This window comes from Staurois parvus, unplaced genomic scaffold (genome assembly GCF_062004578.1).
Source record: "Staurois parvus isolate SC_StPar_1 unplaced genomic scaffold, SC_StPar_1.0 ptg000562l, whole genome shotgun sequence".
Lineage (NCBI taxonomy): Eukaryota > Metazoa > Chordata > Amphibia > Anura > Ranidae > Staurois > Staurois parvus.
In genome coordinates this window covers 10,627,541-10,735,603 of record NW_028318358.1, presented here as the reverse complement: position 1 = coordinate 10,735,603, position 108,063 = coordinate 10,627,541, and the positions used below count along the sequence as shown (strand labels likewise).

General features: G+C 42.1%; 1 protein-coding gene across 1 annotated transcript; it reads left to right on the top strand.

Moving 5' to 3' along the window:
• Positions 1-8,517: 8,517 nt before the first annotated feature.
• LOC149450830 (sterol O-acyltransferase 2-like) lies at positions 8,518-78,749 on the top strand. The gene is made up of 15 exons (XM_089691355.1): positions 8,518-8,605; positions 13,655-13,707; positions 27,752-27,870; positions 35,652-35,711; positions 42,084-42,179; positions 44,754-45,036; positions 45,779-45,845; positions 51,409-51,493; positions 61,206-61,251; positions 66,831-66,960; positions 67,134-67,231; positions 73,919-74,017; positions 74,112-74,247; positions 75,737-75,882; positions 78,257-78,749. The coding sequence occupies exons 1-15, from the start codon at positions 8,518-8,520 to the stop codon at positions 78,305-78,307; spliced, it is 1,557 nt and encodes a 518-aa protein (XP_089547481.1). The 3' UTR covers positions 78,308-78,749.
• The last annotated feature ends 29,314 nt before the right edge of the window (positions 78,750-108,063 follow it).

Sequence of the window (108,063 nt, the reverse complement as noted above, 5' to 3'; positions counted from 1 at the left end):
AGATATTGCCCGAAACACTTCAGAATTCATCCTGCTGCTTTTGTCAGCAGTCACATCATCAATAAATACAAGAGAACCAGTTCCATTGGCAGCCATACATGCCCACGCCATGACACTACCACCACCATGCTTCACTGATGAGGTGGTATGCTTAGGATCATGAGCGGTTCCTTTCCTTCTCCATACTCTCTCTTCCCATCACTCTGGTACAAGTTGATCTTGGTCTCATCTGTCCATAGGATGTTGTTCCAGAACTTTGAAGGCTTTTTTAGATGTCGTTTGGAAAACTCTAATCTGGCCTTCCTGTTTTTGAGGCTCACCAATGGTTTACATCTTGTGGTGAACCTTCTGTATTCACTCTGGTGAAGTCTTCTCTTGATTATTGACTTTGACACACATACACCTACCTCCTGGAGAGTGTTCTTGATCTGGCCAACTGTTGTGAAGGGTGTTTTCTTCACCAGGGAAAGAATTCTTCGGTCTTCCACCACAGTTGTTTTCCATGGTCTTCCGGGTCTTTTGGTGTTGCTGAGCTCACCGGTGCGTTCCTTCTTTTTAAGAATGTTCCAAACAGTTGTTTTGGCCACGCCTAATGTTTTTGCTATCTCTCTGATGGGTTTGTTTTGTTTTTTCAGCCTAATGATGGCTTGCTTCACTGATAGTGACAGCTCTTTGGATCTCATCTTGAGAGTTGACAGCAACAGATTCCAAATGCAAATAGCACACTTGAAATGAACTCTGGACCTTTTATCTGCTCATTGTAATTGGGATAATGAGGAAATAACACACACCTGGCCATGGAACCAATGGGAAGCCAATTGTCCCATTACTTTTGGTCCCTTAATAAGTGGGAGGCACATATGCAAACTGTTGTAATTCCTACACCGTTCACCTGATTTGAATGTAAATACCCTCAAATTAAAGCCGACAGTCTGCAGTTAAAGCACATCTTGTTCGTTTAATTTCAAATCCATTGTGGTGGTGTATAGAGCCAAAAATGTTAGAATTGTGTCGATGTCCCAATATTTATGGACCTGACTGTATATTGCACATTCACATCAGTCCCTAACCCTCAAGAAGCTACAATCTAACATCCCTAACTTCCATTCATACATACTAGGGCATATTTAGACAGGAGACAACCTGCCAGCATGTCCTTTGGCGTGTGGGAGGAAACTGGAGTACACAGAGGAAACCCACGCTGGCACAGGGAGAACATGCAAATTCCATGAAGATAGTGCCGTGGCTGGGATTCGAACCAACGACCCTAGTGCTACTAAGCAGGAGTGCTAACCACTTAGCCATTGTGCTGCCCGTGGATGAACATTTCCTAATGAGGTATCTGATATGGACCCTAATTGGAGGATTATAGTTCACTTTATTATTATATGGATTATACATACACAATTATTTTCCAAACTTGTTACCTTGTTGTCCACTTTTATTTCGGTTCTTTACTCATTACATCCTGTCACCTTTTAAAAAGAGGCACCTTGTTGTATCTCACAGGTACAACACAGGCCAGTTCCCCCTTTAAAATAATATACCTACTGTTCCAATATGTCCTGTACACATCCATAAACATCAATATGGTCTCTGGCCTTTAAATTTATTATCTGCAATAATGCTTTCTATTTTTTTGTTTCCCTCTTCTGGGAAAGGTTATAATCATGGGGGATGTCAACTATCCTGCTATTGATAGGGCAGACGGAACTGCTCACTTAACTAAGGGTCATAATTTCCTGAATGTAATGTAAATACCATATGGACCGTCATAAACCATACAAAAGATGCAAGTTTTTGGTTAAGGTGATTTACGAGGGGCTGAATTTTGTGAAGCCAGCCAAATTCAGGGTCACCCCGAGGACGGCAGAGTGTATAGTCGTTGAAATGCATAAAACACATTATACTCTCATATCTATGCCTGGCCATGGCAGCAGAGAACACGGGCATATGATGAATCGTGTCTGTGGACCAATACAACAGCAATTAATTTTTTTTAGTAATGCCCATGTTAAGGATTAGGCACAAAAAAAATTTCTAATTTGGAAACTGTATTGGGTTTCCATGCGAATGGTCTGGCAAGGTTTGAATTTGGGTTGGCGGCAATAAACTGTTGTGCATATAAATTGTTGATTGTTCATGAAAAACCGCTGCAAAAAATCAAGGGGAGTATTTTAATTTTGCTGTTTCCACCGGAATTTCGGGTTGGGCAGTGAATGGGGGAAGTACGGGTGCTGCAGAATTTTTGTAGACTTGATTTGTATTTGATTTGTAGATTTGCAAGCACATCCGGAAGGATACTAGGGACTCTACGGGCCTCTCTGCGAATTCTTGGTGGTTGCGGGACAATACTTGTGCTCGCCGCCACACCAGCTTGTACTGCACTTATGGGACTCTCCACGTCAGCAAGTGATACTGCAGTGCTGGTATGTGAAAGACCAGGATGTACTAGGCCGCTGGTGATCGCCAGCTCACCAAAAGGTAGAGCGACACTAGTACTGGCACTCTGCTACATATGAGAGTCATCAAAATTTACCATCAAGTGCTAGCAGAGATCAGGCCTGATTATGCAAATACTGCAGTTTTGTGTGCAATGTATCAAGTGACAGTGACCTACTGACACTGCACTTGCTGGGGGAGTGTGTAAGTGTAGGGACTGAACGCAGGTGAAGGGCTGATCCTGCTAATGCTTTGTTTTTGGGGATACTATACTAATGTGAACGCTGGTATAGTGCTGATCTGATCAAAGATATTGATCCGTTCAGACACTATACTAGCAATGTAGGTCTATTGTGTGTGAGCGTGTTTCTGGCAATCAAGGGGTTAAATGTGATTACTGGTGTACTGACAAGCAATCTGGCGCTATCTAGGAGGGGCCTGAAAACCACAGGAGCATGAATCACGTGTCTATATACATGATTTTGCGCACCCATGCTACCCTGTAGCAGTATTTCTGCTATAGGGCAGTCAGTAAGCAGTTAAAGAAGTGGTTTGTGTTTCGGCGCTGCGTTACTTTAACTGACAATCACGCAGTCATGCAACGCTGCACCTAAATGAAATTTACGTCCTATTTTTTCCATGAATTGAGCTTTCTTTCGGTGGCATTTGATCACCTCTGAGTTTTTTATTTTTTGCGCTATAAAAAACTTTTTTGAGAAAAAAAACTATATTTTGGACTTTTTGCTATAAAACATGTCCAGTAAAAAAAATTTAAAAATCAAATTTTGTCACAAGTTTAGGCCAAAAGGTATTCTGTGACATGTCTTTGCTAAAAAAAAAAATCCCAATACGTGTAAATTAATTGGTTTACGTGAAAGTTATAGCATTTACAAATGGCGGTATAGATACTGGATTTTTTTTATACTAATAATGGAGGTGATCAGCGACTTATGGCGGGACTACGGTGGGCATTTTGACACTGAGGGGAACTGCACTGACATCCCCAGTGACACCAATACAGTGTTCAGTGCTAAAAAAAAAAAAAAAAAGCACTGACACTGTACTAATGGCACTGGGCAGGAATGGGTTAACAATGAGGGGCGATCAAAGGGTTAACTGTGTGATGGGAGTGTTTTACTAGGGGGCAGGTAAGGGGGTGTTCTTCACTGTAAGCACACTGCTCTGGATGGCTCTGCTCAGCCATCCAGAGCTGTGTGCCCAAACTGACAGGGAGAAGGGCTGTTGGTAAACAATGCTGCCCTACTCCCTGTCGGTGATCGTTGGTAATCACCAGACTCCACCGTGTAACCACAGGCTGGGAACCGGTGATTTACACCCAGGGCCGTGATCGCCGACGGTGGTAGGGCACGTGCCCCCTACCCGGAAATGCAGAATCGTGTGTATATATACGTGATCCTGCGCACAGTGGCCGCCCTGTAGTAGAAAATCTACTATAGGGCGGTCTTTAAGCGGTTAAAAAAATAAAAAGGAAATACGGAGATAAACACTTCTTAAGCTGACCAGTTTTTGATGTAAGTTTCCATCAACAGTATGTAAACTACTGAAAGGAATGAGAAGGGACCATATCCAAGAATTTGCTGTTTGAAAATAGTATTAATATTAGTAACCAACATGGTTTTAATAACATGTTCTATGCTACACGTGCATTCAGGGTGTAACCTGTTACTAAGGCAGCAGCCCCGAAACCCCTCGATCCCCCATTGTGACAGCAGGCGGGGGACCCTCTCCCCGCACCTACCGTCACAATTTGAAAACAGCACGGCTCTGCAGGGCTCCACCCAAACAACTGTGTAATTTATTTGCAGAGTTCTGTGAGTGAATTAACTGCAAGTCCCATTTGTCACTGCGACAGATGGCTTGTAGTGGGCACTGGTGAGCACTCTCATAATTTGATTCTTCCTGCACTTCAGTAACTGTCTGCCCATACAGAATGTATGGGCACACAGCAGTACTGAGTGTCGGCAAGACCCTGACATTGCAATGCTCTGCAGGCTCTTAAAGTGGAGCTCCACCCAAAAGGGGAAGTTCTGCTTTAAGGACTGCTCCCCATTAAGGATTGGCACCTTTGGGGGGCGGGGTGAGCAAGTACCTGAATTTGACAGGTACCCGCTCCCACTTCCGGTTCAATCGCCTAGGCGATTGGAAGCAGAAGGTGTCCTCCCTCCCTGCAGTCTTTTGGGACACATGACAGGTCCCAGATGACTACAGGACCATTCATGAAGCGCAGCACTACTCGCGCATGCGCAGTGGGTACCCGGCTGTGAAGCCGCAAGCTATCACAGCCGGGTGCCCACACTGAAGATGCCGGCCTCCTGGAATACAGGACGGTCGGTAAAACGGGCTGCGGGGGACACACCACAAGACAAAGGGACAGGTAAGTGGCTGTTATTGCAGCTGCTGCCTTTTATTTTTTGACAGGGTGAGAGGAAGTCTGCTTTAAAGTGGTTGTAAAGGCTGAAGGTTTTTTTTTTATCTTCATGCATTCATTATGGACACACAGAGCTGGCTTGGGAGCGAGAACACACGAATAGGGGCACTCAATAGGGGGGGAAGGGCCAGAAGCGCTGATGGGGGACCCAAGAAGGGGGACCCAAGAAGAGAAGGATCAGGCCTGCTCTGTGCAAAACCATTGCATACAGCAGAGAAGTATGACACGTTTGTTATTAAAGGTTCAGCTTAAAACAAAAATGCGGACCTTTTTGTTGGTGACAGGGAAAAGCCCTTCACCTGTGAGATAGGAATCTTCTCTGTTTAGTTAGTGCCTGGAGGGTTTATTTTCTGTTTGGTTTTGTTTATGATGCTTGCAACCTTTTAAATAAAACTGACAAGTCAGATTTTAGGAAAGCCCTGCTGTCTGGACTGCCTTTTTCCCAGGGAAGGTGATCCCCCACCTGAGATACTCATATATATATATATATATATATATATATATATATATATATATATATATATATATATATATATATAAATACACACACACCCCTAAGTGAAAATGCCCAAATTGGGCCCAACTAGCCATTTTCCCTCCCCGATGTCATGTGACTCGTTAGTGTTACAAGGTCTCAGGTGTGAATGGGGAGCAGGTGTGTTAAATTTGGTGTTATCGCTCTCACTCTCTCATAGTGGTCACTGGAAGTTCAACATGGCACCTCATGGGAAAGAATTCTCTGGGGATCTGAAAAAAATAATTGTTGCTCTACATAAAGATGGCCTAGGCTATAAGAAGATTACCAAGACCCTGAAAATGAGCTGCAGCATGATGGCCAAGACCATACAGCGATTTAACAGGACAGGTTCCACTCAGAACAGGCCTCGCCATGGTCAACCAAAGAGGTTGAGTGCACGTGCTCAGTGTCATATCCAGAGGTTGTCTTTGGGAAATAGACGTATGAGTGTTGCCAGCATTGCTGCAGAGGTTGAAGGGGTGGGGAGGTCAGCCTGTCAGTGCTCAGACCATACTCCTCACACTGCATCAAATTGGTCTGCATGGCTGTCGTCCCAGAAGGAAGCCTCTTCTAAAGATGATGCACAAGAAAGCCCGCACACAGTTTGCTGAAAACAAGCAGACTAAGGACATGGCATAATGGAACCATGTCCTGTGGTCTGATGAGACCAAGATAAACTTATTTGGTTCCGATGGTGTCAAGCATGTGTGGCGGCAACCAGGTGAGGAGTATAAAGAGAAGTGTGTCTTGCCTACAGTCAAGCATGGTGGTTGGAGTGTCAAGGTCTGGGGCACATGAGTGCTGCCAGCACTGGAGAGCTACAGTTAATTGAGGGAACCATGAATGCCAACATGTACTGTGACATACTGAAGCAGAACATGATCCCCTCCCTTTGGAGACTGGGCCGCAGGGCAGTATTCAAACATAACAACCCCAAACACACTTCCGAGATGACCACTGCCTTGCTAAAGAAGCTGAGGGTAAAGGTGATGGACTGGCCAAGCATGACTCCAGATCTAAACCCTATTGCGCATCTGTGGGGCATCCTCAAACGGAAGGTGGAGGAGCACAAGGTCTCTAACATCCACCAGCTCCGTGATGTCGTCATGGAGGAGTCGAAGAGGACTCCAGTGGCAGCCTGTGAAACTCTGGTGAACTCCATGCCCAAGAGGGTTAAGGCAGTGCTGGAAAATGATGGTGGCCACACAAAATATTGACTCTTTGGGCCCAATTTGGACATTTTCACTTAGGGGTGTACTCATTTTTGTTACCAGCAGTTTAGACATTAATGGCTGTGTGTTGAGTTATTTTGAGGGGCCAGCAAATTTACACTGTTATACAAGCTGTACACTCACTACTTTACATTGTAGCAAAGTATCATTTCTTCAGTGTTGTCGAATGAAAAGAATAAAATATTTTAAAAAAATGTGAAGGGTGTACTCACTTCTGTGAGATACTGTATATATCACTTTAAAGTGTTCCTAAACCTACAACAGTAAAATCAGTCTGTATAGCAGCAAAGCATGCTTGTTATACTCACTGTGGAGCCTAAGGGGTTAATCCTCCACATTGTGTAAAAAGGCCGTTTGATCCCGTCTTCTCCTACCGTCCCCAATTCATCTGATGATAGTACGGAGCTCTAGGAGACTCTCTGCACATGCTCAGTTTAGTATGTATGGCTAGAGGTTTATTCTTTCTTTGGGAGGGTGCATGTAATAAGCATAGGGGCAAACAGAGGGTCAGGGGTCATGCAGCCTCTTAGGTCAGTCAGAGAATGAAAACGCCTCCTACAAGATTAACCAGTTCTCAGCTGGACACTGATAGAAGTCACAAGACTGCTATATACTGCTGACGAAAAAAGGTATTTAGCAGTTTATATTTACTAACATTAATTGCATTTCCATGTTCTGTGTACTGTAGGAGACCAGATATAGTGAATTCAGGGTCCTGGGTTTCGCACCCGCTCTACCCACGGTGCCATTTTTCGGCCGCGGCTGTCCCGGCCAGTGATTATTTGCCGGCGCTCGGTGATTCTCGAGCATCTCCGACGGGGAGGAGAAATGTTTGTAAACAAAACAGTTCTCCTCCTTGTCAGTTTGTGCACACTGCTTTGGATGGCTGTGCACAAGTGTGATTACAGTGTAAAGCACAGACACAAGTAAAACAGCACACAGTTAACCCTTTGATCGCCCCTCATGTTAACCCCTTCCTGCCCAGTGTCCTGTAGTCCTGCTATAAGTCGCTGTTCGCCGCCATTACTAGTAAAAATTTAAAAAAAAGAAAAAAATCCAGTATCTATACTGCCATTTGTAAACGCTATAACGTTCATGTAAACCAATTAATTTATACATATTAGGATTTTTTTTTTCAGCAAAGACATGTAGCATAGTAAATTTTGGCCTAAATTTATAACAAAATTTGATTTTTTAAGTTTTTTTTACTGGACATGTTTAATAGCAAAAAGTAAAAAAATATTGTTTTTTTTTTCTCAAAATTGTCAGTCTTTTTTTTTTTTTGTTATAGCTCAAAAAATAAAAAATGCGCAGGCAATCAAATACCACCAAAAGGAAGCTCAATTCATGGGAAAAAAAGGACATAAATTTCATTTGGGTGCAGTGTTGCATGACCACGCAACTGTCAGTTAAAATATCGCAGTGCAGTAATGCAAAAAATGGCCTGGTCAGGAAAGGGGGTAAATCCTCAGGAGGGCAAGTGGTTAAATATAACTGCATACCCTGCAATTATTTATTTAAACAATTTATATACAAACTTATCAAAGTAAAATGTTTTCTTTTAAGTTTATCTACCTGGTTACGGGATAGAAAGGGATATGGATTGGGGGGTAAGACTGAAACATAAGTGCCAGTTTTTCTTGGCATCAGATAACTTTGAATAGATGATTCAAAGTTCCCTTTAATTCCAAAGGTTATTGGATTTTGAGTTGACAGCAGGTTTAAACTTGGCAGAACTCCTTGGCTGATTGGGAGAAGGGGAGGAGAAGATGATTAAATATAGGGAACACAAGGCTTGATAGCCTTGCACTGAGTGAAACAGAGTTCCAAGGACCTCTTCTACTTTGTAACCATAAAAATTGTATAACATATTTGTAATGGCAGCTCCTGAGGACTCATCAGACACAACAGTACGGAACAGGAAAGATGATCACACCGAGGACCAAACCTATACCGAACAAATTGGTAATTACTTATCATGTTTGATATGTATTTTTTGATGAATGCTGTGTTGTCAACAGTGCTTCTTACACATAGAATGGTTTACTAAATTTCCTGCACATTAGGGACAAAATTTAGCCTAGGATCACACTAATTCTGCTGCATAATAATGTGTTTTTCAGTGTGTATCTGTAGTGCGTTTTCATGCTTCAGGAGGAAGAGATTAGTAGTAAATATTCCTACCAAATAAATGCATGTTTTCTTTTGCTGGAAAATCGCTGCACTTCCTGGAAAATGATTCTTCTTTCCAGTAAGAAAAAAGATGAAGGGTATTAGCCATGCAGGAGCTGCTTCTATCCATTGCATGAGTTCCACAATAAAAAGCAATAGAGGTAATTTCCTCAGATGAGGGGCAGATGACTCCTTACCTTCTACTTAGGCTGACATTTTGCTGGACTAAACAAAAGCTGGATTCACATTGCATTTTTTTGTGTTTAATGTATTTTCCATTGAAATCAATGGAAATGCTTCACTCAGTGCATGTGTTGATGCACATCAGCATGCACTTATGTGTGTTATAACACAAAATAGTATTGTGTAGCACTGCACAATTCTGACAGTCCTGGATCTAACATGTGTAGCGCTACTCCCGTAGGAGTCATAGGAATGCTATCCTGGTCTTCTAAAAATGCTTTGCCCTGCAGCCAGGTACATATGCTCACTCACACATTTCTTCAATGACCAGTCTAGGGGTGGTGTTTATGTTGTTTTTATTTTTGGAGAACTTGAATAGGGTTGAGGGAATTAGGTGGGATACTCCAAAAACAAGAACTGTGTACAGTTGAGGACTAAGTATACTTTTGGATAAGCTATGACGATGTCCGTGCTTGAAATAGTAGACAGCAGCTTTAACCACTTGCACTCCTGAGGATTTAACTCCCTTCATGACCAGGACATTTTTGCGTTATGGCACTACGTTACTTTAACTGACAATTGCGTGGTCATGCAACGCTGCACCCAAATTAAATTTATATCTTTTCCCAAAAATTGGGCTTTCTTTCTGTGGTATTTGATCGCCTGTGCATTTTTAATATTTTGCACTATAAGCAAAAAAAGACAGACAATTTTGAGAAAAAATATATTTTATTCAATATTTTGGACTTTTTGCTATTAACTGCTTAAGGACCGCCCACAGTACATTTACTGCTACAGGGTGGCCCCTGTGTGCAGGACCACGTGTATATATACGTCATTCTGCATTTCCGGATAGGGGGCGTGTGCTCCCTACTTGCACCACTGATCGCGGCCCCAGGTGTCAATCACTGGATCCCGGCCGGCAATTACCCGCCGGTGCCCGGTGATTACCGGCGATCACCGACAGGGAGGAGGGCTGCATTATTTACCGACAGCCGCCCCCTGTCGGTCTTTTTTTTTTTTTTTTTTTTTTTTTTTATAGCGCACAAAATAAAAACCGCACAGGCGATTATAATAGCACCGAAAGAATGTTCAATTCTTGGGAAAAATAGGATGTAAATTTAATTTGGGTGCAGATTGCTGTAACGCAAACAGCTTCTTTAACTGCCTCCTGACTGCCCTATAGCAGGAATACTGATACAGAATGGCACGTGTGCGCAAAATCGCGCGCGCGCGTGTGTATATATATATATGTGTGTGTGTGTGTGTGTGTGTGTGTGTGTGTGTGTGTGTGTGTGTACCTGATTCGCACTCCCGTGGTTTTCACTCCCCTCCCAGATAGCATCAGATTGCCTGTCAGTACACCAGTAATCATATTTAACCCCTTGTTTGCCAGGAACACGCTCATATACAATAAACCTCCATTGCTAGTATAATGTCTGAACGGATCAATATTTATGATCAGCTCAGCACTATACCAGCGTTCACAGTAGTATAGTGTCCCCAAAAACACAGTGTTAGCGGGATCAGCCCCGGCACCTGTCAGCACCTGTGTTTAGCCCCTACGCTTACCCCCCCCACTCGCCCAGCAAGTGCAGTGTCAATAGATCACTGTCACTTGATACACTGCACACAAACCCGCAGTGTTTGTAGGATCAGGCCTGATCTCTGCTAGTACTTGCCGGTAAATTTTGATGACTCTCATATGCAGCAGAGTACCAGTACTAGTGCCGCTCTACCTTTTGGTGAACTGACGATCACCAACGGTATAGTACATCCTGGTCTTTCACATACCAGCACTGCAGTATCACTTGGTGACGTGGCGAGTCCCGTAAGTGCAGTACAAGCTGGTGCAGTGGCGAGAACAAGTATTGTCCACCAACCAGCAAAAATTTGCCTCGTAGAGCCCTTAATATCCTTCAAGATGTGCTTGCAAATCCTGATTGGCAGCCCACATATTCTGCAGCACCCGTACTTCCCCCATTCACTGCCCAACCCAGAATTCAGGTAGAAACAACAAATTTAACTACTCCCCTTGATTTTTGGAGCTGTTTTTCACGGAAGATCTGTATGCATTGATTGTGGATCAAAGCAATTTATATGCACAACAATTTATTGCCGCCAACCCAAATTCAAACCTTGCCAGACCATTTGCATGGTAACCCATTACGGTTTCCAAATTAAAAGTTTTTTTGGGCCTAACCCTCAACATGGGCATTACTAAAAAAATGAATTGCGGTTGTATTGCAGGAAGACATTCACACCAGTGGCCTGCTGGAGGTCATTTTGTAGGGCTCTGGCAGTGCTCATCCTGTTCCTCCTTGCACAAATGAGCAGATACTGGTCCTGCTGATGGGTTAACAACTTTCTATGGCCCTGTGCAATCTCCTAGAGTAACTGCCTGACTCCTGGAATCTCCTCCATGCTCTTGAGACTGTACTAGGAGACACAGCAAACCTTCTGGCAATGGTACTTATTGGAGAAGTCTGTGTGTGTGTTTTTTATGACTCTCCTTACTGAGTATTTGAAGTTTAAAAGAGTGGTATTTCACGTGTAGTAACCTAACCCTGGTATTTTATCTGTCATCTTTAGTTGGGGGTTGGGATTTGGTGCAGCCTGTCACTTCCCCTGTAATTCAAATGTGCAGAGCTATATATAAAAACCAAAATTAATATGTGCAATCCATAATTACCATCACCATCAATTATCAACTAGTGAAAAAACAAGATAGAAATTTATAACAATAGAAAGTGTCCATTGAAGTGCCCATATGCACCAAGAACAAAATAATCTTCCGCTTCTAGTGAAAATAATGTCCAAGCAAATGTAAATATCAATGTTTGGTGTTATGAACCATCACAAGCGAAATAAGCGCCCATAAACCAACTTCACCTCAGTGCACACGCACAAGCTGTTCCGGGATGGCCGTATCCTGGGCAGCGGCCGGGACCTGTACTGTGCACTTCTAATCCCAGTATTGTGCCCTCCTGATACACCCCCCCTTCCCCGTACTGTGCCCCCTTTGCCTTGAGAGTAGGTGTATAAATTGGGGCAGGCTGGTAGGGGCTCCAGCGCATTACTTTGCGCAGGGGCCCATGATGCTATTAAGATGGCCCTACTTCCACTGATTTGGTTCTAACAGTCCATATTTTTTTCACTGTGGTGAAAAGTCATGTTTAGTCAATAGGACACATATCAACACTACCCATTCATATTAATTCAAATAAAGAAAGTACTCCTTTATTCCAATGAATGGAGCAAAATGCTGTTTCCCTGTCTGGGCAGCCTATATTTGGAAATTCTGCTGCTTAGAATGTTCCACATTGTGCAGGCCGCTGGATACTATAGATTTTTCACTGCAGAGATGCCTGTCCTCTTCCTGGTGTTATAATTACAACACTGCAGGAGTTATTAGCTTTGGGTCTTTTCTGAAGCTGCTGTCAAAAAGTTCCAGACGAGGACCTGCCCCCTACTCCCTCCTTCATTGAGAAGTTTAATTGCTTTTGCTGCCTGTAACACAATATGTGAATGAGGCAGATAATTCTGCGACTTATTAAACTCTCAAGGAATCCAAGCAAAAGGTTGGGAAATGTCTGCCGAACAAAAGATGAATTGAAAGGTTAATGCGTTTCTCGTCCTTTAAAAATGTAACTGTTCCTACTGCGTATATGTGGCAAAACAAACATAAACTGATTGATTTATGCCCAATGAATGATTTATCGTTCAACTTTCGGTCATTACATGATGGCAATATCATTTACTCTCACGACTGAATGTTTGTTATTCGAAACAAATTTTAATTATTTTTGATTAGTGTTTGACCAGCATCAGTGTGTGAATAAGGTTCTGGTGAGCAGCATTTTCAACATGAACCTGAGCTCCAGAACACAGAAGCATGACCTCATATTAGAAGTAGCCGAGATGAAGGGTAATGTTGAACACTAATATTTTACTGAAAGAATAGTGGGTGCTGGAGCAGACTTCCAGCAGGTAGCGTATCAGTCTACCGTAAGTAAAGCTAAACTTGCTTGAGATAAAGTCTTTTTTCAGACAAAAATGTTAAACAGAAAAAAGGGTGGACATAATGGACCACTTGAGCCTTTTTTTGCCATCACTCTTCTTTGCTTCTATGAATTGAGACCCTTTTATATATGCTCCACCCTTTGCGTTATAAGATTACTTTTGTAAAAACTGCTGCTAAAATGAACTTGTAGAAGTAGGACTTCAGATAAAATTGAGCCAATAATGTGTGTTCCAATGACATTATACAGTAAGTACCTATAGAGGAGAAGATGAACAGTTCTGTGTTCTTTACACACAAACCCATTACACATTCTTGTTCTAAATGCTTCTTATTTGTTCAATAAACTTTTTTGTTGGGTTTTTCAAAGAACATTTTGATTCCAGGGAAAAAATACTAATGTACACATTCTGTTTGACTGTAATAAATAGCACGAGAATTTGTCTTGTATACAGTAATCATACACTGTAACAATTGTAAACATGAAATGGTTAGCGAGAGGAGATAACCAGACTGAGTGGTTTTCACCACTGGTTTTGAGGAAAGGGATGGGGTAGGACTAGGAAAGTAAGGGGATAGGATGGGAATACATGATGTTGCACCAAATCTGGGTCTGACTGCTGTTTTTATTACTGCAGGTGGTGCATCTGATGACATTAACAGTCTTACTGAATTGAAAAGACGCATGGAGGTAAGTGGTTAGCAGGGGTGGACTGACAACTCATGGGGCCCATGGGCAATAGGGGATCATGGGGCCCCTGTGTCCTTGCCCAAACTCAGAAAAGCCTATGAAAAAGGTACCAGGGGCATCTCATGACCCCAGGCCCTCGGGCAGTGCCAGAGTTTCCAAATGGTCAGTCCGCCCCTGGTGATTAGCTAAATGCATTTGATTATGTATAGTTTGGGTCAGTCTATCCTCAATAATGAGAGCGGAAAGCATATAAATATAAGAAAGAAGAAAAAAATCATAAACTGCAGTTGCCTCTTATAGTGAGTATTGGGGCCTGGTAACACCACATTGCTACTGTAACACACACATTTTTGTGCTATCTTGGAAATGTTATAAATAGGCTACTCCTATCATAATATTAATCAGTGGTTCTAAATGAATAACTACTACACAGACACAAAAAGATACTTCCAGCTTCTATCCAAAAAACTGTTCTGTTTATTAGGCACACTTGAGGTTTTTTGTAAACATGCTTACGTAGGTATCGCATTAAGGGGAGTAACTCAACACTGCATAGGTAGGCTAGTTTCTTATCGGGGTCTTAGAAATGCAAGTACATGACAGAAGAGTTAGTATGAAGTTAAGGAGGTTGCCCACAGTGGAAAAAGCACACAAAATGAAATGCATGCATGTACAGACCGGTTCACAGCCAAATAAAGCTGCACACGGTCAGTGCTAACCATGATAATTTAAGCCAAATACTAGCCTCAGCTCAGTCCCCTCCCATTGGCCATGCCCCTCTGACACACCACCTCTATGACTAAGCCCAATGTGGGTGAAATCAGAGGGGACTAAGCTGAAGCCAGAATTTGGCTTATAATCTGATGGTTAATACTGACAGTGTGTGGCTTCATTTTGCTATGGAGCAGGAACTGCTTCTTTAGAAGACCAGCACCTGGAGCAGTTAATGGAGCCAATGGGAGTCATAGACAGTTGGCTTGGAGCAGTGCTGGCAGCATTGGATTGACATGCACAGTTGTGCTCAAAAGTTTGCATAACCTGACAGAAATTGTGAAATTTTGTCATTGATATTGAAAATATGACTGATCATGCCAACAAAATGCTTTTATTGAAGGATGATGACCATATCAATCCATTTATTATCAAATAGTTGTTTGCTCCTTTTTAAATCATAATTATAACAAAAATCACCCAAATGGCCATGATCAAAAGTTTATATACCCTGGAATGTTTGGCCTTGGTACAGACACACAAGGTGACACACACGGGTTAAAATGCCAATTAGAGGTTAATGTCCCACATCTGTGACTTTTTAAATTGCAATTAGTGTCAGTGTATAAATAGTCAATTTGTTTGTTAGCTCTTACATGGAAGCATTGACTAGGCTAGATACTGAGCCATAGGGATCAGAAAAGAACTGTCAAAAAACCTGCATAACAAGGTCATTGAACTTTATAAAGATGGAAAAGGACATAAAAAGATGTCTAAAGCCTTGAATATGCCAATCAGTACTGTTAGACCACCTATTAAGAAGTGGAAAGTTAGGGGATCTCTTGATACCAAGCCAAGTTCAGGTTGACCAAGAAAGATTGCTTGCTATGGGGCACCCACTGCTCCATGTGTCCATGAGCACATGGAGCTGTAGCTTGGCCCCATCCCCTCTCTCTTCTCATTGGCTTACTGGCTGTGATTGACAGCAGCTGTCTTAGCCAATGAGGATGCAGAGACCCATGACAGACGAGGCTGTCATTCACATCGCTGGATCGCGATGAGGCTTAGGCAAGTATTGAAGGGGCTGGGGGCACTGCTGCACACAGAAGGTTTTTTACCTTCTTGCATAGAATGCATTAAGGTAAAAAAAAAACTTCAGCCTTTACAACCACTTTAACAGTAGGTGTGCTTGCAATACTGTGTGTCGGATAGGGTGGTGAGCAATACTGGGGTTCCACAGGGCACACTCCCTTTCTTTTCACTGTCTATACCACTGATTTCAGCTGGAAGTTTTTTGATAACTCTGCAGTAGATGTACCATAGATGGAGAAGAGACTGAGTATAGGACTGGTAGAAAACTTTGTCACATGGCAAGGGCCTACGTGCTCGGACCTGACCTTTTCACAATTAATGTATTTGAAGAATCTTTGGGGGGTTAGTCCTGCTATCATTTGCAATCTGTCATTAGTTTTAAATTTTTGTGGTCTTTACTTTCTTTTTGCATATTCTGTTATATTCTTTGTAATGTTTAAATGATGATAGTGTTCCTTCATTTTTATATTTAATAAAAACACTTCTTATTATCTATAGCTTTTTTAACTTTGGCTGTAAACCACATACTGTAGGTTTGATTTTTAGCCTTTTAAACTTGTTACCCATGGAAATTGTCACGATCCGCCTGGCGGCGTCTCTATCGGTCCACAGCATGGAGTTCCTCAGGGCGCGGGGTCTAAGTTCCAATCTGCTTGTTCACCAGGGCCCAATGGTGGGGATGGACTTGGAGCAGGCTGAGATCAGGTCGCGATCCCTGAGTACGTCCGACAATGGTAGAGGGCACCGTCAGAAGAGTGTGGGGTAAGGAGTCTGATGTGAAGAGGCTGGTGGACCTGGTGACCAGGAATGATCCCTGCGGGATGGATGGTCTGGGTGACTGGAAGCGTAGTCAGGCAGGCCAGGTCAGCAACATGCGGGCAGCGAGGTACTGGAGGAGTAGTCAAAGAATGGTCGGGGTCACAAGCCGGTTCAGTAACTAGCGGACAGCGCGGTACAGAGGGTCAGGCAGAAGGATAGTCAGGCAAGCCAAGGGTTAAGCAGGATACAATCAGCATGGTAAGGTACAAGCAGGGATCGGCAACGGAGTAACACAGGATCAGGTATCAGGAACAGAGCACAAAAGACCAAACGGCAATTTGACATACCTCTAGTCCTGTTTAAATAGCCCGCCCTGGGCTGTCATTGGTGCCAGGCGCGCATCTGCGATCGCGAGTGCGCATGCGCGCCCATCGTGATCGCCCAGGTCCCGCTGCTCGTTGGTTAGGGAGCATCGGTGTCCTGCGCATGCGCCGCCCGGCGCTTCGCGGAAGAGACACTGATCCCTGACAGGAATATATTTTGCAGTGTGTTTACATACAGTCTTTTTGAAGAACTTCCAATTCTGTGTTGTGTTCATTGATGTCAATATTCCCTCCCAGTCTAAGTCTTGGAAAATTAGCTCTCTTAAAATTGAGTGTTTTTATTTTTCCCATATGTGCTTGCTGTTTACAGCTAACAATAAATGAAATCATGTTATGGTCACTGCTACCCAGATGTTCTTTTATATGGACATTTGTAATAAGCTCTGCATGGTGTGAGATTACCAGGTCCAGCAGGGCATCATTCCTAGTTGGGGCCTCTATGAGCTATATCATAAAATTGTCCTGTAGTAGGTTATAAATTGCTGCCCTTTAACTGTTCCTGCAGTACCATTACTCCAGTCAATTTCCGGGTAGTTAAAATCCCCCATTATTATCACAGTCGTTTTGATCTGTGCAATGAGCTGAGTCTCCACCTTCTCATTAACACTGGGAGGCCTATAACAAACTCCAATGATTACTTTTGTAGTACGCACCCCCATGTGCAGTTCCACCCATAATGCTTCAGCCTCATCACACTCTCCATCAACTAGGTCCTCTTTCACACTTGCTCTGAGATCACTTCTCTCATAGAGACAGACACCACCACCTTTCCTTTTTACCCTGTCTCTCCAAAAGAGAACATAGCCGGGAATATTAATAGTCCAGTCAAGTGAAGAATGAAGCCAAGATTCAGCAATACAATTAAATCATAGATCTGTTGATGCACCAAAGCTTCCACTGACACTTTGTGCACACGTATTTTGCATATTTTTTATTTTCATATAAATGGAACCAATTCCAATGGTTGTGTGCATTGGCACAGTAAAGGCTTCTTTCTGGCAACTTGACTGTGCAGCTCATTTTTGTTCAAGTATGATCTCATTGTACTCCTTGAAACAACCACACCATCTTTTTCCAGAGCAGCCTGTATTTCTCCTGAGATTACCTGTAGGTTTTTGTCTGTATCCCGAACAATTCTTCTAGCAGTTGTGGCTGGACTCTTTCTTGGTCTACCTGACCTTGGCTTGGTATCAAGAAATCACCAATTTTTCCATTTCTTAATAAGTGATTGAACAGTAGTGACTTGCATATTCAAGGCTTTGGATATCTTTTTATATAGTTTTCCATCTTTATAAAGTTCCATTATCTTGTTATACAAGTCTTTTGGCAGTAACTAGCATGCTCAGTCCATCTACATGATAGCTAACAAACTCATTGACTATTTATACACAGATACTAATTTAAAAAGCCACAGATGTGGGAAACTAACCTTTAATTGCCATTTTAACCTGTATGTGTCACCTTTGTACCAAGGCCAAACAATGAAGGTATGTAAACATTTGATTAAGGCCATTTGGGTGATTTCTGTTATTTATGATTTAAAAAGGAGCCAAACAGTATGCAATGAACAATGGTTTCATATGATCATTATCCTTAAATAAAAAAGTTTTTTGGCATGATCAGTCATATTTCCAATATCAATGCGAACATTTTACAATTTCAGCCAGGGTATGCAAATGTTTGAGCACAACTGTATTTTAAAGAATCTGTGGTGGACCCTAGAGCTATCCTATGCTCATTTACTAAGGGAGTAAACTGCTGTTGCTTAATAACCTGGTCCATGTGTCAAGCTGGCCATCATGGGAAAAGTGGCTGGAAATATGTTGAACTTTTATGTCTGCCAAAGTCGTGTTTCACCCGGAGCTGCCCCTGCTGTGGACCACTTGTTCTTATTATCGGATACTTGTTTTTTGAGTTTATTAATCCTAACTCTACTGGTCCAGAACTAAGGATGGAACCTGAGTTGCACAGACCTTACAAGTGTCTGAGGCTGTAATGTAGCATTCTTGGCCATTTGGTCTGCTTTATGATTTCCCTTGGCCTCTGGTTTGTTAGCTTTAGTGTGCACTTTAACTTTTATAATTGCTACCCCATCAAAAAGCTGGAAGGCCAAAGACAGGCAATCAACTAACTAAGCATGATTGATTGGCTTACCTGCTGATGTAAAATAAAATTCTAGCCCTCCAAATGGGACCAAAATCATGTACCACCCACAAGCACATCTATCTGTGTAAATATGCATTCTTTTGTCTTTTGATAGCTTGCAGGCTTTTACTAAAGCAGGAGCTTCTTGAGCTGAGGCAGGAGCGTCCAATGACTCTGAATGCAGAGTGTCCTGAGTGATAACTGCATATCCAGTATGGGTCTTAACAATCTGTGGTTTAAAGCCGGGAACCAGCTACAAGAAGACAAAAATCGGAGTCTTCAAGGGTGTGCCCTACACTGGCTTATTGCAGCTGATTCTTGCTTCATCAGGTCAACACAATTATGTGGCTCTCCTTAGCCTCCAGCCTTCTTTAATACAGGTAACAGAGTGGCTGGGTTCCAATGGTACAGATTTTGATTGTTAGATTTGTAGATGATAATGTAAATATTTTGTCAACCTTGTGTTAGACAAATGTTTTGTTGGCTCTTTGCAAGAACTCCTGTACAGAATGTGGGACTATCACAATCTCATCACCTTCACAGTCTCCTCGTCCTCTAACACCTACCCCACCAAACAATTACCAGCAGAAATCTCCAAAACTTGAACCTGGCTCCCTTCCACTCTGTAACTGACCAACTCTATGACAGCATCAATCCCCTGTCCTGCCTTGACCTGGCCACTGCTGTCTACAACAATTCGCTTTCATCTGCATTAGACTCACTTGCTCCCCTAACAACACGAAGCATCAGGCCCCGACCACTACAACCTTGGCAGACACCAGAAATCTCAAATGACACAGTCGTGCGCTGGAGCGATTATGGCATAAAACCAAGTCCCACCAAGCACCCAATATAAATCTGCCTTCTTAACATACACTTCCTCCCTTCACGCTGCTAAACAAGCCTACTTTGTCACTCTCATTAATATCTTCTCTTCCAGTCCTCGTCGGCTCTTCTCTACTTTTAACTCTCTACTTTCTCCGCCTCCGCCGCCACCTAGTACCTCACTCACTGCCCACGAGATTGCAAACCACTTCAAAAACAAGATTGACGCAATTCGTAGGGACATCGCCACAACACAGACATCCACCCCACTTAGCATTCCTCATACTATACCTCCCTCAACACTTTCCTCTTTTGACCTCGCTACTACCGAAGAGGTCACTAAGGTTTTCTCAGAAGCCCGCCTCACCACTTGCCCCCTGGACCCTGTCCCCTCACAACTCCTTCAGTCACTTTCCTCTTCCATCCTATGCTCCCTCACTCACATCTTCAATCTTTCCCTCTCTACTGGTGCCTTACCCTCCCCTCTAAAGCATGCGCACATCACTCCCATACTTAAAAAACCCTTCCTGGACCCCACCAACCTGAACAACCTAAGACCCATCTCTCTGCATGCCATTTACCTCTAAACTCCTAGAACGCTTAGTCTACAATCGCCTGAGCTCCCACCTCACCGACAACAAGCTTCTCGACCCTTTACAGTCTGACTTTCGCCCTCTACACTCTACTGAAACTGCCCTACTAAAACTCTCTAATGATCTACTAACTGCTAAAACCAACGGCCACTACTCAATACTCCTACTACTCAACCTCTCCACAGCTTTTGATACAGTTGACCATCCCCTCCTCCTCAAAAGACTACACTCTCTTGACCTCAGAGACTCCGCTCTCTCCTGGTTCTCCTCCTATCTATCGCAGCGCTCCTTCAGTGTTACCTATAACGCTGCCACCTCCTCCTCACTCCCTCTCTCTGTAGGGGTCCCTTAAGGTTCTGTCCTTGGATCACTTCTCTTCTCCATCTACGCCTCCTCTCTTGGTCAATTGATAAACTCCCACGGCTTCAATTACCATCTCTAGGCTGATGACACGCAAATCTATCTGTCTACCGCTCACCTCAACCCTTCAGTCTCCACTCACATCACTAGCATACTAAGTGACATATTGGCGTGGATGTCACTCCACTTCCTCAAACGCAATCTTTCCAAAACTGAGCTCCTAGTATTCCCCCAGCCCGTGCCACCTTCACTGACTTCACCATCAAGATCGATTAACACAATCATCAGTCCCTCCCCTCATGCCAGGGTACTAGGTGTAATCCTAGACTCCCATCTGTCCTTCCAGCCCCAGTTTCAATCGCTGACAAAATCATGTAGACTTCACCTCCGCAACATCTCCAAGATACGACCATTCCTAACCCCGGAAACCACTAAGCAACTTATTCGCTCCCTTGTCATATCATGCCTCGACTAGTGCAACTCCCTCCTCATTGGCTTACCTCATCGCAGGCTATCCCTACTTCAGTCTATCATAAATGCTGCTGCCAGACTCCTCCACCTTTCTAACCATTCTGTATCTGCCACCCCTCTCTGCCTACCCCAAGCTATCAGACTATCGCCAACTCTGCTGACTTTTAGGGGATCACTGAAAACCTATCTCTTCAGGGAAGCCTATCCCGCCCTCTGCTAATACTGGAATCCTTGACTCTTCCAACCACTCCATCCCCCACAGTTATTACCTATTGTACCATTAACCCCTCCCTCCTAGATTGTAAGCTCCAAGGAGCAGGGCCCTCAATTCCCTCTTGTATTGAACTGTATTGTTACTGTATTGTCCCCCACTATAATGTAAAGCGCTGAGCAAACTGTTGGCGCTATATAAATCCTGTATAATAATAATAATAAAAATCATGGTCCAAAATAGTGTTTGTAACTTTGTCTAATAGCACCTTGCATGCAGCTACTTCTCTGCTATAGCTCGGTGCAGGGCCGGTGCCAGACTATTTTGCGCCCTAGGTAAGACCAGATACTTGCACCCCCCCTCCCCCCGGTGCTTGGATTATGGGACTGTCAGGTGTGGGGACCAGCCTGTTGCATCAACCTGGATACCCCGCTGTACCAGGCTGGTGATGATGAGGATGGAGCCTTCCAGAGCCTTTCAGTGCAGGTCTGGATGGAGCGGATGGGCCACGGTGTCCCAGGAGGCTGGGGAGGAGCGTGAACTGCAGCCCCCAGTTCCATCTTCACCACTACCAGGCTTCTATTCCTGAGAACAAGGTGGCGGGGACCAGGGTGAAATCTGTGACAGTCACCGATCACGACCCAGGGGAGGCTGGCTGGCTGGAGTACTTCATGGAAGCTTTGTTTGGCAACCTGGTGGGGAACATCAGTGGACCAGCGGCCCTGGCTGTGCCCTAGATGGCAGTGCATCCTAGGCGGCTGCCTAGTTCGCCTAGTGGTAGCATAGGCCCTGGCTGGGTGAACCTTTGATTACTGATCCAGCTAGCATGAAATATATTTCAGTGACTTGTTTTTCCATATTTTATGTAAGAACTCCAGTTGCATGTCCTTGGTTTCCCTAACACAAAAAAGTAAAGATTTATTGTCATTTGGTAAGGTCGATGCAGGGGCAATGGCAAAAGGCTTGTATCAGCATCTCCATATATCTTTTTTTGTTTTTTTTCTATTCTTTTGGTGCAGGATAGATTACCTTTAGTCTGTTCTCAGTAAGGTGTTATCAGTAAGGTGTTGTGTACCTTGTGAAATGCAGTGCCCTAAAAAGACAACCTTTTCCTGGCAATATCATAAGTTCTCCTGGCTTGCTTTGTTAGTTTTAGCTAGATGGCATAGCAAGGTCTTTGTTTCCAACTTACATATTTTCTCCCTTTTTTGTGTGATCTGGAAGGTGACGTCCATGAGGTCTCTTCTGGGTCACTGATTTACAATGTATTGCAATGTGGTTTGCATTGAAATACATCTAATGGAGCCCATGTGATGAAAAAAAAGTTAAGCACAAAAAAAATTAAGTATGACCGCTGCTCAAGGTAGAGAGACTCCCAAAATCCAAGCACAACTCCTCCTGTAGGTGCTAGCCCAGCTTGTGTGCTGCATAGATGAGAGCAAAGGATGTCCGATCGGCTGCACTCAATACAATCCACTTAATTGAAGCAAGATAATGGAAATACAGTGGGGGACTGGCAGGTAACCACGATTCACGCTAAAGCCAGTGCTTATTCATCACCCTCATTACAAAAAAAAATCGTTACTCCCAATTACATAACATCCCCCATCAAAAATATTTTGAGGTCACCGCCACATATACGCATGTATGAATGTAAATGCAGACGTCGGGACAGCACCGTATGAAAATGTTGATTGCAATACACATGTTGTATATCACCACGTACACCGGAGTGAGAGCAACAATTCCAGCACCAGACCTCCTTCACAACGATAAAACCAATGACCTATAGGGGCTTTTGAAATGTCGTCTATAGAAAATATAGGGTTCTGAAGTTTGACGCAATTTCATAGGCGTACACAAATTAAATGTTTGGCATGTTGGGTATCTATTTACTTGGCATAACTTCGTCTTTTGTATTTTTCCAAAAATTGTGTAATTTTATTGCATTTTTGCACCCTAAAATTCACTTTAGTGTGGTTTTCTTTTTTTTTTTTTTTTTTTTTTTTACTGAAATTTTGTGTTTCCTAGACCTTTGCAATAATATCGTGTGCCATAAAAAATTGGAACTACCACTATTTTATTCTCTAGGGTGTCTGCTTTCAAAAAATATGTTTTGGTTTTTTTTTGTAATCTTGAGGCCTAAAATGATTTTTTTAAACGTGTGCTAAAAAAATGCAAAAACGGCTCTGGCAGGCAAAGGATTAAGCATTGTGCTAGAACAGTGCCTTCTCTTAGCCTTTTAACTGGTTCTACCCCAAATGACCTCAAATCACAGATATGTTTAATAACCTGTATACAGATTCAAAGTTTGCCTGAAGCAGTAATATATCTGCCCCTAATAAATTAGTCTGTACTATATAAGAAACTAATACTTAAATAACAATTTCTATTTCACACCCTAATTTCAGTTACACAGGTACTATCTATTTAAAGGAGAGTGTGTGCTACTGTTTTTAATATCAACGGATATTTAATGAGCTTATTTCAAATGTAATACTACATGGACCTTTCAGTTAAATTTAACATGGCATACTTATTGACAGTCGCTCATGGAAATATATTATGCCTTGATTGGAAAACAGATTCAGAATGCCTGTGATGACATTGTATATCATCATATTAATCTCCTAGATTGTAAACTTTAACCTCTCTAGCGGTATTCCCGAGTGTAGCTTGGGGTAAAGTTTCAGTACCAGAAGCGGTAACCCCGAGCTACACTCGGAAATACCCTGCAGCGTTGCTCCGGGATCTCTTCTTCACTTACCTTGTCCTGCGCTCCCGCGATGTCCCCCCCTACAGTGTCCCCGGCAATGTAATCCGGCCGATGCCGGCATCTGTCTTCTGGGTTCCGTTCCCTGCAACGTCGGGATGTACGGGGGATGGAACTGGCGGGAAATTTGAAAATTGTAAAAGTGACATTCACTAAAATCACATAGTAAAACATTACTCTATCAAACCATTTCACATACATTTTGTCCCTAGTGCTTTGTCCTGTGCCCTGCCTGCATTTTTACTGTTATTATTGCCTGGAAACTGAGAAATGTCCATGGCGTCCAAAAAGCGTCCCTTTAGGTCTAAAGTGGTTTTAGACCAGCAAGAGAACAGCGATAGTAAATTAGAATCACTTGCAGAATTGAGTGATAATGATTTGTGGGGAAATTCGTCATCAGACACTGAAAATGATTTTGCTCAGTGATGTGCGAACTTGGTTTGATTATATTATTTAATTAAATGTATTATTATATTATTTTTTATCATTATTTATTAAATTATAATTTATGATTTCGTGTTTCAAATCTTAACATACCCGGGATGTTTACTAGACTCTTGTTCAGACAGATTTCAGTGTTTTATTCCTAAAAATTACAGGCCTACAATAAAAAAAATACATATTTCCATGCAAAAAAATTTACCGCTTTGAGCACAGAAATATGGACATAATCAGACCGCTAGGGAGGTTAATGAGCTGGGCCCTCTCTTTCCTCTTGTACCAAATTGTATTGTACCTGTAATGTCTACCTTCATTTTGTAAAGCGCTGTGCAAACTGTTGGCGCTATATAAATCCTCTATTATAATAATAATTAAGCCAGTACATCTTCATAATTTTCTCTCTAAAATAAACATCTACTATAATTTTCAGGAATACATGGATCAGAATATTACTTGCAATTGCAATCTTAGTTTTCCCTTCTCACATTTTTATATATATATATTTTTATACATCATACACATTTTTTTCTTAGAGACAAGAAGGGGGAGCAAATTCTCACAAATATTTATTGGGGACTAATAGCATCAGCATACACATTTACACACACCATTAGCTTTCTTTTTATGATCCACTTGCATTATCCCATGTCTTGCATAACATTTTCATAACATTTTCTCACTTTCTTTTAGTTCCTATCAAAATGTCTCTGCTTGTAACTAGGGGCAAACTATAGGTGGTTCATATATTTTATGACGCTCGCCTTGCACTGGGCATTTTTTGGAGGTTCTCTTACCTTTTAATTTTCTTACTTAAATGACTGGCCAGTCTTCCCTCTTTTCTACTTGTGCTTAAACCATCTCACCTTTAAACAAATATTGGAGCACATAATTGCTTTATATAACCTGTTAACTGCATTATTCTTCCTTTTCTTACTTATAACAATCCAATGAACATTAGACAGCGACAACATAACATACAACAACCAATCAATACAGTTCGATTAAAGGGTGTAAAAAATTTCTCCAAAAATGCCACACTGGATCAAGGAAGTCTGATAACTCAAATGTAAGCAAACAAGAGGCTTACCTTGCTGGCTGAGTATCAGAAGTTCCCAGATCATCTCAAGCTGCTAGTTCCAGATTTTCAGGGTCCCCTATAAATCCCCTTTCTGGTTGTAAGCTCACCAAATTGTCTTGGAAATTTTATAGATGGGCAACTCTTATCCAAATATTGATCAGTGGTTCTAAATTAACTACTGCGATAATGAACAGACACATAAAGATGTATCCAGCATCTTTCCAAGTAACTGCTCTGTTTATCCAGCACATTTTGAGTTTTTTTTATTATTAACATGCATACATAGGTATCACATTAAGGAAAGTGACTGAAGCAGTACATAGGCAGTTTCTTGTCAGGGACTTAGAAATGTATGTTTCAGAAGAGTCAATATGACACCAAAGATGTTGGATGCATTGGACACAGCATACAAAAAGAAATACATGTACATGCAGAATTTAAAATTGTTTTTCACAGTGCATCTCAATGCACAAAAATGTGTGTAATGCAGTACAATATGGTAAAGTATGCTCTGGATTTTTTATTTTTTATTTTTTTTTGCAGCCTGTGAAAGACACCAGTTCTGGTGTTATTCTTCTGCTCCCTCCTTTTGCTTTGCCAGTAACAAAGCAAAATCACAGCATCATCACAAACTGTGCTTTTTGAATGGCAAAGCACAGGAAGGGTGAAAGCATAACACAGACAGGAACTGGTGTCTGATGCTTCTGGAAGGTGGAAGCTTGACATTGCGGTACAACACCACTATGAATGCACATAATATAACTGGATGCCACTTGGGGGATCAAAAAAGATTTTTTTTCCCTGCTGGAGCAATTTTGGTCATGCTTTATTGAGGGTTTCTTTCCTTCCTTTGGATCATCTGTGGGTATAGGATTGTGTGTGTGTTTCTCTTTTGTTTGAACTGGATGGATTTCAACCATAATAACCATGTAACCACGCTGCTCCTCCTGTACTCAGGCAGCTACAGACAAGTAAAGTATTTCAAGAGCTGAACTAGGAAGCTCTGGCCAAAAAAAAAGGCAGGCAGAGGCAGTCATTAACATTTGCCTGTGGTCTGCCTGAAGCTGTTTTATTTATTAATATTATGTGCCCTCGGTTTTGCAGCACTTTACAAAATAAAGGGAGACATTAAGGTTAAAATACAACTTAATACAATAGGGTTTAGAGGGTCCTCCTCTTGAGAGCTTACAGACAATAACCACCCACACCAATATTAAATACATAAATAAATCTTCATTTGCAGCTGCCACCTCTTATCCCATAGGATGTCAAATAAATATGTGCTACCAGTTGTGCTTGCTGACCACCATCAACAATAAACAGACCCTATACCCCAAACATGTTCAGAAATGCATAATAGCTTGTGCAGATATCAATAAAAGTCCAAGGGTATATTGAAATACATAATTACTGGTGCAAATCATAATAATAAGTCCACATATTTATTAAACATATTCCATAAATGTCCACTAATTGTAAATAACTTTAAAAGTCTAAGTGAAGGACATGCTTGTATACACCGTTTTTAGTGATCCACCACCAATAATTCAGAGATCCTCCTCAGTCACCAGATGTTATTGACTTCCCTGTTATACAACAAGAAAAGTCAAATAACGCTTTGTGGTCACCTCAGGACCTCCTGGTATAACTCCTCTCTGTTGTCACCAGATGGTGTTCCGATGGTATCCAAATGACATATAATACAAAAAAAGAGAAAGGATCCTCTCATAGTATAAAATGCTATTCTGATAGTGTGTAAGCCACAGACCACTTGGCGTGTGTTCCATGCTAAACTAGAAGGGATGTACCGGAAGTTCCACTTGACGCGTTTCATCATCAAATCGTGACATCTTCAGAAGCAGGGAGTCACGGTGCTCATCTCCAGCATACATACACTACGACAATAGGACTGCCCATACCTCACATATTCACAAATGACTCAAAAATATATAGAAAAAACTATTAAGGAATAATATCCCATGAGTGATATTAAAATGCTATATACACTATGTGTTTATTGGGGAATTAAACTTTTTTTTTTTTTTTTTTACTGTTTCAGGACAATTAATATTACTAAATATTCTCTATAATCTATCAAATCTTCATAGTTTAAGTCTAAATCTACTTTAAGGGTTTAAAAAGTTTAAGAATGAAGGTGCTCAGAGTTGGCCTTTAACAGAATCTGAGATATCTCTTTTCTAGGGTGTGAAGGCAGAGATTGTGGAGGATGTAAGCAACTATTTAAGGACCCTTCTTGATAAAGCCATGACAGAGGATGTGCAATCATGCAGAAATGAAGATAAAACTGCAATAAAGAAACGGTGAGATTAATGTATTACAGGAGATCTGTAGTCATGGTCACTTAATTTTAAAACATCAGCGTTGTAATACCAATACAAACAATAGTTATTTTTGACAATCCAATAGACGCTTAGTTGAGAAATCTTTTTATGTTGTGAGTGCTGCCTGTCTGCTCGCCATCTCTTTCCACAACTTCTTGGATTCCCTGCATGCTTTCTGCTTTCCCTATGTTGTCTGCTTTCAATTTCTAAGGACTACATATCCCATGGAACCTTGCTGCCTGCAAACAGTAATTCATGTTCTGACTCCACCTTCTGAAACTCCTCGTCTCAGCATCTCTGTTGTTCAGAAGGCAGGCTCTGTGAAATGTGTGATAAAATGGTGCCTATTAACTGGGCAGAGTCAATATGTGTCAAAGAATTGAAGGAAGTAAATGAGTGGGATTCAAGTTTTCAGATTTCATTGTCATTCAGATTTGTGAAGTAGATGTAGCACCCTCCTAGGCTAAGAATGCTAAGTAAATTTGTTGTGGCTTGCTCTGTAACCAGAGGAGCTGTGATCTCTTGTCTTGCTTTGTTCTAGGTCCACAGTCTTAGGATTTGATTGATTCCCTCTGGCTCTGCTGAGAATCTTCCAGAGCTCAGGGCAAAAAATTCAAATGCTCAGGCTGGGCTTTCACCATGCTCTAGCCAATCCCTGGGGAGGTGTGCCCAGATGCTGGGTGGGAGGCAGGGAAATACCCGAGGCCTGGGCATATCTATTCTTCCCCTGGAAGAAGGGGAATCGTGTGCTTCCAAGGGCTGTTAGCCCTGAAACCCTGCTGGACTGGCTGCTGGACTGCTCCCTCCCTAGATTAAGCCCATGGATTTATTTCTACAGGGATTTGTGAGTAGAGCACATGTGATTTGCACAGGAACCGCACCGCATTACTGTGCAAATCGCATGCGCATTCTGTGTGGTGTGATTTGAGCCATACATTTTATATGTCTCAAATTGCACCACATCCACACCAAAAAGATGCAGGACCCTTTTTTTGGTCCACACTAGAATCGGATCGTATGGGTATTCACACCTACACGATCCGATTCTGCACATCGCACCATGTTTTTTGGACCGATTTTGGAGTGTTGTTAACTTAACATACACACCCGCAGCGGTTCATATGAACTGGGTGCGATTGTGATGCGGTGTGGAATTCGCACAGAAACCCCATCTGTGTGACCCCAGGCTTAAAGTCAGGTATAATAAAATATAAATGTAACAAATTTCTGTTTGAAAACTGAGCCAAATCCAAAATATTAGCACCAAAACGTTTACATAATTTTGTCTCATCAAAAATTGAAATTTTGCTATCTATTTAATCCACCAGATCATTAGTAAATAGATTGAAAAGACCTGGGCATTAATCTTCACAACCCGTCAAGCACACTCGGATTGCTTTTCAGAGGAGCAGCAGTGCCTTCTGTACGTGTGAATGAGCCCTTACATTCAGCAGTGGCATCCTTAGGGCTCGTTCACAATTAAAAAATTACTAAACCCAGGACCCTACATTCACTATATCTGATCTCCCATAGTACACAGAACATGGACATGTAATTATTTTAGTAAATATAACTGCTCAATACGTTTTCTAATCTGCAGTTAGAGCAGTCTTGTGACTTCTATCAGTGTCCAACCGAGCACTGGTTATAGCTTGTAGGAGGAGTTTTCATTTTGCTCTAGGAGGATGCAGGACCTTTGACCTCTGTCTGGACAGTGCTGATTTGGCCCTGTGCTGATCACATGCACTCTCCCAAGAAAAAAAAAACTCTGAAACAATACACACTAAACTAAGTATGTGCATAATGGCTATGGTTCAGTCTGTCTTATCAGTCGACAAGATGTGGACATTTGAATAAGAGGAGCAGAGAAGTCAGGATCAAACGGCCTTTTTACACAGTGCAGAGATTAACTCCTTTGGTTCCACAGTGAGTATAACAAGCATTCTTTACTGCATATACAGACTGATTTTACTGTTGTGGGTTTAGTAACACTTTAAAGTTGTGGAGTGGTAAAACCCTGCGGTTGAGTTTCAGCTTTACCGCCTCCAATCCCTACCCCCTTTAGCTGCTGAGGCAGCAGCCAAAAGTGTGCATATGCTGCAGTAGGAATTAAACCCCCTGTTGCTTTTGGTGGGTGCTACCACCTGCCAGTTGCGACCCATTCAAATAAATGGGACCACTCTGCAAGCAACTGCATGCTTCTGTGGGATCCAAGGGGTTACAGCAGGTGGTGAAAAACTAACACAACGCTGTTCTTTTAACCCCTTGTTTGCTGCACTGCACAATGTTGCAGGGCACTTGCATAGCAGCCTCATTCACTTGAATGGGTCATGCTTGGCATGTGTTACGCCCACCAACCATGACAGGGCATACAATTCTTGCTGGGGTTGTGACATGTGTACACCCCTGACCACTGCAGCAAAAGAAGGTGCATTCAAGGCAAGGGTGGTAATAACACATGTAGCACTACCCCCTTAGGAGTTGCTGAAGTTTTTGGGTCTCCCTATAGTCCTGCACAGCCAGGCAACACACATTTTCAGATAAACTTGTATCCAAGAGACCGTAACCAATCTTTGAGCTTGTTTTTTGAAGTTTTATTAGGGAAATTGAACTTGGATAGGGTAAGGGGTGTACAGGATGCCCAATGTAATTGAGAAACCAAGGACAACTTCCTGGAACTATATACAAGTTTTTATAGCAAAAAAGTATATTTTGGAGAGCTAGCCAGAGTCTCTAGTTGTAGCACCCCAGGCCCCAGATGAATCCTTCTCTTATCCAGGTATCCGAGAGACATCCCTGAGCAGGGAATCCAGTGCCTGCCACATTAGCGTAAGACAATCCCAGGTAGTTGCTAATCTGGTTTTCCACCATTGTGCTCCTTCCCCCTGACACAGGGGGTGCAGGTCTACTCACTTAGTCCTTCTCCTGTGTTGCTGGTGGGTCGGTGGCTGCTACCAGGCCTTGTAGCTGGGCCACTGTTTCCCTGCCACACAGGTGGTCCTCTCTGAGGGGGCCGGTGAAGTTCCATGCTTTCCACCTTCCAAAGTCCTCCTGCCTGGAGATGAGCCCCTCTTCCATCTGGGCCCCCTCCAGACTCCTGCTCTCCAGCTTTACATCCTCCTCTTCCACCCAAACTCTCCTGCTGCTGAGCAGGCTCAGTTACTCTTAAAGGCTGTCCTGGCCCCTTGCCAAGCCTCCTGTTGGGAATTGGCCAGGAACCTCCAAGAGTACAATCCAGCCACTCTGCACATCCGCCCACTGCTTCTAGATCTTTCTCCAAAGTCCTAGAGCAGGGAGAAACTCCAGAGAGCTGGTCTGCAGAGCCTCTCAGCTCTGACCTAAATTTGACCAACCTGGCTATCACACTGCTACTCAGCCTCTAACTAACAACTGAAGCTAGAGCTCCCCCTAGCTACCTAGGAGGGTGATACACACATCTTAACTATGGGATTTTACCACCCACCTGCATCCCATTGTTCTATTTGTTTGTCTGGCCTGGGAGCAAACTATTATGAGATGTATGTGTGTATTAGCTTAGTGGGCGTGTGTCTCCAGCAGCCCTCCCTCCTGATGGGACTGTCTGCTGGTGTGAGGTTTGAGTACCTGTGTGTCTCTTGGTACTAAATGTAGATTGCCCCACCCTGTGACATTATGCAGGGAGGGGGAATTGTCCCCTGAGTGTATATATCTTGTATCTGTGTTCAAATAAAGTAGTTTACCTTTGGATAACTTCAAGACTGGTGTCGTTTAGTCTTGTATGGTCGGCTGTGGTGTCTGTTGTCGGTGTTCGGACAGGGAAGCGGTATTCTAACGGAAGTACTCAAGTGCAGTCTGGGTCGGATCCATTACACTCGACATTACTGTCCTCAGCCCCCCACTTTAATGCTTTAATGCTCTTCCCCCCACATCGCAGCCTCTGTCTCCTCACATTTTCCAATTCTCAGCTCCTCCACTTTATTTTAATGTCCTCAATGCCCCCCCCCCCACTTAAGGTGCTCAATCGACTCCCCCCCCACACACACACACACATTCAGTCCCCAATTCCCATACATTCAGTCCTCGGCTTCTTTTCGCATCAGCCCTCCTTCACACTAATGTCCTTAGTCCTTTTAACTTGCCCCCCCCCATAATGTCCTACATTACACAGACAGTGATTGATTGCCAAGATTGCCCTTCATCCTAGCAACCAATCACCTGCTTGTTAACCTCGGGCAGCTCCCACCCTCCATCCAGAACTGTCCTGCCTCCGACTGTCAGCTCTGCTAGGATGATTGCGAGATGGCTGTGGGAAGAAAAGGCTCCTAAATGGCAGGATCACATGCCTCCGGATGGGTTAGTGACTTGGTCCGCATTCGGACCCCAGTCCACCATTTAGTGATGCCTGGTCTAGTGAAACAACAAATTAGTGAAAAAAGTGCCCAGTCACATGTGAAAAGTGGATAACAATCCAAAAAGTGCCACAACAATCAATATGTGTATCCAAATGTATTCTGAGCCAGCATGCAGTGTAAACAGAAGGCATCCAGCAAAGGTAAATGCAGAAACTACTTACCAGAGCATGTGATCTTCCAACTGTACATGGTCCAAACCAAACAACCAGCTTCTCCCCAGGCTTGCAGGAAAGCTGTGCTCTGCTTAACATAGAGAGACGTAAGGACTGGACTTGTCTGGAAGTGGACCTTTCAGTAAGCCTGTCTTGGGTTTGGCACAGGATAATCACAACAGCCCCTTTGGATCAAGCAGGAGGTAAGGCTTCACCCCTGTAGCTGTGATCAGCAGCCAGGAAGGTTTAGGGAGGCAGGTAATACATGCACACCAGCTACGTGTGTGTGTGTGTGTGTAAAAAGTAACATGGTATATAGAAAATGTATTACATTTTCCTTTGATTTGATAAGAAGAAACTTTATGGACAAAATTAAAGTGCTACTAAACCCAGGACCCTGCATTCACTATATCTGGTCTCCCACAGAACATGGAAGTGCATTTACTTTAATAAATATAAACTGCTAAATACCTTTTCTTATCAGCAGTTAGAGCAGTCTTGTGACTTCTATCAGTGTCCAGCCGAGCATTGGTTAAAGTTTGTAGGAGTTTTCATTTTGCTCTAGGAGGATGTAGAACCCCTGACATCTGTCTGGACAGTGCTGATTGGCCCTGTGCTGATCACATGCACTCTCCCAAGAAAAAAAAAGCCTCTCTAGCAATACACACGAAACTGAGTGTGCAGAGTTACCCCACAGGATATGTCTTATCAGGAAATAAGAGGGCGACACAGGAAAATGGGGAGGATCAGAGAAGTCATGTTTCAAACAGCGTTTTGACACAATGCAGAGGATTAACCCCTTAGGTTCCACAGTGAGTATAACAAGCATGCTTTACTGCATATACAGACTGATTTTACTGTTGTGGGTTTAGTAACACTTTAAGGGATTTCAAATTAAATTAGTTGACTTGATCGCATCATTGAATGTATGTATAGTTTAAGGATATAATATTGAATGCTTTATCAGTTACTAAGCTCCTACCTTTAAAAGACTGAGCATTATCTTAATTTATAGCATCACAATTTAAATAAATGACTGAATAGTTATGCTGCTGTTTAAAAAAAAAATTTAATTAATTCTTTAAATTAAGGGAGATGTTTTTAAAGTGACAGTTGTTGTCTTTTCTGGTTTTTGTTGTTTGTTTTTTTTTTTTTTTTTAGTAAATTCATGATCACTAATAGGGAGTAATGTATTGTGAAATTATATGACCATTATCCCTTCCCTGCTGGTTGTAACAACTACTCCTTTTTTTTCATATGGTATCCACTTATGAGAAAACTGAATCTAACTTTTTTAGCCAATTGCCATTTTAATATGTAAGGTCACTGCATTTTCATATGTAGCATAAACCAAATAACAACCTAGTGTAGCATTGCTCTATGTTACAAAAACAAACAAGTTACTTGCAAAAAGAGCCACAACCCAAGTGCTACTATATGTCTGTATTACTATGTAAAATAGTCACCTAACCACAGGATCCTGATGCTTCCCACAAGATCAGCTGTCACAAGTGTGGGTTCTGTTTAAGGGATCTGGTACCTCTTGGTTGGTTGGATATAGTACTCCAAATGAGAAAAAAGCCACCAATAGTGAAGTACATCCTTAAAATCAATTGCCTCTTTTTTGTAAATAAATGCACTCACAAGCAATGATAATATGTCAGCATATCCAGCAATCAATTTGGCAAATATATCACTAGTGTTCTCTCTCTCCAATCTAAGCATTGAAAGTGTGATCTCTGTAACTTACAGATCTGATGAGATAGCGATAACTCCAAGCTTAGTTGAATAACACAGGCAGTGACTCAATCCAGATGACATCTTGTAGATCTTGTGAAGTTTATTCCATAAAGTGAGAGAATCTTACAACAATGAACATCCGATAGGTCAAAAGATCATAATGTGATCTGCTTCATGACATGAAGCTTGAAGCTGAAATGCATTACTGGGAAAAGGGGTGGGCTATCTATACAGCATTAACTAAACCAAAGGAAAGGGAGGAGCAGAGACAAAATACATAGAACAATTAAAGGCATATGACAGTCTAGCTCAGCAATGGGCAAACTACGGCCCGCGGGCCGTATATGGCCCGGCGGACCTTTTAATCCGGCCCGCGGAGTGTGGCAAACATCGGCTGTCAGAATGTGTGTAGGCGGGGCAGCGTGAGGAACGTGAGGGGAGCTAGGCTCCTCTCACAGTCCGCCCTGAAGACCGGAACGGCACGGGAACACGGCGAGAGGAACGCGCGGAGCAAAGGTAAGTGAATTGACACAGGGGGGACTTGGGTTACTACTTGGGGGGGGGAATAGTACTGTGGGGGATGAAATACTATATGGGGAATGAATTACTATAGGGGGGATGAATTACTATAGGGGGGATGAATTACTATATGGGGGATGAATTACTATGAGGGATGAATTACTATATAGGGGATGAATTACTATATGGGGGATGAATTACTATATGGGGGATGAATTACTATGGGGGATGAATTACTATATGGGGGATGAATTACTATATGGGGGATGCATTACTATATGGGGGATGAATTACACTATGGGGGATGAATTACACTATGGGGGATGAATTACACTATGGGGGATGAATTACACTATGGGGGATGAATTACTATATGGGGGATGAATTACTATGGGGGATGAATTACTATATGGGGGATTAATTACTATGCTTACTATGGGGGAATATTACTATACTTACTATGGATGACACATACACATCATTCATCTACTCTTGGTCCGGCCCCCGGGTCCAATATATGAACCCATTGCGGCCCTCAAGTCAAAAAGTTTGCCCACCCCTGGTCTAGCTAGTACTAGGAAGTGACATCATAGTACAGTATATTAATACCTATCCATTAGGCTGCAACACCTTTTTACAGTACTGGGGTTGTAGTAGTAGCAGAAATATATTGTATGTAGCATTTGCTTTGTTTTATAATGTTTATTGTGTAATTAATATTTGCAAGCATCAGGATCCCATGGTTAGGTGACTTTCTTTTAAATAGTTATAGAGCCATTTGGTTTATGCTACATGTGGGAACATATTTACAATGTTAGCAACAGGTATTAGTAGATAGCCCACTTGTATTCATTTGGTTAGGTGGCAGCGCAGGAGTACCTTTTTTAAATAGAACTATTTTCATATGTACATAAAATATTTTATATTAAAATACACTGTATTGCTGTTTTTGATTTAGACCCCAGAGATCAATGTCTGAAAGGAGGAAAATATTTTTGCATCGTGCTTCCCTGCTAGAGTAAGTGGAAATATCTCCAATCTTTTTCTTGTTATATCAGTTTACTGTGTAAATGAGCAGATGGAGACACCATAACACAGTTATATTTTAGTTATGTTTTTACAAGTAGATGTTAATGTTTAATATGTGCTGTAGAACTAAGAATTAGATAAAAGGCACTGTACCAGTTAAAGCATTTATGGAGTTGCTGCCTGTGCCTACAGATTGGATTCAGCTTGTATAAGAGCAGTGTCTATATCAAGATTTTAAATTTCATTTGCCAAGCTTCCATTCAGTTTCAAGCAGCTGTTTTGAAGCCTTCAACTCTAGGGGGATTATTTACTAAAACTGCATGGTGCAAAATCTGGAGCAGCTCTGCATTTCAACAAGACAATGATCCCAAACACAAAGCCAAGGAAAATCTCAACTGGTTTCAAAGAAAGAATATAAAGCTGTTAGAATGGCCCAGCCAATCATCTGGCTTGAATACAATAGAAAATCTATGGACAGAACTAAAGATCAGAGTTCATAGGAGAGGCCCACAGAACCTTCAAAATGTGAAGACTGTGTAGAGGAATGGGCCAAAATCACACCTGAGCAATGCATGTGACTAGTTTCTCCATACAGGAGGTGTCTTGAAGCTGTCATTACTAACAAGGACTTTTGTATGCAGTATTAAATACATTTCAGTTAGCGTGTTTAATATTTTTTCCCCTTTGTCATTCCATTTTATTACACATAACGTAATTTCTGAACTTTGTTGTTTTGGTTTCTTTGTATGTATGGATTGCATGGGTTGTTACCGACATGTGGTGAAACTTTCATGTCAATAGCACCTTTAGGAATACAATGCTCAAAAAAATTAAAGGAACACTTTGAAAACACATCAGATCTCAATGGGGAAAAATATCATGCTGGATATCTATACTGATATGGACTGGGTAATCTGTTAGGAACGCAAGGATGCCCCATTGTTTGATGGAAATTAATATAAACCTACAGAGGACTGAATTGAAAGACACCCTGAAAATCAAAGTGAAAAAATAATGCAGCAGGCCAGTCCATTTTGCTGAAATTTAATTGCAGCAACTCAAAATGGTACTCAGTAGTTTGTATGGCCTCCACGTGCTTGTATGCATGCCTGACAACATTGGAGCATGCTCCTAAAGAGATGACTGATAGTGTCCTGGGTTATTTCCTCCCAGATCTGGACCAGGGCATTGCTGAGCTCCTGGACAGTCTGAGGTGCCACCTGGCATTGTCAGATGAACCGAAATATAAAATCCCAGAGGTGTTTTATTGGATTTAGGTCAGACGAGTGTGGGGTCCATTCAATGGTATCAATTACTTCATCCTCCAAGAACTGCCTGCATACTCTCACCACATGAGGCCGGGCATTGTCGCGCACCAAGAGGAACCCAGGACCCACTGCAGCAGCGTAGGGTCTGACAATGGGTCCAAGGATTTCATCAGGGTATCGTTGTCTGGCCTGTAGAGGTCTGTGTGTCCCTCCATGGATATGCCTCCCCAGACCATCACTGATCCACCACCAAAACATTCATGCTGAATGATGTTACAGGCAGCATAACGTTCTCCACAGCTTCTACAGACCCTTTCACATCTGTCACATGTGCTCAGGGTGAACCTGCTCTCATCTGTAAAAAGCACAGGGCGCCAGTGGCGGACCTGCCAATTATGGTGTTCAATGGAAAATGCCAATTGAGCTTTATGGTGCCGGGTAGTGAGCACAGGGCCCACTTGAGGACGTAGGGTCCTCAGGCCACCCTCATGAAGTCTGTTTCTGATTGTTTGGTCAGTTTACATCTCCCTCACCGAGAAGAGCCTGGGAGATATCAAAAGGAGGCAACCGATGATTCTGTGGCTGTGTGAGGAAATTAGCCTAGCTCTGGGATGTCAGTGATTGTGTGTAGCTTTTAATCTCTGAAAGGACTTCTAGTCACGATCACAATAGTGATGCCATGGGACATTCCTTTTTGTACAGTACAAAGAGAAAACTAAGGAGTTCTCAAGTTATTTCGTTCTTAAGGTATTGGGGTATCCCATGCTCCCTCACTCTATCCAACTTCAACATTACCAATAAAACCCCAAAAAGAAACCCTTAGACTGTTCCTCGGACCAAGTAGAAGAGTGAAGAAAATGTTGTGCACTCAGCTGTGTGTGGTCTAAGTGGGAACATAAGACTAACTTCACCAGTAAATTAAAAGTACATACATCCAATGTACACAGGTATTATCAGCAAGGGGCCCAAGAAGAGTCCTGGTGTAATTGTGCACCGAGGCATATACAGTATAAGTTATTAATATAGATACCTGCAGATGAATGTTGCAGCAAAGTTCTGTTGCAGGGGCCCCTGAGGATGATCGTAATGTGGCATCTGTCTTCATGTTCGAGATCTGAAGATGAGATCAATGGGAAGGGGAGATCCTCCAACCGTTGTCCAACCAGCCTCGAATGCAGATTCTCGCCAGCTATCTACTCTGTGTCTTAGTAGTTTCTAATCTGTCATGTAAGCTGATCTTTAGCTACCATAAGTGGCTGTTGGATGCCTAACCTGGTGTTTGAGTTCTAAACAAAAATTAGCTAAAGAATCCCATACCAAAAGGGACAGCATTAACTAAAATAGCAGGACCTGTATATAAACTCTATTGCAATAAAAAAAAGTTCTACTAAAATACAGCAAGGTGACCACTACACACACACACACAGAGAAGCTATGAGCAACAATAATAAACAACTAAATATAGGAATATTTGCCTAACATACCTGTGGTCTCTCTCACTCTTCTTCTTTCTCTTCTCTCTCCTCCTTCCTCCTTCTGAGGTTTTTAACCCAACAACCCAGAGAGAGGAAGTAATGTGTATAAATAATTCTGTGAGTCAGCTCTAAAACCTTGATTAAATGCACACAAATATGAAGTCAAGATGTAGGCGATCTAAATGAGGATCAGTGGACAGTGATGTTAAAGCTCCTTCCAAAAGTTTTGCTTTCCCCCTCCCACAGGGGCGGACTGACAACTCATGGGGCCCCCGGGCAATAGGGAATCATGGGGCCCCTGTGTCCTTGCCCAAACTCAAAAAAAGCCTATGAAAAAGGTACCAGGGGCATCTCATGGGGCCCCCTACTGACCCCGGGCCCACGGGCAGTGCCCGAGTTTCCAAATGGTCAGTCCGCCCCTGCCTTCCCAAAAGCTGACGTGGCTTTTTATACTCCATAGATTCTACTATACCCCTCAAAATTGTTTTCTTAGGGTCCCCTAAGTTCCCTTTCTGTAGTATGCATACAGGCACGTTAATTCATATTTTATGGCACTATCCCAAGTTAAGGTACTGCATAGATACATTTCAAATTTTATTTGAACTTTGTTTAATCCAACTGACTCCTGATCCTAAGAAGATGTCAGCTCGGTCATGTGCTCAGCTGTGTCCAATCACAGCTGATCGAATGTAAATAGGGAAATGCCGGTTATCTGCATTTCTCTCCTCATGAGCTGTCACGCTGACAGCTCAAGAGGAGAGCCGGTAATCGGCATTCCTCGGAGGGGACATGTACACTGATCATCAGGGTACTGATGATCAGTGTGCCCTGATGATCAGTGTAGCCCCAGCAGTGCCACCTGTCAGTGTCCATCAATGCCAGCTGTCATCAGTGCCACCTACCAATGCCCATCAGTGCCACAACACTGCCACATCAGTGCCTACCAGTGCACATCAATGCAACATATCAGTGCACATCTGAGCTGCCTTTCAGTGCCGCCTAACAGTGCCAGTCAGTACCGCCTATCAGTGCCACCTATCAGTGCCGCCTATCCGTGCCATATGTGAGTGCTGCCTTTCAGTGCCCATCAGTGATGCCTGTCAATGCCCATCTGTGCCACCTACCAGTACCTCATCAGTGTCCATCAGTGCCACCTATCAGTGCCCATCAGTGCAGCCTCATTAGCGCATATCAGTGAAGTAGAAAAATCACTTATTTACAAAATTTTAAAACAAAAACTAAGAAAAAACTTTTTTTGTCAAAATTTTCAGTTGTTTATGGTTTGTTTAGCAAAAAATAAAACCCAGAGGTGATTAAATACCACCAAAAGACAGCTCTATCTGTCTAAAAAAATGATAAAAATTTCATATGGGTACAGTGTTGCATGACTGTGCAATTGTCATTCAAAGTGTGACAGCGCTGAAAGCTGAAAATTGGCCTGGGCAGGAAGGGGGTATAAGTGGCCAGTAGGCTAGTGGTTAAAAAAGATCTGGTGCTCTTGGTAACCCCCCCCCCCCCCCCCATGCATAGCCTCTACTAGTCTGGATGATCTCCCTGACTGCCGATAGTGATGCTGTTCATTGATGGGTCTATGGTGGGGAACTTAACTAAATTACTGATTGGGCTGTGACATTGACATTAGTCAGTAATGACTGCTATATACTGGAACAAATTATTGTTATATTTATTTATTTATTTTTTAGTTGTTTTGTTTTGTAAGGACACCTGTTATAAGTTTTGTCTGTAGATGTATAAAAAGTTAAATGTATATAGCGCTACTACCTTAGGCGTCACTGAATTATTTTCAGGCTCCCTGTCAATCTTGACTCCACTCTGAAAGCCCAACCCCTGCTGACACCACCACACAATTCTTGCCAGAGTAAACGTTCTCAATTTTACCAGAAAACAGACTCGTACACAAGTTAGAGTGAACTGATATTTTGTTTTTAATGGAGTTGAATGTAAGCACAGTAAAGCAGCACAAAGTAATAGGCGTGCATATAATAACAGTTATCACTCTTAGTAACTTTAAGAAAAAGTCTACAGATACAGAAAAAATCTCAATCTCTTCTGGATGTTCTGCAATTCAGAATTTAACCTAGGGCCTTAGCTCTGAAATGTCCCCAGTGAGCAAAGGAAAACCACTAAAGATTAAGGCTTGCTCACTTTCAGTCCTCAGAAGCTGATGACAAAGTTCAAGTCTGAGGTAAGGAAAGAGCTCTTAATTCGGAAAGTTAATGTCCCTTTAACAGCAGTGAAATATCTTCTGCACGCTCGCTGGGGCCCAGTTGGTGCACTACAAGAACTCAGATCTCCTTGGATGCAATAGGTGGAAGTCCCTCCAAGGATTAATGCAGGGACAGGCACTATCCCTTTAAGTGAAATTCAACTTGTCTGAATTATAGCAGGGTGTTGCACTTAATAAAGTATTTGATTAAAAAAAATACCCTGCTTTTAGTTTGGGTTAGTAACCATTCTTTTTCATGGACAAGACGTGGTCTCTCTCTTCTCTCTATTTTTCTCTCCTCCTTCCTGAGTTTTTAACCCAACAACCCAGGGAGAAGAAGTGCTGTGTATAAATAATTATGTGAACATTAGGCAGCACAGCCACTTGCACACAGTAGAAGGCAGCAGATTCTTACATGTGCAAAATTAAAGCGGCATTAAACCCAAAACCAAAAATGGTATATATTGCAGCTTACCAATCATTAGATGTGGTTGCTGCATTAGTTTTCTTTTTTTTAGAATTTTTTCCCTCTGTTTTCACCTGGTGATCTGGCCATTTACACACTTCCTGTATTAGTGCCCCCACTCTGGATGAATGAGCACAGGGGGTATATTTGAACAGCAGCCATGTCAGTCGGAAAGAGCAGTGTTATATGCACTAGCAGGTTTAAATACAGTAACAAATTTAAGCCAAAATCCCCCTTACACAGTTATTGCAAACCGTTTTTTTTCCATTTGGTGTAAAGGTGTTACATAAATTAAATCTGATCACTGTAAGAATGGCTGTCATAGGTAAGGTTGCAGCCATAACACCTAAGAATTAGTAAGCTGTGATATAAGAAATGTTTGCTATTGGATTTAATACTAATTTAAGGGAACCTTGGATACATAAATTCTTGATACATGAGGACTAGATAAACATGGTCAGTGTGAATGATATAAAGATGTAAAAATTGTATTTCTTTCTATTGTAGATTTGTGAATAATATCTGCAGGTTTGCTTACATGCATCTGTAGTAGATAGTTTAAGTCATATATTAATTAATCCTTTGATGGTCCCTTTTTGAAACCTGTTTTTTTTTTTGGGGGGGGGGGGATCCTATGTGCTCCCTTCACCACTTTATTCAGTCCAGAGGATATGAAATGAGTATATGATACAGTGGGGTTTATTTACTAAAGCTGGAGAGTCCAAAATCAGACTCCCTTCTGCATAGAAACCAATCAGCTTCTAACCTCAGCTTGTTCAATGAAGCTTTGGCAATGAAACCTGGAAGCTGATTGGTTTCTATGCAGAAGGGAGTCTGATTTTGGACTCTCCAGCTTTAGTAAATAAACCCCAGTATGTCTAGTAAACCCATTGATTGTGTTGCATCTTCTCCCCTTTTTCTCCAGTGACCTGATGGAGGTGGAACATTTCCAAACCCTTTACCACGTGTTTGTGGCTGCCTTCTGTGTTTTTGTGATTACTACAGCAGTTGACCAAGGGAGGTTAGTGGAATCTCCAAATGTTCAATATCTCTTCATCCCATCTATTTTCCTGTGACTTTTTTAGAAGTGGAAATTATAGCATGAGAAAGTGGGCCTATGCTTCTGAAGATTCTTCAGGTTCCCCTGTTCTCTGAGATCATGGTGATGGCGATTGCGTTAAAGCATAATATTGTTTGCATCACTGTTTTTTCACCCTGTAAATTCATAATCTTAAACTGCTCAAAAAAATTAAAGGAACACTTTTTAATCAGAGTATAGCATCAAGTCAATTAAACTCCTGGGATATTGATCTGGTCAGCTAAGTAGCAAAGGGGGTTGTTTATCAGTTTCAGCTGCTTTGGTGTTAATTAAATTAACAACAGGTGCACTAGATGGGCACAATGAAACAACCCCCAAAACAGGAATGGTTTTACAGGTGGAGGCCACTGACATTTTATCCCTACTCCTCTTTTCTGACTGTTTTTCACTAGTTTTGCATTTGGCTAAGGTCAGTGTCACTACTGGTAGCATGAGGTGATACCTGGACCCTAAGAGGTTACACAGGCAGTCCAACTCCGCCAGGATGGCACATCAATACGTGCCGTTGCCAGAAGGATTGCTGTGTCTCCCAGCACAGTCTCAAAAGCATGGAGGAGATTCCAGGAGACAGGCATTTACTCTAGGAGAGCTGGATAAGGCAGTAGAAGGTCCTTAACACATCAGCAGGACCAGTATCTGCTCCTTTGTGCAAGGAGGAACAGGATGAGCACTGCCAGAGCCCTACAAAATTACCTCCAGAAGGCCACTGGTGAGAATGTCTCTGACCAAACAATCAGAAACAGACTTCATGAGTGTGGCCTGGGGGTCTGATGTCCTCTAGTGGGCCCTGTGTTCACTGCCTGGCACCATAGAGCTCGATTGGCATTTGCCATTGAACACCAGAATTGGTAGGTCCGCCACTGGGGCCCTGTGCTTTTCTAGATGAGAGCAGGTTCACCCTGAGCACATGTAACAGACGTGAAAGGGTCTGGAGAAGCCAAGGAGAAGGTTATGCTGCCTGTAACATCGTTCAGCATGGCCATTTTGGTGGTGGGACAGTGATAGCCTGGGGAGGCATATCCATGGAGGGACGCACAGACCTCTACAGGCTAGACAATGGCACCCTGATTGCGATTAGGTATCGGGATGAAATCCTTGGACCCATTGTCAGACCCTACGCTGGTGCAGTGGGTCCTGGGTTTCTCCTGGTGAACGACAATGCCCGGCCTCATGTGGTGAGAGTATGCAGGCAGTTCCTGGAGGATGAAGAAATTGATACCATTGAATGGCCCCCACAATCGCGTGACCGAAGTCCAATAAAACACCTCTGGGATATTATGTTTCGGTGTGTCGGACGCCACCAGGTTGCACCTCAGACTGTCCAAGAGCTCAATGATGCCCTGGTCCACATCTGGGAGGAAATACCCCAGGACACCACCTGTCATCTCATTAGGAACATGCCCCAATGTGGGGGCTATATAAACTACTGAGTATCATTTTGAGTTGCTGCAATGAAATTTCAGCAAAATGGACTAGCCTGATGCATCATTTTTTCACTTTGATTTTCAGAGTGTCTTTGAATTCAATCCTCTGTAGGTTGATCATTTCCATCAAACGATGGGGCATCCTTACGTTCCTAACACATTACCCAGTCTATATCCGTATAGATGTCCAGCATGATATTTTTCCCCATTGAGATCTGATGTGTTTTCAAAATGTTCCTTTTAATTTCTTTGAGCAGTGTATATGTTTTATGAAGACAGCGTTCATTTTTATGTCAAATTTAAATTTAGTTTCAGTCTTAGTCTTTTGACTAAAATGCCATTTTAGTTTTAGTCATATTTTAGTCCTCTGAATTGTTTTAATCATATTTTAATTGACTAAAATCTCCAGTACATTTTAGTCGACTAAAATCTAATGGGTTTAGTTACAGTAAATTGTAATGCATTATTTAAGCATTTCGCTAGAATTTCCAAACTCATTATATACTCCTGGAGTATAAATCTAATAACGTGGTATTATTTATTATATTAAAGTTTTTGAACATGCAGTACAGACACAGATTTAACCGTTGTGATATATAAGGTCTTTATGTGAATAAAACTAAGTTTCATAAACTTGTGGGTAAAGTAGTTTTTCAAGTTCGGTACAGGTTTAGGTGCGGCTCAGGACAGGATTTTTCATATACAGTAGCTGCCAATTCAGTGACTAGAGAGCAAACTGTGCTGAAATCATGTTCAAAACTGATGACATGTGCGATTCATTTTTGTTTAGTTCTTGTTCATTGATGAAAATTCTAATTGATTTTTATCACTGAAAATGTACCACTGACAAAAATATTTTCGTCGACGAATTTACCACTGCATGAAGATAAAGACATCTTATTAAAAAAAATGTTTCTTATGACTATATTAATATTACAGGATCTATATTACTTTAATAATGATTGTGTATTTTTTATTATGAATTAATAGCGAAACAATGTGTATCTATGTGTATAAAATATATAATCACACCTGAAACAATAATTAAAGCCTCTGCTCCCTTTCTCTCTAGGGTTCGTTTTGAACTTGACCTTTTCCTTTATGCCTTTGGACAAATTGGCACGGTTACATGGTCCTGGATCTGTATGTTTGTATATACACTGTTGGTGCCATATAAAGCACTAGTCTTTTGGGGGTCTTTGTATCCCAAATCCAATCACAAAATCATGTTGTCTGCCTTGGTTGTAATATTTCTACTTGTGGGTCAGACATGTGTCCTTTGTATTTTCCCTGTCTATGTGGTAAAACATTACCAGCTGCCTCCAGCATCAAGTTTCATCGTCACCCTGGAACAGGTGAGTTCTGTAAATAAAATACCAGCGATTGTCATACTTATATTTTATTAACATTGCACATAAACAATGGTGACAGATGGTGATACCCCATGTGTGTCACAGAATCTTTGGCTAAAAGGTTTTATTGAACTGAAATGGCATCAGCCATGCATTGATGCTGTGGCACCCTTTCCTGTCAATGGCTCTTCCAGGTGGATTAGTAGTAGCCTACTTACTACTTTCATCCAAGGTTTCCTTTTCATTTCAGAGATCTTTAGCACTGTCTATGGCCTTACATCAGCTTTTACCTTGATGATCAAAAGGGCTAGCAACAAAAGTATAGGGAAGGTGGGAGGGCTAATTTTCACCTGAAACGCTCTTTTACAAATGAGAGCTGTAGAACGTGATGTACATACTTGGGTAATTCAGCTGAACGTACCTTTCCACAGAACACTTACAATGTATTGCTCTTGATTGATGCTACTAGCCGTAGCAATTGTTTCACTGATTCCACTGCCGTGTTTCAGGAACTGCTGTAATCATAAGAATTTTATAAAGGGGGGCTGAGAGGAATGTATTATTTTTAAGATTTACCTTTATTGAAATCAAGGAGATGATGCTGTGTTTCCTTTTGGCTGTGAACTTTAAATTCCCCAGACAGGCCAACAGTAGTCAGCCCTGCACTACAGCTCTCCCCTGCAATTCTGCCACTCAGGTCCATGCTCTGTGTCCATAAAGCTAAGATTATGGTTTCTTCATACAGGTTCGATTCCTTATGAAGACGTATTCCTTTTTACGAGAGGTAGTTCCAACTGTCTTACAGAAGGAAAGTAAGTATGGGATTTGTTTAAGAAAAAGGAACAAATGTGTCTACTCTAACATCTGAATAGACGTCAAATGCACTACCTTTCTATGAACCTATTATGGAAACCAGCACAAATGTTAGCAGTCCACCAACAAAGTACAATGCCAAATTTTGTATTTATTACAAGAAACGGGCACATAGGCTATTTGTAAAAGTCCCATTTACCAAAGCTATTCATATCAACTATTTAAGGTTGGATATTTTCTTCTTTTGCATTTTGTTTCTCTACATATTTTGCTGAATTTCCTCTGCACTATTTATCCTGTGGCATTTCTTTTTTTTTTTTTTTTTTTTTTTTTTTTTTTCAAGCTTTATTTTTTCAATGAAAAAATGGAAAGAGAAAACATGTTATAGTGCCATGTGTTGTACACTAAAAAATTGTACATTGAGAAACTTAAACAACAAACAAGTTTACAGAGAAGGTTATTGCAACTGTATAAAAGCATGTTGTCCTGCATCCAATATGGCAAGTAGTTATCCGATAAGAGGACGTAGAGGTGGCTAAGAGGGAAGAGAGCCCTCTGCTGAAAAATCTTATGCCATTTTTTTTTATTGTACAGATCTCCCTCTCCCAACACCTAGCACTAGTAGCTACACAATAGGGGAAACACGCCTATATCTATACAATAAGGAAAAAAACCCTATAGAGTATTTATGCCATTACATGTTACTTTATCAGTAATTCACATGCATTAATCCATTACAGTACTGTGACGAGCACGGTGCCCGACTCCTGCCCTTCTCGTGATAAAGGACCAGCCAATCTCGCACCACGCTGTCACTTGCGTAATACCACTCTCAGCTGCTCCATGCACAAAGATTTTCCAGCTTGTGGGACGACAATCTATGTGCCAGCAGCCTTATTGTCACTGGGTTAATTAATTATGCAATTGACCCTTCAAACTCCAACCCTTCACAATGTTAGCAAGAACAAATGTGAACAATAAATGTCTAACACACATTGTCACCACAGACAGGTATATTTCGAGGATTATTATAAACAGTAGCACTCTTCAAGAGACAGGGAGTCTTTAGTTTGCATTAAAAGCTTTAGAGATAGTTTTAACACTTTTCAAAATAGGGTTTATTAATGTCACCTAGGTGAGAGGAGACTGCTTTCTCCCCTTTCCTATGTGCTAACATTGATTTGTTTGGTATGATATTCCTTATTCAAATATATACATAATATTAATGTGCCTTGTTCCCGTTGAAGTTTTTTGAATTGTATGTGGAATTGTTACGTTGTGGAATAGACGTTTTATGGCAAGCTCTGTATTCCTAGAGCCTTAATGCCCTTACAGGTCATGTGTGACACCTTGACTGAGTTATTATTGTTTTACGATAGTGCAGAAGAAAGTGTTTTTCATGGTTTGTGGAAACAGATATCCTGCCAAGACTAATTAGCTGTTTACAGCTCTGGTCAGGTTTGGACACTGCGTCTATTAATGTTTTAATTAAGATAAGAGGTTTTTTTGAAGTTTAAAAGTTACAGCTACAAATTCCATAGTTTGCAAAGAGAGGGGAGAGGAGTAGGAACACTGATCATGAGACCTTCACAAGATGGCTGTCACGTACAGGTTCCATGTCCCTATTGCGCACAATGGTTACAAGTACCACTTGTTTTCAATGGCATATAGACATAATAAGGCAATGCATCTCTCCCGCACTTGAGTTGCAGCTCATCACAGTGCATTGCACCATGCATTGTGTTGTGCTGCATCAGAAAAAATGCTTCATGTCTGTTTTTTTTTTCCATTCTGGTGTATATCCAGTTGTCTAAATGGGTGGGCTTTATATAAGGCATATTAGCATACATATGTTCAAGCAAGCAGGGGAATGTGAATATATACACTATATTGCCAAAAGTATTGGGACACCATTACACGCACATGACCTTCAATGGCATCCCAGTCTTCGTCTGTAGGGTTCAATATTAACTTGGTCCACCCTTTGCTGCTATAACAGCTTCAACTCTTCTGGGAAGGCTGTCCACAAGGTTTAGGCGTGTGTCTGGGAATGTTTGACCATTCTTCCAGTAGCGCATTTGTCAGGCACTGATGTCGAACAAGGAGGCTTGGCTCGCAGTCTCTGCTCTAATTCATCCCAAAGGTGTTCTGTCGGGTTGAGGTCAGGGCTCTGTGAAGGCCAGTCAAGTTCCTCCACCCCAAACTTGCTCATCCATGTCTTTCTGAACCTTGCTTTGTGCACTGGTGTGCAGTCATGTTGACACAGGAAAGGGTCATCCCCAAACTGTTCCCACAAAGTTGGGAGCATGAAATTGTCCAAAATGTTCCTGGTGTGCTGACGCCTTAAGAGTTCCCTTTACTGGAACTAAAGGGCCAAGCCCAACCCCTGAAAAACAACCCCACACCATAATCCCCCCTCCACCAAACTTTACATTTGGCACAATGCAGTCAGGCAAGTACCATTCTCCTGGCAACCACCAAACCCTGACACTTCTATCGGATTCCCAGACAGAGAAGTGTGATTTGTCATTTTCATGGCCTACCACTTCATGGTTTAGTTGCTGTTGTTCCCAGTTGCTTTCACTTTAGTATAATACCACTAACAGTTGACCGTAGAATATTTAGTAGCAAGGAAATTTCATGGATGGACTTATTGCACAGGTGGCAACCTATCAAGGTATCACCATTGAATTCACTGAGCTCCTGATAGTGACCCATTCTCGTACAAATGTTTGTCTGCATGCCTGGGTGCTTGATTGGAACACCTGAATCCAATGATTTGGAGGGGGTCCCAATACGTTTCGCAATATAGTGTATATAATGTATGTGTGTCTCATAGCAAGGCTAAAGTGAAGCCAATATACATTTAATGAAGTAAACTGTAAAGACAATGAGCAATTATTAAAATTAAACCAAAATACCACCAAAGATAGATTTTTTTTTTTTTATTTATTTTTAGTGTGGAATAGTTTGGCTTTTCTGGTGAAGGCACCTACAGATTTTAGATGGCAGGTTATCGTGATTTGGCCACCAAATTATCGTTCTAACAAAGAGCCTTATACAAACATGCATATTTGTATGTAGGCTTGTGACTGTGGAGGGGGAGGGTGGGTGAGCACCTGAGATGAACGTTTTCTAAGGGGAAACACGATGGCAATGGACTGGGGATATCCATCCCAACTCATGTCCTTTCCCTTAAGAATGTTCAAAATGGTGGAGAAGAAACTTTAAAGAGCTCCAAGCTTCGGCCATGTTAGTGGCAATAGTGATTTCTCTATATATTTCTAAAAAGAGACCGTCTTAGCAAAAGTTGAAAAAAATGCTAAAAATGTTTACAGAATTTGGGTGAACAGTGAGAATGCATTGTATGATATAGCATTTTAGCATTTTTGACGTTATGCTAAAAAAGGCAATAGCAGGGCAAGGGATTAGTCACCTTTATTGCCTGTCGCTCCCTGGTTCCCTGCAGCTAAACTTTCCCCAAGCCTTGTTCTACAATGTATCTCTGTGTAGAGATGGCCTTCTTAGTAGAGCCAGAGCTAGGGGCGGACTGACAACTCATGGGGCCCCCGGGCAATAGGGGATCTTGGGGCCCCTGTGTCCTTGCCCAAACTCAAAAAAGCCTAAAAAGGTACCAGGGGCATCTCATGTGGCCCCCTACTGACCCTGGGCCCTCGGGCAATGCCCGAGTTTCCAAATGGTCAGTCCACCCCTGGCCAGAGCTTTGCTTCCTCATATCACAGCCTCTGTCTTGGAGAACAGCAGCACAGTAAGAACATAATCAAATCTCATTCTAGAATTCCTGAGACTAGCCATCAGAGGCAGCAGTGACATTGAACCTACAACAACCAAACTTACAGCTTTGAGCTTTGTAGACACATCCACATACCAGGAAATCCGTTGTTGTTAGCAGTGAATTTTGCTATATGTTTCCTATTATGCTGCTAGCTTAGGTACCCAGGGCATGTGCCCCGCATCTTACTGGGTGCCCTGGGCCCTGCACTTGACCACCATGCAGTTGTCAGCTGCAGCTCATTAGTTGTGGGCATGCTGCTCACCATGCGGTTTCTGAAACTGTGTGCAGCTTGTTGCATCATTCACTCTTCAAGACCTCCCACAACCACTTGTACACAGTAAACCTCAAATACCAGTGCCAGCCCAGGGGTAACAAGTGGATGGCAGAGGTGTGTGTTGGGGGGGGGGGGGGAGCAGTGGTGACAGAGGTGTGTGTGTGATATACAGAAGTAGCATAGGTGTGTGCGGTTGGGGGGGTTACAGTTCTGGGGAACAGATGCATATGTGAGCAGTGTTGGAGGGGTAAGCTGTGGACAGGGGTGTGGAGAGAGGCAACGGTTTGAGAGATGAGCCAGGGAACATGGGGCAGAGGGTTCAGAGATGAGCAGTTTATAGAGGAGCAATGCAGGTTGGTAGCAGGAGGGTGCAGAAGTAATTGGTGAATGAGGTACGCAGGGAGTGTGGGGTATAGAAGGTGCAGAAGTGAGCAGTGGAGGAGGGGTGCAAAAGTGGGCAGTAGGGGGGTTGCTGTACATACAGTGAGCAGACTTAGGTTTTATATAGCCATGCCCTTTTAAGCCTCTTCCACTGTAACATCTCCTTCAGTATCCCGGTTCATTCACTATCCTAGTGACATTTGTTCGCCATAACAAAACCTAACATAAGAAATCTTCCATTTTTGACCTTTGGTTCACCTAAAAGCAAACCATTTTCTTCTTATAACAAGAACCAGGGTTTAACCCTCCTTTAAAGAAATCACATGAGTTATTTAGGCTACGTTCACACTAGCTTTGTCAGACAGGCGTTTGGGATGCGTTGTTAACGCTTCTCAAACACCGATAAAAATTCTGCACAGGGCAGCACAAAAACTGACGCCTCGTGTCGAGTCAGGAGGAGTTGAAGCCTTCCATTCAAGTCTATGGTGCCGCTCCGCAAACACTTGGCAGGCATTTGCGGTGCGGTTGCGGAGCATTAATACCATTTAACTTCATTATAGGCGTTTGTGGTGCAGTAGTAACGCTTGACAAACGCCTATCAACCGCCTCAAAACCGCACATAGGGCGTTTTGGGAGCATTTGGGGAGCGTTTGAGGAGCATTCAAAATGCTTCCCAAACGCTTGTCTAACGCCTGTCAAATGCTATAGGGGTGTTTGGCAAGAGTTAGAAATAAAGTCAAGTGTGAACGAGCCCTTAGATCCCTAGCCCCTCTTCAGAACATGACCCACATTTGCGCACTTCATGCACAGGGCAGCCTATTCATTTAACATGCATTTTGCTGCCCCTTTGTTCTGCTTTCTGCATTTGGGTTTCCATTAACAATGAATGGCACCACAAGTGCAACACATGTTTTTTGTGTATTCACACAATACCCAAGTTCTGCTCAATTGGCAAACTGTACATGAAGAACTACTGTTTAATAGCACAGATGTTTAAAGTGTTTGGTGCTTATCAATGCAAACACAAAAGTGTCTTTGGTATAGACTAGAGCATAGCACAATCTCTCATAGATGTGAATCTAATATATCTCCCATGTACGTCTTCTTATAGACAAAGAGGTTCAACTGCCACAACTTTCCAGTTACCTGTATTTTCTCTTCTGTCCAACGATGATCTATAGAGACAGCTATCCCAGGTAAAAAAAAAAATATATATATAAATGAGACCATTGCAACTGCATATACATGTTTGGATTACTTTGTGCTGCTTTTTCTACAGATGAAAGTATTTAGAGATGAGCGAATTATTCAAAAATTCGATTCGGCTGATTCGCCGAATTCGCGGAATAAATTCGATTCGAGGCGAATATATTCGCTGCGAATTTAACTTATAAAAAGGGTGTTTCTAGGCTTCAGAGAGCCTTTATATTAGTGCAGAACACTGTACCTTTAATTTAAATGCCCTTGGAGTCTGCTGGGGAAGAGAACTAATACTGTCAGTCAGTATGACATGCAGATGAGTGCCGTCGATCTTAGAATCACCGCACACTTCACTCATTTGGGCAGTCACGGGGCCAAAACCAGAGTGTGGAGCCACAGAGTGGCGGTGGAAGCAGCAGCAATGGGAGGCCATACAGCACCCTATGACAACATGGAACCCACCAGCAGTGTGAGGAGACCTGAAAGTGGCACATGGCAGAGTGTGGCGATGGAGACAGCAGCAATGGGAGGCCGTACAGGGACCCATGACACACTCTGGACCTGGCAGCAGCATGAGGAGGCGGTACAGGGGCCCATGACAGATTACGGGCCTGGCAGCAGCAGTGGGCGGGCGGTGGATGCAGCAGTATTCGGAAGCCAAACACAGGCCTCGGTTAAAAAGCGGAAGCCGTCAGCAGCGTGAGCAGACGACAGAGGCACATGGCGCAGGGTGGCGGTGGAGGCAGCAGCAATGGAAGGCCATACAGCACCCTATCACAAAATGGAACCCACCAACAGTGTAAGGAGACCTGAAAGTGGCACATGGCGCAGGGTGGCGGTGGATGCAGCAGTATTCGGAAGACATACACAGGCCTAGGTTAAAAAGCGGAAGCCGTCAGCAGCGTGAGCAGACGACAGAGACACATGGCGCAGGGTGGCGGTGGAGGCAGCAGTATTCGGAAGCCATACACAGGCCTAGGTTAAAAAGCGGAAGCCGTCAGCAGCGTGAGCAGACGACAGAGACACATGGCGCAGGGTGGCGGTGGAGGCAGCAGTATTCGGAAGCCATACACAGGCCTAGGTTAAAAAGCGGAAGCCGTCAGCAGCGTGAGCAGACGACAGAGACACATGGCGCAGGGTGGCGGTGGATGCAGCAGTATTCGGAAGCCAAACACAGGCCTCGGTTAAAAAGCGGAAGCCGTCAGCAACGTGAGCAGACGACAGAGGCACATGGCGCAGGGTGGCGGTGGAGGCAGCAGCAATGGAAGGCCATACAGCACCCTATCACAAAATGGAACCCACCAACAGTGTAAGGAGACCTGAAAGTGGCACATGGCAGAGTCTGGCGATGAAGTCAGCAGCAATGGGAGGCCGTACAGGGACCCATGACACACTCTGGACCTGGCAGCAGCAAGAGGAGGCGGTACAGGGGCCCATGGCAGAGTGGCGAAGCGTAAGCAGCTTAAATTGAAGGCCATACAGAGGCCTATGTTAAAAATAATAACATGTTTGGGGCATGATTCATGGCGGATTTAGTCAGTTGTGTCAGGAACTGGTGGTTTGAAATCCAGACTAATCCACGCCTGATTCATTTTCACAAACGTGAGTCTCTCCACACTTTGGGTGGACAGTCGTGTCCTCCGCGGAGTTACAATACCTCCTGCCGCACTGAACACGCGCTCCGATGCCACGCTACTGGCCGGGCATGACAGCCTTTCAAGGGCAAATTCAGCTAGTTGGGGCCAAAGGTCAAGTTTCGTTGCCCAGTAGTCAAGGGGATTGTCTACCTCGGTTGGCAGGGTGCTGTCCAAGTAGGCCCGAGCCTGTTGTTTGAGGTCCTGCTCCAGGTCCACCTGATGCTGCTGCTGCTGCAGCTGGTTAGTAGTTTCCTCACTGCGCTGGTGAAGAAAGCTACTCATCATCGACTGCAGACTGAGGCAGCCGCTGCTGGTGGAGCTGCCACTGCTCCTACCACCCCACCCCTCCCCTGCTGCCATGGCAGCGGAACGCGAGCGCACAGGGCCCACAGTGTCTGAGGATGGATGTTGGCGCAGAAAGGCAGAGACCAACTGACTACATAGGTGGTTTTTATAGTACTTTATTTTGGCCTCCCTCTCAGCAGGTGTGAAAAAGGCCACCATTTTTGAACGGTAGCGAGGGTCCAACAAGGTGGACAGCCAAAAGTCATCCCTCTGTCTGATGGTTATTATTCGGCTGTCGCTACGCAAGCAACCGAGCATGCTATGGGCCATTTGTGCCAAGGAATGCGAGGGACTCCCTGCCTCCATCTCCACAGCATACTGCCACGGTGCGTCTGGGTCCTCTGTCTCCTCCTCCTCCTCCTCCTCTACCAGATGCTCCTGCTCCTCCACTCCTGTCCGCTGAGTGGAAAAACCACCCATTTCACTCAATAATTCCTGAGCACCAATGTCCTCCTCTACCTCCTCCTCTTCTTCCTGTCCTGCCCCCACAGGGGTCATGTGGCGTTGAGATCTGTGCGCCACGTCTACCGCACCCTGACCAGCCATTGTTAACAGCATTTGTTCCAGGACGTGCAACAGAGGAATGACGTCGTTCATCCCATAGTCCTGCCGATTCACGAATAGCGTGGCCTCCTCAAAGGGCCTGAGCAAGCGGCAGGTGTCACGCATGAGCTGCCAATGGCTGACATCTAAGTTACACAGGGGAGTACCTTTATCCGCTTGTAACATCAGGAAATCGGTGATGGCCTTTCGCTGTTCGTAAAGGCGGTCTAACATATGTAGGGTTGAATTCCACCTTGTTGCAACGTCGCAGATCAGGCGATGCTGTGGAATTCCGTTCTGCCGCTGCAGCTCAAGGAGGGTGTGCTTTGCGGTGTAGGAATGGCTGAAATGCATGCAAAGTTTACGTGACATTTTAAGGATGTCTTGCAGTGGGATGGTGGATTTTAGGAACCGCTTGACAACCAGATTGAACACGTGAGCCATGCATGGCGCATGGCACAACCTTCCTTGACGCAGAGCAGACACCATGTTCTTTCCGTTGTCGGTCAACATGGTTGCGATTTTCAGTTTGCGCGGAGACAGCCATCTGTCGATTTCTCTGTTCATTACACTCAGAAGTTCCTCCCCTGTGTGACTACGTTCGCCAAGGCATACCAGGTGCAGCACAGCGTGACACCGTTGCGCCCTGCACATGTGATATGCCGGTCGGGTAATGGGACTTGGCACGGGGGTGGCGGCTGAGGACACGGCGGAAGAAGAGGTGGTAGAGGCGGACATCTTTGCTGGACCAAGGACGTGCAAACGTGGAGGCAAAAGCGGCGTGACCTGTCCAAGTTGCTGGTGCGGCTGTGCCGGCACCACGTTCACCCAGTGGGCCGTAAATGACATGTACTGTCCCTGACCGTAGTTACAGCTCCACACGTCGGCGCTGCCGTGCACTTTGGCAGAGACCGACATGCTCAAAGACTGGCCCACCATCTCTTCTACATGTGAATGCAGGGCTGGCACTGCCTTTTTGGCGAAGAAATGCCGGCTTGGCACTCTCCACCGCGGCTCGGCACAAGCCATCATTTCTCGGAAAGGTGCTGAGTCCACCACTTGGAAAGGGAGGGACTGCAGCACCAGCAACTTGGACAGGAGGACGTTCAGCTTCTGCACCGTCGGGTGCGTGCTCGCAAACTGTTGTCTCTTGGAAACGGATTCCAAGAAAGACTGCTGACGGAATCCGTGAAGAGGAGTAGCAGGAGAAGGAGCATCTGAACGAGCGGAAGATGCCAACGAGCGACAACTCCCCTCAGCAGAGGTGTTGGAGCCTTGACTGGCTGATAGAGGGCGATTGACGTCGGGTGACGGAGCAAGTAACGGAGCGGGTGATGGAGCGGGGGCTGGGGCAGGCAGAACCGCCGTATCTTTATCACGGTTTTCCCAGGCCACCGAATGGCGACGCTGCATATGCTGACGCAACGCTGTAGTCCCAACATGGGCCCCCTGGCCACGCTTGACTTTCTGGCCACATAGTCGACATACGGCTACGTTTACTTCCTCGGGCGGCTTGATGAAAAATTGCCACACCGCCGAGTAGGAAACTTTGCCCCCGCTACTCCTCACTGGCTGACTGCTACTTCCTCCGTGCACACCGGCACCACTACTGGCCGTGGTGGTAGGCTGCAGTGGAGCTGGTGCTCTACTCCGTGGCCGTTTGCCTCCACTGACACTGCTGCGACCCTGCTGCCTCCTGGGCAACCCACCGACTGTTTTGCTCGCTGGCAAGCTGGCACCCTCTTCTCCTGATGATGCGGAAGCAATAGCCTGATGATGACGAGGCTGCCAAGTGCGATCAGCCTCATCATCATCAATTAGGGTCTCCGCGTCACTACTAGCCCCCTCGGCTGCGTGTGGGTCAGGGGACAGACCTGTCTCTAGACCGGCTACCGAGCCACTCTCCTCGCCAGTACTTCTTTGCCTGGCTGCTGAAGAGGCGGATGTCTCCCCCCGTTCCTGACCACCCTCTGTTAGCTCTTCCTCACTGTACAGTGGGGCTGAGCCCACAGCATGCGATACTTCGCTTGGTGAGGGAACACCAAAGGACAGGGGCAGGTCGAGGACACGTGATTTCAGTGGGCTTGCTTGTGTCGTGGAGACACGACCGCTGGATGACACCGGGAGCACTGGCCTCTGGCTGCGACTAGTGCTGCCTCGACCCCTTCCTCTGCTGCCACGTCTGCTCGCTCCTGAAACATTGCCTCCTCTGCCACTCCTCTGCGTGTTGTCTGACATACTCTTTAATTCAATAAGCACCCCAAACATAAAACAGGATTTAACTCTTTGAACGTACAATAGTGGTTGTGAAGCAGAAAGTAACGATTCTGTGTCCCTGAGTAACGATTCTGTGTCCCTGAGTAACGATTCTGTGTCCCTGAGTAACGATTCTGTGTCCCTGAGTAACGATTCTGTGTCCCTGAGTAACGATTCTGTGTCTGTCCCTGAGTAACGATTCTGTGTCCCTGAGTAACGATTCTGTGGCCCTAAAGTCTCTGTGGCCCTAACTCTGTCCCTAATACAGACAGGTCTGTCTCTCTTGAATGACCGGAGGCTAATGGAGAATTCTAAGATGGCCGCGATTTATAGCTCCACCATTACACAGTGCTGGCTGGCTGGCTGCTGATTGGCTAATGCGATCACATGTCATGAATGAATGCATTATGGGTCAGCGCGCCTTGTCTGCGCGCCTTCCCAGAGATCCCCGCTCCGTCGCCACACATGTCGCCGCCATTTTTGGGAAAATTCGATTCGTGCATCCGAAGTTTGCTAATTTTCAGATTCGGCGCGAATCGAATTTTTCCTAATCTTCGAAACGAATTCCACTTCGTCATGTTCGATTCGCTCATCTCTAAAAGTATTATCTCAGAGCTTGAAGAACTATACTTAAAGTAAAAGTCTAGTCAAATACTATCTATGCTTAAAGTTTTATTAAACCCAGGACCCTGCATTCACTATATCTGGTCTTCCACAGTACACAAAACATAGAAATGTTATTATTTTAGTAAATATAAACTGCTAAATACCTTTTCTCATCAGCAGTTAGAGTAGTCTTGTGACTTCTATCAGTGTTCAGCAGAGCATTGGTTACAGCTTGTAAAAGGAGTTTTCATTCTGCTCTAGGAGGATGCAGGGCCCCTGACCTCTGTCTGAACAGCTTTGATTATCCCTGTGCTGATCACATGCACTCTCCTAAGAAAAAAAAAAACTTCTCTAGCGATACACACCAAACTGAGCTTGTGCAGTGTCTCCACACCATATGTCTTATCAGGAGATAAGAGGGGGACACTGGAAGAAGGGGAGGGTCAGAGAAGTCAGGATCAAACAGCGTTTTTACACAATGCAGAGGATAAACCCCTTAGGTTCCACAGTGAGTATAACCAGCATGCTTTACTGCATATAAAGACTGATTTTACTGTTGTATAGTAACACTTTAAACCTGCTCCTACCCCCATTCTAAGCCCAATACAGGGGTGGACTGACCATTTGGAAAGTCAGGCACTGCCCGAGGGCCCTGGGTCAGTAGGGAGCCCCATGAGATGCCCCTGGTACCTTTTTCATAGGCTTTTTTGAGTTTGGGCAAGGACACAGGCCCCATGATCCCCTATTGCTCGGGCGCCCCATGATTTGTCAGTCCACACCTGGCCCACGGTGAAACCGAGCAACGTTTATGGCATACATATTGGATATGGAGCCTCCTACAATCAAAAAGAGATCAGAAGTCCTAAAAGCAGGACTGGATTAAGACCAAACAATGGACAACCTTAGCCACCATATACATGTCTCTATATTCCAGCAAAAGAGTGCCTGCTCCAGGTGATATCACCAGCAACGTTAAAGACGTTTCTTAGCATGTATGTGCCGGAATGGAGTGTGTAGGGTATTACAGTAGACCAGTGCAATTTTTACATTTCAGCTATGGGTCTATTGATTGGACAATAACTTTGTTATTACTTAACATTTAGATTGTAAGCTACATGAGCAGGGCCCTCCTACTCCTTACTTCTGTATTGAACTGTATTGTAATTGTACTGTCCCCCTTATAATGTAAAGTGCTGTGTAAACTTTTGGTGCTATATAAATCCTATATAATAATAATAAAGAAGTGATACATATACAGGGGCGGACTGACCATTTGGAAACTCTGGCACTGCCCGAGGGCTCTGGGTCAGTAGGGAGCCCCATGAGATGCCCCTGGTACCTTTTTCATAGGCTTTTTTGAGTTTGGGCAAGGACACAGGCCCCATGATCCCCTATTGCCCGGGGGCCCCATGATTTGTCAGTCCACCCCTGACCCAGTACTAATTATCCTGTAAAGGAAAGATGTGTACTATATACTCATGTATTCTGAGGTTGCTCTAGTCTGGTCACATGCGACGACTTCAGTGTAGAGGAGGGACAGCTGGCAACAGGTGCCCCATAATAAGTCTGTAGGTGACATCACCCCATAGGTATTTCAGCCATTGTCGGTGATCTCTCCTCTTCACTGAAGCCAGCGACTGTGAAGATCACATGACCAGACCGGAGCAAACTCAAAACAGGCGAGTAGACACATATTATTCCTTTACAGCAGGCTTCAAATGGCAGACCGCAGTCTGGATCTGGACCCAATCACTATCCCATCCAGACTGCAGTGGTCCCCATTTAGGAGCCGGTTCTTCACCCAGTGGTCACCACTATTATTCTTACAGAGTTGACAGCGGGAGGAATGACAGTTCTGGATAGAGAGCGAGAACTGCTGGAGGTTAAAAGCAGGTGATTGGTTGCTAGGATGCAAGACGGTTCTAGCAACCAATCACCAGCTTGCAGCTCCCACCCTCTATCCAGCCTGTTGTGCCTTTCGCCCACCCTGTCTGTGTAAGGTAGAACAGTGGGTGGGGGTAAAAATGTGAAAGTGGGGCAGAGAGCATTGGTGTGAAGAGGGGCTAATGTGGGGGAGCTGAGAACAGTAATGTGGGAGGGGGACTGAGTAGTACTGTAATGAGAGGGGGCTAAGTACTGTAATGTGGAAGGGTTGGGAGGGGGGATGAGGACAGTAATGTGTGGTAGGGGACTTCAGTGTTATAATGGGGGGGGGGGGTGCTGAGGACATTATTGTAAAGGTGGCGGGTAATGTGGGGCTGAGGAGAGTAATGCGGAAGAGGGGGGGGGGGGGGTTGAAGAACATAATCTTAAAGGGGCAGAGAACAGTAATGTGGAGGGACTGAATACTGTAATGAGGGGGGTTAAGATCAGTACTGTTGGGGAGGTTGGGTTGATGTCAGGGGGTATGAGAATACTACTGTGATTGGAGTGGAGGGCGCTGCTGTAAAGGGGGGGGGGGGTCTTGATGTAAAGGGGAGGGAACCATAACGTGTGGTGTGGACTGAGGACACTGATGTAAGCATGGGATTGTTATGTGGGACTCGGTTCAGATCTGTGTGCATGCACCTATTCATTTTAATGAACTGCACTACCCATGAGAATTGCTGAGAAAAAAAGTTTTTTTTTTTTTTTTTTTTAATTGCACTGCACTAACTGCCTTATTTACCAGTCCCTTCCTTTCCTGAATAAACAAAATGATTGATCGGCACCAATCACTCACTGTGCTCATTCATAACTGAAGCATCGTAAACTGCGTGTTTTTTTTGGGGGGGAGGGAGGGGCAGCTGTCAGGCTGGCTGTATAGGGCCCCGTGGTTAAAAACAGCAGCCCTGTCTGTGTCATCGCACAGATATGTAATTCAGACCTCTGCTGGAAGAATATTTTACTAACCAGATCTCCATTAATTTTAATTCCTCTGCTTTACAGGATAGTTAGTATTATGGGTTTGGTAAAATTGGGATAACAGTTGGATGGGCTTAAACATGAGCCTGCTTACTGTGTACATGTAATCCTTGTACCCCAAAAAATATGCTTTTATTACTGTACCACAAGTGAGAGTCTGAAAGATTCCCCCCCCCCCCCAATACAGATCTCACTCCTAAGTTCAGATCTCCCCCTCCCTCCAGTACTCATCTCCCCACCCCCTTCCCATCCTACAGATCTTATCCAGTTCAGCTTTCCCTTCTCCATAGTCCACTCACCGGACCAGGCTCCTAGTGCATTCTACAATACACTGTTGCCACTGTTGAAGATCCCCATATTACATTGTAAGATATACTGGGCCTTAACGTGATTTGTAAAGCTTGAAATCTTTTTGTATATGTATTGACAGGTGTAATTTACATTATTCTACAATATTCCTAACAACGTCTGTAGAACAAAACATAGTAAATTGCGTTTGAGGTTGTATTGGATTAGCGCGAAAAGGCAGTCCTGGCTGTTAATATGTACTAAACCAACCACATTTATCTATGGCTGCCTATATATATTAAACCAACCACATTTATCTATGGCTGCTGATATATATTAAACCAACCACATTTTTCTATGGCTGCCTATATGTACTAAACCAACCACATTTATCTATGGCTGCCTATATATATTAAACCAACCACATTTATCTATGGCTGCTGATATATATTAAACCAACCACATTTATCTATGGCTGCCTATATGTATTAAACCAACCACATTTATCTATGAAGACTAAAGTTTGCTAAATTCAGTAGAGCTTTAATGACTATAGTCAATGTTGTCAGAGTAATTTTTTTAAATTTATTTATTTAAATTCAGTAACCATGATTATTATTATTATTATTATACAGTATTTATAAAGCGCCAATAGTTCGCTCAGCGCTGTACATTACAAAGGGAGACAGAACATGTGACAGAACAATACCAATACAATGCAAAACATGAGGGGATCAAGGGCCCTGCTCTTTCGAGCTTACAATCTAGTAAACTGCTCACAAGTACTCTGACACACCAAACCCTCTTTTGCCAGGTCATCAGCTTGGGTCTGAACAATACTTAAATGCAGCAGCTTTTTGCTCCCTTTGGTATCAAATAATTTTCATAATAAAAATTGCTTTAACAGCGTTGGTAACAAATTCTCTAGTATTGTAAAAATTTGTCCTTTGAAAACTCTTGAAATGTCACTGGGTGTTTTTGGTTTTAGGCTACAGATGTCAGAGTTCCAGAAAATACTATTTCTAATCGATATCTCTGTACAACCAGTAAAATATTGATAGTGGTGCAAGGCTTTTGCTAAAGTGTGGTAGAAATGTATGAAATTCACAGTTAATCTTTCTCTGTGCAGAACCCCATACATCAGGTGGAAATACGTAATCAAGTATTTTGCGAAGGTAGGACATATAAATTATTACTTTTTTTTAAGTATTTGTATAATGTTCTATAATACTTAATAAGTAGGAATTACAGCTAACAAAGGCCACATCAAAACTCTCTCAAAACCGGCAAACCCAAATAAGATAACCTCCTTCAATAAACCTTAATCTGAGCATTTGTGCACACATCGTACATTTCTATAGCAGAAATACACAACCAGTGACTATGAGCCATATACCGGCTTTTTTCATTTGTTAGTAATGTATTCTTCGCGGCAACCCAGTTCAAATATTGCATTTATATTTAAAGTGGTATTAAAACAAAATGTATTTTTTTATGCTATTGCAGCTTACCAATTCTTGTGGTAGCTACCCTTTTTTGGTTGGCTTTTATTCCATCATTTTTACCTATAGATATGACCAGCAAGTCTGTTATTTTTCAATGTCCTTTAACAGACCAAACTGTCAGGGCCGGATCTAGTTTGTATAATCTGGTGGTGCAGTAAAACAAGAGAGGGGGCATACTGCCTACTGGTGCATGGGAGCTTCCTTGCATTCTCTGGCTGAGAACCAGTGGTCCATAAGCTTGCATTAACTCTTGGGTTAAGGGCAGCAGTGTCTACTTTGCAAACTATTATATCTATAACTATGTTATATAAATATTATACCTAACAAAGTTCCATGAGTAATCTTAGAATGCAACTAGGTGACATTAGCCAAGCAACGCACACTAGCACGCACGCACAGGCTTTTTCTCTCTCTCTAGCACCCCTACCCACTCTTCTGTCTCCCCTTCCCCACCACCATTTTTCTATGTCTCTAAAGTACAGATTACCAATTTTCTATCCCCCCAAATTCCAGTCCTCCTCTGTGTTTTTCTGTCTCTCCAGTGTCCAGCCCCCTATTTTTCTATCTGCCCAAATTCCAGTCTCTCTCCCTTGTTTTTCTGTTTCCCCAATGTTCAGCCAAACCCCCGTCCCCCTGTCCTTCTGTCTTTTTCTCCATAGTCCAGGTCTCCTCTTTCCCTGTTTTTCTATCAAAGGCCACAGATATTTTTTGTTTCTTGCAGGGTGGGTTCAATCTTGGGCAACCAAAATAAAATGAGGAGTGTGAATATGGCAAAACTGTACTAACAGAGGAAGGGGCTTACTTAGGAGTACTCGCTGTATACACAGTAATGTACGGCACATTCCTCCACTACTTTTACTTTATATTGGCTTTTAAAAACAACAAATGAAATAATATAGAAGTTGGATGAAAGGTTTAGGACGCATTCACACCTCTCAGTTCCTGTGCATTACACATGTTGTGTTGTGCACAGGGGCGGACTGACAACTCATGGGGCCCCTGGGCAATAGGGGATCATGGGGCCCCTGTGTCCTCGCCCACACTCAAACCAAACCCAAAAAAAGCCTACGAAAGGTACCAGGGTCATCTCATGGGGCCCCTTACTGACCCCGGGCCCTCGGGCAGTGCTCGAGCTTCTGAATGGTCAGTCCGCCCCTGATTGTGCATTAGCATGTGTTGCATTAAGGCAGCCCAATCATTTTGAATAGGCTGCCAACGTACAGGCATGGACATGCTCTATTTTTTCCAACGCAATGTGCCACATCACATGTGGTATGCTACTGTGGGTTGCGGTGGACTGCAGAGCTATGTTGCCTTCGCTTGTTGTGGGGTCATCCAAAATTAATGGTGTTAAAGTGTACTGCAGTAACAGACAAGTTAACCTCAATGTACCTGATTGCATAGGTGTGTTTCAGCCTTTGGTGTATTATAATGCTTTTGATAATTGAGAAATATTTTGTTTTATCAAGGTCTATACATCAGACCAACAACAGAGACAACCGAGGAGGAAATGAGGATTTGGTTCCAAATAAGGGACAGTTGGGAGCTATGTTTACAATCACTAAAAGTCAGTTATGAAAGTATTTCAAACAAAATTAAAATAAGGCCTTAATCACACAAGCGGTCAGAGGGTGGTAAAACCGGGTGGTTGAGTCATGGTTTTACTGCCCCCTGACTACCCACCTGAAAACTGACATGCAGTTGCTCATGGCTGTACACATGCTGTGGTTGTGATACAGTTGTGGCAAGAGTTATACAGAATTTTGCTTTCAGTGGGTGTTGCTGCCACCAAATGCAACTAATATGGGGTCGTGCTGCAACCACATACAAGTCACACAATTGCAGTGTGGTAGTATCCCATTCATAGGGTTAAATCAGGCAATGAGGAGGTGACATTTCAGCTCCTCAATACCTGTCAACTGCCCTCCTGAAAGGTGATCCAACATGGATCACTCTTCAGAGGGCACTGCACATGTGAACAAGCCCTAATACTAGTATTTTTTATACCAAAAAGTACACCTTCGTTTTCTGTTTCTGTAGCATCCCCTATGAATCCTTTTGTATACATAATACACAAAGGTCACAATCACTGGCAGAGTTAACACCGCTCAGTAGCCCACAGTATGTTTGCCTGCAATAAACCATGTGGAGGGAGGGGCCCATTTATCAACTTTTACAATGTTCAGCTTTTATTTATTTATGTAAAACCTTTATCATAACAAGGCATAAAAACAGTTGCTGCAACTGCTTAAAAAGTGTTGTCAGGAGTTCAGCTTTAATTTGTTTATCAAGTCAATCTAGATTTGATAGTACACCTAACAGTACTCCTTCCTCCTTCCCCAGATATGTGTATATTGCCAATGTATATTTCTTTCACTTTGTATATTTCTTTATTTTTCCAGATAATGTGACCTGTGCGTCAACTATGCACAATAAAGTATTTACATATTCAGAGACACGCAGTAAAAGCATTTTCAAGCAAGCCCTCATTTGCCTCTGTAGTTATAGGCATTGTGGAGAAGTTTGTCTTTAAATGTCACAACAGAGGCACTGAAATCCCAGTTATTTTTTATAGAAAGCAGAATCTGGGCAGTCTATAAGCCCTCTAATGTAAACCCACAGCAGGTGTTTTTAAGCTTTTTGGCCAACTTATGGTTCAGCCACACTGAATGCACAGCCGCTGGTGAGACACAGTTCTGATGCACCAATCCCAGCATATCACATTGTTTATCTTTTTTCATAGAACCTTACTTAAATATCACGGGAGACATTTCAGTAGGGTTCTATTCACCATTGCAGTGATGTGGTTCATTGCAACCCCCTGTGCTCACTGTGTTGTGAACAAATACCTAGAAAGTAAGGTATATTGCCTTGTATATGCATTGGGGATGCACTGAAAATAGCTGCCAGAGCAGCATTTGGTGTGAACAGGCCCTAAAGTCTTTGTCACAATCTTTGAGAATAAATTAATCCAGGGTAAAAGCAGCTAGATAGGTCAGAGATTGATTGATTGTTTTAAAGTTGTTTTGATGTTTGTTAGGAATAGGTAAATGCGTTAATGCCCATAGTGTGGGCACCTCAGATGATGCAGAATTCACTCCAGGTGTATTTGACCTCCTGTACTGGTGCAAACAAAATTAGGCCCTTAACCACTTGCCTTCCTGAGGATTTACCTCCCTTCCTGACCAGGCCATTTTTTGCGTTCCTTTAACTAACAATTGCGCAGTCATGCAACGCTGCACCCACATCAAATTTATGTCCTTTTTTTCCTCACAAATTGAGATTTCTTTTGGTGGTATTTGATTGCTTGTGTGTGTTTTTTATTTTTTGCACTATAAAATAAAAAAGGCCAACAATTTTGAGAAAAAACAATATTTTTAACTTTTTGCTATTAAACACGTCCAGTAAAAAAATAAAAAAAATTTAATTTCATCATAAATTTAGGCCAAAATGTATTCTGCTACATGTCTTTGCTAAAAAAAAAATAAAATCTCAATACGTGTAAATTAATTGGTTTATGTGAAAGTTATAGCGTTTATAAATGGCGATATATATATATATATATATATATATATATATATATATACTGGAATTTGTTTTTAATTTTTACTAGTAATGGCGGAGATCAGTGACTTATAGTGGGACTGCGGTGGACATTCTGACACTGGGGGAAATGACTTGGTGTCACTGACATCCCCAGTGACACCAATACAGTGATCAGTGCTAAAAAAAAAATCACTGACACTGTACTAATGGCACTGGGCAGGAAGGGGTTAACATGATGGGGCGATCAAAGGCTTAATTGTGTGCTGGGTATGTTTTACTAGGGGGCGGTGTCTGTGTGCTTCACTGTAAGCAAACTGCTTTGGATGGCTGTGCTGTGTACAGCCATCCAAAGCAGTGTGCCCGAGCTGACAGGGAGGAGAACTGTTAGTAAACAAAACCGTTCTCCTCCCCGTCGGAGATCCTCGGTAATCACTGCGGCTGCATACCCCCTGCCTGGAAATGCGAAATCACGTATATATATACAAGATTTTGTGCACCCATGCCGCCCTGTAGCGGTTAACTCCTAATATTAAAGGAGAAGTTCACCTTTAGGAGCATGTTACATGTTAAACCCATATTCAGGGTGTAAAATGTAACCTGCTCCTATGCAGCCACCTCCCACTGCCAGCACTCCCTGCTTTGTAACAGTGGACGGGGATCTTCTCCCCACACCCCCTGTCACAATTTAAAAACTGTTTCCTGTGAATGAATTGGACTACAAGTACCATCAGCCATTGCAGTTGGCAAGTAGTCAACAAACTGCAAGGGCACTGTGAGTGCTCTCGTGGTTCACCAATTCTTTCTGCCATTCAGTAACTGCCTGCCCCTATCAGAAGTACAGCTTACTGAGAGTCTGCAGGATCCAATGCTCCAACAATGTAAAAAAATAATAACCTGACATTTCTTTTGCTTGCAAAAAGATCTGCATTTATTTTTTATTTTTTTTACAAAAGGTGGAACCATGCATGTTTATTGTGGCATTTAAAAGATCTTCACATTGGCTGAGGCTGATGACATCACTGGTGCATGTGCAGTAGCTCGCTGCGCATGCCGTGACTGCATAGTGTGTCATGCCATGAACATGACTCCCATGCACATGCACAAGAGTGACGTCCTCATGACCCAGTCATACAAACAGTTGGAGAGGGTGAACATATAAGGAAGGCCGGGCAAAGATGGAAGCTCCAGAAGCAGTGACAGCTCAATGCTGGAGGCCTCCATTTACAAGGTTAGTCTGTCAAAATGTGTTAGTATGTAGTGCATACTAGCACATTATGGCATAAACCTGCAGGGGCCCATTGAAAAAAAAACAAATGGGCAAAATTTAACTACTTGGGAATCTCGGAGAAGTACTCCCCCCCCCCCCCCCCCCCCCCAAAACACCCAGCTATGCACCCACAGGTGCTATAAAGCTCTATCTAGTTTTCATGCAAAAAACTGTCATTCCCCGACCTCTGCTGGATGTTATATATGATTTTGCAAAGCCAAGAGGCTACTGAAACACCATCTACCCGAAAACTGAAATCACATTTTTAATTGGAATTGTCTTATAAGCCTATCAAGAAATCCCTGCTCCAAAGCTTCTAGCAATGGAACAGTTTCAAGAAATTCAAAAATGTTACGAACTTGTGTAATATTGTTCTTATTATCTACAATAATAAAGTTGGCTATGTATTTATCTAATATTTTTTTAATGTTCATAGTTCCTAGGCTGCATGTATTTCATCTGCTATGTCATGGCCACCCTGTGTATTCCAGTGTTCACCAACATGAGCAAACAGCCATTCAGTGTAAAGACTTTGGTGTTATCCATCTTCCAAGCTACACTGCCAGGTGAGACCTTTGCTCCTTTCCAATTGTTTAATGCCTTGAATCAGGTAGATACTAAAGTTGGAAGAATTTTAATTACCTCATTTCCGTCTGTTTGTGTTTTTTTTTTTGTTTCAAAGATAAGATTTTATATCACTCTCCTCTATAATATATGGATAATTGTTGTGTTTTTACAGGTATCTTGGTGCTGCTGCTGTCATTCTACGGCCTTTTGCACTGCTGGCTGAATGCTTTCGCAGAGATGCTCCGCTTTGCAGATCGCATGTTTTACAAGGTGACATTTTTCACCATGTATTCTGTAATCAAGTCTAATATGTGGTTTTTGCTTAATTTAATTAAGTAGTATATGGGTAAAAGAAAAAAAAAACTTCAAATGAGTTTTTAGCTTTCTGCAAAAAAATAGGAGCAATATCTGTATGATTATGGCTAACTTAGAGTGGAACTTAGGACAGTCAAGTGCACAGCTGAAATCTATACTGTATTTGGTAATGCCTGGCCAAAAATATAAATAAATGTCAAGATGATGGTCACTCTAGTGTTTAAAATGCTTATGCTACACCACATAGCTAGGAGCAGGGGTGGACTGACCATTTGGAAACTCGGGCTCTGCCCGAGGGCCCGGGGTCCGTAGGGGGCCCCATGAGATGCCCCTGGTACCTTTTTCATAGGCTTTTTTGAGTTTGGGCAAGGACACAGGGGCCCCATGATCCCCTATTGCCCGGGGGCCCCATGAGTTGTCAGTCCGCCCCTGGCTAGGAGGTTGACATCACTGCACAAAGTGATGACCACAATTCGTTTTCATTTTATTGGTGTAATGTTCTTAAACCCCACATCTCCTAGTACAAATTTCTTACAGTTACAGGTGTCTAGGAGAAATCTAATAGAAGAATTATTTTTGAGTGAATCATTTCAAAATCTCCCAGTTGTCCAGGACACTGGATATATCCCAAATTTAGGAAAATATATTTATACTGAATGACAGGGGGAGGGGGGGCTGAAATAGCAAGCATGGAGCTTTAAATGGTAACTCCACTTTTCATGGGAAAAAAATTAACCAAAAAAAATACAACATTTACAATTGCACCTCAAGTCATGCAGTGATGTATTTTTGACAATCTGGCCACCCAGTGGTATACAAATAGTGTACATAATGCCCCCTGAAAATATAATTTCCTGCTTGTGTGATTGGATTACTGATTTTTGCAGAAATCTAAATTTTGACATCCCCTGCAACAAAAATGTCATTTTTGGTGAGATACTGCCAAAAGGGAAATCACATCTAAATAGATGCAGACCCTGAATTTTTCCTTATTAGATCCCTGCAGGTGCAGCAGCTGATTGATAATTATAAAACCACTCTCATTCTCCTTCACATTGCACATAGACACATACAAGCAAACACCTATTTCTTCAGAATAACAAAAGGTAGGAAACTGAAACAAAGTTTGTTAAAATTCTTGCAGTGTACATAGATCACCTAGAGGGGAATGCTTTTTTCTCAACCAAAGTGGAGTTACTCTTTGAGCCTGATATCTTGATTATATGAGAAATTACAGTATATCCTTTTTAGGAAATCTTTGATTACTTAGTATCGATTCATTCTTTTTTGCATCAGAATTTGTAGAGTGGTCACAAATGGTTTTTCTTAAAAAAATGATTACTTGACGCATACCCTCCCATAGACTATCCATCTTATGTGGGTTATGTTATATTCTTGAATACATTTTCTAAATTTATGTTTGTGGAAGATTGCTTCAATTATATTGTACAGTATCATTTATGATTACAGGGTGGTGGCCGTTTTTTGGGGGATGTGTGTTTTTTTTTTTTTTTTCCCCATGTTTTAGATATTTTTCCACATATGTAGCGCTTGTTGGGTAGTAGTACATTACTGCTTTAGAATTTTATAGCTAAACTCCAGGTGCAAAAAATGTTATTTACATACACTGATCTGCCATAACATTATGATCAGCCACCATAAAATTATAACCATCTACCTAATGCTGAGTAGGTCACCCTTTGCTTCCAAAACAGCCCTGAGCTGTAAGATCATGCACTCCAAAGTAAAATCCACATCAATGGCAGGACTCAAGGTTTCCTAGCAGAACATTGCCCACCAAAACAAGACATTACCTCCACTGTCTTGCCTTCTTCCCATCCTGATGCCATCTCTTCCCCCAGGTAAGTAACAAACATGCACCCAGCCATCCACATGGTGTGAAAGAACCCTTATTCATCACCAGGACACTTTTTTCCATTGCTCGGTGGTCCAGTTCTAATGCTCACTTACCCATTGTAGGTGCTTTTGGCTCTAGACACAGGTCAGCATAGGCACCCCTACCGGTCTGCGACCACATGGCCCCAAACTGCGATGCACTGTGTTTTCTAACACATTTATATCAGAACCAGCATTAACTGTTTTTGCAATTTGAACTACAGTACCTCTTCTATGACAAAAAAAAACAAAAGAAAGATCCCCCTGAAAGAGCATAACGCTGCCACATCCCTGAGCTAAAAATAAAACACACTACCAATGACCCTTGAAACTTAAAGGCAGCAATCAAACATTAAACATCTTAAAAAAAATATATATATATATATCAACATTGGATACCCTGAAATATGTGGTTCAAGAATGATATATTGCCTGTACAGTATACATCAGTTTTTATAAAATATTGTTGATCATAAATTTGCAAATAGTTCTCATACAGTATCCAGATGAAAGCCCCAACGTGTTTCAATCAAAAAAAGTCTAGATCTTTTTCAGGGGGCATAGCCGGATATCATCTAAACAAAATAAGATATATGTAGTATACTGTAAGCATCACAAAAACAAAATTATACATCATAGCAAAACTGTAAATACAATAACTCTCAAAATTATTTTCCTATTTACTTAAAATCCACATACACTCCCTCTGGACCATGGAGTGCCAAAACGGACCAGAATACCCAACAAGCAACCCACAAGGAGTCATGTGGACCCTAGATGCTGATGGGGAAAAAACAAAGAAGGCCACCATCCCCACTGTCATAAATGTAAAAAGAGAGATTATGTAATATATATATGAAACCCTATGGTCCAAAAAGGACCACACAAACCCATGCACCCATACATACACGCATACAACCACACCCACCTACTCACATACAAACACACATATACCTTCATAATCATACCCACACACATGCATACACATCTACATACTCACATGCAAACATGCATATACCTTCACAGCCATACCCACATGTACCTTCACACATGCGTATATGCACATTCACACCCATACACTACCATTTTGGAGTTGATCTTGCCCAGGCATCTAGCTATTACAACCTGGCCCTTGCCAAAGTTGCTCAAATCCTTACACTTGCCCATTTCTTCTGCTTTCAATACAACAACTTCAGGGACACCATGTTCACTTGCTGCCTAACATATGTTAATGTTATAACCGATTGGTGCATATTCCTGGTCACAAAGAATATACATTTCCTTTGTGTGCAATAAATACTTTTGCAATTATTACCTTGTGAAAATAGTGGTGACATCCTCAGTTAGCTTTATATCTTCTAGCTGGTGCAGAGAGCAGAGCTGTTAGAGGGACCCAGAGGGTCCACCCACTAAAGGTTGTCTGCGGAAAACTAAAGGAAGGTGCTGACTAAAGACCAGTTACCCTGCACAAAAAGTGCAGAAGTGACCAGTCTTTATTACAAGTAGTAGGAGATACAGGAGTTGTTTCATGCTGAAATACTGTAAATATCTGAAAGAAACACACAAGATCAAGATCCATCTTATACACATGATTCTTGTATTTAGATATTTGTGTAGCACTACCCCCTTAAGGGTTGCTTAGTGATTTTTGGGTTCCCTGTCAATCTGGACCTCTTGTTGAAATCCCAACCTCTGCTGTCACTACCATGCCCTGGTGACCCAGATAAATCAAACCTGTAAATTGGACTCACACAAAGAGTAATATACAGTAAACCAAAATTAAGTTTATATTGGATTTGGAGGTAACTGAGCCAAGAATAACAAAACAACACTGGTATTGGCAGCATATCTGATCACTCATGGCAACTGTGAGCAAAAGTGACAGCATTCAACAAAAGTGACAATAAAACAGCAGTATCCATTAGCAGGCCTGCTTCCAGAAATAATCTACTGCCTCCAGTCTGAGGGGACTATAAATGCCCAGTGAGCAAGAATGACTATCAATAACGGGTAAGCTCACTGTGGATCCTCAGAACCAGATAACAAGGATTAAATGTGAAATAAAGAGAATTCTCAGCTATAATTGGTAGTGTTCCCTTTCAGAGCTCTATAATTGTCTTCTGCACGCCTGTTTGGGCCCAGTTGATGTGGAGTTGCGTCAAAGGGTACATTGGTAGTTCCTTAGGGTGGTCACATCAAATATAGTGAGGAAAAAGTAGAAGATTTAACACTGATTCCCTGATTGATGGTAAAGAAATAGTGTAAGGTTCTCTTTTAAGAGCTCTAATCACTAATTGAGCTTGATGCAGTAAATGGATGGAGACAATCTGGTTCAGACTTTGCGTTCTACTCTGTCTCCTGATGTCAGAGTGGCCTGCTTGGCAGCATTGCAGGCTGGGCAGGACGTAAGTCTCTCTCTCTCTCTCTTCTCTCTCTCTTCTCTCTCTCTTCTCTCTCTCTTCTCTCTCTCTTTTCTCTCTCTCTCTCTCTCTCTCTCCCTCCCTCTCTCTCTCTCCCTCTCTCTCTCTCTCTCCCTCTCTCTCTCTCTCTCCCTCCTCTCTCTCTTTCCCTTCTCTCTCTCTCTCCCTTCTCTCTCATTTTTCTCTTTCTCTCTCCACACCTCCTTCAAACTCCCACCGCACAATCCTCACCCATCTCCCGAGCCTTGCTTTTTATATGACCCCGCCCACACGCTATTTCTTCTGGGAAATGTAGTCCTAGGCACTCTGCTTATCAGCCAAGTCCTGCTGTTCAGAGAGGAGAGAGAAGCCAACCAGCCACAGTGTCCCTGTGTCCCTGATCACTGCCTCAGTGTACGGACAATAAAAAATGAAGCCAGACCCTGTCACCTGTCCCAGTGCGACAAACAACACCACCTCCTGCTTGACATCCCTCAACTAAAAACTGAAGGAGGAGGGCAAAAAAGTTTTGAGCAAACAAATCTGCATCCAATCAGATCCATCCACTGTTTGGGTATTTTGATGAGACTGGCTGTCCAAAATACAATAGCTGCAGTAGGAGATCTGCCCATCCATGCTGTATAGCGTGATGGAGGAAACTGTTAGATAAACAGAAAAAATTGTATGTGTATGACCAGCTTAAAGTATTACTAAACCCACAACAGTAAAATCAGTCTGTATATGCATTAAAGCATGCTTGTTATACGCATTGTAGAGCATAAGGGGTAAATCCTTTGCACTGTGTAAAAAGGCTGTTTGATCTCGTCTTCTCTGATTCTCCCCTTCTTCCACAGCCCCCAATACATCTGCTGATAATACAGACCCCTAGGAGGCACTCTGCACATGCTCAGTTTTGTATATTGCTAGAGAATTTCTTTGGGGGGAGAGTGCTTGTGATCGGCACAAGGCCAATCAGCACTGTCCAGACAGAGGGTCAGGTGTCATGCAGCCTCATAGGACAATCAGAGGTGAATGAAATCTCCTCCTAGAAGCTTTAGCAAGTTCTCAGTGGGACACTGATAGAACTCACAAGACTTCTATATACTGCTGATGAGAAAATGAATTTAGCAGCTTGTATTTACTAAAATAATTGCATTTCCATGTTCTGTGTACTGTGGGAGACCAGATATAGTGAATGCAGGGCCCTGGGTTTAGTAACACTTTAACCTCCATAGCGGTATTCCCGAGTGTAGCTCGGGGTAAAATGTCAGTGCCAAAAGCGGTAACCCCGAGCTACACTCGGGCTTACCATGCGGCGCTGCATAGGGACTCCCTGCAGAGCTTACCTTGTCCTTCGCTCCCGCGATGTGTCCCCTGCAGCGTCCCCGGCCATCTCTTCCGGCCGATGCTGGCATCCAGCTTCTGTGTTCCAGTCCCTGTGATGTTGGGACGTACGGGCGCTGCCGGCAGCGGGAAATTTGAACATTTAAAAAAGTCATTTTTTTCAAAAAACATTTTTCATAGCAAAACATTGCTGTTTCAACCCATTTCACATACATTTTGTCCCTAGTGCTTTGTCCTGTGCCCTGCCTGCATTTTGTCTGTTCTTTCTGCCTGGAAACTGAGAAAAGTCTATGGCGTCCAAAAAGTGTCCCTTTAGGTCAAAAGTGGGTTTAGATCAGCTAGAGAACAGCGATAGTAAATCAGAACCACTTGCAGAATTGAGTGATAATGATTCGTGGGGAAATTCGTCATCAGACACTGAAAATGATTTTGCGACTTTGCTCAGCAATGTGCGAACTTGGCGCTCTATTTCAAATTTCAGTGTTTTTGGTTTGATTATATTATTGAGTTAAATGTATTATTATATTATTATTTTTTATGATTATTTATTAAATTATAATTTATGATTTTGTGTTTCGAATTTTATCATACCCGGGATGTTTAATAGACTCTTGTTCGGACAGATTTCAGTGAGTTATTCCTAAAAATTACAGCCTACAATAAAAAAAACTACATATTTCCATGCAAAATAATGGTACCGCTTTCAGCACCAAAAATCTGAAATAATCAGACCGCTAGGGAGGTTAAGCTGAATTAAGAAATGGTAGATTGATCTGCTATTTCATTAGAATAAGTGTTTGTGACTTACAAGGACAGCTGAGCAGAATTACATATTTTTGGGAAAATGAATAACCGATATCAAATTTAACTGTGAATTTTTTTGTTGTTTGTTGTTTCACTTTAACCTGTACTTTACAAATGACAGAATCTGATTTATTGGGCAATACAAGTATTTTCTTTTCACCAGTCTTAAACCACTTTTTATTATTGTTGTTTTATACAGGATTGGTGGAACTCCACTTCGTTCTCAAACTATTACCGGACATGGAATGTGGTGATCCATGACTGGCTCTTTTATTATGTGTACCAAGAGCTTCTGTGGGTAAGGGCCTAGTAGAGACAACAAAAATAGACAACGTATAAAAATAAGTTTCATCTTTGAAACAAGTGATTTTTCTTTTTCGTTTTGCTTTCAGCTGCTGAATAGAAAGTTTCGGTCAGGAGCGTTGCTGGCTGTGTTTCTCCTGTCCGCTTCTGTGCATGAATATGCCATGACAGTGTCACTTGGTTATTTTTACCCGGTTATGTTTTGCCTCTTTGCAATAATTGGAGGTACAGATGGAGGTCATTTTACTTTAACTTTTATTACTAGTAATGTTGGTGTCAAATGGCAGGAATGTGGGTTTTAGGCTAATGTATGGGTTATGTTGCATTCTGGAAATCCTGCAGGTTCCTTCCTCTGCCTGTGCTTCTGAAAGGTTCCAGTGACTGTTCTCGAAGTAAGTTTTATTAGAAGCCACCAAACATGGTGGAACAAGTGCATGCCTATAAATGACCAGAAATGGACATTGCTGCAAGCTGTTTAATGATTTCCGCATTCTATATCTTGGGCTGTGTATATTTCACTCTGCAGCCAGCTTAAAGTAAGGAAAGTTCCTGGCATAATGTAAAGGAAGGACCATTCTTCTCCAATGCAAACCATGAATGTTTAGAGAAACTTAAAGTGGTTGTAAACCTCAGACATGAAATATGAACGAGCATATCCCTCTATAGTGTGTACATGTCTCAATTAAAAACACTAAGTGTCATTTCTGTCTGCTGCCTCATTCCTCTGCTGTCGACATGAATCACATCTGACAAGTTTTCCCTGACACCAAGAGAAAAATAGGGGGAGGGAGCTCCAGTAGATTGACAGCCTCAGCTCTGTTCCTGTGAGCAGTGTGGAGAGGGGTGTGTCTCTTCCTTCCAATCAGCTCTCAGAACTCTCCTTACTGAGCTCTGCAGAGTGTAATTTCAGCTCTCTGTCCCCTTTTTAGTCAACTCTGACAAATTTTTAAATTCAGCACTTTGGACAGCTGTAGAGAAGAGAAGACCGCAGTTAAACAGGCGCAACTTACTGTATGTAGGAGGATTTGTTTCATCACCGTGTATCACCTGAGGATAGTCCCTTACTAAGTATATGTACAGTGCTTTGAAAAAGTATTCATACCCCGTGAAATTTTCCACATTTTGTTATGATACAACCAAAAATGTAAATGGATTTTATATGATAGAGCAAAACAAAGAGGCACATAATTGTAAAGTGAAAGGAAAATGATAAATGGTTTTCCAAATTTTTTGTTTCCTTCCACTTCACAGTTATGTGCCACTTTTTGTTGGTCTATCACATAATATCCCAGTAAAATACATTTACATTTTTGGTTGTAACATGAGAAAATGTGGAACATTTCAAGGGGTATGAATACTTTTTAAGGCACTGTAAGGGTTTACAACCACTTTAAATAGTCTGGTCTAAGGCGATTTCTACGTACTTTAATATTACAGCTTGCTTTTTAAAAAAAAAAAAACTTTGTAAGCATATTCAGTGATAGTGGCAAAACTAAAGGGAAATAGCCCATAGTAACCAGAGTTTAGATGACTAAATTCAGATCTCTAAATTTTGATCAGTTACCATAGGTTACTGCACTTTGTTGAAAAATCTTGATAGAGACTATGGTTATTGTAGCAGACTAGAAATGTTTTACTTTTGCAGTATGTCATGTATAGAAATATGTGTACTGTGAATAACTAATCTCTCTCTATATATTCTTGTGTTTTTTAGTCCTGTTTAATTTTGCAATCAATGATAAACGAAAAAGTCCAGTGTTCAATGTAATGGTATGGACCTTCCTGTTCATTGGTCAGGGCATCCAGATTTGTCTATACTCTCTGGAATGGTATGCACAGATCCATTGTCCACTCCCAGAGGTACATTGACCATTGATCGTTTAAGCAATTTTGTGTGTTTTTCAGAATAGTATCTATTATGTGAGATAATAAAACAAAGCAGCTATAAATCATTCACAGTATTCATTTCTAATTATAGTTCAGGGTATTGCAACCTTGATGGTTATTTACCCTATAATATAAACTAATTTTTGGTATTATCTGGTTTGATCATATGCAGATATTGTTATTTGGTATTAGGCACAAAACCCTGATCTGTCTTAAAAAGGAAAAAGGCAAACTGTTTTTATTGTTAAATTCAAGAGTGAAACGAGGTGAATAAAAACGTGTGTTGGGGAGGAAGAATACAAATCAAGCTGGAAAACATGTTGTAGATTAGATCAACCACTGTTTTCTGTATAATTTCTGATTATATATATTAAAAAACATGTATACATACTCATCCCCATGCTGCAGCATTTTTCTGATGCTGCAGCTGTCCCCTGCCTACTCTAATCCCAAGAACTGAGCAATAGCATGACCTCTGATCGCTCAGTTCTTGGTCTGCTTAGAGCAAAGAGCAATGACTGTCAGCTCACCGTACTGGAGTGTGGGGCTGGAGAAGAGTTGGGAACAGGTGGCTTTAGCTCTCTGCTACACGCATCCAGAGCAAACTGTCAATCAGGCAGCTGGGGGGATCCTGACAATACAGTTGCAATCCATTCAGAAGCTGGAGAGGCTCTGCGCTGTCAGCTGACTGATCCTGGGTCCCAGGAGAGCAAACGTAAGTGCACTCCTGTTAAGCATAAAAGTATGGCCAAAACACTTTGGCAATACTTCTCTTTTAATGAGGGTTGGGCTTCTTGATTGGATGAATTCAGAAAGATCTCTAGCTGAATCTGTTCAAGCACTTCCAATTTCAAAGCTGTACTGTGCTGGAGAGATCATACTGCTTAGTTGGCTTGGCAAAACTTGGACTCTTCAACTCTTGGACAATTCAACAGTTGATGAATGTCTTTCTAAAGTAGTTAAAAATGTTTTGCTTTTAACATTTGATTTTGGACCTAATGGATATATTGAATAAAAACTACATACACTATTAGAAATTTGTTCAAGAAAAAATTTCCATCCTGCTGCTTAGAATATGTTTTTGACCACAGTGATGAGAAAATTCGATTTGACCCCATTAAACAATAGAAAGTCAAATGAACATTCTTAAAATGAAACATTTTGAACAAAATTCTCTTTTTTAGTTCAAAGCTTAACAGATTCCTCACTAAATGCTAAATGTGTGGACAAACAATTTTCTCTGCCAGGCTATTGTATTCTGACAGCCGGAGCTGCTGGCTGTCAAAATACCCCAGGGGTGTTTCCATTTGATTAGATGCAGGTGTTGTTCAGTTAACAATTTTACAACAGAATCCCTCAACAAAATTGACTGCACAATAAACTTTTGTTGAATGGAGCCGTATTGGCAACAACATACACTCTTTTAAATTTTGGCTGAGAAAGTAGGAACTGGACCAATTTATAGCCGTTTATGGCCAGCTCTAATCTGTGGCCAGACAAAGAAGTCTGTACCTGGTCTTATAGGCTTCATGTCCATTAGATTATTATGAATTTCTCATATTTATATAGTACTAATATGCACATCCTTTTACACATTGTATAACACCGTTCATAGAAATTGTTTTTTAATAAAAACTCAAAGTGACAGTTCAAGAAACTGGATGTACATATTAACTTTGCAAGAATGCCTAAAGCCCGCCATAGATTAATTGAATCTCATCCGCTTCAGCAGGGAGAAGTCGAGATTCAATCCATCTATGGCAATGCTGGTTGTACTGAAGTTTATCCATTGATCGACTTCAATACAACCAGCCTGTCAAATTTCTCATATGTGAATACTACTGGCAGCTATATCTGCTAGCAGGTAAGGCTCCCTGTCGGTAGAACACAATAGTTCTGCCAGAGGTATTTACCTATCTTCTTCTTTCCACCCTCTTTCAAATCATTTTTTTTGTGCCATGATCCAACTTCCTGTTAGAAAGTGGCTATGTTTGTTCTCCATGATTCTACTGTCTGTAGGAACATAGCCACCCTCTATTGCTCACTCTTGAGATGGTATAGGCACTATGGACTGTGGGATTTGTAGTGTGCATAGAGCAGTGTACATGACTCCAACTAACACACACTGCTTGTTCCAAACAAACCGAAGTGGGAAGGGGGAGAAGAGGTTTGGGAGTTCCAAGAGGGTATTACAAGGAGGCAGAAGAACAGACAATTGTATGAAAAATAGGGTACAGGGCCATTAATTGTGGATGTGTATAGGTTATTTTTTATAGAATAATGATATTGTCACTTTAATGCAAATAATTTGGACAAATCAAGTTATGCTTGGTTTTTCTTCCTGCAGAAAACATTCTGGGGATTGGTGACACCTCGCTCATGGTCCTGCCACTTATGATCAAAGAACTAAATACATCTCTAGACACTTTCAATATGTAAATTTATGCCCTATGCACAGGAAACATTTTGCCAGTGACCGGATGTATGGACCTTGTTCTACAGTTCACTAAAACTCTCCAAGATTGGAACAATCACTTGTACTTCTCGAAACCAATATGTTTTTCAGTCAAGGTACGCTACCTAATGCATTAAAAAGTAACCAAATAAAAAGCCTCATATATCATTGAAGGCTTAGTGGCAATCAAATGCATACATACACATACATATGACAACACACAACATCTGCAAGAAAGTCACCTGGTAGCATAACTTGTATCTTAATTGTTTTTTAATTTTGTGGATAAGTGATGGGAGTACATGATTGTCCTTTAGAACTATTGTATGTCATGATCAGTACTATAATTGTTAGGTCCGAAAGGAGGCTGTGCATAAAATGAACCAGTAACCTACAGACACAAAGTTGAACTGATGATCATTCATGCTATTCCGTTATTAAAATATGAAACATTCAGATCCAAGTTCTACTGTGCCCTAGTTATGTCAACCGCTTCTACTGAACATGCAGACATGCCATTATTATAAATATAACTTCAGCTCATAAAGCAACAGCAATAGTATGCACTGTTTTTGTTTGAATTGAGCACACAACCAATGCACCTTCAAGCGAAGGTTATATGGACTGTCCAGTCCATATAACCTGCAGTGTAAACTATTTATCCATCAGATGGTTGTATATGTTATTGGAGAGTTGTACATGTTACAAGCAGAAGATACCATTTTACCAAATAAGAAACTCATATCCACAAAGAGAGTGCCTCATTATTGGAAGTGCTGCCAGCAGAGAAACATCTGGTAATTAGAAAACTGCAGTGTGAAAGACCACAATTTGGAGAAAGAGAATGGCATATTATCACCTTTTTTTTTCTACTAAACTTGCCAGGGATGTAGTTGTCACTTTGCTGTAATGATAATGTTTGAGTACAGATGTAGAACTGTTTCATGGTTAGTCAGTTCTGGTATTTAATTATTCATATAAGCAAAAGAGAGTCACAAAAAAGGCCTAAGAAAGGTCAAAATAGCCCCAGATTTTTGGTGCCTGTATGCCAGTACAGGAATGTTAATTTATGGCACAGGGTTGGCTTGAGATATGCTATTTATAGATATTTAACAGTCCATTTTTGCATTGGTCATTAGGAGTCGGCATCTGCCGGTATCCTAACAAACGTGACACATCCCTGCCGTCAGTGGGGGAGGATTCTTCACTGACAACAGAGTGTAAACAAAAGAGCCAAACATGGGGGGGGGGGAATGACATGAGATCTCCACCCTCTCATCCATACCAGGCCCTTCGGGTTGAGGGGGTCACCTGATGACATGCTCCTTTGTTTACTTTGGCAATGGGGCTGAATGACAGCTCTGCTTTTCCCGGTGCTAAAGTATGCAAAGGGGTGGGGTCACCCAGTTACATCACTGGGTAACCCTACCCGTAGTGATGTCATATACAGTCAATGGTGTCATAAGGGGACGGGTCATTGGAGATACATACCTTTTGTCTACTTCAGCAGTGGGGACGAATGACTGCTCCGCTTCTCCCGCCACTAAAATAAAGGGGTGGGGTCACCCGATGTCACTGCCCCTCATGACATTCGTCGTTGACCATTTGTTTACTTTAGCGGTCAGGAGAATCGGCAATGTCATTCGGAGCTGGCAAGCAACAGGATCGGTGAAGTTCGGCAGGCATTTTTTTTTTTATCCTGCTCGAGTCATTCTACATGATCAGTATAGACCTACATCTCTGGACAATGTGATTAATGATGGATCTGTATCAGGAGACATTTTGTACATGTCAGAAACTGAGATGTGTGTTCATTTACACTTGATATTTTTTGTGAATAAGTACTCCATACTCATTTGCTTGGGAAGGGTGGGGGGGCAGGATCTGGGTTTGTTAAAGGGAGTTTCCAGATTCTGATAAGTCACCCCCGCACCCCCACTACCACCTGGCTAAGGCTGTGGAGAAGAGGCCCTTGGACTGTGTGGTTTCTGGTTTCTTTGACTATATATGCTATTTATCATGCCACCCTTTTTCTTTCTTGGTTGCTTATTGTAGGCTCCCTTTGTTAGTTTGGAGGGGGAGATTTTCTCTTCTCATATCTCTCCTTATTTTCACTTCTCTCCAGGTGACCATAAGCAAGTTATTATATCTCCCAATTGATAGTACATTACCAATCAGATCTGTGATCTACTGTAACTTTACTTGCTAATATGCCCATGGCCTTCATTGTGATGTTTTCCTACCTGTCCATAATGCCTTAGGACTAATGTTATTCTGTTCAATTTCACTATCTGGTGGATTATTTATTGAAACTCGCCTGTTTCATGAGCCCCTGCCGGCGAGTAGTGCATTCTGTGTTTTGGCACTTATGTTACTTTGTACAATGGTCATCTACACCAGCAATATTTCGTACAATATTTTTAGCATATTTTATGTTTATTTTGCTTTTTTCAATAAAAACTAAGTAAAAGGGAAGATGCCCTTGTCCCAATAAACATGACATGTGGCTTGGTATTCGTGGCAGGAGGGAGCACAAGCTCACCCCCCCCCCCCCTTTCCTGGCCTGCTGGGTGTTAGGTTCCCCCTTGATCCATACCAAACTGCCTGGTAGGCATTGGGGGAACTTAAAGTGTTACTAAACCCAGTCACTGCATTCACTATATCTAGTCTCCCAAAGTACACAGCATGTGAAAATACAATTATTTTAGTAAATATAAACTGCTACATACCTTTTCTCATCAGCATTATATAGCAGTCTTGTGATGTCTATCAGTATCCAGCTAAGCTCTGCTTAAAGCTTGTAGGAGGAGCTTTCATTATCTTGTGACTGTGTTATGAGCCTGCATAACCCCTGACCCTCTGGACAGTGTTGGTTCTGTGCTGATCACATGCACCTTTGCAAAGAAAAAAAAAACCTTTCTAGCCATATACACCTAGGGTTCTGTACTATCAGCAGGTGGATTGGGGACTGGGGAAGAAGGGGAGGATCAGAGAAGACAGGATCAAAAACTCTTTTTACACAATGCAAAGGATAAGCCTCTTAGGTTTCACAGTGAGTATACTAAGTATGCTTTACTGCATATGCTGATTTTACTACACAGACTGATTTTACTGTTGTGGGTTTAGGAACACTAGCTGTTTTTGTTTTAATTTTTGTCTGAGGTCCCCCAAAAATTCACACCAGACCTGAAGAGTCAGATTTGGATTGAGGGGGACATCATGCCATTGTTTTTGGACTTTTTGGCATAAGGTTCCCCACCAAAATCCATACCTAAACCAAAGTGCCTGTAAGAATTGAGGAGGGGAGTTTGTCTGCGTGCTGTTTTTTGTTTTTTTAAATTTTGTAATGTTGGCTCTTTTGTTTGCATTCTGCTCTTGGTGGGGAATCCTCCACTGACAGCAGGTATGAGTCATGGTAGTCAAGAACGCTGGCAGGTGGATGTAAAAATGGTTGAAAAAGTGATGCAAAACTGAACTGAACTGAAAACTGATTTAAAAACTGATCTGAGCTGAATCAGTTTTTTCTTTGAAATAAATGTGATTGAGCGGATGACGTCCATGTTAAAGGGACCTTAATGTATAAATGAACTTGTCACTGGTCTATGTATGTACATTTGGGAATATATACAGTGTGTATAAAAATTACACATACACTATACATAGTCTACATGTATCAGTGCAAGGAACATCTGTTGTGTATGCCCTTTTAATAGGATAAGCCTCTTTGGGGAATCCCTGTACAACTTTGTCAAGGAAGTTACTGGGCTTTGTCGGTTCTTCAGAAACTGCCCTTTGAACCTCTCTGGGATATTCCTCTATCTACTCCCACTCAAAGCTGGCCTTCCTCATTGCCATCACCTCTGTCAGGCACGTTTCTGAATTGGTGGTCTTAACCAGAAAAGAAGGTTGTCTTGAGGTCAAAGCCATGTTTTCTTCCTAAGGTGGTTTCTTTATTTCACCAGGACATTGTTCTATTTTCTCTCTGTCCTGCTCCATGATAAATGAGATTTCTCTCCATTTTCTGGATATGGGACGTGCTGTTCGAGTCTCTCAGCTACAACTTCTTTTATACAGACTGACTGTTATTCCTGAAGGTCCCCAGCCTGATTCTTGTTCCACTATCGTAGCGTGGATTCCCCAACTTATTATGCAAGCCTATGTACCTAAAGGGCTAGGTTCCACCTTTCCCCATCAAAAAACACCCCACAAGATCAGTTGGAGCTTCCCTGCATTTTCAGAAATGGTCATCTTTCTCAACAGCCACCTGATTTTCGGTTTACACATTTGTTGAGTTTTACCAGGTGGACATGTAGATATCAGCTAATGCTGGCTGTGCTCATAGGTTTTGTTTTTGTTTGCTGTGTTGCCCACCCTTCAGTTGGACTGCTTTTGAATGTCCTAATGTTTGTGAATTACCTCATCTTGTGTCCCTTAATGGCATGATGGGAGTGGAAGGGCTTGGTGACAATGGGAGAGTAGTTCAGGCTATTAGTGTTTAGGTTCCTTTTGAAGTTCACTGCAAGACGCCCTGAAACTGTTGAAGGATTGTAAGCTGGCAAGGCCCACATGACAGCTGCCCTTGAGCTTCTGATCTGCCATTTGAGTTATACAAGTGAGGAACTGCCCATAAGGGAACTAGGTCATGGGAAGACAGACAGGAGCCCAAGTGAATGTATACCATTGTGGACATGGTGCGTAGGCAGAGGATTTGGCAGGAAGGCAATGAGGTCCACATATGCATAAGAATTTAGAATTCAGGGAAAGGATTCACTCAGGAGCAGTATTGGCAATGAACCTGTACAGCTGAGGTAGAGGGCACCTGAAGTGCCAAATTCAAATATTACATAGCTCCCCTACCCGTTGCCTGACCTGCTACCAATGTTGCAGCCCAAGCCCAGCAAGTTGATCCTTTCGCTAAAGAACAGGAGCAATATAAGCAATGCCAGGCTTCCTGCACACATGGGCCACAGCCCAAACACACTTTAGCTGATGTCCTGACAGGCCCTGTGGTTCTCACTCAAGCACACTGTGGATAGAATGGTAAGATTAGAAGAACATGCTGCTTCCACTAGTTTTAGCCCTTCTGTTGGGTACACTACCTAAGAAGTCAAGAACAGGATTCCACCAGATGGGTGCACTCCAGTGTTGGACCTGTAAGGTATTCTACGGCTGTCACATTTTACGCACAAGTTTTTAGGTGGACTTCTTCAGCAGAGCTCAGTGCTGAAGACACATTACAGGGCAGTACCACTTCTTCTTTTCAGCGGGATCCATCTCTGGCAATGCCAGAGATTAGCTGATTTGGAAAGCTGCAAACTAAGCCCCTTCTGGCTCTAGAGAAACTGAAGAAACTTGATAGAAGAAAAAAAAAACTATACAAAAACTAAAGAAAAGGTTTTGCTTCTCTGAGGAGAGAAGATGTCCATACTCCTAGAATACTTGCAACTGAGGGCTAATGGGATGCAATCCTCCCCATCTCTCCTCTTCTCTAAACCCCTGGCATTCCTCCCAGAGTGCTTCTGTATCCTTTAATGTATGATTAGGAAAATCCTAGTTTCTCTATTGGCCATTGAGGGATCCAACTTCATGATCACAGACCACACAGGATTTCCTGAACTATGTGAGAAAAACTTAACTTTCACTCCTTACCACTTTCAGAAATGTTGGCCTGTAGTTTGGGAACCAGGCCTGAAATGTATGGTGCCTTGCTGTTCATATAAGGGAGAGTCACAGCAGCACACCTTAATAATCTTAACTGATTTAATCCATCAAAGTAAATGCAAGCTATATCCTGAGCAACGATTATGTTTTATCCTCTTCATCAGCAATTAGGGGAACTATTGGTTCACACTGTAGCCAGTCCTGCATGCCACGTTGGGCATAGCAGGCTATTCTTTTGAATAGGCTGCTGTACCTGAGCAAAAAACAGGGAAAAAGTCCCTAACCCTTTTTAAAAATGCAGCTATATGGAACCGCATAGTGCTAGAAAGCAAGCGAAGCCCAGCACATAAGGTAAATCCAATAATGAATGAACTCAATTCAACATAATGGGGTGCCAGTCCAGTTCGCTGCCACAGGATACCATGCAAGGATGAATGGATGTACGTACTTGAGAAAATAGAAATATCCAAACTGTTTTATTAATAGTTCTCTTAAAAGACAAACATGACCGTTCTACAAACCGGGAACATGGTTGGCACATTTCACGCAAACCTGCATTTATCATGATTAAGCACAGCTTTGCATGAAATGCGTCAACTGTGTTCCCTGCTTGTAGAGTTGTGATGTTTGTCTTTTAAGAGGACTATCAATAAAATGTTTGGATATTTCTTCATTTTCAAGTGTGATCACCCACTTCTTCTTGCAACCACATAGTGCTGGGGCACAGTGTGGTTTCTCACACCTGAAAATGTGCCACATTTTCTGATGTGTGGGGTTGCCATTCTGAACTAATAGATCACTGCATTTCTGCAAAAGAGCAGCACATTTTACTTGCAGATCAGGGAATGCATGCAATTTACAAACGTCTCCAGACCCACTACAGTGTGAACCTAAGTGAAGACTTGATAACAAAGAAAAAGTTAAAGTGGTTCTAAAGGGTCAAGGTTTTTTACTTTCATGCATTTTATACATGAAGGTAAAAAACATTCTCTGTGCAGCATCCTCCACAGCCCCCCCTCCCCCAATACTCACCTAAGCCCCTCTCAATCCAACGATGTGCACTGGAGTCTCAGCTATCCCCTGACTCCCTTTCCTCATTGGCTGAGACAGAAGCAGGAGCCATTGGCTCCCACTGCTGTCAATCATAGCCAGTGAGCCAATGAGAAGAGAGGGGGCGGGGGCCGTGGTCAAGCTGCTTGCTGCGGGGGAGGAAGGGGCCAGGAACACCAGCAGGAGACTGAGAAGAAAAGGATCTGGGCTGCTCTAAGCAAAACCACTGCACAGAGCAGGTATGTATAGACATGTTTGTTAATTTCTCTTTAAAAAAACAAATCCTCTAGAATCACTTTAGGATTCATTCTAGGTTTTTACACAGCTCAGCCATCCTTGATACACAACTTTTCTCTGCTGCAGTTAACCAATACAGCAGGTCTTCTTCCCTCGCTCAGCCTGCAACTGTACAATGAAGAAGCTGTGGACTTATGAGCTCACCTCTCTTTCATGCTATTCTCTCCTCCTGTCAGAATATTCCTTGTTGGCACATGTAGCATACCTGACAGGCTCCTTGGGCTGCTTATCACTCTCCCAGTCTGAGCTCTGCTGTACTGGGGAATGCAGGCAGCTGATACCAACTCACATTAGCTATTTTTTTAAACTCTTATATAAGACCGCATTCTCCATTTATAGCGACAGTGACCCCCATCACTATTAGTGTCTTCCATCACAGCTACAGTTTCTGCCTGACCCAGTTTCTTGATTGCTCTCCATCATAACCATATTCCCTCCATTCTCCCCTTCACAGCTGAGCATGTGGACATCAACTCTGATCTCAACTTCTTCTTCTCACTGCATGAGTAAAAGATGCTATGGGTGACAGCTTTAATGTGAATCTGTTGATTTGTCCTGCAGTATTGTAATTCTTTTTTATGTTTATGTTGTATGCTTTTTCCCCACTTTTGCTGCCTGTTGTAGGTATCTATACATGAACAAAAAGTGTCTTTTTCTCATGAATTCTGCAGGTGTGGCAAGGGTGTCTCTCTTGCACTAGGCTGGCTAAATTTAGTTTTTGGCTCTGCTGTACCCATCTGAGCAGCAATGTATTTGCTAGGTCTGGTCAGGTCTCCCTAAGCCTGGTAGATGGTTGCTCCTGCTTGCCTCTGGAGGAAGCTTCCTGAAATACAGTAGGCTATGAATACTTATCTGACCTCAGGCAAACCCTGAGTGGGAGTGGGGGCACCCAGAATGTGTGCCTGGGGAGAATATAACTGTTTGGGAGGATCTGATTAGCTTTCTCTCCTGGGACATCTGTCTTTGGGAGACAGCCTGTGTTACTAAAGAGCTGCTGCTTTAGGCCTCAGCATGCATTGTCTGAGGGCCTGAAAAAAATAAGCTGGAGGACACTACTTATAGAAACTGAGTGGAGAAGGACCCCTTTCACTGTACAGTGTAGCAGGAAAACTGGTTTGGGAGATGTCTCTGGACATTGTGAGGAGGTCCTTTTGTCTAGAACTTCAGGTATGCCTTTACTTTGAGGGTTAGACACCAGAGGTTCCTACAAGGGCTCTGACTGCTCTTACAGAGTCTCGGGCTATCTGGCTGTCCCCTCTGACTCCAGCAATACTTAAGGCTGGTTCTTAAGGACTTTGCCTGTGAATCTGCCCTCTAATGCCTGCATTTGTTTTGGAGTACTATGCACCTTCCCCCCTCTACCTGCTTGTGTTCAACTACTGCAAGAAACCTTCAAAAAGACACCCCTAGACTGAATTTGTCAGTGTGCACTGGAACTAGCAGTCTCTGAACAGGTAAGGGAGACCTGTGTTATTTCCAGCAGCCCCTTCAGGGGTGAGTGCCACACACTTAAATGCGTTTGTCCTCCTATTTCTGAAAGTTAGAGGGTATGTTTCAAGTTTTTGGAGGAACTGTCGCTCTTAAGGAACCACATCCTTCAGATGCCCTTTCAACTGCAATGGTTTTACTATTTTGATGTATATATCTCGAAAAAAAGAAAAAAAGTTTTATTTAATGCTTTTTGCTTACAGAGCCGTTTTTTGTGTTTTCTACACACATTGAAAAAAATTAAATTTTAGGCATGAAGATTAGTTGAACCTCCAAAACATTATATATTTTCTGAAAGCATAAACCCTGGAAAATATCATTTTGGTAGTTGCAAATAGTTGTCACACAATATTAGTGCATTAGTTTATCAAGCACAAATTTTCAGTAAAAAAACAAACAAACAATCTCAGTGCACAAGAATACAACATATCACCCAAATTTACAGAATGAGGTTGTGCTGAGTAAATAAATATTCAATGTGTCAAGCTTTAAAATTTTGTGTGCTTGTGTGAAATGGCGACAAATTCAGTGGCAAAATTCTCTCTAGGCAATAATCTAAAAGCTCTTATAGATTGTCAGTTTATTTTTTTTTTTTATTTTAAATTAAAGTGGTTCTATGCATGAAGGTAAAAAACCTTCTGTGTGCAGCAGCCCCCCCCCCCCCAATACTTACCTGAGCCCCCTCTTGATCCAGCAATGTGTATGAGAACAGCATCTCTGCCAGGACTCTCCCTCATCATTGGCTGAGACAGCAGCTGGAGCCATTGGCTCCTGCTACTGTCGATCACAGCCAGTGAGCCAATAAGGAGGGAACAGGGGCAGGGCTGAGCCGTGTCGGTGAAACAGAGTAGCGGCTTGGCAGGAGGTAGGGGCCAGGAGCTCCAGTGGGGGACCCGAGAAGAGGAGGATCGGGGCTGCTCTGTGAAAAACCATTGCACAGAGCGGGTAAGTATAACATGTTTGTTATTTTCTTGTAATTTCCTTTAAAATCTTTTTAACCGTGAATAATGGCCCTAGAATTATTGCTCTCACTTTGGTGTGCGCAGTAATAAGTACCACAATTCTTGGTTTGGTATGTAGGCACCCCTGGCACATATATTTCAATTTCTATGTGTGTTTTCATTGGGGGCAGGTAATGCTCTACATTTTTTTGGAGGGGGGTTTAAAGGGTGAACCTTTAATTATTTACCCTTTTTTTTTCTCCCCTTTGCTGGATGACACCCGTTATGGGGGTTCTGGGCCTGTAAATGAGATAGCTAAGCTTAGGAGACATGGTGGGGGGAGCGCAATACCAGGGGTCTGTGGAAGTGATGGGGTGGCTGACAGTTGGCTTGTCATATTTACATGCACATGAGTGTGTAAAATCCCCTGCTGCAACTGACAAATTAAGGGTACATAAATTGGTAATAACAATAAACAATGGCTCTGAGGAAGAGGGTCCATCCTTCAAAACACGTAAGCCTGTGAACATCACGAAGACTTCCCATGCCTTTGGCTTGACACCGTGGACCTTGAGGCGGTTTCATCTGCATTCCATTACATGCCTGTTTTTCTTTTTTTTTTTCTTTTTTTTTTTTTTATAAATAACGATTTTTATTTAACATTTTTATTAATACAAAGTACAGGTGTGTAAAGGAAACAGATGTACAAAAACTGTGGACATAGCTCAGCATAGGAAGAAGAATCTTAACACTTCCAGGTAATGATTGTATATATGCCTGTTTTTCATATGCGTTTGTGAATAGATAACCTACCGTATATTTTATATGTCTTTTAAATAAATGGTGTTTTTGGTAATGCACTAGATCAGTGCGCTTGCCTTTCTTTATTGTTATTTTTAGTTGGGTGAGGACACTCGCAGTCCTGGGAGGGCAGCAAGACCTCTGTCACCATACCAACTGGCCAGACTGACTGACTGCTGAAAGGGGTAATAGTTAACCACTTGCCCTCCAGAGTATTTACCCCCCTTCCTGACCAGGCCATTTTTTGTGATACAGCGCTGCATTATTTTAACTGACAATTGAGCAGTCATGTAGTGTTGTACATAAATTAAGTTTATGTCCTTTTTTTCCCCACAAATAGAGCTTTTTTCAGTGATATTTGATCGCCTGTGTGGTTTTTATTTTTTGCACTATAAACAAAAAAAGACCGACAATTTTGAAAAAAAAAAACAATATTGTTTACTTTTTGCTATAAAACATATCCAGTAAAAAAAGTTTAAAAATAAAATTTCTTCATAAAATTTAGGCCAAACATGTTTCTGTTACATGTCTTTGCTAAAAAAAATCCCAATACGTGTAAATTCATTGGTTTACATGAAAGTTATGGCATCTACAAATGAGGGTATATATACTGGAATTTTTATTTTTTTATGCACTGTATTTATTACTAGTAATGGTGGTGATCAGCAGCTTATTGCGGGACTGTGGTGGGCATTCTGACACTGGGAAGGAAACTGACTAACTGCCACTGACATCCCCAGTGACACTAATGCAATGATCAGTGCTATAATATAAAAGATGCAGCGCTCTTAATATATATTAATAGTGATATATAATATGCAATCTGATGCGTTGATGAGTGAACATATAAGTGATGTCTATGATAAAGACAATATTAAATGAAATTATCTCATAGTGACATATCGAACAACAAACACAATCAATACGTATAAAAGTCCTTAAAAAATTTGATCAAGATGTGCCGATTTTTTTGGACAATTGTGCTTGTGACTTCAGTGATATGAAGAAAAAAAGGTGTGCTTGCACTCACCAGACGTATGTTAATATTACGCATGTAATATAAGGGTACTGGCAGTCATCTGGGACCCGGTAGGTGAAGGCACTCCAATGGTACTGGTTACAACCTGGGGAAGACCTCCAGACCTCTCAGTGGACCCTCTCAATGGACGGAAACAGCTTACTGCAGTTAGTACTCGATACACGATGGACTCAGCAAAACCACCACCTTCCAGTAGCTCAAAGTAAAGCCACCAAGACAAAAAAGCTAATATAGTGTAGCAATTTATTGTGCCAATGATGGTAAACAGATTAAAGTAGCATACTGTATTGATGAAATCAAATGAGATCAGTAGCCATAAGTAAACATAGGTGGGTGGCAGACAATAGCAAGTAGATGGATAACAGCATATGTATATCCAATATAAAAGTATGGGCCATCATGCATGGAATTCCAGGGAGACCTTCAAAAATGGCTGATATGGCACGTGGTTCATAGCAGTTGGCAGGGACATCGGTGCGGCAAGCTAATACCCTGACGCGTGATCAGTGCTAATAAAAAGCACTGACACTGTACTAATGACACTGGGCAGGAAGGGGTTAACATCTGGGGCGATCAAAGGGTTAACAGTGTGTTGTGTTTTACATAGTGTGCTGTGTTTGATTTACTAGAAAGAGCAATACAAAGCAGCCTGTTCGTGCTGACAGGGGAGAGACCTCTGTTGTTTACATACAGACCTCTCCCCTGTCAGCTCCGCCGCCGATCACTGAGTCCCGGACAAGAATCGGCAGCCGGGACCCAGTGATTGACATGCTGAGGAGCCAATAGCAGCACTGATAGGGAGCATGCACGCCCCATAGCTGTAAAAACAAAATCACGTATATATACATGATTTTGCACATCCCTGCCACCCTATAGCAGTACTTCTGCTATAGGGCAGTCGGGAAACAGTTAACTAACTTTTTGTTTTGTGTTTACTAACCAATTTTTATTCCGTAAATAGAATGTTCTCAGGGAATGGAATGCTGTTATCCATGGAAGTGTCCTCGGCCTTGAAAGAAACTGTAGACGTTATTAACTTGTTTGCTATATTTTATGATGCAACATATAGTGATTTATTGTAATTTCTGTAATGTCTCCTGATTGGTGCTTTATGGAAACTGGCCAAAATATTCAGCGTTATCTCTATATTTAAGCTCAAGCAATAATAAAGATCTCCCGAGTTTTGCATTTCACACCTCGGTGTCTGACTTGCATTATTCCCAAAGTACTTTGTATCTGGAATGATTGGACGGAGGCAGCCTGAATATATTGAGTTGTCCTAACAGACTACATTTTATAGCATCGCACAGGAGGTTGTACTGTTCTTTTTTACATAAATTGGTGGCAGGAAAGGGTTACAAGCATATTCCACTTTTTTGGACCACGTTTCGCATTTTGAAACATGGTCGCAGCCACCCCCCCCCCCCTTTTACCAGATTGGCATGATTAATCTTCTTGGGGAACACTGCTATTTTTTAATCAAATGTGTATGTGCACTGACCCTCCCACATAGCCACATCATCAATTCATGGGGTTTGCTGAATCAAAATATTGTAAGTTCCATCTGTCTGTGCAAGACATGCCAGCAGCAAATGGTGCCATCACCACACTTGTAGTCTATTCATTATGTAACCAGGTATATTATCCTTCCTCCTGCCTAGCTAGTCTGCAGTGTCCATGCTAGCTCTACATCTGTTTTGTCCTTTGCCCTCCAGCTCGATCTACAGTGTATAGCTCACTACCACCACACTGTGTGCAGGGGTGGCCAGCTTTCACCAAGAGTGCCAACGGCACAAGTTCCCCAACTGAAGCAGGCAAAGGATCCATACTGAGAACTGTATATAGTTCATTAACTCAGTTTCAACTGTTTCATGCTGTTCCAACATGCAGAGAAAGATAGAGCCTAAGCCTAGCCCACCCATCATTGGTATGCCAAGACATCTTAGCTCTATACTCATGCTAAAATAACCACGTGTAAAACTTAATTTCTTATTATTGGCACACATTGTCAGTGAGTTGAACATGTGACTACATACTTAATTTTATACGGTGTACACTTCTCAAGAAATAATATATGCTGTTACCTACTATATAGTCTTGAGTTTGATTACTGGGTGACCTTAAGGAATTGCAAAGTTCGCAAATCCAAGCTGCCAAAAGTGGTATAACCTGAGGTAGCAGGTTTGAATAAGTTTGAAACTTACATTAGCGTACAAAAATTTGTGAGAAAATTAAATTTGAAAAAGTATTTTATACAAAATCCGATTAAAACCAGTAGTCAGAATATTGGTAACACATTACACAGTACGTTGAAAAATAAATCTACATTCAATCCCAAAAATCAAGATAATATATACATTAATAGTTTTAAAAAATTAGTAATGGAAGATATAGAGACATTACAGATCAAAACGTTCAAAGGAGAATCTGACATCAATAAAGGCATTAAGTCTTTGAAAGATAGAGACAATATAGTGATAAGACCGGCCGATAAGGGGGGAGGAATAGTAATATTATCGAAAGATTCATATGAAACATCTATGAGTAAAATGCTAGAAGACACAGAAACATATTGTAAATTGTCTGGTAATCCCACAAAGTTATATAAAAAGGAGTTAAATAAAATAATAGAATATGGAAAGAGGAAAGATATGTTAGATGAGAAAGAGGCAAAATATTTGGTGCCATCGGTGAGTAAAATACCAATTATCTACTCTATACCAAAAATACATAAGGACATAAAGGATCCACCCATGAGACCAATAGTTAATGCAATAGATGGATTAACAGCCAGGATGGGTCAGTATATAGACCAATTCCTCCAACCCTTGGTAGAAAAAACCAAAGCATATATTAAAGATACCACACATGTTATCAATACTATACAAACGATTGAGGTAGATAGTGATTTGATCCTTAGTACAGCGGACGTCTCCTCGTTATACACCATCATAGATCATACAGGAGCGCTAGACGCGGCATCATGGGCTTTAAATAAATACTCTTCCCTTTGTAAAAAACAAATTAAATTTTTGATTAAATGTATAAAATTCTCGCTAGAACATAATTATTTCTGGTATAAAGGAGAGTATTATCTACAAATAAGGGGTGTAGCGATGGGCGCCCGTTTTGCACCTAGTATCGCCAACCTATACATGGCAAAATGGGAGGATGAAGTCATATTCAATGATATTAATAGTAATATAGTTCAATATGGTCGATTCGTCGACGATATTGTACTATTATGGAGAGGGGATGTTCCATCATTGATTGAGTATTATCAGGATTTGAATCAGAATACTAAAAATATTACATTAAGTTGGATTATTGACAAGAAAGAGATTAATTTTCTAGATCTTAATCTTAAGAATACAGGGGAAGGTCTAATAACAACTAATTATTTCAAGAAAACAGATCGTAACTCATATATTCCTGTAAGTAGTTGTCATCACAGGCCATGGATTAAGAATGTCCCTAGAGGACAGTTCCTGAGATTGCGACGCAATTGTACCAATGTAGATGATTATAGAGAACAGAGCAAATTATTGACCCAAAGGTTTGTGGATAAAGGGTATAAAAGAGAAACTATAGTAGAAGAAAGTATGAGAATAGAAGTTATAGATAGATCTACATTACTAGAAAAGAAAGTACAACAAAAAGTAGATGAACAGAATATTTCGATAATATTACCTTATAATAAACAACATAGAGATATACAGAACATTATATCCAAGCATTGGAATATACTGAAATTAGATAAGATCCTTAAACCTATTATTAAAGATAAGCCCCGATTCATTTATAAAAGGGCATCCAATGTCCGAGACCGAGTAGTTAAAAACGTATTGGAACCCCCCCGGAAATCAAATAGTACCCTAAGTTTCTTTAATGAGATAGGGTTTTATAGATGCGGTCGATGCTATAGTTGTAAAAGAACGCATGGAAATCCTAAACGTAGACAATCATTTACTAACCCCAAAAATGGGAAACAATATAATATCGATCAATTCATTACATGTGAGAGTAAGGGTGTAGTATACGCCCTGAAATGTCCATGTAATTATTTATACATAGGACGCACAAAAAGATGCCTCAAACAACGTGTTAAAGAACACATACACAATATTAGTATAGGTTATAAATATCATCACTTATCAGTGCACTTTAAAATGCACCATAACCAAAATCCGGAGAAAGTAGAATTTTGGGGTATTACCAAACACAATCCACATTGGAGGGGAGACAACTTGGTGCGAGAAATTAGTAAAAAAGAGTCTTTCTGGATCTATGAGTTAGGGAGTTTAGCACCAGGTGGATTAAATAAAGAATTCGATTTATCATGCTTCATTAGTGATGTGTAGTGTGTAGTAATGTTCTACACGTCAATTACATAGGGTTTCTGGTTTAATATTTATATAGTGTATGTATTTGCGTGATGAACAGGGAGGGATACCATCAGTTGGTTTTGTCTCTCGTTTGCCACGCAGATATATATACATATGGTTATTCTCATTTATATTTAATACATGATGTATGGTTAGAGGTATAATCCGTGCCCACTTTAACATGTGGGTTAATAGATGTAGGGGGGTCTAGTGTGTATCATATACACAATTTATTTTAATATGTAATTTTCAATATTCTCCATTCATGATTTTTTGAATGGTAGATTCTAGATATGTTATATGGGTGATATATATATAGAGTATTTGTTATAAGTACTCATATTATTTCCCCATTTTTATTTTTTATTATTTATGTTTATATAGTATTCCGTGAATATACTTTTATTGAAATAAATACTTTGTACATGCATTAGAATTGTTTATACATGGCTGTGTGTGTTATCACATACCTCCATGTGGAATAATATATTTGATATCTTGAGGTGTTGGAGTGCTACACTGTTGTACATTAATGTTTGATTTGCGTACCGCCAAGCCGTATAGTCATGTCACAGGCTCTCTCTCCGGGTAGACATAGCAGTAAGGATACATATGTAAGAATTGGCAACATTATCGCTGTATAAAGTGCCCCCAAAAACATGGCCGCCCCCGTTGAATAGTCAACAAAATGGCGCGGCCGGGCTATTTAATCCGGCAATAGAAGAGTGACTAACCTATCACAACCCCCTGATGAAGCCACGTGACCAGTGGCGTAACGCGTAGGGGTGGGGCTGCGGTGTCACTCGGAGAGAGCTGGAGTATCGGACAGACGGCGGGTGCATGGCAGGACGGCTGGCGGATCATTAGAGCTGAGCAATTCATCCTAGACCGCATATCACATATGTGAGTGTACCTGTTGGCAAGCAATAAAGGAGAAACCTTTTTATAAGGATAAAACACCATGTCTGGCAATTTGTTCCCACATATGGAAAAACGCACATGGGCAATCTGAGGATAACGCATATCCACGTTCTTACCATTCACAAAAGAGGAATTCCATCTAAGCAGGTTCCATAGGAGGTGAACCACAAGTGTGTATAGCCTAATTGCAGGCTAACAAGGAGGTGAGCATACATCTTTACCAATTGAGGATTCAAAGAAAGTCACAGATTCACAAAAAGTCACCAAATCAAGATTTATTCAAGCACAAAGTCACTGTATTTAAAGGACATTTATATCACAATTATTTGGCAGTATATATATAATTTTTTTGAGTATTTCACTATTCATGATGTGTATTATTTTTAGTTATATATTTTAGTTCACTATGCACTATTCATTGGTTTTGCGGTTATTATTATCTAATTTATATACACTATAGTGGTTTATATTTTTTTAAATCACTCACATAGTTTGATTTTGCATATTTTTTAATACCTGAAAATCATTTTGCATAGCAAGGTTAATTAGATATATATATCAAAGATATTGTCACTGGGAGCGCAACACATTATATATTTAGGTAGCAGAGGGGTTGAGGCCTACCACAGAGCGAGGTGAGAACAGAGGTTTCAACATTATTAGTGGCTCCTGTGGGGGTAGCGCTACAATTACTTCTGCCAGCCCCATAACAGAAAGTCCATATGGAGCAGGGGTAAACCATGCAAGAGCCTATACATTGCACTCATGATGCACTGATCGCAGTTGAAATGCCATGTAGGCTCGAGTACAAAAATATGGGTATATTTTTAATTAGTTTCTTGTTGGTGCATTTATTGCAGTTTAAAGGATTGCGGGTGCAATGCTTTGCAGGCTGCTGCAGGGAAAAATATTAAATGTACATTTTTTTCTGCAATAATATGTGCACTTATTATTTTTCCCTGGAAGGTGAATTTTTCCTTTACAAAAAGTAGACTGTGAAAGCTTTCAAATGTATTTTCCGACCTTTTATTCAGCGTCTAAATTGTATTTCTTGTTTTTTAAGTAAAGCTAAAGAAATAGTAGGACTGAAAAAAGTTACTTGCATTGCAGCTATGTGTCCTTTGCCTACGTACTGCTGTGCTGAAATGTGTCCCTCTTTCCCATATCAGAAAATTGGGAGGTATAGTCATCAGGACAGCCAAGAAGAGACTACGTACAGTTTCAGGTTTGGTGGCTGACAGGCCTCTGACATAAACTAACCTACACTGTATTTTTTTTAAATTGTTTCATTCACACGACAGGTTATTTACAGACAGGCCTGAACCTCTGGACTCTGCTAATTGGGGCATATAACATTTGTACTTTGCTCCTGTCTGTATAGAAGCTGTGCTCTCATACCTGTAGGATACACATTCACTTCTACATACAGGTAACATTTTCTCAGTTCAGTAAATGTATATTTCTCTTTTTATTTTGCCAGTGCTTTAATATTTGAGCTTTGGACTGTCACTACAAGGCCTGGTCTGTATTTCATATGTTTTAAAATTTTTGGATACAGCACAAAACAACTAGTTCCCCTGCTGGGTTTTATTTCACTTTCTGTGTCCCCTCTGCTTTCTGTCCCAGTGACATGGGATTGTATACTTTATTACAATCCATACATAAATAAAGCATAACATAGCATTAAAGAAATGCAACACTGAATTGTGGGAAAACTTAAGGCATACCTTCGCTCAAGATGAATTTTTTTTTTTTTTTTTTTTTTGAGGGGGGAGCAAATACTTTTATTCACTGATACTTGATTCCACTTATTTCTGTAATAACCTCGTGGGATTCACATCACATATCCAAGGAAGCTTCACGACAGTCTCCCTGCAGTCCATGACGCATCTGCAGCAAAAAGCAGGGGGGGAGGGCAATTGTTGGTGATTGGGAGGTGACAGCAGCTTTTTGTGGTCAACTTGGTTGCACAGAAAGAAAAAAAGCTGCAAAGACTTCGAGTGCGAGGAAGAAAGGGCTGGATTTCATGGGCTGGTGTGTATGAAGGTTTTAGTTTTGAGAGCCAGGTGAAGTTCCTCTTTAAAGTGACACTAAGCTTTGGTTTTAAAAAAAATATATTCGATTATGTATTTTTGACTCAGAAAATACCTACTAGATTGTAAGCTCCAAAGAGCAGGGCCCTCAATCCCCTCATGTTTTGCATTGTATTGGTATTGTTCTGTCACTTGTTCTGTCCCCCTTTGTAATGTACAGCGCTGAGCGAACTATTGGCGCTTTTATAAATACTGTATAATAATAATACTATTGCTCTTAGCCTTATCCAAATTCCTCCCTTTTTTTTTTTTGCTGTTGTGATTCAACTTCCTGTTAGAGGGTGGCTACTTTTATTCTCCATGGTCCCATTATATATAGGAACGCAGCCACCCTCTTGCTTAGTCCTGAGATAGAGTAGGGAATATAGGATTTGTAGTGCACACAGAGCAGTGCACATGACTGGAACTAACATGCACTGCTTGTCCCAAACAAACGGAAGTGAGAGGAAAGAGAAGTTCATGAGCTCATGAATGACACTACAAGGAGGCAGAAAAACGCTGTAAGAAACGTTTTATTGAAAAGTAGATTGCAGGAATGTTAAGTAGTGGATGTGTATTTAGGTCACAGCAAGAAAATACAATGTTATACAGAATACAATAACATGACCAATTGTATATAGTAGAGATTACAAACAGTATTTATAATGGGCACATATGATAGTAACACATAAAAGCCTTTCAAGGACCCCACATCATTCAGTGCCCTAAGAAGCAGAGCTGAGCGGCAACATGATTCACATGGAACCGAACAAGAAAGGGAGGTAATTCAAAGTATCATATGGCAGGAAAGAACCGAAGTTAACAAAGAGCAAAAAGAGTAGGGAAAAGAAAAGAGAGAGAACAGACCAGGAGAGAGAAAAAAAAAGGGGGGGAGGGGATGTGGGGAAGAGGAATGGGATAGGTCAGCTCCAGTCCCAGTCATACCTTCCCTGGTCCTGACAATCATTCAATGGGGACCATGGGATATTTTAAAGCACTATAAGTAAACCGTATTCCAACACAACTCCCCAATTAAGTGTATATTTTATATTGCAGTGTGGTTTTAAAGTGTGTCCAACAGGACCATGTGGACACAAATATGGTAAGGCGGTCTTGTGCAATATGAATAAGTTCTTCCATTTCTTCAATATTATTCAATCTAGCAAACCATTCCCTGATCACTGGAATGCTTGTAGAACGCCAGTGTACTGTTATACAAAGCCTGACTGCATTAACAATAATCATGGCTAAAGATTTGTGATAAGAAGACACAGGCAAGGAGGAGTGATGTAAAAAGGTATTGTGTTGGTGTGTAAACTAGGTGTAATGTAGTCACTTCATTATTAATCTGGTGGACTTTCTTCCAAGAAGGTTGAAATAGTTCACATGACCACCAGATATGCAGCATTGTACCCTCTTCCCTGCCACACCTGCAGCACACATTTGATACTGAAGGCGTAAATTTGTGTAGCGAGGATGGAGTACGATACCATTGGGTTCTAATTTTGTAGCTATTCTCTTGGAAAGCTACATTGAGTGAGCTTTTATGAGCAAGATCATTGATAGTAGACCAGTCATTAGGTAACCTTGATTGTAACTCTTTCCCATGCCACACAGGAGGTGTCTGATGTAAATTGAGTATCTGAATGCAATAGAGAGTAGATGGTGGAAACCATATGGGGTTGAGGTTTCACTTTCCCACAGAGAGAATCAAAAGGAGTAAGGATTCTTGTTTATGTGTCACACGAGGAGGAGGATAAGGAAAAATGTTTAAGTTGAAGGTATGACCTTATCGGGAAGGAACCAGATGTCAAAAGGTTATTTAATGCTTCAAGACTTAACAGTTTACCTTTAAGAAAAATTGGAATGCGCATATGTCAGTATGTGGTCAGATGGATGCCAGGAAAGATCGGGACATTCCTGGGATAAAGTCTGGGTTAAGTCGGACGGAAGTTAAAAGAATGGTCTGAATGCCATAGAGAGGTTCTGGAGAGTGTGACCTATAAGGAGATGTAAGAAAATAGGTTTGTCTAATCGCCTAATAGGTAGCCAAGGTAATGTTGCTAGTGGTGTTGAAATGAGGGCGCCTTCCAATTGCACCCAGGCTTTTAGCTTATGATGGACATTCCAGTCTATTCTCGTTAAGTGACATGCTAGGTAGTATTTCCAAAGGTCAGGAAGTCCAATTCCGCCTGCCCTGTTTGAAAAAGTGTGAGTTATTCCAAATGAACGCCGAACAGCTACGTTATTAGGCTACAAAGAAAGAAGGAGGCAGTTGAATAGGGATGGTCTGTAGGAGATAAAGGAGGCGCAGGAGAATCTTCATCTTAACAAGAGCTGCACGGCCAAACCAAGAAATCTTAAGCGACGTCCAAGCCTAAATCTTTCTGAATGACTTCTACTGCCCTGTGGAAGTTCCTCTGGTAGAGTGCTGATGAGTGAGTGGGGATCTAAATCCCCAGATAAGTAATGGCGTATGCTTTCCACTGAAAGGGAAAGTTCTGTTTACATTGAGAGACCACTGCAGAGGGCAAATAAACATTGAGAGTATAGGACTTGGAGTGGTTTATTTTAAAATTTGACAGGGTCTGAAATGTAGCTAAGTCTTTAAGGAGGTTTGGGATATATGGGGAACCGAAAGGAAAAGTAATATGTCATCTGCGAAAGCAGCCAATTTTATATTCTTTTTCCTGTGTAAAAAGGCCCCTGATATCAACTGATATTATTAACTGTTTAATAGCAGTTCAAATGTCAGTATAAAGATGAGAGTTGAAAGGGGACATCCTTGACGCGTACCATTGGCTATCTGAAAGGCGGTTGACAGGTGGCCATTGACCCTAATCCTTGCTGCAGGAGTAGAATAAAGTGCCCAAATGTACTTGTACATGCACAGGCAAATACCCAATTTTAAAAACACTGCTCGCATGTAGTCTCAGGCCACTTTGTCAAAGGCCTTCTTAGCATCTAATGAGAGGAAGAACCCCCTTTTATTATGGGAAATCTTCCAATGCTGTAGGTTGAGCGCCTTGATTGTATTATCACGAGCCTCTCTGCCTGGGACAAAGCCCACTTGGTCAAGCGATAAGAGGGAAGGAAACAACGGAAGCAGACGATGCGCCAAGATTTTTTGCATATAGTTTTATATTAACATTAAGCAGAGATATTTGTCTATAGCTTGAGACCTTGGTTTCGTCTTTACCTTGTTTAGGTAAAACTGTGATGTGGGCCTCTAAAGAGTTACTCACATCAATGTTGGGGTCCGAAAGAGTGTTAAAAGCTAAAAGAAATCTGGGCACCTGGATATCAAAGAAGGTCTTATAGTACTGGACCATCAGACCATCTGGGCCCGGACGTTTTCCTGGTTTCATTTGTTTTAAAGCTTTGTCAAGTTCCTTGTGAGGAAGGGGCTCCTCCAATCGTTGTGCATCTTCCAAGGATATGGCCTTTGGGCCGTATTCAGAGAGAAAATCAGAAAGCTCTTTCCCACTTGGGAGGGGTCTGAACGTTCGGGATGTAGACTGTAGAGCGTTCGGTAGTAGGACTCAAATTGTTTAGCTATGTCGTCACTCTGAGCCCAAAGTTTATCCTTTTGGTCTCGAATGTGGTGTATCTGCAAGGAAGGTTTAAGAGAATGAATAGGTCCTGCCAACATGTGTCCACTTTTTGTTACCTTGTTCATAAAACACTTTTTGATGAAGAACATAGTGACGCCGGATTGCCTTCCCCTACTCTTCCAATAGACGAGTGCATGATGCTGTAAGTAGTTCCTGGAATGTGTGAAGTGCACAAATGCGTTTGTGAGTGGCTTCTAGGGTTTTAATGTTTTTGGTGAGTTCATGTTTTTGGTGAGTCACTGTAGTGTTGCCTGGCAGTCTCTCTTTTTGTGCTCCTCCCAGAGTTTGAGCGTAGTGGTTTCCGGTTTATCATTTTCCAAAAAATAATTTCTGAGGCAGTTAGAAAGAAGTCATGCATGCTCTGTGTCCTTAGAATAGAGGAGTTACGCCTCCAAATTTTTGATCTACTCGGGGTGTTGCCAAAAATCAAGGTGACTGTAATGGGGTGATTGTCTGATGAGAACATGGGTTCGTTGGTGGCAGTGTGGAGGAATGGCAGATCGGCTTGTGATATGAAGAAATAGTCTATTCTGGAATATTTTTGATGTGGGGCAGAGTAAAAGATATAGTCTTTGTCATGAGGAGAGTGCGCCAAGAATCATGTAGAGTCTTAATTTGTTGGAGTACTCTGTAGGAAAGTGTTGATGTGCCTGATGAGGAGTCTATAATGGGGTTTAAGGGGACATTAAAGTCACCCCCCAGCAGTAGAAGACCTGATTGGAAAGTGTAAAGTAATTCCCTGATACTTCGAAAGAAAGAGACTTGATGTTTGTTAGGGCAGTAGATATTTGCCAGGGTGATGGAACATGTGCCAATATTTTAAAAGTATTAATGAACAAGTTATGTAGAATAGCAACAATATGAAACAACAGGAATCATAACAATTATACACATTGCTGTCACCTCGGCCTGATGGCATATATGAGTCCATGGCCTGGCCTTATGCATAGGGGGTTCCACCTTTCCAACATTATAATCTGATCATTATCGGAATAGACCAGGAAGTGAGGCTGGAGTTATAAAGTAGCAGTCACTAAAGCTTAAGACTATCTGCGATTGCCTTTATCAAAATGTCTCCACTTATGTATACATACTGGTGAAATGACTAGTTGAGTCCCTCAACAAATCGCTGTGGAGCCAACATAGTCACTTTGGACATTAAGAACAGTCAGTCCTCACCTCCTGGTAAATCCACATTTCAAACTACAAAGAAGGGGAGGGGGGAAGGAAAGAAAAAAATGTATCTTGATCTGTTGCCTCTGTAACAAACAGACACCAGGAGGGGCATGGGGTTCCCGATCAAAGCGTATGGCATTTCGAATATTTGGTTTCAAGACGGCCAAATAAACCATAAAAGGCTAATGCAGCTTATATATAGCAAGTAGCCAAAGTTCCAAAGGCAGAATTTTGGAAGCCTGTGTGTTCAATCTCGAATCAGGAGTCCCTCTCCTCCAGGTTATCCCTAGCCAACTACTCAAATATGGTCATGGTGAAACCAAAATGTGATACCCTATGGATTCATACAGTTACCTATGCAATAGGTGGAAAAAGGTAAATTGGCACTATATCAGGACAACATAACAAGATGAGATGAGCATGTTGAAAAAAAGGGGGTGTGGGGGTCAGGAAGCTTTTCCAAAGAAAAACATTGGTAGGGGTAGTTAGGTCTCAAGATCGGCTGTTTATGTCTGTATGTAGAAATTTACTTGATAGAGGAGGATCATGGAATCCTAGCATCCATCCGATCTAGGCGTTGGGCAGGGGAGGGACCTGGACTGCGGTGTTCCAGCTCTCTCCACAGCCGTCGTGAGGATGAAGATATCGCGGATAGTGGATCCATCCTGCGGCCACTAAATCTTTGCCATTGGGCGTTAGGTGAGGAATTGTGAGACGGACTGCCAAGGTTCAGGTGGGAAGAAGAAGGCATACCACTCCGGCAGTTCCATTTGTTGGATGTCTAGTTGGTCACAAAATGTCTGAAGGTCTTCAGGTGTGCGAAGTAAAGCTGTTCTACCTCTTTTGGTAGCAGATAAGCAGAAAGGAAATTTCCACCTGTATGGGATGTTCCGAGTTCTGAGCACATCTAGCAGAAGGCGAAGTGCTCTCCTATTCTGGAGAGTGATTTGCGACAAATCTTGGAACATTTTGATTTCATTGTCCTTATACATCACATGTCCCCTCTCCTACGCCTTTTGCAGTATTTCTTCTTTCAAGGGGAAATTCACAAGCCAGCAAAATACATCTCTAGGTGGTTCGGTATCTCTTGGTCTGGGCCACAAGGCACGATGGATCCGTTCCATCTCAATATAAGTGTCTGGAGGCCTGTCTAGTAGGTCGTTGAAGATGGTGCACACAGATTGCTCTAGAGTGGGTTGCTCAATAGTTTCATGGAGTCCCCGTAGCCTAATATTTTGTCTCTGTCCCCTATTATTTAGATCCTCTATATGTCAATGCATTTCTAGCAGTTGAGACAGCTGAGAGTCATAGGTCCATTGCACTTGCTTAATGGCATCAGTATGGTTTCCTGCCACACGCTTCAATTCCCCCAACCTAGTGGCAATAGATTGTATGTCGGTGCGGAGGTCCGCAATGCCGACAGGGTATTTTTTATGTCAGCTGCCACCACTTGTAGGTGTGCAAGGCTGGGGAGTGGGGCTGTGGATGTTTGGGTGCCCGTTTCCCCCTCTACTTGCGGTTCAGAGTCACTGCTGAGGGAGGCCTGAGAGTCCGCATGGTCTGCTGAGTGCTGTGTCAGGAACAGCGCGGGGATATTGCGGCTTAGTTGGGAATCGCCATCCTGCTGTTTCCGGGGAGTCAAGGTAATTCTCCCTACCTTGCCCATGGCTGTTTGATGGAGAGGGTGTCCCGCAAAAGGCTGCTGGAGGGTCTCGGTGTGCCAGAGCTTTCGGCTTAGGCGACCATCTAAGGAAGGTCAAGCCACGCCCCCTCCCGTGTATTGATTATTTTCTAGAGACTAAAGAAATTGTTTAGTGTAATTTTTAAGCCATAGTCCCTTTGTTTGGTTTAAATATAAATAATTAGAATTTTAACATTTTTAATAAAAACCAATGTATCTTAATAATTGGAAACTGTCTACCATGCTCAGACTTTAAGACACAAGCTGAATAACATTGAACAAAACAAGATATTGTCTTACAAACCACTGTCCTCCCACAAAGTGGGCAACGCTACCACATGAAGTTTTGTCTATATTCCCATCGCACACGTTCCTGGAAACAGGGCTTGTAAGTAGTGGGTGCTGCAACAACAACCAGCTGGGTACTGAAAACATCACAGATCAATGCACATATTCGCCAGCACACCAAGGATCTTCAATGTTGTCCCAAACTTTTATTGCAGAAAGATCACACCACAAAGGTGCAATGTTTCGAAGCCGTGCAGGACCCCTTCGTCGGGCATCTGATGGGAGCAGTTTGACTGCTATTTTGACTCTAGTTGTTGTAATAGTGACGTATCCCTTCCTAACACCACTATGCCTGGCCTAAATGTAGCAGAGACAATCGCTGCATACAATCTTCATCAGATAGCTGCACTCACCAATTATTTGCATCCATACAAATCTTTCTTACTTGCAGAAGGTTTGGGCAAACCATATAATTCAATAGATGTTTGCACACGCAAGTCAAAAGGAATATTTCTTTCCTAATGTCATTGTGTGCCTTGCAGGAAAGAAATCAGGAACTTGTCCTAAGGAAGTTGCATAAAAAAAAAGGGGAATACACAGAAAAATAATGCAGTAAAATGCAGTGCCCACAAGGAGGAAGTACACTCCTCATCTAGTATTGTCAAATACTATATTAAAGTGATTCTAAAGCTTTAATTTTTTTTTTTTTTTTGCACAGAGCGCCCCCGATCCTCCTTTTCTGGGGTTCCCCGCCAGTGCTCCTAGCTCCTTCCCCCTATTGAGTTCCACCCCCAGCAAGCCACTTGCTAAGGGGAGGACTTGTGGGCTCACTCCCGAGCCCTGCTGCCTGCTTTCATAGACACAGACAGCGGAGCTTTGCTCCGCCCCCTGCTCCTTTGTCATAGGATTTGATTGACAGCAGCAGGAGCCAATGGCTCCCACTGCTATTAATCTGCCCTGTGAGGGGAGAGAGAGCAGAGACAGCCACTGCTCTCTTGCACAGCACTGGTTTCCAGATTGGGCTCAGGAAAGTGTAAAGGGGGCTTGAGGTGGGGGGGAGATTCTGGACTCAAGGTTTTTTACCTTAATGCAGAGAGTGTATTAAGGTAAAAAAAACCTTAAGGCTTCAGAACCACTTTAGATATACCATAATGATCATTCTAAAAATGGGGCGGGCAACTACCTTGCAAATGAGTTTTCATGTTGCAGCTTAGAGGCCTCAGTAAGTCAGAACAGTGTGGCCAGTAGGAAGCATAGAAGAAGGCTCTGCATCATTGCAAACATTGCTCTATAACAAATATTCACTGGCACAGACAGATCTCCCAATTCTGCTCAGATTAAACAGTTTGGATCATTTATTTCTCTCATAGCATGTTTAAGGACCTTCTTTGCTAAATCTGCTGCCTCTTCTGTTTCTATTTGAACATTTTTATATTTTTATTTGGGGTTTTCATCTGAGCTTTCTTCTCTGCCTCTCTATCTTGTAGAATATCCATCTGAGCTTCTATCTCTGCCTCTTTCCCTTGCAAAGGAGTTATGCAGTTTAGTTTTTTTTTTTCCACATTTAGATAAGTGTGACAAATATGTAAAAAATAAAACAAAATCAGGAAGGGGTAAATACTTTTTCACAGCACTGTAGCATTCTGGAAAACTCATCTCTAGTAGTTTTATAACTTACACACACACACTTGGAAGTAATATGGGTTAATACCTTCCCCTATTCTAATATCAAATGCATTATTATTGATAATTGTTTCCTTACTGGAAAAATTCCTTCTCACTTTATGTTCTCGTTATAACTGGGACAGGACGTGAGGGATCATCCCCAAAAAGTGGTCACTTGAAGTCTATTTGAATGTACAGTCACTAGGAGTTTCTTAAATTTCTGAAATTTTTAGAAATGTACCCTTATGGCCAATGCAGCTGAGGGTAACCCACACACTGTAGAAAATGGACCCAGAATTATATTTTTCTTTTCATGAACATGGTGCACTGCTTTCCCAAACAGTTTTCCTTTTATTACCACCTCAGGAACCAATCTTGTGAATGTAGCAGACTGACACTCCCCCTTGGCACACAGGAAGCAGGAAGTGAGTGGAATGCAGGAGTGCGGTGTGCAATAATGTATGCACAAATCCATACAATTATTTATTTTGTCCCAACAAACGTGCAGCTACAATAAATCTATTTCTGTTAAATCTATTTCTCACAGGTGATATATTGGTTATCTTCCCTTTACAACAATGAATCTTTCTCGATTCATATGCAGGCATCTCATCAAAGGACATAACCTGCTTCTGAAAGGTATATCATGAATATAAATACCAAATGTAATGTCTTAGTGAAATTAGAAACTTAATATAGGAAACAAAGTTAATGGCTTGACCCAATAGTAGGCATACTCCTCAGTGCAAGCACATGTTTTATTGTCTATGTAATTACAGCCCAAACTCTTTTTTTTTATTTTTAAAGGGATACGGGGTCAGACGAAATACTGAAACAACTGGGTTATACTTCCACGTTCAGGAAAATTGAACATCAACACCAAAAAACTGTTGAACAACCAGTATAACACTTCCCACTCCCATCATGCTTCAGTGTTTTGCTAGTGTCCTCGGAGAATCAATGTCTTTTCTCTTTAGAGGAAAGCAGACCCTTTTTAATTTAAAATGTTTTCTTTTTTTTTTTTATAATCAAGATTTCTTCTATCAAGATTCTTAATTCACTGCAAAGCCAAAGGAGCTCTTTTTGCAGTTTTCAGGAATGGCTGATTCTTGATGCTGTTTGGAAACTGCACCCCACCATAATGAAGACACTGGGCTCTGCTTGTGGCACTCTCTAGGCACCTAGTGTCCTGTTTAGTTATCCCCAGCGCATTTTGCAGGTCCAGGGCTGAGATTCACCCACTGGTATATTCCTGTCCCTGAAGACTTACTTGGGAGCATGTGCACCAGGGGGGAAGACTGTCTGATGTGGGTACTGCATTGGCATTTTCCAGTACATTGCTGCTGTGTCCTGAGAACTGCTGATTCTGTGCTGCGATGATTGTATACAGTATAACTAGCACTCTGAATGCACAGACACTGCATCTGGATGACCTCCTACTGAAAGAACAGTCTATTCAGACTGTCAGTGTCCAAAACACTGATCAGACACTACAAAGATTTGGTTGAACCCTGAACCTTCAGACTCTTGACTCTCTGCTCCCAAGTTCGATCTCCACAATGTAGTGCAGTCCAGAGTGCCATACATTTGCATGAGTGTTCTGAGTTTGATGGTGGCCTCCTTCAAGGCAGTCCCATATGCCCAATTCCAATCCAGAACACTGCAACACAACATTATTGCTCTGTGGTACAAGAGAGTACCGTTTCTGGATCTACCAATGTGCATGACACTCACCAGCTTGTCACTGGCCTGGTGGCTCAGGAAGATTCTCATGATGGACTCCAACCTGGCAGGCTTGGGTTGAATCCTGGACACCCTATCCTTGCTGGAGGAAATTTTTCTCCCAAACAACATGATGTAGCAATTCAGGTGACCCTTCAACACTGGACCTCTTGACTGAAGGGTCATGTGATTTGGATTCGGCTAAACAATGCCATGGCAGTGGCAGACGTTAACCATCAATGTCACATTACAGGTCTGTCTGCCGTATACATTCCAGACATGAAAAATTGGCAAGCAGACTTTAGCTGCATCTGGACTCAGGAGAATGGTCTCTCCACCCAGAGGTGCTTCAGGGCATCTGCCACATGTGAGGACTCGCGGAAGTGGACATCCCGGCTTCCACGTTCAACAACAAACTAAGCAGGTTTGTCTCCAGGTCCATGGATCGTCTAGTCATTGCAGTGGATGCTCTGGTGACTCTGTTGAATCAGCTCAGTCTGATCTATGCCTTATCTTTGCTGAGGCTTCTTCCTTGTCTGTTTCACAAAATAGAAAAAAAGTGTATTCCAGTGATACTCATTACACAAACTGGCCCAGGTGGATGTGGTAATCATACCTCATCAGGATCCTGGCAGTCTCTCCATGGGTTTTTCCAAATTGACTGTATTTTTGTACCAAGAACCAGTCTACTACCCTGCTTCATGAAAACTGGCTTTATTGGCATGTCTGTTGAAGCCCAGGTCTTAAAAGATCTGATTCTGACGTTTCTACTCTCCTTAAAGCTAGAAAATCTACCTCTTACAAGGTCTGCTATTAAACATGGCATGAGACAAGACAGGTTCATCCCAGGAAATACAACATTAGAAACATCCTGATTTTTCTCTAATCTGGTCCAGAT

Excerpts from the sequence above, each read along its gene's own strand:
- LOC149450830 (XM_089691355.1), top strand. The coding sequence starts at position 8,518 with ATGGCAGCTCCTGAGGACTCATCAGACACAACAGTACGGAACAGGAAA. Across the intron at positions 74,018-74,111 it reads TGTACCAAGAGCTTCTGTGG|CTGCTGAATAGAAAGTTTCG; the intron begins GTAAGGGCCTAG and ends TTTTGCTTTCAG. Across the intron at positions 75,883-78,256 it reads TCCATTGTCCACTCCCAGAG|AAAACATTCTGGGGATTGGT; the intron begins GTACATTGACCA and ends TTCTTCCTGCAG.